The sequence below is a fragment of the Tenrec ecaudatus genome, chromosome 2 (genome assembly GCF_050624435.1).
Source record: "Tenrec ecaudatus isolate mTenEca1 chromosome 2, mTenEca1.hap1, whole genome shotgun sequence".
NCBI lineage: Eukaryota > Metazoa > Chordata > Mammalia > Afrosoricida > Tenrecidae > Tenrec > Tenrec ecaudatus.
In genome coordinates, this window is record NC_134531.1 from 196701157 (window position 1) to 196845335 (window position 144179).

General features: G+C 37.6%; 6 protein-coding genes, 2 non-coding genes and 1 pseudogene across 8 annotated transcripts; all 9 read right to left on the reverse strand.

The window, feature by feature from the left end:
- Positions 1 to 42325: 42325 nt before the first annotated feature.
- LOC142440281 (olfactory receptor 2M5-like) lies at positions 42326 to 43213 on the reverse strand. The gene has a single exon (XM_075542760.1). The coding sequence runs from the start codon at positions 43211 to 43213 to the stop codon at positions 42326 to 42328; it is 888 nt and encodes a 295-aa protein (XP_075398875.1).
- Positions 43214 to 44151: 938 nt separating this feature from the next.
- Positions 44152 to 44274, reverse strand: LOC142441653 (small nucleolar RNA SNORA26). Its single transcript, XR_012783013.1, has one exon. It is a non-coding gene; the product is annotated as a small nucleolar RNA SNORA26 (small nucleolar RNA).
- A 14733-nt stretch (positions 44275 to 59007) lies between these two features.
- On the reverse strand, positions 59008 to 59715 carry LOC142440282 (olfactory receptor 2T10-like). The gene has a single exon (XM_075542761.1). The coding sequence runs from the start codon at positions 59713 to 59715 to the stop codon at positions 59008 to 59010; it is 708 nt and encodes a 235-aa protein (XP_075398876.1).
- Positions 59716 to 60824: 1109 nt separating this feature from the next.
- On the reverse strand, positions 60825 to 60945 carry LOC142441657 (small nucleolar RNA SNORA26). The gene has a single exon (XR_012783017.1). It is a non-coding gene; the product is annotated as a small nucleolar RNA SNORA26 (small nucleolar RNA).
- Positions 60946 to 77968: 17023 nt separating this feature from the next.
- LOC142440283 (olfactory receptor 2T11-like) lies at positions 77969 to 78895 on the reverse strand. Its single transcript, XM_075542762.1, has one exon. It carries the CDS (start codon positions 78893 to 78895, stop codon positions 77969 to 77971), a length of 927 nt encoding a protein of 308 aa, XP_075398877.1.
- A 13094-nt stretch (positions 78896 to 91989) lies between these two features.
- LOC142441178 (peroxiredoxin-1 pseudogene) lies at positions 91990 to 92588 on the reverse strand (annotated as a pseudogene).
- A 1376-nt stretch (positions 92589 to 93964) lies between these two features.
- On the reverse strand, positions 93965 to 94912 carry LOC142440284 (olfactory receptor 2M5-like). The gene has a single exon (XM_075542763.1). It carries the CDS (start codon positions 94910 to 94912, stop codon positions 93965 to 93967), a length of 948 nt encoding a protein of 315 aa, XP_075398878.1.
- Positions 94913 to 123039: 28127 nt separating this feature from the next.
- LOC142440285 (olfactory receptor 2M5-like) lies at positions 123040 to 123987 on the reverse strand. The gene has a single exon (XM_075542764.1). The coding sequence runs from the start codon at positions 123985 to 123987 to the stop codon at positions 123040 to 123042; it is 948 nt and encodes a 315-aa protein (XP_075398879.1).
- A 15782-nt stretch (positions 123988 to 139769) lies between these two features.
- LOC142440286 (olfactory receptor 2M5-like) lies at positions 139770 to 140717 on the reverse strand. The gene has a single exon (XM_075542765.1). The coding sequence runs from the start codon at positions 140715 to 140717 to the stop codon at positions 139770 to 139772; it is 948 nt and encodes a 315-aa protein (XP_075398880.1).
- Between the last annotated feature and the right edge of the window lie 3462 nt (positions 140718 to 144179).

Below are 144179 nucleotides of genomic sequence, written 5' to 3' on the forward strand. Positions count from 1 at the left end.
AGATCTGTTCCTCCTTTCTACACCCCCTTCCCTCCTGGTGTCACCACTATCACCACTGGTCCCCAAGGGGTTCTTCTGTCCTAGATTGCAAGGGCTTCTTCTTATGATGATTTATGTTAAGGTACCCTTCCCCTGCCCCGCCCCTCTATGTACTTTTTGGAGCTGAGCAACAAGACTGGGGTTTGAGTTTTTAACCAATAATATATATTTCACTCTTTTATATATTATGCTTGTGATGCGCTCTGATTTGGGAGCTGTCACTCTGACCCTCAGAGTGGGAGATCCAGCTTATCAGAGGGTTGTTTCCTTCTTGGCCAATTGGAACTAAATTCCCTCCTTGGACTCCAACTATCCGCCTATTTTCTCCCACACCGCGATCTAGTTGAAGTAAAAATCTGCTTTTTCTCCTACTCCAAATTATGGCAACCCGCCACCACCACTCCCCAGGCTGTGAGCTCAAGGCAGCCAACAGCTTGGAGAGCTCTGGCATGGGGTTCTCCTTGTGTCTGTAACCTGGAAAAATCGCTGCTCGAGGGAAGGGCGAGAGGAGCTCTCCAGCTGGTGCCTGAGGACTTGCCAAACCTAGAGCGCTTTAGAGTATTCTTCGTTAGCTTTGTGATTAGAAATCACACACAAACAAGGGGTTCAGGAGAGACCCTAGTACCCTAATTCTAATTTCAGGACTCTACCTCCTCGTTTCCTTCACTTAGCTCTCAATTTTCTTGTCTGGCAGCAGGAGCTCCGGACGGGTGAGTCCTATCGAGTTGCTATCCCCCACGCCCCCGCCCCCCACCTTGGAAACTTTTTATGTGTCAATACACACAAAGAAAACTTTTGGTGTCTACACTGGATTGTTGGTCAATAGGTCAATTGAGAGCATTGCTTACAGTGGTTCTCAACCTGTGGGTTGCTATCCTTATGGGGTCAAACAACCCTTTCACAAGGGTCACCCAATTCATAACAGTAGCAAAATTAGTTATGAAATAGCAACAAAAATGGATTTTATGGTTGGGGGTCACCACAACATGAGGAAGTGTAGTAAAGGGTCACAGCATGAGGAAGGTTGAGAGGCATTAGAATCTAGAACAGTATAAAAAATTATTTGAAGGCAGTAAACATTTATTTTGTTTATGTGATTTTAGCAATGCTAAGCATTATTCATTATTGCTGTTTTCCCCATATCCCTTCCTTAAAAACATGTTTGCGAGATCTCATTCCAGAAGTATAACTTCAACAACCTCAAAAGTTAATTTAATTGGCTTATTTTCAGTCTTAATTTAAAGTGAATTCTAGAAAATGCATGTACTTGGTGATTCAGCACTTTCTGATTCCATCAGGCATAACTAATCAGTACATTTTAAAATATTTGTTATTTAGAATTTTGAGCCTCTAATTATGTGTTTGGGATGTTTAATTCGTCCTAGGACTATTCTAGTGTGGCTTGACTGAACCATTAGGGTCAAATATTCTCGCTATATATAATTTATCCCAAACTTAGTCATTCCTTTTTATTCGGTCTAAACCATCAAAGCTGAACACTTTTTCTGTTATGAACTTTAGCAACAGAATCCTATTTGTTCTAAAAGTATGTCACAGAAGTCTGAAAGATGAGTTAGTTTCATATTTCATGAGAGTTGAGGCAATACTTAGAGTTATGAAAGGATCAGGGTTTTATGCACTCTGATAATAGAACATTAGTGTTCCAAAGTTTATAAATCCATTTTCTTTGGAAAATATGTTTTGATTTGAAATTATTTTTTAACTTCTTCAGTTAATATTTGGTGATCCCATAATTCAGTGAGATTGTTTGGGTGTTGGGTTTTAGGAAGTAAAAGGATTTGGACAAGTTTCACTTCAATCAATTACCATTAAATCTGTATGTGCTCTAAGGATTTAAAAATGTTTACGTGAAGAAAGGAGTATTACATTGTGTTTTTATAGGCCACAGTTTTCTCATGTATGCTAAATTGAGGACAATTTTCAGTGCACTCTGTGGTGCTCCATAGAGACATTTCTCCATGCGCTTTTCAAAAATGATGCTTTAATTCTTTTAACTTTTCTGTCTAAAGACATCAAAGTATGAATAACACGACTGAGCATTTAGAGGGAAAAGTATAATTCATTTAAGCAAAGTTTTTGATGTGAACTTCTGTGCAAATAGAAATCTTATTATTGAATGATAATGGCGCCAGGCTGTCTCTGTGGTAGACTATGTTAACAGCTATAAATTTAGGACACACTTTAGAAAGGGATAAATTAAATTGTCAGTACTTAATTTCAAATCAATTTGATCAATATTGTTTGTTAATTTGAGGCTATGATTCATACATGGATATTACTTGCAAATATGGGTGTAAAGTGAACAATCCTTGTGTCTAAGCACTGTTGCTTTTATTTATTTCCTTGTGTAGTCTACAATGACTAGAATACATAAAGACTCAGGTATTATTATACTTCTTGATTCTAGTCTTTGATTATACTTGATTTTACTTCTTGATTCTAATCTTAAGAAATTCCCCGTTAAGCAGACTAAGATAACTAAATTTGGTTTTCATGTCAGTCAATGCCAAACCTCTCCAATGGCAATGCAAACCAAGTATTAATTTAAATTTTCTCATAAGGATATTAATTAAGAAAATAAAAAACAGAATAAGTATATTTCAATAAAATTCTTTATTTGATCCAATATTATTTCAATCTATAATAAATATAAAAATTACAAAACAAACAAACAAACCCCACAGGTTCTGAAGAAATAAAAGTGATTATTTGTGTCTTACAATCTGATGAGATACTTTTGCTTTCAACTTTTTGTTTTTTGTTTCTATTCCAAAATTACCAAGTGCCTTATTGATACAAAAGAGCAGTGAGTGAAGCAGGCTATTACCATGAGTTTGGCATTTCAAATCCCCTGCTGATGCATGGGAGAAAGATGAGGCTATCTGCTTTGAGTGTGCTATGCAGGTTTACTTCTACACAGGAAGTCCTTGACGGCTTTTAGAAGTCAAGAAATTCAGTTAGTCCACATTGATCATTTTACCTGATAATCTGAATTTTGCTTCAATAGAACATTATAAAACATGAGGGACTGGGTTAGAAAAAAATAAACCTATGAAATCAAATATTAACTTTTTAAAAATCTGGAAATACTGCCAGTGTTTGTCTTTGCTTTCCTGTTTGAAGCCAGGCTCACCTGATTTAAATTTCAAAAGATACCTGTGGCCACAGGTAGGTGAAGAGCCAGAGGTCACCTTGTGAGTGGATATCAACTGATAACAGCAAAAGGAGGAGGGGGAAATTTTAGTCTATTGTGTGAAGATTAGACAATGATTAATCTCTTATCCATTTTCTTTTCTTTATAAGTCTCAGTGTAACCAGAAAATTTCAAGCTGCGGTTTTTGACTTACATGGTCTCCGCACACACATATACACTATCTTCTCAGAATAAAATTTATACTTCTATTTCTTTGATTTTGTTTATTTTTAACACCATAAATGAGTCAGCTTTATACAAATAAAATAAAAGAGAAATAAAAATAAGACTATGTGATGGAAATAAAAATAAAATCATCTAATAGACAAATCTCCACCAATGTAGAATTTTATCATTTTTTTCAAAACCATTTTGTTGGGAGTTAATACAGGTAACATATCATTCCATACTTCAACCATATCAAGTAGTATTGTACAATTGCTACCATAATCCGTTTCATAACTTTTTTTTCCTTCTTGAACTCCTTGACATCAGTTCCATTTTAGCACCCCCCTCCCCCACTACCATTGTATCATGATTCCCAGAAACCTATATTCTACTTGCTGTCCCTATAGTTTCGTCAATTCTGGGTTGCATACACTGAAGAACAGAAACACATATAACAAAAATTCAAGAGGGTGACTCCCAGTGACATATCGAGTTTAATTATTAAAAAAACATTAAATGAGGCTGTGGATAATATCAAGACAATCTTCTAATATGATTGGTGCCATCAGAACAATCCACTATATGAGAATGCAACCTTCTATCTCAACCCTCCATCTATCCAGGCAGACAGAATCTATTGTCAATGAAAATGACAGGATAAATACAGTTGACGTTTGCGTAGCATCGTTTGAACTTCATAGCTCACTTATAAGGGTTTCCCACCCCACTGCTATTTCAGGGAGCTCAATGACTGCTCGTGCTCTTAAATCAAAGATTAAAGTAGATAACAACACTTGAACTCACTGTAAGAGCAACAGAAAATTAAAGCCATGCTGTATAAGATTGTTTTAGGGTTGAAAAGAGACCCCATCTCAAATATAATTTAAGGAGAACATTTATTAATTTTAAAATAGTCAAAGACACATATACATCTTCCAGATTAGGGGGGCCATTAGCACAACTTTGAAATAGTATTCAAAAATTCACAATCAAGAAGCTCAACCAATGGAACATGGAACAAAAGGAGCTGTCCCAAATTCATGATTGGTGGGACTACAAAATCAGGAGCAGGATCATGATTGGGACATGTATACACTGATAAACAAGAGTTTACAAAATGGGTGCAGGCCTTGCAATCCAGGCGGTCAGGATGAGAATGATGGAGCACGGCTACTCAAGTTATGCCATTCCCTTTACTGTCACCCTGGTGGTTCAGTGGTTATGCAAGGTCAGCAGTTGAAACCACCAGCTGTTCTGCTACAAAAAGACAGGGTTTTCAACTCCCATAAAGAACTGAAGTCTTGAAAACTCACAGGTACAGTTTTACCATGTCCTGTATGGTCACTATGAACCAGCATCCACTCATTGGCAGTGAGCTTACTTTTTGGTTTGGTACTGTCCCCAATATGGTTATTAAGGATGCACCAATATGGTTATTGAGGATCCCTAAGAGAGACTGCCCCTCCCTCTGGTAGGTGGAGAAGAGTGGAAGTAATGTACTTTCCAATACATCCTGATTATCTACATCTTTGATAAATGATGGGAAAGAAGTCCATGAAAGCTTAATTTATGTGGAGACTGCAAGTGGATTTTGGACTGCAGCTGTCATCCATAGCCATCATCAAATTTAACTTCTAATGCAAAGGTCATCAAGTAGTCTTCAGGAGAATATGAAAGTACCTTTTACTCTCACTCAGCCTCACTGTCATTGGATCGATGTTTACTCATAACAACCCTCTGTGGATTTAAGAGGCTGTAACTGTTCATGGGAGGAGAAAGCCTAGTCTTTTCCCCAAGGAGCTGCTAGTGGTTTTGAATAGTTGACCATGCAGACCAAAGTCCAACGAGTAACCACTATGTCCCCACTCCACATCTTGTATTTTACATTACTGATAACTGGGGTTGACATTTGTCTTAAGTCCAAAACTAAACCCAACTCAATACCTTGGAGGCAATACTGACTTGTAGGACAGGGTGGAATGGCCCTTGTGACTTTCTGGGAATGTAACTGTTTATTGGAGTAGAAAACCCCTGTGTCTTTTTCAAGCAGAGCAGCTGGTAGTTTTGAACAGTGGACCTTTTAAATTGCAGACTGGCGCATAACCACTAGGCTACCAGAGCTCCTCTTTCTACCTAGTCATCAGAAAATGCCAGAGATCACAAAAGAACATCATCTTATCTACTACTCTGTTTTTCATCAGATGGTCACAGTCATACCTGCTACAGTCTCAGTGCTGATTCTATCCCTTTCTTAATTTTTCCCAGGGCAATTCCAGGTGACAGGACCAAGAACACCAGTCATTGCCTTTGTAGGGGAAGAGGCTGTGCTCTCCTGCCATCTTAGTCCACCAGTGGATGCTCAGAACATGGAGGTGAAGTGGTATCGTGATCTTCCAAGTGGTGTTATGGGTCTGGTCTATCATTATAGGCCTTTCCAGGATCAGCTGGGGAAGCAGAGTCCAGAATACCAAGGGCGGACAGAGTTCTTGAGTGAGAATATCACCAAAGGGCAGGTGGCCCTGAGACTTCATCATATTCTCCCTTCAGATGAAGGAGACTACACATGTTTCTTTTTAAGTGACACATACTACAATGGAGCAGAATTCCCAGTGCTGGTCAGAGGTGAGTCTCTTGAATAAAATCTTTCAGAAAAACTTTATTAATTTTGTCCATTCAGCTGTCTAAACTGTTAGAATGGGTATTGGTGTATGGGAGTAGAAGTGACTCACCTATAAAAACATAATACAATTCCAAGAATTTTAAAGGGGCACATTAATCTAACTTATCTTTTCTAGAGTCTTAAATTTGTAATAAAACCTATATTCATAGTTCTTTTTCGTTAACATAATTGCTTAAGGCATAATTGCATTATGCCCCATCTCTGAGGGCTCTCCAAAACTCATTTCATCAGAATAGGATAATGATCCAAGTTCCAAAACCCAGAAGGAAATAGATATAGACAGGAAGAATCTCACCATCCCATTATCAAGCCCATATTTTCTTCAATATCGATCCTGTCTATTAAAAAAAAGCACACAAAATTAAGTCATATAGGGTTTGTTTGAGCTATAAATTTATATTCATATAGGGAAAAACCCCTCTCAGAGAGTTGAAGGATTTCACCTTAGTTCAGTACAATGATAACTTAATAAAAATTATGTTAAGATATAGTAGGAGATGAGCTTTTAAAAATACATTAATATAATTAAACTGTGGTTCCTTTCCTTCTTGAGATTTCTAGGTAGAATCTGTGACAAAGCTAAAATAGCTCAATTATTCAGGAAACACCAAAAGATCAGAATTGTTTAGAATGACCCTCAAGAGAAAGCAACCTAATCCATCAGAGGGAGTTCCAATATACTGATCTTTCAAAGGCTAGGATTATTTTCCTCCAGGACATCTTAGTTTGTGTGAAAATATCCCTACCTCCCATTAAGTAACAATCTCTGAAAGTCAACAGGAATGGGCAGAGGAAGCTATGTCTATGACAGAGATTCTGGATATGCCTTAAGTAGATTTTGATCTAATATTTATATTATAAAAAATATTCATACAGGTGATTCTTCATAATTTAATGGAAATTATTTCTCTAACCAACAAGTTATTTTGCTTTATATTTTCCCTAAGAGATTCTGCAATTTTCTGGAAAACGTGGTTACCTTTTCTAATAGTCTTCTTTTTTTGCTGAAAACCATCATCCTTCAGAAAGCATACAGTAGTTTCTTACTCACTTGTCTACTGTATATAAACAAGAATCATCCTTCCTGGAACCACATGAGTGAGGCCAATTTTGCTCATCCAGTCATTGGACTTCCTCTTCTAAACTAGAACCATTGGCTTTTCTGTGAACTCATTATGGAAACATCCACCTCTGGAGATATTTCAAATATTTCTCAGCCAGAGTGAAGTTTTAACAGTGGCTTTGATGTTGGGACCCAGCATGTCCTTTCTCCATAGTCCTTACTTTACCCTATTCCATATGCTTTGTGTTCTTTGCACAACATAATTCTACTACTAACTATAAAAGAGCTTTTCCATTTTGTTCCTCATAAGTGTTTCCAGATTCCTCCGAGCACATATTTTTCATGGTACAGATTTTTGACAGGACATTCAGGCATTATGTTTGTGACTCAGTTTCCTCTGAACAGCAACTGTGGTTATTTAACATGTTTCTTATAATAAATTTTTACATAACTTTAGGACTCTAGGAAGTATGATTTCCTGATGTACCACTTCCCTTACTACTTCAAATGACACAGACCAACAAACATTTTTATTACATAGCTCCATCCCAACTCCACCCTACTCCCACCCTCTCCATGTTTTTTCTTGGTTTTTAGGCCTGTTCCTGGGGTTCTTTGGGGCCCTGATTCAGAAACTTGCATTGGAAAGACCATGTCAGCTCTAGTTTCTTAGACAGGGTGTTCCCTTATATTTTTGGCTTATAAGTTATATACATTTATTATTTTATCTTCCTAGTTTTAAAGATGAGAAGAATTCTAGCCCACAAATTACAGTATACACAAAAGAGGTGAGACTATATATAAAAGAATTAGGTATGAAAGGATCTCTAAGAGAAGCTGTTTATGGATGGATTTATGGCATCTAGTTGGTCACCCATTGAGTTGCCAATCATAAGGTCAGTGGTTGGAACCCACTAGTCTCTCTGAAGCATTTAAAAGTTTGGAAAACCAAAGGGGCATTTCTTCTCTGTTCTATAGAGTCACTATGAATTAGAATCAGGATCTTCTCTTTGGTATGGAGGTCTATGCAAGAGACAAAGACTAAAAGTTAGCTACTGCAAAGCCAGAACACAGCTTGAGAAGAGGGGAAAATAAAAAAGAAAACTGAAAAGACACCTGTGTGGAAGGTGTGAGGGCAATTTTAGAGTTGAAAATATAAGACTTCATAGCATTTTTCATAAAGGTCTAAAGTTTTATACTTCAAATTATGAAGGCAAACTTTTCAGAACACAGTTTAATATATAGATGCCAATTTATAATTCACTTTAAATGTTTCAGTGGTAAGGTTAAGTACAAGCTTCTTTATGGGAAAAATTGTAACTTCTCTTTTAAGACTTGCTGTGCGCTGGTGAAGTTGTACTATCTTACAACATGACTGAAATATTTTAAAAAAAGGAATTTGAACTCTTACAGACGTATTTTGGGTTTCAGAATATTTAAATCTTTGTTTGTTGTACCCAAATCACTATCAGTCAGTTGATCACAATCCGCAGTGACCTATAGGACACACTGGAACCTCTGTGGATTTCTAAAAATCTTTATGGGAGCAGAAAGTCTCATCTCTCTTGCTGAGTGGCTCGTGTGCTCCAATAGCTAAGTTTGTGGTCAGCATTCAAATATAGAACCCACTACACCATCAGGACTCCTTATTTACTGTTGAGTAACTCATTTCTGGTCCCCTTTTAACATAACAAATTGGAACTGCCTTCTATTCAGTATCTAATAAAGATAAAAATGATATTTGGGGTAAATTCCAAGTTCATGTTATTTGCACTGTTCATATGTATCTTTTGATCAAAACACCATGTAACGGATAACTTGACCTAAACATTTGGCACAATATGAACTATTTTTAAATAACGACAGTGTGCACTTACTCTATCTCAGGCTAGCTAACACTACATTAAAATATCCCGATTATTTTTTATGGACTAACAGAGTGAAGAGTGGTATATGACATGTTCAGTAACTCAAAAACTAGAAATGATAGGGAGAAATTGGTGCCTATGTTGGCATCAGCAGGCCACATACACCGAGAAACAAGTCTAATTCATGAGGCACCCAAATCTGTGATGGTCAGTGTAACAAAGCACAAAACAAGGAAGTGCAGTTAATCTATTAGGTGAAATGTTTATAAAGATATGATATGTGACTTATATACCAATAAAACTTTTTTTAAAAGGAGATACTTTATTTTTATGCTGCTTTTTTCCAATGTGACATGATTCTTCCATTTGCCACAATTTTTAGTTGCAAACTAGGTGAGGATTTACATTAAAAATGATCAACTTTGTATTCTACAGTTTAAACCACTCATTAACATCCAAAGTAGTTTATCCTTTACTTACGCCTTGATTTTTCTTCTCCCTTTTATGGATTTCTGTCTCCCATTTCATACCAATTAACTGCTGTCAACAGTCTAGTCAGCATACTGCAGAAAAAGCCATATGTGGCTCTTTCGGTAAACATGTGGCTTGAGGTAAAATTGAAAACAAAAATAAACCTATTACTCAAATAATGGTGATTTAATTTGTTAATAAAAATATATTTATGACTCTCGAATAATTTTTAAATTGTTGGGAGTGGCAAGATTGGCTCCTCTGTCTCAAAAATTTGCCGACCCAGGTGGAGTCTACTGTTTCATTTTCCCTCTCTTGTCCTGCTCTCCCTGCCCTTTGACAATCTCCAAAGTCTTTATCTTGCTTGATTGTTGGTTTGTTTTATAAGTGGTGTCATATAATCCTTTTGTGATTAACTCATTTCACTCAGCATAATGTTTTCCATGTCTATCCACACAATGAACTGTTTTGCATCATTTTTTTAACAATGCCTAGTACTTCAGAGTTTCTTTATATATTCTTCTACTGGTACACATTTAGGTTGTTTCCATCTTTTTGCTATTGCTGCAGTGAATATGGGTGTGTACATTTCTGTTCTGTTATGGTCTTACTTCTTTAGGATATATACCCAGCAGAAGGTTTACTGGATGGAATGGGATTCATATTCTCAGTTTTTAGAAGTAGCTCTGTATTGCTTTGCAGCTCCTAGATGGCTAGTGATCATGAGCATTATTTCTTTATATGTGTGCCGCTTGGATGTCACCTTTGGTGAACTCTGTTTCATGTCCTTTGCCCACTTTTTAATTGAGTTATAAATCTTTTTATTATTGAGATATTGCAATTTTCTACAGATTTTAGAGATTAGTCCTTTATCCATTGTGAGATTGCTAAAAATTTTTCCCAATTTATGCATTCTCTTTTTACTCTTTTGATGTTATCATTTGATGCACATAATTATCTGTTTTAGTAGGTCCAAGTTTTCTATTTTGTCATCAACTCTATGTGTTTTCTTTGTTATATTTGATAGTGTATTCATTCCTTGCAATAGTTCCTTATGTTTGTCCTAATTTTCTCTTGATGAGTTTTACAGTACTAGAGTTTACATTTTGGTCTTCGATCCATCTTAAATCCATTTTTGTTCATGGGGTGAGGTATAGGTCCTGTTTCCTTCTTCTACAGAAAGAAATCCAATTATTACAGCATCATTTGTTGGAAAGACTATGTCTAAGTTAATATTTTTGGGCCCTTTGTTGAAGATTAGTTGTCTGTAAGTTGTTGAATTTATTTCTGGATTTTCTATTCTGTTTCATTGGTCTATATATCTATCAGTGCTCCAGTATCAAGGTGTTTTAACTACTCTGGCTCTATAATACATTCTGACATCTGGATGTAATATCCCTTCTACTTTGCTCTTCTTCTAAAGAAGTTCTTTGTTTATTATGGGTCTCTTTCCTCTTGCTTAAAGGAGAACAATTTCAAGTTAGTAATCAGTTTTTCTATTTCTTTAAAGAACAAAAAGTAGAATTGATCAAATATATATCTATTGTTTTGGGTACATTTGACATTTTCACAATATTAAGCCTTTCTATCCACATACATGGGTAGAAAGTTTACGTAAATTACGTAGGTCTCTTGGTTTCTTATAGCAGTATTCGGTAGTTTTCTTTGTCCCTGTCTTTTGTTTACCTGGTTAGGTTTATTCCTACATATTTAATTTTTAAAATGTGGTTATTGTAAATAGTATTGTTTCTTGCTTTCTTTTTCAGAGCTCTCTTCGTTAGTATATAGGGCTGATAGTTACCAATTTGAGAGGATTAAGAGTGAATGGGTGGAGTTCAGCCTGTCAATCAGGTTGCAGTTTGATTATCTCATTTGGAGTGCTAAGGAGATAAATAGCTCTCTGGAGGAGAGGCACATGCTCATTCTCTGGGAGACAATGCAGCTGATAAGACATATGGGGCTGCATTAGTGCCCTGAGCTGGAGGAGTCAAGTGAAGACCCCTGCCAGCGCTGGGATGCTTACAAGGCTACTGGATCCACAAAACTTCCCACCCACTGGCCTGCGATCTTCCTGCATTCGGCATCATTGTATATGCTTCATGAGTATTAAGAGGACTTTATATATTGATATTGGACTAATGGGCTTGATCTGAATTGGCCTGGGGTGCTTTCTCAATATTCCATTGCTCTTGTATATAAAGCTCTTTCTTATACACATATGAGTGTCTATGAATTTGTTTCTCTAGTCAACCCAGACTAACATAACAAGAATTTAATTTATTTTTGTTTTTTAATTTTGTATCCTGACATGCAGGTGAATCTCTCACTTGTTTTCAACATTTTTTTTGGTCAAGTTTTCAATATCTTATTTAATGTAAAAAAATCATATCATCTGCAAATAGTAAGAGTTTCATTTTCTTATGTGCCGATCTGATTCCTTTTCTTTATGTTGTTTAATATTCCTAGCTAAAATTTCCAGCATAATGCTAATTAAGGGTGGTGATAAACTGAGAGGATTCCCACCACTTCTTTAGCAGAAATGTGTGTTTGATATCTTCAGGTACCTTCTCTACATTGATTGATATGATCATATGGTTCTTTTGTTTGTTTATGTGATAGATTACATGAATTGTTTTCTAATGTTGAACCATCCTTATATGCTTGGTATGAACCTTACTTGATCATGATATATTATAATTTGACATATTGTTGGATTCTATTAGCCAGTAATTTGTTGGGATTTTTTTCATCTATGTTCATGAGGGATGTTGGTCTGTAATTTTCTATCTTGGTAGTGTCTTTGCCTTCCTACTGGTTTTGGTAGCAGGGTTATGCTTATTTCATAAAATGAGCTTGGGCATTTTTTGTCCTTTTCGATATTCTGAAATAGTTTATGTAGAATAGGTGTGTTGGCTCTTTTCTGAATGCTTGGTAGAATTCCCTGGTGAAGCCATCTGGAGTTGGATTTTTTTATTGCAAATTTTAAAATGATCTCATCTATTTCATCTTTTGTTATGGGATTTTTGAAGTTTTCTACTTTAGTCTGTACTAATTTAGGTAGATAGCGCATTTCTAAAAATTGATCCATTTGCTCTAGGTTTTCAAATTTGTTGAAATACAGTTTTTCATAGTAATATATTTTTTCTTTTTTTTCATTTGGATGTGTTTTGATGCCATGCCTTTCATTTCATTGTTAAGTTTGCCAGTGATTTGTAAATTTTGCTAATCCTTTTAAAGAATCAACTTCTTGTCCTATTGAATTTTTACCTATTGTTTCTGTTTTCTAATTCATGCATTTCTGCTCCTATCTTTATGATTTCTTTTCTCCTGGTGATTGAAGATATATTTTACTCCTTTTATTCTACTTGGTGAAAATGCTGGTTAGGGTGCTGATTTTGGGTTTCTCCTCTTTTTCCATGTGTGTTTATTGCTATACATTTTTCTTTGAATATAGTCATCAGATACTTTAACAAAAGAAGTTGCTTAAAATTTATCAGCAAATATCCTTGCAACAATTTCCATTAGTTTATGATAAATTTATGAATTTATTACCTAAGTGCCCACATTAAAAAAATTAGGTAATATATTTAAGTTACAATTTATTGTTAGTTTTGTAATTTTCCCTGCAGGCACATAAAACAAAAATCCTCGTGAATTCCGCCTACCCTTTTATCAAGCACAAATGTTAAAAAAAAAAGAAAGAAAGAAAAGAAAAGGAGTTTGGTTTATTTCTCATGTTATCTTATGAGAGGTAGAAATTTACTAGCTTTTGTTACTGAGATATGTGCAGGCTATTCAGATAGAAACTTTCATAACGTATTCATGAATGCAAAATTCATGAAATGAGACATTCCAAAGTATGTCACAGAAAAAACTAAAAAATTCACTGTTATTGAGTGGATTCTGACATACAGAAACTTTATAGGGCTGGTGTAGACCTTCCCTCTGGGTTTCTTTCCAAGCCTTTAAATCTTTACAGACATATCCAGCTTCATCTTTCTCTTACAGAGCAGTTGGTGAGTTCGAACTGCTGATCTTGTGATTAGCTACTCAATGCTTAGACAACAGAACAAATAAACAAAACAAACTCATTGAGTGGAATCTAACTCAGAGTGATCCTACAGGACAGAGCAGAACTACTTCTGTGGGTTTTTGAAACTAACTCTTTATGGACTTACTAAGCCTCTGCTTTCTCCTGTGGAGCTGCTGTTGGTTTTGAACTTGGTTTGCAGTTCAGCAAATGTATCCTGGTTCCTGGCAGGATATACATATGATTATTGAAATAGCTAGTAAGTACACAAAGATTGCCAAGAATCCAGAATTGTGTCCCAAAATATGGATTTCCTTCTTCTTGATATTCAGCTACTTACACTTGACATTTTTCCAGGTAAGCTAATTTGTTGCCATGCTTTATTAATTATTGTGGTGAACTCATTTTATTATCTGCTATGTTTAGTCATTAAGCCATCAAAGGTTCTATACTGATTCAATGATTCTTACTTGATTCAGATGAATGTATTCTACAGGGATTCTCAAGAGTTTAGGTTGTTTTCCTGTTATTAATCCATATGTACTAGTTGCCTATAGCAATGTGGTTTAGAGACTGATGCTGTGCAGCATTATGTCTGTGTCAGGCAGTCAGTCTCTGACCCTCGCTACCAGGAGACCTCAACTTTTTCTGTGATTATCTATTCTTTTGGCTTCTGGAATGCATTTCTTTCATATACCTTTTGTTCCTGGAGGAATAAAATTTGGCCCAGAGTCAGTAATCAGTTCCCATAGAAGATGCCATGTCTACAGGCAGCCCAGAATTTACTACCATATTCTTGAAAAAGATTTCACTAGACTGTGATTCCAAACAGCCTCAACTCACTCCCTGGCTTTTATAAAAACCAAGATACCAATGAATTCTGAAGCGCACATTTAAAAACACGAATTGATGTATGTTTTTTAATTCTCAGCCTATAATTGTACTGATAATATTCTGCTCCCATGCTTTAGGAATTATCAGATAAAATGATAAGAAATATGTCAATGGAGGTAAAGTCAACATAATGAATATGGACCTTTTTGTTATTTGAGTGCTTTGTTAAATGATTATATAGCTGATTTGAACTTATTAATCTTAAAATTCCTATGTGGTCAGTTATTTATCCTTTTTTAAACCCTCCACTTTTACAAACAAGGGAAGGCCATAGAGATTAATTAATGAACACACATTTGTTGGTTATGTGAAATGAACATGAAACTGCAATAATTGCACTTTCTTTTCCTCTCATTCATGTTTCCAGGCCTAGGTACAGCACCACGTATCCATGTTGACCATGGTAAAACCTCGGGAATCAAGGTGACCTGCACATCCATGGGGTGGTATCCGGAGCCTAGAGTACAATGGAAAAGCTTGCAAGGACAACATTTGATACCAGCCTCTGAGACAAACATAACAGAAGAAAATGGCCTATTTCGTGTGGAAACTTCTATTATAGTGGATGAAATTCCAAAAGAAATTGTTTCCTGTTTTATAAAGTCCCCATTCTCCAGTGTGGAGAAGGAAGCCCACATTTCTTTGCCAGGTCAGTTCCTTTCAATATCAGCATCGAGGACATATCATTGGCAGATAAACCTAGAAGATTTTCTCCTTCATCTATTTATAAATATTAATGTGACTATGTGGTAAAATTATATCCTTTGTCCTATTTTATGTTCTTCTTTTTAAAAAAATATTTTATTAGGGACTCATACAACTCTTATCACAATCCATACATACATCAATTGTATAAAGCACATCTGTACATTCTTTGCCCTCATCATTTTCAAAGCATTTGCTCTCCACTTAAGCCCTTTACATCAGGTCCTCTTTTTTCCCCTCCCTCTCCGCTTATTTTGTGTTCTATCTCTATGGCAAAGAAACCTCATCATTTCTTTCTTATGAAAAGGAATGCATGAATATTCAAAAGCATTCAAAATGCAATGTAGTATTTTGAGGCACTTATGAAGCTGTTTCTAATTATCCCATAATGGTACTCTTCAAGAAAAGCCATTCATTATACTTTCGATTTTAATCTTCCATCGTTCAATCTCAATTTGAATCCTGGCAATGCCACTTACCAACTCTGTGACTTGGGTAAGTAACAGACCTTTTTTTCGGTCCTGTTTTCCATGCTGAAGACAGATGATAATAATAGTGTCTATCTACTTTATATGTCATTATGACAATTAAGTGTCATCACTGGTGAAGAGCTTAGATTACCAACCTACCCTGCATATCTATCTAAAGAGATTGTTCAAAGAAATAGTTTTGCCTGAAAGCTTTCCTTTTTGTCATTACCTGCAGGGAAGCACTGCAGCTGTCAACAAGGCTCTCCAGCCTCAACTTCTGCCCCCACCCCTTTCACCTCTTTTCTCTCCCTCCAAGCCCATACGAATCCCTATGGAACACCTAATATCTGATTTACCATACAGGCCCTAACTGTTATTTTCCTCTGGTGAGAAGTTTCCCACTAGTCACCCAAGACATAGCCTACGTACCTGCTTATCCAAAAACAGCACTCAACTTCAAACTAACACCCAAAGTCACGGCCAGGCAGTTGTTGCTAGGTGCCATCGAGTCAGCACTGAGCCAAAGCAACCCTGTGCACAAGAAGGAAACCCCACAGTCACACACCAGCCCCACAATTGTTCCTGTGCTTGAGCCCGTTGATGTATCCACTGCGTCAGTGCATCTCCTCGAAAGCCTTCCTCTTTCCCACCGCCCCTCCACTTTACCAAACATGATGTCCTACTCCAGGGACTGGTCTCTCCTGACAATATGTCCGAAGTACGAGGTGTAAGACAAACTCCTGCTATTCTTTCCTCTAAGCAGCACCCTGGCCTTACTTCTTCCTAGATGGATCAGTTTGTCCTTCAGGCAGTCCATGGTACTTTCAAGATTCTTCTCCAGCACCACAATTCAAATGCATGCATTTTCCCAGGGTCTTCCTTATTTAATGTCCAACTTTCACATGCATACGACAAAATGGAGACCACCGTGGCTTGGGTGAGGTGAACCTTCGTCCTCAAAGTAGCATCGTTGCTTTTCAATACTCTAAAAAGAGGTCTTTGCAGCAGACTTACCCAGTGCAACTCGTGCTTTGTTCTCTTGACTGCTGCTTCGATTAGCATCTAAGCAATATAACAACCTTTATAATTTCAATCTTGTCTTCATTTATTATGCTACCTTTGGGTCCAGTTGTGAGGATTTTGGTTTTCTTTATATTGAATTGTAATCCATATTTAAGACTGTAATATGATCTTCATCAGCAAGTGCTTCAAGTCCTCCTCACTTTCAGCAAGCAAGGTTGTGTCATCTGCATGTTGCAAGTTGTTAAAATATGTTTCTCCAATCCTGATGCCATTTTCTTCTGACGATGATTTGCTCAGCACACAGATTGAATAAGTTTGGTGGGAGGCTCCAGCCTTGATGCACACCTTTCCTGATTTAAAACTACGCAGTATTTTCTTGTTCTGTTCACAACTACTCTTGATTCACGTATAAGTTCCTCATGAGCACAAAGAAGTATCCTGGCATTCCCTTCATTCTAGGAGTTATTCATAATTTGTTATGATACACACAGTTGAATGCCCTGGCAGAGTCAAGAAAGCACAAGTAAGTGTTTTTCTATTATTGTCTGCTTTCAGCCAAGAGCCATCTAGCATCAACAATGATATCCTGTGTTCCATATCCTCCTTTGAATCCCGCCTGATCCATTGGCAGTTACCTGTCAATGTACTGCTGCCACTTCATTAGGTGATCTTCAGCAACATTTTTCTTGTATGTGATATCAATGTTATTGTCCCACAACTTAAACACTCTGTGCTTATCAGCTTGTTGAAACATTTTAATTGGTAGTCCATAAATTTCTGACAACTGCTTTTAACTAATGGTTTCAAAGCAGATTCATATGCTTCCTTCCTTGCTCGGGTGCTACCACCTGAAATGATTGTGTGTGGATTAGTTCTTTTTGGGACAGTGACTTGATATGTTCTTTCCATGTTCTTTTGATGCTTCCTGAATCATTCAATGTTTTGCCCAGAGAATCTTGGTTTGTTTGTTTTTCAATGTTGCAATAAGAGGCATGGATTTTTTCCTCATATTTTTTCAGTTTTAAATGTTAAAGGTATTATTCAATTTTGTTTTCTAACTCTAGATCTTTACTTAGTTCATTATAATATTTGACATTGTTTTCTTGAGTTGTCCTTTGAAAATTTCTCATTAGTTCCTTGACTTCATTATTTCTTCCATTTGCCTTAGTTACTTCTCTATGATTAAGAGCAAGTTTCCGTCTCTTCTGATACCCATTTTTATCTTTCTTTCTTTCTTTCCTGTCTCTTTAGTGAGCTTTTGCTTTCTTCATGAATGATCTTTTTGATGTCCTCCCACAGTTCTTTGGATCTTCTATGCTGAGTGTTCAGTGCTCTGAATCTGTCCTTTAGAGGTTGTGTAAATTCATGTGGGATAGACTCAAGGTTGTATTTTGGCTCTCATGGATTTGTTTTCTTTATCTTCAGAGTCACCCTGAATTTATTGCTGTTGTTAGGTGCCATTGAGTCTGTTTCTACCCAGAGAGATCCAGGCACAATAGAATGAAACATTGCCTGGTCCTCCCCTGTTCACTCAATTATTCCTTTGCCTGAGCCCATTGTGGATGCCACAGTATCAACCTATCACCTTGAGGGCCGTCCTCTTTTTCTTTGCCTTTCCACTTTACCAAGCATGATATCCTCCTCCAGAGACTTGTCTTTCCTGACAAGATGTCCAAAGGATGCAAGACAAAGTATTCCTATCCTGGCTTCTAAGGAACACCTTAACCATACTTCTTCCAAGACGCATTTGTCTGTCCTCTTGATATTCCATGGTGCTATCAATATTATTTGTTAGCACCACAATTCAAATTCATTGATTTTTTTGGTCTTCCTTATTCAAGGTCCAACTTTCACATGCATATTAGGCAACTGAAAAATATCATGGCTTGTGTCAGGTGCAATTTATCCCTCAGAATGACATCCTTGCTTTTCAATCTCAAGAGGTCTTGTGCAGCAGATTTACATACTGCAACTCCTTTCTCTTATCTCGTGACTGCTGTCTCCATGAATTTACATGTGAACAATTGATGGTCTGTTCCTTGGTCAGCCCTGGTCAGATTTTAGTTGCTGATACTGAGCTTTTTCACCTTTCCTTCTCACAGAGGGGGTCAATTTGCTTTTTTGTGAATTTCATCTGGAGAAATCCATTTGTATAGTCATAATTTGTATTGGTATTTGCTATGAAGAAGTCCTTGGTCTTGCGAAATTCTATCATGCAATCTTCAGATCTGTTTATATCACCATGACTGCATTTTCCAACTACTTTTGCCTCCTCATTGTTTCCAACTTTTTCAGTGCAATCACCAATAATAAACAGATCATCTTGATTGCATGTTTGACTAATTTCAGAATAAAGACGTTGGTAGAACTCTTTAATTTCTTTATTGTTTGGTTTGGTGGTTGGTGCATAAATTAAAAGAAAATCATTGTATTAATTGGATTTCCTGGAAGTTGGATAGATGTAATTCTATCACAGACAGCTTCATATTTAAAGATAGATCCTGAAATGTCTTTTTTGACAATGAATATTAAGCCTTTCCTCTAGATCAGCGGTTCTCAACCTGTGGATCGCGAGCCCATTGGGAGTCGAATGTCCCTTTCACAGGGGTTGCCTGATTCATAAAGTAGCAAAATGACAATTATGGAATATCTGTATGAGAGAGTCATGGCATTAGGAAGGGTGAGCACCACTGCTCTTGCTTTTACTATTTCTGGTATAATAAACCTTAAGATTTTCTTATTTAAAATGTCCAATACCAGTCTGTTTCAGCTCACTAACACCCAGGATTCAATCTTTATACATTCCATTTCATTTTTGACTACTTCTATTTTTCCTAGATTCACACTTCATACATTTCAAGTTCTAGATTTTCACAGCTGTTTCTTCTTATTCTGAGTTGCACACCATCAGTACAGGCTTTTCTCCATTCACATCATCATGGTCAGTTCTACTCTGAGAAACTAGCGCCTCCTCAGTCATATTTTGAGTGCATTCTGACTCCAGGGGACCATCCTCAGACACCATCTCCAAAAATGCCCTGCTTCTATTCATTAGGCTTTCACTATCTGACGATTTTCCATGCCGTGCATAAGGATTTTGGCCCCAGCTTCTGCTGATGTGGGCAGCTGTTTCCTTCTCTTAGTCTGGTCTTTGTCTGAAAGCTACAGTGAAATCTGTTTGATTTGGGCGATCCTGCTGGCATTTGAAATAGTAGCGATGTAGCTTCCAGCATCACAGCAACACACAAGTCCTCACGGTATGACAAATTGACAGCCAATTATGGGAGCTAACATTATCAAATAGAAAGATAATAACACTGTTGCTGTTATTGAGGAGCCCTGGTGGGATAGGGTTTGAGTGTTTTGAAACCACTCACTCCATGGCAGGAAGAGGAGGCAATCTGCTCTTATGAAAAGTTAATGTCTTGGAAACCCACATGGGCAGTTCCACACTATCTTGGAAGGTCAACATTGTCTGCAGTATGGTGAGTGAGTGAGTGATAGGGATTATTATTTATATATGTTAATGAGAGAGCATCGCAGAGGATTTTTTAGTTGATCAAAATTCAGTATCTTAGACCTAGGTCATAAAAACTATTTCCTTTATCATTCAAAGCCATAAGAACTCTTTACTTAATTATATCAGAGCTCCAAATACCTTTTTCTCATCTTTATATTGTTAAGCTTACATTCCTGTATATGTAAAAGTACATAATATAAAGCACATGGGAAATTTTGACCGTAAAGGACACCAGGAGGAAGGGAAGAGACGTGGATTGAAGGAAACTATTTAGTGTATAATATTTCATTAATTATAAAAATGATATTTTGCAATATAATAAGCTACCATTTGTTAAATTTGGATGGTGGGCTTCATCATTTATATTTTGAATGTTTAATATTTTAAATGTGTCTCTAGTGCTCTTCTCATTGAGAAGAACAAGAGAAACAAAATCCTCTTTAGGATTATTTCATTTCTTAAATTTGCAAGAAGGCTGTGAGGGGTAGAATATCAGCCTTCTGTAATAATATCTCCTGGAAGAAAACATCTGGAGACTTCTTCCCAGCAGCCAAAAATACTAATGTCAAGCTGAATTTTATGTGAGCTAATTCTTGTTTCTCAGATGCTGTGTTCCCGAGGAGGTGCAATCTCCTCATCACTGGGCTGATTGTGGTCGTGGCTATCCTGGGTATTCGTCTGGCAATCATTGGCATTACAGTCATGTACAGTAGAAAAGGCAAAGGTTAGTAGGGAAAACATGAAAGGTTGATATAATTTGTAGAGAAATCAGGAAATAATAGGAAGCAAAAAATATTAAGCTCTTGTGTACGTATGTTTCTTAATATATACAATATTAATATATCTATCGATGTTGCATGAAGCATTGACACTTTCTCAGTTTTATGAAACCTATGCTTATCTATGTTTCCAAAGTCTAATGAATGCTTTTGTGGTAAACTAATTAACCAAACTAAGAACAACATCAACCTGAGTTTCTTATATAGTCCCTACCCTAGATATAGGAGAACATTCTATGTGTTTGAGTCAGAAGATGTACAATAGTGTTTTCAAAATAACTGATGATTCAACTTAATGTAAAGTCATACTCAGTTTTTATGTCAGGTGTTATCTTTTCTCATATTCTTAACTATTTATAAAAGTACTTGAAAGGAACACATAAAGCAAGAATCCATTCATTTAGCATTGATTTCAGATATAGTCTGATTTTAACATTGATGTTAGATCTGTTCTAAACTAAAATGCATTCGACATTGATTTACTCACATTTACAATCTTCAACTAATTTTCTTCCAGGATAGAATTAATACTTACTCTAAGGATCAGAACATTTAGTTCATTTTAAAAATAAATTATAAATCCTTCCCTTTTTGAAAGTTTTGATGAAAGAATTTAAATAATGTAACTATAATTTAACCAATTTAAATTAGATATAGGGGAAAATCCATGATAGGAAAAGTTATTTCATCATTATCATCATCATCATCATCATCTACCTCATAATCAGAGCAAAGACTTCACTATGTACAAGGAATTATGCTTTTTATATGGTGATACCTGGGTAAATAAAGTTGATCTATTTCTTTTCTCCTGGTTTCTAACAGTACCGCAAGAATAATAAATGTAACAAATAATATGTGGCGGACTGGAAGAAGGAATGAAACTGGAGAATAAGAGAAAAGGCTAATTTTGAAGAAACTTACAGGCCACTTTTAGACTTTTTATTTATAATTTAGTTAGTGAAGAGGGACAGAAGTTTTTAAATAGAGAGGATTTTAATTTAAGTAAATAATAAATTTTTGGTTCTAACGAGACTGTATTTAGCACATTTTTGGTTCTAAAGAGACTCTTGATTGGTGCAAATGAAGACATCAGAAAACCAGTAGGGACATTTCCATAGCAGTCAGTGTAGACTCAGATGGGCAGCGAGGATTGTGGAGTTACTGGCAGTGGGGGTGATGGAGGAGACAAAGCATCTGAGATGAATGTGGGACAGAATCAAGAAAGTTTAATGGAGAATTCAATGTGGAGGATGAACTAGGGTGACAGAAAAAAATCAATGAAAAATTTTCTCTTTCTGGCCTGTGTAAATAAATAAGTTCTTTTGTTCACTAAGATAGTGATGAAATTCAATGAAAAAATCAGTAATTTGTTAATTCTCTTAACATTATTCTTTACTTCTAATGGACAGTACTAAGTACTGAAATGGCCCATAAAATAGTTATCAACTTTATATATATTTTTGATTTATTGATTTGTCTTTAGTCTTCATAGTCATAAACTGCATTTGTATATTGCATGGTAGTTATTGATAAGTTTGCTATTTCTTATGACTTTATCCTCTACTTCATTTGTTCCTCTGATCATATCAAGAATGATAAATCTATGTGATCATTATTTTCATTTTCAAAATAAGTAATACATGTCTAAAAGGAAAAAATCAATTTATTATATTTTATTTATAATAGGAAATGCATTAAGCCACTTAATTATGTTATAGGTGGATAATATTAAAAGCATATTTGTAAATGAATTGAGAAGATTATGGATTAGTATGCATTATGTAGTTGTTCTGTTTACAAATGATAATGTATAAGCATACACATTGTGTGTGTGTGTTGTGGGAGTAGAAATATTATGGGTGTATATCTAGCATAATATTCTACTACTGGTCATGTGTAGGTTATGGAAACTCAATGAGATAGTTGCTTTTTCTGTATTTTTCATTTTAATTTCTAAAATTAATACCTGTTTGTAATAAAACTTACTTAGCAATTAAGCAAAATAGTAAACCAAAAGAATCTTGGCAAAATATGTAAGAATCACTGTTAAGCATTTTCTTTGGTCCTATCATAGTGTTCCAATTGACAAACTGCTCAGTGATGCTCCTTTGTGAGTGAAGAGACTATGTTTGATTCAGTATGGTTATCCTACTGCAGAAAATAACCTCTTGCCTAAGTAGAGTCTGAACATATAATTAATTAATAGGAATTTGAAAAATCATTTTATTGGGGGCTCATACAAATCACAATCCATACATTGTGTGAAGTACATTTGTACATTTGCTGCCATCATCATTCTCAAAATATTTTCAAGAACATCCTGAAAGAAGCTGAACTAATGTAGCAGCAGTGAATAAGTAATCAAATAATTTCTCATGGCAACCTTAAGGAACAGTTTGGTCTTTCTTCTTGGGAAAGGCTAGTGAATTTAAACTGCCGATCTTGTAGCTAGCAATCCAATGACCAGTGTTCAGCTTCACCAGAGATCCTTAAGAGCAGTTAGATTCTAATATACTGGGCAAGGTTCTTATGTGGTTGTATATGATGAGTTGGACCCCAGTCAAATCCCTGAAATCTGACTCAAATGTTCACTGATAATTGAAGTTACATAGGGTCAGTCTATCATCATATTTCTTGGAATTTATATTTCTCCTCTTTTTAATTTTTTTTAGAAACATTGGTACATAAAGGTAAGTTCTGTGTTTCTTTTATATGCTATATTGAAAATACAATCTGTGTCGATTGAGAGCACTTATTTCTCTCTCTGATTGGTTAGAGAACTACTAAAACTCTTGGGAAAAGAAGGTAATTGAAATCGTGATTCTCTCTATTGACGAAGCATACCCTGTTAGCAACATTAGCCTCTGTTCTGCTCAGTCTTTCCATTAATCTTGAATAGCTTTATCTAATCGATCTGAATAGAGCTCGGAGTTTTGCAGGTAAGTAGGAAGCGACCAATGTGTGTTAAGGAATTACTTTCTGTTTGTTTTTTAATCACTCAGGAGTTGTCTTTTAAAATAAAATGGTATTTCATAAATCCTTTATATGATAATTTTGAACTAAAAAATGATTGGGTTCTAGCTTTATGGACCTAGTATTAAATAACAGCTAAGTCCCTACATAAGAGATATTGCATTATTTCAGCTTACGAAGTATCGCTTTAAAGGCACAAGTAAGCAATGCAAAGGTTTGCATATGAAATATCTTATTGGCAATGGGTCCTCTTATTCTGAAATGGCAATTGTACACTAATCAGATAAAGACTTCATTCTGATTGCATGAGTACTAAAACCACGAAGATTCTCCAAAGCCCCAAATACCATAAGGCAGAAAATTTATTTGGTTTCTGTTATTTTACCCTTCTCTTAAAATCTCAATTCTTTCATGTATATCATACCAAACCCATTAACATATAAATGTGTTATTTTTCCTATATTAAAAAGGAAAAAACCCTCTCAACTTATTTCTCTATGCAGTTACTACCACATGTTGCTTTCTTTAAAGAAAACTCCACTAACTAGTAGTGAATGCACACTTTTCCAATTTTTACCCTCTCTCGTGTTTCTTTCCTTTTCAGAAAAAAGTCACAAATGTTCTCACAACTCTCCTTTATGTTGAATTAAATGCCTGACCACATCTTCTTTCAGCTCCCCCTATTCTTCTCCAGCTGCACTGGTCCCTTCCTGGTTTTTGAACACAGTGCAGATGCTTCTCCAGTCATGCTGTGCACAGGGGGTGCCTCATACACAGCACTCTGTTACACTTTTTCACGCTGCTCCCACTAATGTTAGGCATGATATCCCTAGTGTGATTGTGGAGGCAGCATTCTGAGATCAGCCTATTGATAAAGACATTTTAGTACAATTATCTCATTAAAAATCATTTTACTCTTATCACAATCCATCCATCCATCCATCCATCCATTGTGTCAAACACATTTGTACATTCATTGCCTTTATCATTCTCAAAACATTTGCTCTCCACTTAAGCCCTTGGTATCAGCTCCTCGTTTCCTCCCCTCCTCCCTGGTCCCTCCTCCCTCATGAACCCTTGATAATTTATAAATTATTATTATTTCATCATATCTTACACCATCCAATGTCTCCCTTCACTCACTTTTCTGTTGTCTGTCCCCCAGGGAGGAAGTTATATGTAGATCCCTATAATCGGTTTCCCTTTTTTACCCCACCTTCCTTCTACCCTATGGTATCGCCACTCTCACCACTGGTCCTGAAGAGATCGTCTGCCCTAGACTCCATGTGTTTCCAGTTCCTATCTGTACCAGTGGACATCCTCTGCTCTATCCAGATTTGTAAGGAAGGTAGAATTGGGATCATGATAGTGAGGGGAGTGAGAAGGAGGAAGCATTTAGCAACTAGAGGAAAGTTGTATGTTTTATCATTGCTACACTTCACCCTGACTGGCTCATCTCCTCCCCGCGACTCTTCTGTAATGGGGTGTCCAGCTGTCTACAGATGGTCTTTGGGTCCCCAATATGCACTCCCCCTCATTTACAAGTATACGATTTTTTGTTTTTTGATGCCTGATAACTGATCCCTTTGACACCTCGTGATTGCATAGGCTGATGTGCTTCTTCTATGTGGGCTTTCTTGCTTCTGAGCTAGATGGCAGCTTGTTTACTTTCAAGCATTTAAGACTCCAGCCCCTATATCTTTTTATAGCTGGGCACCACCAGCTCTTTTGACCACTCAGTGCCAATGAAAGAATAATTTGGAAGTTTATCTCTCAAGAAAATTGCTACAAATTTGTAGATGGAGCCCTAGTATTGCCTCTTCAGACTTATTTTAGTTCCCCAAACTAAAATAATATTGAAACTAAAACATTTTCATTCTCTCAAAGATGCTGCAGATGCTGTTTTCATGTAGAGTCAATCTGAGGGTACAGAATTCTACAGAGAAAGGCTAGAGAAGTCTGGTCCCTCTTTCCCTGTGGATATATGCAACATACAGACATGGAATAGGGAACCAGTGGAGAGGTCTGGGGGGCCGGCCCCAATCCCAGCTACTAAGTGGACACCGGGCCCTCCTCCCAGGAGAATTTATCTCAAAAGATGGCGTTGAATCTGCAGCACGAGGAGAGGGACATATCTGATTGGAGCACATGGGAGCAGATGAAGAGGGAGGAGGAGAGAATGGAGCACATCCTGGCCCAACAGGCTTGAGGATGATGATACCAATTACAGCAGCCAGTCCACAGAGAGGACCACATGGCCAGCCCCACTATGAGACATGACGCCCCTCACTGACCCATAGCCCTACAGGGGACAGCACCAGAGACACAGTGTGCGAATTGCATGGCGAGGTCCCCAGGGAATGCTGAAGGTGGACTTTGGGGCCAGGGTGTGGTGCCCCAACAGACTGGACTGGAAAACACTCCTAAGGGCCAACAAATGATCCTTGAACTAACTACAAGCTTTTCTTTCGTGTTGTGTTTTGCTTGTTTTGTCATTGGTTTGCTGTTGTTTTGTTGTATATTGTTGCTTGGTTTTGCTCTGTCTTGTTTATGTGCATGTCTCTGCAGGTCTGTCTAAGTAAAATAGGCTGGATGAACAATCTGGAGGAGAAAACAATGGGACCGACAGTTAGGGGGGGGCATGGGAGAGGGGGAAGGGGGAAAGGAAGTGGTGTAAACAAACCCAGGGACAAGGGAACAAAATGTGATCCAAATGGGTGGTGAGGAGGGTGTGGGAGGCCTGGTAGGGCATGTAATGTAATGTAATGTAATGTAATGTAATGTAATGTAATGTAATGTAATGTAATGTAATGTAATCAAGAGGAATTACTGAAACCCTAGTGGGGACTGAGTATGACAGTGGGACAGGAGGAAGGTCAAGGGAAATAGAGGAAAGAACTGGCAGGTAAAGGGCATTTATAGAGTTCTAGATAAAGACATGTACATATGCAAATATATTTATGTATTAGCATGGGGAAATTGATTTAGATGCATATATTTATAGGTTAGTATTAAGGTAGCAGAAGGACATTAGGCCTCCACTCAAGTACTCCCTCAATGCAAGAAGACATTCTTCTATTAAATTGGCATTCTATGATGCTCACCTTCCTGACACAATGGCTGAAGACAAAGCGGGTGAATAAGCAAATGTGGTGAAGAAAGCTGATGGTGCCAAGCTATCCAAAGATTTAGCATCTGGGGTCTTAAAGGTTTGAAGGTAAACAAGCGGCCATCTAGCTCAGAAGCAACAAGGCCCACATGGAAGAAGCGCACAATACAAGCCTGTGTGATCACGAGATATCAAAGGGATCAGGTTTTAGGCATCATCAGAACAAAAAATTTTACCATAGTGAATGAAGGGGGAGTGCTGAGTAGAGACCCAGAACTCCTTTGTAAGCCACTGGAGATCCCTTGGCAGAGGGATCTCAGGGAGGAGACGAGCCATTAAGGTTGCAATGTAGCAATGATGAAAAATACAACATTCCTCTAGTTCCTAAATGTTTCCTCTCCAACCCCCCGGAATTTATTATCTGAATTCTCCCTTGCAAGTCTGGCTAGACCAGAGGATGTAAACTGGTACAGATAGGAACTGGAAACACAAGGAATCTGGGGCAGATGATCCCTTCAGGACCAGGGGTGTGAGGGGCAATACTAGGACCATAGAGGGAGGGTGAGTTGGAAAGGGAGAACCGATTACAAGGTTCTACATGTGACCTCCTCCCTGGGGGACAGACAACAGAAAAGTGGGTGAAGGGAGACGTTGGACAGGGCAAGATATGACAAAATAATAATTATAAATTGTCAAGGGTTCGTGAAGGAGGGAGTAGCGGGGAGGGAAGAGAAAAATGAGGAGCTGATGCCAGGTGTTTTCTTAAATTCTGGAATTGACTGATCTACTGTTTCTTCTGCAGAAGACATACTACTGAATAGAGATACTGCTCACCCTTACCTTCAAGTGTCGGAAGATGGGAAATCAGTGACTTCTCTTCCAGAAAAACAGAACTTTAACGACAATCATAAATGATTAGATACTCTGGTGGCTGTGCTTGCTCAGAGCACCTTCTTTGATGGCGATCATTATTGGGAGGTCAGTGTAGAGAATAAGAGTCATCAGAAAAGGACAGTAAACCTCTGTTAATTCTGAAAATGGTTTCTTGGCACTTCGTCTGAAGAATGATAGTTACCAGGCCCTTACCAGTTCCTTTAAAACTCTTGTGGTAAAAGAACCTATCTTGATTGTGGGAATTTTACTGCAGTATGAAAATGGATTGATTTCTTTTTATAATGTGAAAGAAGATATCCATTCACCATTTCTCTATACCTTCAAAATTGAAACAACTGAGGGCCGGAAGCCATTTTTCTACCCTGGACCTCTCAGTCAGGACAACAATAATGGCCTCACTCTCCATAAAGTGTCAGCAACGAGAATTGAGTCTGTCTGAAAAACCTGAGATAAGTCCCCCAAGGACTCAAGATCTCATGGACTACAGTAAACCCCAAATGGAACCCAGTAACACTGAGTCCCTTCTGATGGATAGTGACCCTATAATAACACAAAAACAATTACCCACTCAGCATATTACCAGTCAGGGGAAGCTAGAACAAGCCACCCAGAACCCAGTTACATTCATTGCCTTCTTGGGAACTAAGAAAGATTCCTCTTATTTAAAATTTTCTACTGCTCATGCCCACCTTCCCCTTGGTGAGCTTCCTTTATCTCTATTGGCCTTAACAAATGCAAAGTTGTTGTAGATTTCCTTTATCTGAGGTTGAGTTTTAGAAACTAGTTAGCTACCTTTCTTAACAAATCATCGCTATACATTTGTCAACATGTGCTGTTCCAGATTTAACTCTGTACTGTTTCTGTTGAACAAATAACATGTGGTCTCTAAATGGCTAGCGACAAAATATGAATCACTTTTATAGCCATCACTTTACCAGTGTCTTAGATACATTCTGAATGATGTTGAGAAAAATTGAATCTTATTCACAATCAAACTGACCCAAGGTTACAAAGATACAAAGTTACACAATCAAACTGACACATTGTTTCATACACTGCCTGTCCTGTGCACAATTCCTTCCCCTGGGTCCTTTAAGTCACATTATGATAAGATGTGTGTATGAGAAACAACCTATTAATTCTGCTTATGGAGTCCAGATCATTAGTATTAGGCTACTCTATCTATTATAAAACATAAAAAGTCATACAAACCACCAATAAACTTGCTCAGAACTAAGCAAACAACAGCAATCTCAACAATAATGCAATGAAGCTCTCACATTGCTGGCTGGAGTAGAAAATGAAACAATTCCTGGAGAAAAGATTTAAATTGCAAATAAATTTAAACACAAAATTATTTTATCATCAGCATTTTAACTCCTAGGCACTTATTCCATAAAAATAAAATCAGATGAATACAAAATTGTCAAAATGTTCATAAATGTCTTATCAATAGCTGCTGAAAACTAGAAGCAACTCATAAATCTGTTAGCAGTAAAGTGAAAACATAAATTTCAAGACAGTCTTTAATGATGTACTGTTTGATATTAAAATAAACAAATCACTAATACATGAAAAATATGGGTGATTTTCAGAGACACTATGCTGATCAAAAGACATCAGACACAAAAGAAAACATACTGCGTGATTTCATATGCATAAAGTTTTTAAACAGGCAAAACTATGTGTGAATAAAATCAAATAAGGGGTTATTTTGGGTACTGAGGAAAGAACAGAGGAGAACTTTGAGAAGGGATAGAAATGTTCTGCATTTTGATAGGGGTGTGGTTTTCCTGGGTGTACTAATGAACGGAAAGTCAATTGACTGTACATGCAAAGTGACATTATTTCACTGTGTGCTGCATTTCACTTGCTAGATTCCAAAAGGGTCCCAAATAATCCGTGCCTCCGTTTACAATATCTTTGTGTAGACTCCTATGATCTAATAAGGAGTTAGCGGGATACACATTGAACTGCTAACCACAAGGTTATAAGTTTGGAACCACTAGCCACTTCATGGGAGAAAGATGAGGCCTTCACATTTGTAAAGAGCTACAGTCTCGGACAACTCACAGGACCAGTTCTAGCCTGTCTTACAGGATTGCTATGAATCAATCCAAGGCAGTGAGTTTTTTTAAGCTTTTAGGGATAGCTTCTAAAAGGTATTGCGTCTTCCGGTTGGTTATTTTGCATCACATACCCTGGGAAAAGCCAGCCTCCGTACTGTGAAGACACTTACGTATTCCGATGTAGAGCCTCATTTGCAGAGAAATGGAGGTCTAAAAGTGCCACGGTAGCTTATTCATTGCCTTACATATGCAATTGGCCCTTTGGGGTTATATGGACACAGGAGTTTAAGGTTTGCTGCAGGAAAAAGGACTATTAACAAATACACAAGAAATGTGTTTATGGAGAATAATTCAGCCAATTGATGTAACAAAACTTATAAAGGTATTTTTCATGAAATTTGCAAAGAAAGCTATATCATTAGATATTATTAAGTATGGATTAGAATCCAGTAACTAAAGGAAGTTAAAAAGGGAAAGTAGTTATCAAATAGCCATGGAGGAACTTGCTTGCCATGTTTGGAAACATCAGTGGTTGAACCTGGTAGAGCAGTGAGTGAGGTGAGTATGGAAGGTGCTAAGGTAATAAAAGTTGTTTGGATCTCCCTATGGTCTTTAGATTTTATGCTGAGAAAACTGGGAAATTCATTGGGTTTCCAAATAGAAAAATGGTATGGTGTGACATCATTTGAAAGATTTGTTTTTTAAAATTATGCTTAAAAATATCTGTGCTTTATAGAGAAACATTTTCTTGAGGATAGTCAGAGAATAATGGGAAGGGTCATCTTCTTACCACTTTGAGAATAGCTCTGGCAGAAGGAAGCTGCCACAAAGACCTCAAAGACATTGAGTCAACAGGGGGCAGTTAAGCCCTGTCCCATAGAGGTGCTTTGAGTTACCATTGACTTGATGACAGTGGCAGTGATGTCCCAAGGGGATGATAAATAATGTTCTCTAACATAAAATGACAATGATGTCTCTAAGGTGAAATACGTATCATAGATACATGACTGATTTGGGGTTTTCAGTTAATTCTAACTAATTCTTAAGACATACCACTCTTTAATGCTCAACCTCATGAAGATATCACTGAAATATGAGTGCTGTATCAAAGTGTGGCGAAGAAACTAGATGGTGCCAGCATCTAAGAGAACATTGTAAAGTCAATTATGCTGGGCGTAGCTAAGTCAAAATGTACGATGTTCATTTGATCTCCCTTTGACATATTTTAAACCTGTTTCGGTTTCTCAAAAAAAGTGAAAGGGAAATACATGCGGGTTGTGTCTCTAATGACTCCCCCCTACCAAGTATCAGGGATGTAGCAGCCTGTCTGACATGCAGAATACATTGGAAGTGGATACATTGTTGCAGATGCAGCTAAGGTTAAAATTTATCACCCTATCATTTTTTCTCCTTTATGATCTATTTAAATTTTTTATAGTTTTAATATTTCTGCTTTCTTTTTGATTGAGCTTTTCACTTACTTTATTTGTTATGCTTGTTAGTTTTTAAAATGTTTTTGTATATGAAATTCAGGATAAGTAAATCTATAGCGATAGTAACTGGATTAATAGTTCCTTGGGATTATTGCAGGAGAGGTTGGGGGCCAATGGGGAGCTAATAACAATGAGTACAAGAATGAAATATATATTCTAAAACTGATTATAGTGATAATTTTTCAACTCTACTTGATGCGACTGAACTATTGAATTATATGATATATGAATTATATGCCAATAAAACTGATGAAAAAAAGAAGTCATTGAACCATATGCACTGGAGTCAGTGAACTGGAATACTTTCTCCTTTGGACTTTTTTTATGAGTCTTTAAATGTGCAATAATATTTCATTTTTAATTATGCATTCTTTTCAATAAGATTTAAAATTCTAATATATATTATCACATAGAAACCCTCACTAAATTACAAACTATATATTGCTGAACTTGCATTCAAAAGCCAAATTATAGCAAAATTTGAAAATAAAAATATTAAGTAGTCATAGTAAAATAATATGGGAAATGAAAATATACTGAAATATTGTTGGTGTATTAGGCTGAGTTCAGCAGAGAAGCAAAAGAAGTGTAGAGAGAGAGGAGGAGGGGGAAAGAAAGGAAGAAAGGAGAGGGGAGGAGAGAGGGAGGGTAGAGGGGGAAGGATGGGTGGATGAGTAGAGGCAGGAGTGGAGGGATGAAGGGAGAGAGGAAAGGAGGAGAAAAGGGAAATAGGAAGAGATAGAGAGAAGAATAATTTTCTCAAGGAAATTGGTTGCAAAGTGGTAGAGTTTGGAAAATTCTAAGTCTGTGATTCAGACAGCAGGCTAGAAGCATTTCCAGACTTACATTCAGGGCTGACAACCACATTTTTATTACGTCAGACAGCTTACTACTATTATGGACTGCAGAGGCTGAAAACCTCTGCAGGCAGGATTGGCAAGCAATATGGTAAGCTACTGGCTCAAGTCCTAAGAACTGGGGGAAATATGTAGAATCTAGAGCAAGCAAAGAGCTAGTGAGCTTTGCCAGAAAGTCTAGGTATATTCAATGCCAGTCACAACCCTAATGAAACGCCCTTTCCACTTTTTGGTTGCCCATGATGGATCTCATCATGCAAGTCATTGCGGTGTGCCAGTCTCATCATGAAGGATCATGGCACCAATGACACCAGAGAATTATGACTCCGCCAAGCTGACACACGTTTTCAATCATCACTGTAGGGAACACATCTTACAAAATAATTAAGTCATTCCATATATTTGAAAAGCTGTATTTACTGCACAAAGCAGAATTTAAAAAGGAGTGATTAAGAACTATTGCCTAATATTTATATTTAGAAAAATATACGTATTTATAAGATAAACAGAATGGTGACAGTTGCAAAACATGATGAATGTGGTTAATGTAGTGGAATTGTATATGTCAAAATGCTGAAAGAACATATGCTTTGTTACAATGTAAGTACTGCAATTTAAGTAAGCAACAAAATGAAGGGAGAAAAAGTATCATCAAAAAGGTCAAAAAGTACGCTTTGGTGAAAACAGAGGTCTTGGCAAAGCTGTGACCTTGTATTGTTGAGATCCGTTTGAATTGCTGGTGGAATGTAAAAGGAAGCAAACACTGGAAACGCGTGTGCGGTTTCCTCATCCGTCTCTTCATTCTCATAATCAAACCAAAAGCTGATACTACCCTCAGTTGTTTTAAATTATTATATTTTTAAATATTACAACTGGTGAATATAAAAATATTCTCCAATCATTACATAATAAATCAATTTTTTCATCTAATTTTCTTTCTTCTTTTTGCTCACAGAAATCAGGATATTTTATTTTTTTTAGTTTTTATAACAGCATAAGTCAAAGTTTTTATTTTAAATCTCTTTTTTAAAACCATCTTATCGAGAGCTAAAACAGATATATCATTCTACAGTTCAATCTCATCAAGCAGTATCATACAATTGCTACCACAATCAGTTTCAAAACATTCTCTTCCTTCTTGAACGTCTGCCTTTTTGTGTTTCTTTTCTTTCTCACTCCTCTAACACTGCCTCTTCCACTCTTTCCAAAGGGAAAACTTAACAAAGTGGAAAGAAAACAGAAGATGCAAATATCCAGAACAACAGATGAAAAGTGTGACATTACAACAAATACAAATGAAATAAAAGAATAACAACACACTACTCTTTAAAACTGTATTTAAACAAATTCTAAAACCTAGAATAAATGGACAGATACCTAGAAGTAATTCATCATCCACTCAAATTAATACAGAAAACTCAACAGACCCATAACAAAAAAAAAAGAAGTAGGCCAGGCCAGTAAGAAACTTTCCACCAAAACAACCCAGGAGCATACGGATTCAGAGGGGAATTCTCCCAAATATACAGGGAAGATCTAACACCAATACTGTACAAACTATTTCAGAATATGGAAGACGACAACAAAATTCCAACTCATTCTGTGAAGCCAGAATAACACTGATCCCAACACTAGGCAGAGACCCACGAAGATAGAGAATTACAGACAAATATGCCTCATTAACACAGATGAGGATAATTCCCAACAAAACTCTGGCCAATAGAATCGCCCTCTTATAAAATAAAAACTCCCAATGACCAAGTGGAATTCTTTCCAAGGTTGCAAGGTTGGTTCAACATTAGAGAAATAATCAATGTAATCCACCATGTAAACAAGGCAAAGCTTTAAAACCACATGATTATATCAATAGATGTAGAGTGGCATTTGACCATCTCTAACACCTATTTTGATTAAAATACTCAATAAAATAGAAATAATATGGAAATTCCACAATATAATAAAAGCCATATACAAAAAACCAATAGCCAGCATTACAGTCAATGGGGAACATCCAGTAATATTTCCACTGAAAACAAGGATCAGACAAGGATGTCCCCATCATGATTCTTATTCAACATCATATTAGAAGCCTTAGTTAGAGTTATCAGACAACAAAAATAAATCAAGGTGAGGCAGTTAGTTTATTGTGCCAACCTGGCTGATAAACACATGTGGGGTTAATTGAAAGGCGGAGGGATAAATGGCTCAGTAAGCCTCGCCTTTGTAGTTCTCGGGTCTCTTGCTTTCTGATGGTCTGACCAGGGTGAAGTTGCCTTGCCTAGTTCCCTGCTTTAGCTGGTGGGGCTCACTTCGTGCACAATGCCCCCGAGGAGAAGCCACATGGACCTAACCTGATGCAGCCCTGGGTGTTGGAGCACCTGTGTGGAGACCCCTGCCAGTGCTGAGATGCTTACACGTTCACTGACTCTGCTTTCCTCCTGCAGTCGGCATCATTGCGTCCAATTTGGGGGATGGAGGAGGACTTTGTGGAGTGCTGTTGGACATATGGGTTAATGTGTTTAAGTTGGATTTGTGGGCTTGACCAGCACTGAGTTGGGATATTTTCTTGATGCACACTTAACTTTTATATAAAACTCTCTCTTATTCATGAGTTTCTGTGGATTTGTTTCTCTGAAGTGCCCAGATTTACACACAAGGGAATACAAATAAGCAAAGAAGTGAAACTCTCACTAGCTGCAGATATGTTCCTGAATATAGATAAAAATCTTAATTTAAAAGGAGGCACATGACACAAAAGGACTGATTCTGTACAAGTGAACAATTCAGGTACTGTGATACGGAGTTGGGCCAATATCCCTCTCTCAATAAAAAATTAGTACCACGAGTTAATCCTAGACAAAATTACCAAAAAATTTCTATGATCTGAGGAATGATTGAGAAGATGTTTTACTATCAATTAATAATGAGATTTTGAAAGGGAGTCAAAGGCAGATTAAAACAAAGAAACAAACACAGATACAGGAACAGGTTTGGCCTTCCAATAAATCTTCGCTCCAATTAAAAACAGTCAGTTCTCACAACATGGCATTGCTTGACACATGCCCTCAGGAAGGGAACACAGAAGATACAGGGGTGATAGCAAAATATGGTGAAGAAAATATAAGGTTCCTTGCTATTAGGTACAAGCAGCCATCTAAGTGAGATGTCAACTAAGTTCACATGGAAGAAGCATACCAACATCAGTGATCAAAGGATTGTAAATCATATAATCTGAATTTGAAGGAGGGACTAGCATCAGAGACTAAATTGGGTGAATCTAGTTTGCACAAGGATATGCATGATAGTGGGAACAGAAGAAACATGGGTGGGATTTGCAGAGGAAATAAGCCTCCAATGAGCTCCCTCTATCCATAATAGAGGGATGGGAGGAAGGTGGTTACCAAATGGACTGCATTGAAGAGATGGCTATAGAAGATGAGAATGATGAACTTGACTTGAAAGGTTAAAACTTTGTCAGTTAATTCCCCCCTCTGATGTATGCTGGACCTACTCTGGTATTCAACATTTTCTGTATTTAAAATATATTTTTTGATATAGGGGTGTACACGCTATAGGAAGAGGAGGGATTAAGGGTACACATGTGACAATGTGGGCAGATCCTAGATTCATGGTGGCAGCCTAAACTAATAGTCTTTTTATCTGGAGACTTGATTTGTTCTAACCTTTCAGGGGACACAATTCACTGTCCCTAACAGTAGAGAGTGAGCCCCACCTATGGCGGGACAGACAATAGGGTCTGCTTGCTCTGGATGGTTGGTGCCTTCGGGGAGACAACTTGACAATCACTTACCATTAGTTGAAAGCAGAGCCCTGGGTCTGACATGTATTTTGGGGAGAGAAGCTTGGGGAAAGTCTTTTTATATCCCACAGGGTCTAAATTCCCAGTATTTTATAACTCATGGACAGTGTTACTAAAGAATGCATAGGAACTAGGTCAAAAATCTCTAATTAGGAACTTCAATGCTGGCATATTCTCCGCATAGGCTATATATAAATATAGTTAAACATCAATATTGAGAAGTCATCCCGGTTCTAAAATCACCAGACCTCACCTGCAGCTTCCCACCATCTCTGCTGACCCAGGTTTTTCAGCTTTCCTCACTTCTTTCTGAGTTCTCACAAGCATTTCCTTTGATGTCTATACTTTCATCAACAGTCTCTTCACATCAATCAAAGGTATGACTATAAGGCATCTTTACATGTTTCTAGCCTCTGCTTATTCCAAAATTGCTTCCACATTCTTTTGGAGAAGCACCCCCCTCTTCTAGTTCCAGTTCTGTCATACTTATATAGTGCTGTTTTCACAAAAATACCACAAGTATTTAGCAAAATAACATTTAACAACAAAGTTTTAATAAACAGAAATTTATTTTCTCACTATACATGAAGCTAGATGTAAATTCACAGAGCCAGATGTAGGGGAAGACTCAAAGTTTAGATCAAAGGTTCTTTTCTTCCTCCATTGATAGGGCTTACATTTATTGGAGGCCTCTTTCTACCTTACCATCCATTTTCCTCTGGAAGATAGGATGTCTTTAGCGCAGGTACCTGGGTACAAACTACCCCTCCTCTGAGCTCTTCTTTCTTAGTAGTATGTCCCCCTCTCTCTGCTCCCTTCTGTCTTCTTTTATCTCTTGTGAGAAAAAGCTGTTGCAAACCACATCTTTTGGAAACTCCCTTCAGTGTTAGTACAGATCAGAGGTGAGATAAGATTAAGGGAGTTGAATCACACCCTTAACTCTATTTTTTTTTAAATTGATTGGTTTAACACAATGCATCTACATATCTGTGCTACTCCCAATTGTTATAGCTTTATACAGAACTGCCAAACCACTGAGGATTGTGGCTAAAATTGACTCATAATTTGCGAGGGACCACAATTAAATATATGACAAGTATCTTCAATTAATGTTTAGTAATGATAGCAAGGCACCATCCAGTTCTTCTGATGTCATAGCAAAATAGGTATTTATTTATGGAGGTAATTAGAAACACATTTCCATTTGCTCCCCTGATTCCCAACTCTCATTATCCCACTATTGTTGGCATAGTGGGTCATGACTTGGGATGATATAAGACAATGTAGAGACCAGGTCTCAACTTACAAATTGAACAGGTTCAAGATAGTATTAGCTGTAGGAGAAAACGTATCTACAAAAAGGGATGGTGAAAGATAGGGCACAGGGATCTCTGCAGAATAGGCACTCCAGGACCTTGAGCTTTATTACAGGTAGCCTGAAACTCATGACAGGATTACACATTGAGACAGTTCACAATTCTTTGATGGTTTACAAAGAAACATTAACCCATCAGCCAAATTATTCACAGACTCCGGGGAGGATGAGGTTGCGAACACAAGCTTGCAGACTGCTGCCTTCTGAAGCTTTAGTCAGTGAACAGGAAGCATGTCCGTTTTTTTAAGCAGAGAGACAGGACAGTCATTGCTTCATCAGCTCCCATGGATAAGCCATTAGCCTTCTCCCATGAGCCAAGAATCAAGGAAGGTGGTCCTGTCCCCTTTGCCTGAGGAAAAAACAACTTTAATCTCACAAGCTGCTAACTGAAAGTTCAGCAATTCAAAACCACCAGCAGTTCAACTGAAAGTTCAGCAATTCAAAACCACCAGCAGTTCTGTGGGAGAAAGATGAGGCTTTCTATCCTGTAAAGATTCACATGCTCAGATATTCACAGGTAGTCATTCTGTGGTACTTTGTCCCATAGGGTCTCTATGAATCAATGGCAGTGAGTTTGATGTTGGGCTTTGGCTTCATTTTAATTGACACCTAGTGCTATACCATGGGTGGCCACGTGCTAGCTCTCATGACTACAGTAACTGTTCTCTTCATTAGGAAGTGGTACAGAAGCACTGACAAACAATATTGGACTAATTGTTTGAGTGTCTGAGGATTTAAGTAGGAAATATCTAGTTTTGGCTTTTTTTCTCCCCCTGCCTCTAGTTTGTTGCTTTTCATTGAACATTTTTCCTATCTGGGTGAGTTTATTTCATACTAAATGCTTTTTAGGTTTTTATTGTTCTTGGGAAAATTGAAGGTGTCCCTGGAGCTCAATGCATGTAGATTTGGACTAATGTGATTGGTTCAGTCTTGAAGCAGGGCATCAGTATCAGATTGTGGACCTTTGTGTTTTCAGAGTTTCTCATCTCAGAAAGCCACACAGGCAGTTCTAACCAGCCCTGTTGCCACGAGGCAGAATTAACCCTATGGCCATGATGTTTTTTAAATTTTTTTTAAGAATCCTTGTTCATTTTAAGCAAATAACTCTATGAATCTTCACAGAGAAGATTAAAAGATTAACTCCCAGGTATTCTGTATTTATGTTGAGAGATATTGTATGCAGATATTATTAGCTCCTGGAGGAGAAGCAAGAATCTTAAAAATGTTCTACAGTTCTATTGCCATATATTTCACATATTATATAATTCAGTAGTTCCAGTCATCGTATGAGAGCTCTACAACCATCTGTACAGTCAACTTTAGGACATTTACTCCTTTCGTGCTCTCATTAACATTAATAATCTTTAAGTTGTTAGCCCCACATTTCAGTCCTGCCTTCAAACACAGCAGTCAATTTTGATTCTTCTTTTTTTTTAAAAAAATTAATTAATTAATTAATTAATTTACATTTTATTAGGGGCTCATACAACTCTTATCACAATCCATACATATACATATACATACATCAATTGTATAAAGCACATCCGTACATTCTTTGCCCTAATCATTTTCTTTCTTTTTTTTTTTTAATCTTTTTATTGGGGCTCATAAGGCTCTTATCACAATCTGTGCATACATCAAATGAGCAAAGCACCCTTATACATTTGTTGCACTCGTCACTCTCATAATTCACCTTCCACTTGGGTTCCTGGAATCAGCTCGGTTTCCCTTTTTTTTTTTCCCCCATCCCCCTCCCTCCCCGATCCCACCCCTGGTCCCTTGATAGTTTATAAATAATTATTATATCTTATCTTACACTCCCCGGCGTCTCCCCTCACCCGCCTCCCCCTTGAGAATCTCCCAGAGAGGAGGTTACACATAGATCTCCGAGATCGGTTCTCCCTTTCTACATGCCCTTCCCTCCTGGTGTCGCCTCTCCCACCGCTGGTGTTGAAGGGTTCGTCTGTCCTAGATTCCCTGTGCCTCCAGATCCCCACTGCACCGCTGTACATCCTCTGGTACAACCAGGTCCGCCAGGCAAGGTAGGGTTGGGGTCATGATGATTGGGAGGGGAGGAAGCGTTCAGGAACTAAAGGAAGGTTTTGAGTTTCATTGTTGTTACACTGGACCCTGTGTGGCCCATCTCCTCCTCACTACCCCTCTGGAAGGGGTGTTCAGCTCTCTACAAGTGGGCATTGGGTCCCCATCATGCACTCCCCCTCTTTCACGGTGATGTGATTCTCACCACCACCCCACCTTTGATGTTGGAGACCTGGTCTCCTCTGTCCTTCATGGTCACCTATGTTGGTGTGCTGCTTCCGTGTGGGCTCGGTTGCTTCTGGGCTAGATGGCCGCTTGTTTGCTTTCAAGCCTTTAAGTCCCCAGACGCTATATCTCTCAGTAGCTGGGCACCATCCGCCTTCTTCACCACACTTGCTTATGCACACTTTCGTCTTCAGCCATTATGTGAGGAAGGTGATCACACAATGATTGTTTTTGTTCCTTTGTATCTACTACATGGTCCATTCAACACCTTGTGTTCGCTTAGGCCGTGTGCTTCTTCTCTGTGGGCTTTGTTGCTTCTGAGCTAGATGGCCGCTTATTTGCCTTCAAGCCTTTAAGACCCCAGACGCTATATCTTTTTTTGATAGCCGGGCACCATCAGCTTTCTTCACCACATTTGCTTACACACACGGCTGTCTTCAGTGATCATGTCGGGAAGATGGGTATCCTGCAATGGCTGCTTAGCAGGGCGAGGTGCTATTGTATTGGGGGATTATGCATGAGGAGGCCCAATGTCCATCTGCTACCCTACTACTGAACCTATAAATATATGCATATAAATCTATTGCCCCCATAAACATAAATATATTTACATATGTACATGTCTGTATTTAGGCTTCTCTGTATGCACTTTGCCTCCTACTCCTTTCCTCTATTTCCTTTCGCTTTCCTCCGGACCCATTACCATGTTTGACCTTCATTCTGGATTCAGTAGTTCCTCTCAGTTACCTTGCTCTTGGTCACTCCCTTCCAGTCCTCCCCTCCCGTTCCTCCTCTGGTTTAGAACCATTCGCTGTTCCCTTGTTTCTGTGTTGGGTGACACCTCCTCCCTTCCCCTACCTCCCACGCTTTCATGTCCCTCCAGGACCGTTGGTCCTGTTGTTTTCTTCTCTCATTATTTGTCCAGCCTATCTTGTCTAGGTGGACCTGCTGACATAGTAATATGTGCATACAAATGGATATGACTTTGACTGTACCCAAGTGGCCCATAAGAACATGGCTTTGACAGAAGCAACATCGACACCCTGATAAGCAGAAAAGCCACTAACATACAAAATTTACAAGGTAAAAAACAAAACAAATTAAAAAAGACTAAGCAAAAAGATAGCAAATATTAAAAGAAAAATTGCTAGTAGTTCAAGGCCCTTTCATTGGCCTGTAGACCAAATTTTGATTCTTCTTAAAGTCCTCTGGAAGTGTGTACATAAATTGGCTCTTCCGTTCGTGGTTAACTTATCAAAAAAGTCTAATTATTGGCTTAATAAGAATTCTTTGATCCGTAGTTTCTTTTATATCCAACATTTCTTGATATTATGAGTCATTCTATTATATTTTTGTCATTTCATATCAGTTATGGGGTTTAGGATTCTAGGCACTTAAAATAATTATTGAGTGAAAACTATGAACATATTAGTTTCTTAATAATTTTGTATTAATTATCAATTAAGAATAGTTTTTGGTACAGGACTAATAAATTCTGAAGACTTTAGTGTAATTTTACAATAATATCAAGAAATGGTGAATTCATATTGAGTGAAAAGGGAAATACTTATATCAGTAAGTAAAGAAGTTTATGAAATTATTATTCTATATATGGTTGTAACTATTTCATTTCTATTTCCCAATATTACTCTCTCTACATATACTTAGCATACACAAACACATACATTTCTACATTTACTTCAAGTTTATGCTTTTATACACAAACATTACATTGATAAGAAGGATACATTCCAGAAATTAAGAGTACTGATGCTCCTGTGCATTATGGGGTAGGCTGATATTTGCCAGGTTAGCAATTTAAACTTCCTAGTTGATTGACTGGAGAAGGAAGAGGCAATCTTCTCCATTAAAGACTTCCAATCTTGTGAACCACACATAGCACTGTTTTGAGATAGAATTGACTTGATGGAAGTAGGTTTTTAGTTGTATAATGGTTATTCCTCTCAGCTGTTTATCAAAAGTATGGCAGTAGGAACCCATTGTTCACTATGTTGGAAAAAAATACCTGACATTTGGCTTCTGTAGAGACTGGAGCCTAAGAAATCTTATGGGGCAATTATGCTCTGCCCTCTATGATTCCTGTGACTCATGATTGACTTGACAGCAAACAACAACAACAACAACAAGTGCTGGAGTTCAGAAGTGATGAATCTGCATGGGTCATAGTAGGTTATATTTCGTGTTACATATTATCTTAATATGATGTTATATATTATATTTATATAATATTCATCCCTAAATGAATGTCTATTTGAGTAGTTTAGAGATTTGATAATGATAAAATCTTATGTAATAACACACAGAGATGGAATTCTTGAGGATGAGTTTTCTAGTTCTGACATTTGCTAGCAAAATCTCTGTATGATACCACATTTGCATAGTATAACAGTATCCTCTGCCTTTTATAGTTTGTTTCCCAATTTGGGACAATAATTTTCAGGATCTTAAATAATTGTTGATCGGATTCAATTATTTTATCAACTCTGTTGTAAAAGACAAAGATAAAATACATTGTCAAAACTCTAATGTCTGTCCTTAATCTGGGAACCTGTTTCCAGTACTTTCCTTACAGCTCTCACCACTTCCTTGTTCCTTAGACTGTAGATGATGGGGTTTAACATAGGGGTGAGAATGTTGTAGAACAAGGAAAGTGTCTGGCTTTGCTGTGCTGAGTATATAGTTGAAGATACCATGAGGACAAAGGCTCCTGAACCAAAAAAGAAACTTACCACAGTGAGATGGGAGGACCAGGTAGACAGGGCTTTTTTCTTCCCCTTCTTGGACTTCATACGAAAGACACTCAAGAAAATGAGGCCGTAGGAGGCCAGAATGAGGCCAAAGGGAATGAGGAAGAACACTATTCCCGTGACAAACAAAATCATTTCATACACAGAAGTGTCATCACAGGAGAGCTGCAGGACAGCTAGGAGTTCACAGAAGAAGTGGTCAATCTCTCTGGAGTCACAGACTGGTAAATGCATCACATATGCTGTGTGGACTAAGGAATCTAGAAATCCCACCGTCCAAGAGGAAGCAGCCATGTGCAGGCAGACTCGGGGGGCCATAATGACTGAGTACCTCAGTGGGTTACAGACAGCAACATAGCGATCATAGGACATCAGAGTCAAGAGGACACATTCGGAACCTGTTATGGTTATATAAAACAGCATCTGTATCCCACAGGCTATCTGTGAGATATTATTCTTGTCCAACCAGAAGTCAGCGACCATCTTAGGAACAGTGGTGGTGATGAGAACTAGATCCATGAGAGAAAGTTGGCTGAGAAGTAAGTACATGGGGGTGTGGAGTCGAGAATCCACCCAGATTAGTAAGAACAGGATGGTATTTCCAAAGAGGGCAATAATGTAGATAAGAAAAATGATGTAGATAAGAAAGTTGGTATTTCCCATATCAGGAAATAGTCCGAGGAAAACAAAGTCTATGATTGATGTGCCATTTCCTTTTATCATGCTGATGTTAGAGTTGCGGTAGTTTGGGAGAATCCAGTTAGTGTGTGAGGGATTTACATTTCTCATTGCATATTATTCTTAGGCCAGTTGGCAAATACCCACTGCATTTCTATATCTGAAACCCAATTATAAAACATTAATTTGTGTATTAATTTAATATTTAAATAGGATAATATATTAACAATATCAAAGATCAAATCAGTTCAAACTTTCAAGCTCATTGTGCTCAAAAGCTCACCAACATTGAAAGTTGAAAAAACTACTTAATCTATATGAGTCTCAGTTCTGTCATCTTTAAAATTATAGTGATAATAATGTTCACACCCATTGCTGTTAACACAGCACAGCATGTCGAATCATTTCTCCCTTTTCCTTCCCCCAAATTTCTTTATCATAATAATAAATAAACGATGATTTTACTTACATTCAATTTAGTTTCTATGCTGTTTTTCAGTCTCCAAAAGTCCATCTTGCATGCTTTCTTTTATATATTAGATGCTCAATCAATAGTTGCTAAACACGTCGCTGCCAAATCCTTGTCTTCATTTGGATACATCTAGTTAATGATTATTTTGGACAAATTTAAATTATGTCATAATTTTGTAGCAATATAAAATAATCTATTGGCTCAATTACATTCAATGGACGTAGTCCATAGGAAATTGTCACTTTTGACCAATTCATGCCATAGTAATTTTCACTGCTGACAGACAACTGCAACTTTCAAAGTTCATTCCACACAGTATCTATGTTTCTAGAATACACAAAATAAATTGATTAAATACTGCAATGCTAATTTGAAATGGAGTAAATTTTGAATCGATCAAATCTAGGTTTCCAAAGAAAATGAATAAAATATTCTTTTTTTTTTCTCCTTCAGCTGTGACTCCAGACAGGATTCAAAGAGGAGTTCTACCGCCCTCGTCTCTGGGTTTTATGGAGACTTGCTGTACCCTTCTGTGCTAGACTCTGAAAGTACCGCAGCAACCTTAAAAGGGCACAAAAAAGGGCGGAATAAAATATTCTTATTGTTACAGAAATATATTATCGGGTCAAAGCATATTTTTACGGCCAGTTGTCATGGCTTTATCTTCTGGCTTCTGCACAGGATATCATGTGAAAGGTTAACTTGCTTGGGTAGAAGATAGTATATTTTAATCCTTCTTTCAGCTGGGTAGTGCAGATTAAATATTAATTTATGACAGAGATGAGAATGTGATAATCAACACACAGATTCCCAAAGTCCAAATGATTGGTGATTCTCTCTTATGGGAATATGGTCCCTTGACTTTAATTAATTTGAATTCCAGAATAAATAGTTAAATTTTCCTTCTCCAAAAAAGCTTTTAGATATTTTGTGGATTCACTCATGGGAGTCTATGAGAAACATATATGTTTTTCCCTTTGGATATATTAGCTCTACCTTTACATTTTTTTTCTCTTTGACTAGAAATCAAAATTGTAGTATTTTTAAAATCACAGACCCCTTATCTTCGTAAGCCATAATAGTCCATGCATTTAAAAGAATTATTTTAGGACTTGAAGATCAATAATATATATGATTCAACATTTGACAGACCATGTATATATGTGGAAGAAACTGAAATATACATTTAGTTGAATGTACACTGTATGTATTTCATATACATTATGAATATATTTAAAATTAGAGATGGAAATAGAGAACTTTGTTCTTATTTGGAAATTAATTTTGGTACTTTTAAATTTGAGTCTTTATCCACACTGCTTTTGTAGAAATGTTATGGAATAAAAATTGGAAATTTAGTTGTTAAACCAGTTATTGGTTGAGTGCCCCTTATATATATAGAAATGTTAATGATTTCTCAGAACTTAACTTATACCTTTTTATAGTAAAAGAAACAACAGGGCAAAACTAATTCTACATAGTAATACTTATAGAAAAAATTAAAAATAGTATGTACCATATTTGTAAACAACAAAATTCAGGGGAAATGAAGTTTATTTTTAATCAGTCAGGGTAATTAATTTTATTTGGGATTCACTAATGAATCATTGGGAGGAATTTACTTATTTATTTCAAAAACATTTTATTTGGAGCTGATACAGCTATCACAACATTCCATAGCTCAATCACCTCAAGCAGCTCCCATTTACCTCCCTGCCCTCAGTGTCCTCCCAAGAAATGCAGTTCATATAAAAAAAGCCAGAAAAACATATAACAAAAATGGAGGAGTGGTACCCCAATGACAAAATACATACTTCAGAGATAAACCATAATAAGGGGCATGGTGAGGGGAAAGCCACAAAAAATGTTGGAAACCAGATCAGGCCCAATGAGCATCAGAGGGGTTATTGACTGACAAGGTAACCAGTCTCTTCCCATCCCTCTAATACAGAGAGAGGGAAATCACCAGAGGCTTATTTCCGGTGTAAATCTCACAAAAATAACTTGGGCCTTCACTGTCATCTCTAGCCTTTTGCAAACCAGAATCTCACCATTTAGAGTCTGATACTATTTCCTCCTTCAGCTTTGGATCATATGATTTACACTCTTGGTGTGCTTCTTCCATTTGGACTTAGGTGACTTTTCAGTTAGATGGCTGCTTGTTGAGAAACAAGCCTTCAAGGCCCCGCTGCTATTTTCTGTTATTTGGGAAATATCTGATTTCTTCACCATACTTTGTAATAGAACCCACATCATCTAGGTTTCCTTCCTGCGGGCAAGTATATAGCATTACCATGATATAAGAACTAATTGATCTTTTGTTATTTATTTATTTATTAAATCATTTTATTGGGGCCTCCTGCAGCTCTTATAATAATCCATACACCAATTGTATCAAACACTTTTGTACACATGTTGCCATCATAATTTTCAAAACAAATTCTTCCTACTTGAGTCCTGGTATTATCTCCTATTTTTATCCTCACTCCCTGAGAGAGTTAAGGTTTATTGTGCCAACCAGGCTGATAAACACATGTGGGATTAATTCAAGGGTAGAGAGATAAATGGCTCAGTGAACTTCTATTTCATATAGATCTAAGTATAGTGATACAAAACATTGGTGATATTATATTAATAGTAAACATGGAAGAAGAATCTAGGAGGATTTGAAGATAGTCGTGGCTCGCATGATCAATAAAGATTGGTTAATAAATACAGTAACCCTTTTGAGCCCTGCCAAATGTTGAATTTGGGGGGAATACTTGAGCATGGGTTATTGATGACATCCACATGCAACCAAGAATAAGGAATTGTCACTATTTACCCCAAGACTAAACAGGAAGCCCACTGCTTGGTTGGTCTATTTGGATTTTGTAAGACTTGTATTTCACATCTCAGAATATTACTGGCTCTTCAATAAAACTGAATTTGAAGGGGGCCTGTAGCAAATACATCCTATGCATGAATCATAGAAAGCAATTTAACTCTCTTTACTTTTAGGCCATTATGATCCATCTTCAGACATAATTTTGGAGGTGTCTGTCCTGGGCACTTATGCACAATGCACTTCTGTGATATATACCTCTGGGCTTTAATGGTGAACAAATAATTAATATAATCTACATTGTATTTGTGTTAGTCTGGGTACACTAGAGAAACAATTCATAGACACTCATATTTGCATAGGAAAGAACTTTATATAAAGAATAATTGAACATTAAGAAAATATCCCAGCCCAGTTCAGATCAAGTCCACAAATCCAATTATTAGCCCATATGTCCAATACTAGTCTATAAATTCCTCTTTAGACTCACAGAGCCATGCAACGACGCCAAATGCAGGAATATCACAGAGTGTCGGTGGAAAATCTTGTGAATCTAATGGTGGTAGAAGCATCTTAGCACCAGCAAGGGTCTCTACTTGGCTCCTCCAGTGTAGCCCCATCAGGCTTATCAAGAATGTCTTCCATGGAATGAACATGTGTTCTACCTTCAGTGAGCTTAATGCCTCAAATGAGGTCATCAAGCTATGGCCTGATTGACTGGCTAAACTCCACCCCTTCACCCTAAGTCTCAAATTTGCAACAGATTATGTAACTACTACAGAATTTTGTGTCCTGTTTTTGTTTTGTAGGGTAATCTCCTGGTATGCATGAATCTTATATCATACTTTAATTTTTATATTGATCAAGGTTCTTTTCTTACTTTTATTAGGGACTCTTACATCACTTCTAATAAAACCATACATTCATCAAGTGTGTTAAGCACATTTGCACACATGCCACCATCATCATTTTAAGAGATTCTCTTCCCAATTTAGCCTCTAATATCAGCTCCCCATTTCTTCCCCTTCCCTCCCTCACCTGCCCTCCCTTACAAACACTCGATAAGTTACCATCTACATGAAGTCTCTTTGGTGTCACGCTATGTCTTCTAATTAAGAATTTAATACCAATTAGTTAACAATTACTGGATAGTTGAGTATAATCTAATTGAAACAAATAATTGAGCTGCTATTAAGGACAGGCATATATGTGATAGATAGATAAATAGAGAGATAATAATGGATATCTGTACTATTATCACAAACCCATACCATGAGTGTATGATAACAAACTGCTAGATCAAGATGGCTTGATTTATGTTAGATTTAAGAGCCAGAGGGTTTTCTAAGAAGTGATTTACCCAAATTCCCTCAGCATTTTGATAAATGAGGAAACCAATTGAGCCCAACTTAGTGACTTGAGCATGGATATTCAGCACCACAGGTAAAATTATAAGCCGCATCTCTTCCTAAAGGTCACTTGGAAGAAGCTTTAGAGTGGACATCCCAGTACTGAAGGAAGAAGCTAAAGTTGCACTGAAAAAATTAGCCAAAAACAAGGCTCCAGGAATTGATGGACTACCAATTGAAATGTTTCACATATGATGAGTCACTGGAAGCACTTACTTGTCTATTCCAGACAGCTCTTTGGCCTGACTGAAAGAGATCCATATTTGTACCCATTTGGACAAAGGTGAGCAAACAAAACACACAAATTATAGACAATATCATTAATATCACATACAAGTAAAAAATTGAAGAAGATCATCCAACAATGGGACAGCAGTACATCGACAGAGAGCTGCCAGTGAGTGGTTTAGGCTGGATTAAGAAGACAGACATATCTGATCAGAGCACACTGGAGCAAATGAAGGGGGAGTTGGAGAGAGTGGAGCACATCCTGTCCCACCAGGCCCTGAGGATTGCGACCCCAATTATAGCAGCCAGTCCACAGAGAGGTCCATATTGCCAGTCTCAGTATGAGATATGACTTCCCTCACTAACCCATGGCCCTGCAGGGGACAGCACCGGAGATATACTGTGGGAATTGTACCCGACCTGATACCCACACAGAGGCAAATCACTAGGGAAGTCCAGCGGAACAGCCAGGGAATGGAACGGCAGGTCCCCAGGGAATGCTGAAAGTGGACTTTGGGGCCAGAGCGTGGTGCCCCAACAGCCTGGACTGGAGAACATTCCTAAAGGCCAGCAAACAATCCTTGAACTAACTACAAGCTTTTCTTTCTTGATGTGTTTTGTTTTGTTCTTCATCAGTGGTTTGTTGTTATTTTGCTGTATACTGTTGCTTGGGTTTGCTCTGTCTTGTTTTTGTGCATGTTATTATCTCCGCAGGTCTGTCTAAATAGGATAGACTGGATGAACTATCTGGAGGAAAAACAACAGGACTGACAATTCCGGGGGGACATGGGATAGGGTGAGGTGGGGGGTAAGGAAGTGGTGTTAACTAACTCAGGGACAAGGGAACAACAAGGGATCCAAATTGGTGGTGAGGTGGGTGTAGCAGACCTGGTAGTGAATGATCAAAGGTAAGGTAACGAAGATGTATAGCTGAAACCCAGGTGGGGATGGAGCATAATAGTGGGACAGGAAGAAAGTCAAGGGAAATAGGGGAAAGAGCTAGGAGGCAAAGGGCATTTATAGAGGTCTAGAAAAAGACATGTCCATATGCTAATATATATATATATATATATATATATATATATATATATATATATATATATATATATATATATATGGATGGGGAACTAGATCTATGTGCCTATATTTATAGGTTTAGTATTAAGGTGGTGGAAGAACTTTGGGCCTCTACTCAATCACTCCCTCAAAGATGAATACTTTCTTCTATTAAATTGGCATTCTATGATGCTCACCCTCCCTACACAACAGCTGAAGCCAAAAGGTTTAGTATTAAGGCAGCAGATGGGCATTGGGCTCCCACTCAAGTACTTACTCAACGCACGAACAAGTTGTTCTATTAAATTGGCATTTCATGATACACACCTTCCCGACTGAATTGCTGAAGAAAAATGTGTGCATAAGCAAATGTGGTGAAGAAAGCTGATGGTGCCTGGCTATCAAAAGATATCGTATCTGGGGTCTTAAAGGTTTGAAGATAAACAAGCGGCCATCTAGCTAAGAAGCATCATAGCCCACATGGAAGAAGCACACCAGCCTGTCTGACCACGAGGTGTAGAAGGGACCAGTTATTAGACATCAAAGAAAAAACCATCATATCATTGTAAATGAGGGTCAGTGCAGAGTGGAGATTCAAAACACTCTTATTTAACATCATATTGGAAGTCTTAGATAGAATCATCAGACAACAAACAAGGGAATACAAATAGGCAAAAAAGTGACATTCTCACTATTTTCAGATATGATCCTGTATGTAGGAAAACCAAAGTCTCTGCAAAAATCTTACAGGAAACAATCAAGGGATTTAGAAAAGTAGGAAGATACAAAATGAACAACCAGAAATCAATCAGATAGCTGTATACCAGTGAAGAGACCTATGAAAAGGACATTAAAATATACCACACAAAAATGGACATAATTAGGAATAAAGCGATCTATAGAAAAAAAGACCTATTCAAAAAAAACTATAGAACATTACTTTAAGAACCCTCCCAAGACCTACATAAATGCTCATGGATGGGTAGGCATAATACTGCAAAAATAGCTATACTATCTTAAATAATCTGAATACACAATGCAATCCCAATCCCAAACATGGAGTACATTCTTTAAAGAAAGAGAAAAAACTAATAACCACTTTCATATGGTAGGGAAAGGACCCAGGAGAAGCAAAGAAATTCAAATGAAGAACCGAGTAGGAGGCCTCTACTACCTAACCCAGTGGTTCTCAACCTGGGAGTCATGAACCCTCTGGAATTGAATGACCCTTTCACAAGGGTCACCTAATACATCCTGCATATCAGATATTTACACTATAATTCATAACAGTAGAAAAATTACAGTTATAAAGTAGCCTACAAAAATAATTTTATGGTTGGGGGTCATCACCACATGATGTATTAAAGAGTCTTAAACTCTATTAAAGGGTCGCCATAGTAGGAAGGATGAGAAACACTGACAAAGCACATTCATGAAAAGATCACCAAAAATAAGGGTGCTATAGGAAAGTGTGGCGGAGAAAGTAGATGGTGCTTGGCTATCAATTGGAATAGTATCTGGGATCTTAAATCTTGTATTCAATCAAGCAGCAATATAAGTTAAGTGTCAATTAAGTCCACATGGATAAAGCACACCAGCCTTTATATCCAAATATTACAATGGCATAACCTAATTAATATGAAGGGAAAAGTATCAGAGCTTAAATTATGAACACTCCATTTGTGGAAGGCTAAGGAGGACAATGGGAACCCAAAATCCATCTGCAGATTAACCTTCTGGTTACAGATGAAGGATAGTAACACAAATAGCTCTACTATCAGATACGGTATAATATGATACTTGGTCAGTTGACCTCCTTATTGACACAACCTGAATTTGCTCTAGGCTTAAATATTTCTTGCTTGTTCCATGACAGAAATTTCTTCTCTCATGTTTTTAATATTACTGGTGGTCTTTCATTCTTACTCTTTATTTTAACTTTATATTATTATTTCCTTCTCTGTTTTGTTTTCTTATGGTCTCTGTTATGGTTTCCAGTTTATGAAGCACAGAAGGTGTGGATGCAAAGACACAATAACTGAGACAATGATTTATTGGGGGCAGGGGAAAGTGGGAAAGGTGAGGGTAATTGGGGAGCAAATAATGAATGACAGATGGGAGAGAGAGCATTAGAACTGATTGTGATGATGTATATAGGACTCTTTTAAAAAACAACTTAACCATGCAATTATAGGATATGTGACTTTATAACAATGAAACTATTAAAATTAAACTTATTTAACTGAACATTCTAATATATAAATATAATCTAAATAATCTAAAGCAGACCTGACTCCAGTATATATTTTTTACCATCCATGTTTATGGCCGTGATTCACACAATAGCCATTGGTAGGAAAGTATTCAAGTGTACACCTACAGGTAGATGTGTGAACAAAATGTGATCATAATACAATGAAATATAAGGCAACAAAAGAAATTAATTTTTAATACATGCTACAACATAGATAGATCTTAAAAGAAATATGCTGAGTGGTATAATCCAGAAGCAATATTACAAATATTATGTGATTCTACCTATAGAAAATACTCAGAATGGGCAAATTCATATAGGTTAGTAAGGATCAAAGATTAGGTATACAGGTTGATTAGGTATACAGGTTGTGGTTGGAGAGATGAAAACAATTTGAATAGCATCAGGTCCTCATATTTTTTTCAAGGTTAATTTTGTAATGTCATTTTCGACAATGACTATGTCACAGTTCCTCTTGATTATGTCTTTTCTAGCAAGTATAGTATCTGGTTTCCTGATTCAAAACAGCAATAGCACTCCTTTTCAGCTCACTAATGCCTAAAATATTGGTCTCTAGGTGTTACATTTCATTTTGACCACTTCCAATTTTCTGAGATTCATGCTGTTTACATTCCAAGTTCCTATTAGTAGCTTTTTACAGTTGTCTCTTCTCCCCTTGTGTTGAGCCCCCTCAGCAAATGAAGATCCAGAAGGCTCCACTCCCACAGGCTTACTGCACTCACATCACCATGACCATTTCGACTTTGAAAAAGCAGCTCCTCTGCAGTCACATTTTAAAAATGTCTTCAGACTTGAGTGGTCCATCCCAGGCACTGTCTTCAACAATGTTCTATTGACCTTCAATTCATTAGACCTTCTGTATCGGACAATATTTCCAAGCTATGCATAGAGCTTTCATCAGCTACTTCCTAAGGTTTTCATCAGCTACTTACTTGGAATTGGCCAGAGAATTAATTCCTTTTTCATTGTCTCTTCTTAGTCTGGGAACCCCACTAAAACTTATTTACATTAGGTGACTCTGCTGACATTTAAAATACCAGTGATATTGTTTCCAGAATCACAGCAACTCACAAGAACCACAGACGGTATATCTTTTGATAGCCAGGCACCATCCACTCTCTTCACCATATTTGCTTATGTACCCATTTTGTCTTCAGTGATTGTGCTGGAAAGGTGAGCATCACAAAATGCCAATTGTTAGAAAAAAAGTGTTCTTGTGTTGAGGGAGTACTTGAGTCGAGGCCCAATGTCTGCAACCTTAATTCTTAACATATAGAGATGAGTAACTAAAGGCTTCTTTTGTTCTTCTTGTTCTAATTGTTACAGGTGCCGTGTTAAGGTGCTTAATTTTTCTTCCTTTTTCATGTGAGTGTGTACTTATTGCTATAAAAAACCCTTTCAGTACTGATTTTGCTGTGCCCTACATATTTGGTATTTGTAAATTAGTTCTCACATTTTAAAGGGAATTTTAAAATTTCACTCATTTATTTCTCTAATTACCCAGTGGTTTTATGTAAATTGTTGTTACTTTCTATGTAATTGATTTATAATTTTAAAGCATTGTGATCTGAAATGATCATTTTCAGTATCTTTATTGATTTTATTGTAATGATACTTGCTCTGTGACCTAACGTGTGATATATTCTGGAGTATGTGCTACGTGCTATGAAAAAATGTGTATTGTGTTATTGCTAGGTGAAATGTTTTGAACATGTCTAAGAGATCAAGTTGATTAATTATACCATTAATTCTTTTGTATCTTTGTTGATTTCCTGTCTAAGTGATCTATCTTGGCTCAAAAGAGATGGATTAAAATCTCATAGTATTATTGTATTATGGTCTATGTGTCTCTTCAATTCTATGAGTTTGATCAATATATTTTGAAGGTCTCTCACTAGGTGCATAGATGTTTGTTATGGATATGTGTCATTGTTCAATTGTGGTTTTCATCAATATATTATGGCATTATATTTTGATTTTTGAGAAATTTATGTTGCCACACCAACTTGTTTAGAGTATTTATCTATTTACCAATCTATATCCATCCTTTGATATTTAGTCTATTCAAAAAAAGTTTTATCGGGGCATAATGAACTTGTCCTCCTTGTTATTAGCTCATTTTGCCTCCAACTCCTTTGCCACACCCCCAAGAAAAAATTAATCTAGTAACTGTCTCTATAGATTTATCCATCCTAGAGTACATATCCTGGGAAAAAAAGCAAAACAAAGAAACAAAATAGTTAACCATAATAACAAAATAAAATAGATAAAAATCTCAATTTAAAAGAAGGCACATGACACAAAAGGACTAATTCTGTACAAGTGATATGGAGTTGGTACTGTGATATGGTACTGTGATATGGAGTTGGGCCAATATCCCTCTCTCAATAAGGTTTTAGAAATTAGTACCACGAGCTAATCCTAGGCAATATTACCAAAAAATTCTTATGTCCTGGGGAATGATTCAGAAGACTTTTTACCATCAATTATAATGAGCTTTTGAAAGGGAGTCAAAGGCAGATTAAAAACAAAGAATCAAACACAGATACAGGAACAGGTTTGGCCTTTCAATAAATCCTCACTCCAATTAAAAAACAGTCAATTCTCACAACATGGCACTGCTTGACACTTGCCCTCAGGAAGGGAACACAGAAGATACAGGTGCTACAGCAAAACGTGGTGACAAAATTATAAGGTTTCTTGCTATTAGGTAAAATAGTGTTTGGGGTCTTAAAACTTGTTTACAAACAAGCAGCCATCTAAGTGAGATGTCAACTAAGTCCACATGGAAGAAGCATACTAACATCAGTGAGCAAAGGACTATAAATCATATAATGTGAATTTTAAGGAGGGACTAGCACCAGAGACTAAATTGGGTGAATCTAGTTTGCACAAGGATATGGATGATAGTGGGAACAGAAGATACATTTGTGGGATTTGCAGAGGAAATAAGCCTCCAATGAGCTCCCTCTATCCACAACAGAGGGATGGGAGGAAGGTGGTTACCAAATGGACTGCATTGAAGAGATGGCTATAGAAGACCAGAATGATGAACTTGACTTGAAAGGTTAAAGCCTCGTCAGTTAATTCCTCCCTCTGATGTATGCTGGGCCTACTCTGGTATTCAACATTTTCTGTATTTAAAATATATTTTTTGATATAGGGGTGTACACGCTATAGGAAGAGGGGGGATTAAGGGTACACATGTGACAATGTGGGCAGATCCTAGATTCATGGTGGCAGCCTAAACTAATAGTCCTTTATATGGAGACTTGATTTATTCTAACCTTTCAGGGATCACAACCCATTGTCCCTAACAGCAGGGAGTGAGCCCCACCTATCACAGGACAGACAATAGGGTCTGCTTGCTCTGGATGGTTGGTGCCTTCGGGGAGATAACTTGACAACCACTTACCATTAGTTGCGAGCAGAGCCCTGGATCTGACATATATTTTGGGGAGAGTAGCTTGGGGAAAGTCTTTTTATATCCCACAGGGTCTAAATTCCCAGTATTCTATAACTCATGGCCAGTGTTACTAAAGGATGCATAGAAACTAGGTCAAAAATCTCTAATTAGGAACTTCAATGCTGGCATATTCTCCGCATAGGCTGTATATAAATATAGTTAAACATCAATATTGAGAAGTCATCCCGGTTCTGAAATCACCAGACCTCACCTGCAGCTTCCCACCATCTCTACTGACCCAGGTTTTTCAGCTTTCCTCACTTCTTTCTGAGTTCTCACAAGCATTGCCTTTGATGTCTATACTTTCATCAACAGTCTCTTTACATCAATCTAAGGTATGACTATAAGGCATCTTTAAATGTTTCTAGCCTCTGCTTATTCCAAAATTGCTTCCACATTCTTTTGGATAAGCACCCTCCTCTTGTTAGTACCAATTCAGTCATACTTATATTGTGCTGTTTTAACAGAAATTCCACAAATATCTAGCAAAAAAAATTAACAACAAAGTTTAACACACAGAAATTTATTTTCTCACTATACACAAGGCTAGAAGTAAATTCACAGAGCCAGATGTAGGAGAAGATTCATAGTTTAGATTGAAGGTCCTTGTTTTCTTCCTGCATTAGTAGGACTTATATTTATGGGAGGTCTCTTTCTACCTTACCATCCATTTTCCTCTGGAAGATAGGAGTTCTTTAGCCCATGGACCTGTGTACAAAACTACCCCTTCTCTGAGCTCTTTTTTCTTATTAATAGAATCCCCCCCCCCCTCACTTCTGTCTCCTTTTATCTTTTGTGAGAAAAAGCTGTTGCCAACCACACCCTATGGAAACTCCCTTCAGTGTTAGTACAGATCAGAGGTGAGATAAGATTAAGGGAGTTGAATCCCACCCTTAACCCTATTTAAAAAAAAATTGATTGGTTTCATACAATAGATGAAAGATCTGTGCAACTCCCAATTGTTATAGCTTTATACAGAACTGCCAAACCACTGAGTATTGTGGCTAAAATTGACTCATAATTTGCGAAGGGCCACAATTCAATCTATGACAACTATCTTTGATCAATGTTCAGTAATGACAGCTAGGCACCATCTAGTTCTTCTGATCTGATTGCAAAATAGGTAGTTATATATTGAGGTAAGCAGACACACGTTTCCAATGGCTCCCCTGGCTCCTGACTCATTATCCTACTATTGTTGGCATAGTGGGTTATGAGTTGGGATGCTGTAACTTACAAATTGAATGCGTTCAAGAAAGTATGATATGTAGGAGAAAACTTATACACACAAGGGATAGTCAAAGTTAGGGCACGGGTGTCTGCAGAATAGGCACTCCAGGACCTTGAGCTTTATTACAGGTAGCCTGAAACTCATGACAGGATTACACATTGAGACAGTTCACAATTCTTTGAAGGTTTACAAAGAAACGTTAACACATCACTCAAATTATTCACAGACTGGGGGAAGGAAAAGTTTGGGAACACAAGCTTGCAGACTGCTGCCTTCTGAAGCTTTAGTCAGTGAACCAGATGAGTGTCCGTTTATCTCAAGTGGAGAGACAGGACAGTCATTGCTTTATCAGCTCCCAAGCATAAGCCATTAGCTTTCTCCCATGAGCCAAAAATCGAGGAAGGTGGTGGCCTGTCCCCTTTTCCTGAGGAACAAACAACTTTACCCTCACAAGCTGCTAACTGAAAGGTCAGCAATTCAAAACCACCAGCAGGTCTGTGGGAGAAAGATGAGGCTTTCTATTCCTGTAAAGATTCACATGCTTGGAAATTCACAGGTAGTCCTACTGTGGTGCTTTGTCCTACAGGGTCTCTATGAATCAATGACAGTGAGTTTGATTTTTTGCTTTGCTTTCACATTAATCAATACCTAGTGTTATACCATGGATGGCCACTTGTTAGCTTTCATTACTATAGTAACTCTTCTCTTCACTAGGAAGTAGTACAGAGGTACTGAGAAAAAAATTTAGACTACATAATTGGTTTGGGTGTCTGAGGATTTAATTAGGAAATATTTATTTTTCGCTTCTTTTCTCCCCCTGCCTCTAGTTTGTTGCTTTTTATTGAGCATTTTTTCCCTGTCTCTGTGAGTTTATTTCATATTAAATGTCGTTTAGGTTTTCATTGTTCTTGGGAAAATTGAAGGTGTCCCTGGAGCTCAATGCGTATGGATTTGGACTAATGTGATTGGCTCAGCCTTGAAGCAGGGCATTGGTGTCAGATTGTGGACATTTTTTTTTCAGAGTTTATCATCTCAGAAAGCCACAGTGACATCTCTACTGGCCCTGTAGGGTTGCCATGAGGCAGAATTAACTCACTGGCTATGATGTTGTTATTGTTTTTTAAGAATCCTTGCTTGTCTTCAGAAAATTACTCTATGAATCTCATAGAGAAGACTAGAAGATTGACACCCAGGTATTCTGTATTTGTGTTGAGGGATATTGTATATGGATATTATTAGCTCCTAGAGGAGAATCAATATTCTTAAAAAATTTCTACAGTTTTATTGCCTTATATTTCACATACTATAAAATTCAAAAGTTCGGTCATACTGTGAGAGCTCTGCAACCATCTCTACAGTCAACTTTAGGAATTTGCTTCTTTCTCGTTCTCATTAACATTAATAATCTTTAAGTTGTTAGCTCCATATTTCAGTCCTGCCTTCAAACAGAGTAGTAGATTTTGATTCTTAAAGTCCTCTGGAACTTGTATGTAAATTGGTTCTTCCATTCTTGGTTAACTTATCAAAAAATGTCTAATTATGGGCTTGCCAAGTGTTCTTTGATCGGTAGTTTCTTCTCTACCCAACATTTCTTGATATAATGAGTCATTTTATTATATTTTTGTCATTTCCTATCAGTAATGGGGTTTCTGATGCCAGTCACTTAAAATAATTATTGAGTGAAGGCTATGAACATATTAGTTTCTTGATCATTTTGAACTAATTATCAATTAAGAACACCTTTTGGAGCAGTACTGATAAATTTTGAAGATTTTAGTGTAATTTACAAATTGCATCAAGAAATGGTGAATTCATATTGAGTGAAAAGGGAAATGCTTATATCAGGAACTAAAAAAGTTTATGAAATTATTATTCTATATATGGTTGTGTTTATTTCATTTTTCTTGCCAAATATTACTCTCTCAATATGTACTTGGCATACACAAACACATTAATTTCTACATTTACTTCAAGTTTATGCTTATATTCACAAACATAGCATTGATTAGCAGGATATATTCCAGAAATGAAGAGGCCTGAGACTCCTGTGGGCTATGGGTTAGGCTGTTAATTTCCAGGTTAGCCATTCAAACTTCCTAGTTGATCCACTGGAGAAAGATGAGCAATCTTCTCCTTTAAAGACTTCCAATCTTGTGAACCACACATAGCACTGTTTTGAGATAGAATTGACTTGATGGAAGTAGGTTTTTGATTGTATAATGGTTATTGCGCTTAGCTGTTAACACAAAGTATGGGAGTAGTAATCCATTGTTCACTTTGTTGGAAAAAATACCTGGCATTTGACTTCTGTAGAGACTGGAGCCTAAGAAATTTTATGGGGCAATTATGCTCTGCCCTCTATGATTCCTGTGACTCATGATTTACTTGACAGCAAACAACAACAACAACAACAAGAGTAAGTGCTGGAGTTGAGAAATGATTGAATTTGCATGGGTGATAATATGTTATATTTAGTGTTACATATTCATTATCTTAATATATTTTATTTTTATAGTTATATACTATTCATTCCTAAATGAATGTCTTTGATTAGTTTAGAGATTTGATAATGATAAAATGTTACAAAATAACACGTAGAGATGGAATTCCTGAGAATGAGTCTTCTAGTTTCGACATTTGCTAGCAAAATGTCTGTATGATAACAAATTCGCATCATATAACCATATCCTATGCCTGTTATAGTTTTTTTCCAATTTGGGGGCTAATAATTTCCATGACCTTTAATAATTGTTGATCTAGTTTAATTATTTTATCAACCCTGTTGTAAAAAACAAGAATAAAATGCATTGTCAAAACTCTAATGTCTGTCCTTTATCTGGGAACCTGTTTCCAGTACTTTCCTTACAGCTCTCATCACTTCCTTGTTCCTTAGACTGTAGATGATGGGGTTTAACATAGGGGTGAGAATATTGTAGAACAAGGAAAGAGTCTGGCTTTGCTTTGCTGAGTATCTGGTTGAATATACCATGAGGACAAAAATTCCTGAACCGAAAAAGAAACTTACCACAGTGAGGTGGGAGGAGCAGGTAGCCAGGGCCTTTTTCTTCCCCTTCTGAGAATTCATACGAAAGACACTTAAGAAAATAAGGATGTAGGAGGCCAGAATGAGGACAAAAGGAATGAGGAAGAACACTATTCCCGATATGAATAATATCATTTCATACACAGACGAGTCGTCACAGGAGAGCTGCAGAATAGCTTGGAGTTCGCAGAAGAAGTGGTCAATCTCTCTGGAGTCACAGACTGGTAGATGCATCACATATGTTGTGTGGACTAAGGAATTCAGAAGTCCCACTGTCCAGGAGGAAACAGCCATGTGCAGGCAGACTCGAGGGGTGATAATGACTGAGTACCTCAGTGGGTTACAGACAGCAACATAGCGATCATAGGACATCAGAGTCAAGAGGACACATTCAGAACCTGTTATGGTTATGTAAAATAGCATTTGTACCCCACAGGCTATCTGTGAGATAGTTTTCCTGTCAAACCAGAAGTCAGTGACCATCTTAGGAACAGTGGTAGAGATGAGAACTAGATCCATGAGAGAAAGCTGGCTGAGAAGTAAGTACATGGGGGTGTGGAGTCGAGAATCCACCCAGATTAGTAAGAACAGAATGGTATTTCCAAAGAGGGCAATAATGTAGATAAGAAAAATTATGTAGATAGGAAAGTTGGTATTTCCCATATCAGGAAATAGTCCGAGGAACACAAAGTCTATGATTGATGTGTCATTTCCTTTTTTCATGCTGATGTTAGAGTTGTGTTCGTTTGGGAGAATCCAGTTAGTGTGAGGGATGGTTATTTTCATTGCATATTGTTCTTAGGCCAGTTGGCAAATACTCACTGCGTTTCTATATCTGAAACCCAATTATCATACATTAATTTATGTGAATTATTTTAATATTAAATAGGATAATATATTAAAAATATCAAAGATCAAATCAGTTCAAACTTTCAAGTTCATTCTGCTTAAAAAGCTTGCTAATATTGAAAGTTGAAAAAACTACTTAATCTATATGAGTCTCAGTTCTGTCATCTTTAAAATTATAGTGATAATAATGCTCTGCTGTTAACACAGCACAGTATGTTAAATCATTTTTCCCTTTTCCTTCCCTCAAATTTCTTTATCTAATAATAAATATACTATGTTTTTATTTAGCTCCAATTTAATTTCTATGTTGTTTTTCAGTCTTCAAAAGTCTGTCTTGCATGATTTCTTTTACGTATTAGATGCTCAATCAGTAGTTGCTGATCACATCTCTGCCAAATCTCTGTCTTCATTTGGATAGATTTAATTAATTATTTATTTTGTGCAAATTTAAATTATGTCATTAATTCTGCAGCAATATAAAATAATCTATCGACTAAATTACATTCAATGGACGTAGTCCATAGGATATTGTCACATTTGACCAATTCATGCCATAAAAATTTTCACTGCTGACAGACAACTACAACTTTCAAAGTTCATTCTAAACAGTATCTATGTTTCTAGAATATGCAAAATAAATTGATTAAGTACTGCAATGCTAATTTGAAATGAAGTAAATTTTGAATCGATCAAATCTAGGTTTCCAAAGAAAATGAATAAAATATTCTTTTTTTTTTTCCTTCAGCTGTGACTCCAGACAGGATTCAAAGAGGAGTTCTACCGCCCTCGTCTCTGGGTTTTATGGAGACTTGCTGTACCCTTCTGTGCTAGATTCTTAAAGAGTTTCCAGCAACCTTAAAGCACACAAAAAAGGGTGGAATAATATATTCTTATTGTTACAGAAATATATTACCAGGTCTAAGCATATTTTTATGGGCAGTTTCTTCCTGGCTGTATCTTCTGGCTTGTGCACAGGATATCATGTGAGAGGTTAACTTGCTTGGGGAGAAGATAGTGTATTTTAATCCTTATTCAGCTGGATAGTGCAGATTAAATATTAATTTATGACAGAGATGAGAATGTGATAACCAACACACAGATTCCCAAGGTACAAATGATTGGTGATTCTCTCTTATGGGAATATGGTCCCTTGACTTTAATTAATTTGAATTCCAGAATACATAGTTAAATTTTCCTTCTCCAAAAAAGCTTTTAGATATTTTGTGGATTCACTCATGGGAGTCTATGAGAAACGTATATGTTTTTCCCTTTGGATTTATTAGCTCTACCTTTACATTTTTTTTCTCTTTGACTAGAAATCAAAATTGTAGTATTTTTAAAATCACAGACCCCTTATCTTCGTAAGCCATAATAGTCCATGCATTTAAAAGAATTATTTTAGGACTTGAAGATCAATAATATATATGATTCAACATTTGACACACCATGTATATATGTGGAAGAAATGGAAATATACATTTAGTTGAATGTACACTGTATGTATTTCATATATGTTATGAATATATTTAAAATTAGAGATGGAAATAGAGAACTTGTTCTTATTTGGAAATTTATTTTGGCATTTTTTACATTAAATAATAAAATTTGAGTCTTTATTAATACAACTTTGGTAGACATGTTATGGAATAAAAATGATAAATTTAATTGTTAAACCAGTTATTGGTTGAGTGCCTCCTATATGTGGAAATGCTAATGATTTCTCAGAACTTGACTAATACCTTCTTATACTAAAAGAAACAACAGGGCCTAACTAATTCCACATAGTGATACTTATAGAAAAAATTAAAAATAATATGCACCATCAAAATAAAACAATATTTGTAAACAACAAAATTAAGGGAAATGAAGTTTTATTAAACAATCAGGGTAATTAATGAATCGTTGGGAGTAATTTACTTATTTATTTCAAAAACTTTTTATTTGGAGCTGATACAGCTATCACAACATTCCATAGCTCAATCACCTCAAGCAGCTCCCGTTTACCTCTCTGCCCTCAGTGTCCTTCCCAAGAACTCTTATTCTACTTGCTGTCTCTATATGCTAATCAACCCCGCAATTCATATACAAAAGCCAAAAAAACTCATAACAAAAATGGAGGAGGGGTACCCCAATGACAAAATACATACATCAGAGACAAACCATAATAAGGGGCGTGGTGAGGGGGAAGCCACCAAAAATGTTGGAAACCAGATCAGGCCCAATGTGCATCAGAGGGGTTATCGACTGACAAGGTAACCAGTCTCTTCCCATCCCTCTAATACAGAGAGAGGAAAATGATCAGAGGCTTCTGTCCGGTGTAAATCTCACAAAAATAACTTGGGCCTTCACTGTTATCTCTAGCCTTTTGCAAACCAGAATCTCACAAATTAGGATCTGATACTATTTTCTCCTTCAGCTTTGGATTATATGATTTACACTCTTCGTGTGCTTCTTCCATTTGGACTTAGTTGACTTTTCAGTTAGATGGCTGCTTGTTGGGAAACAAACCTTCAAGGCCCCACCACTATTTTATCTGATATCTGGGCACTATCTGATTTCTTCACCACACTTTGCAATAGAACCCATATCTTCTGTGTTCCCTTCCTGAGAGCAAGTATCAAGGATGTCCAATTGTAAGAACTAATTGAGCTTTTGTTATTTATTTATTTATTTAGTAAATCATTTTATTGGGGGCTCTTAAAGCTCTTATAACAATCCATACACCAATTGTAACAAACTCATTTGTACATATGTTACGATCTTAATTTTCAAAACAATTTCTTCCTATTGAGTGCTGGTATTATCTCCTATTTTTACCCTCACTCCCTGAGATAGTTAAGGTTTAATGTGCCAACCTGGCCGATAAACACATGTGGAATTAATTCAAGGGTGGAGAGTTAAATGGCTCACTGAACCTCATCTGCCTGGTTCTCAAGTCTCTTGCTCTCTGATGGTCGGACCAGGGTGCAGCTGCCTTCGCTAGTTCCATGCTTTAGCTGGCAAGGCTCACTTCCTGCTAAGCATCCCTGAGGAGAAGCCACATGGACTTACCCTGATGCAGTCTTGGGTGCTAGAGAACTCATATGGAGATGACTGCCAGCGCAGAGATGCATATACCACTACTGTATTAAAAGACTTCTACCCACGGGCCTGTGATCCACCTGCATTCAGCATCGCTGTGTGTGTTTTGTGAGTGTGAGGAAGACTTTGTAGATTGGTATTGGACATATGGGCTAAGTTGGATATATGGACTTGTGATGGACTGGGCTGGGATGCTTTCTGAATGTACACTTACCCTCTATATAAAACTCTCTCTTATACATATATGAGTTTCTGTGTGTTTGTTTGACCTCACCCTCATGGTAATGTTTCTTCTTTGACTCACTTGAGGTCAGATAATGTCACACTGTTTACTTGGTTATTTTCTGGGAAGAATATGGGAAGTTAAAGTTTTGACTATTTTATTTGGTTGTAGTCTTTGGTTATTTCTGTTTAACATGGCGAAAATGAATGTGATTAATGTATATTTTGAGCTCAGGGCTAGAAAGTGCCATTTGAATTTCTCAGAAACCATGCTGCTTATGGAAAATAACTGACAGAAGGCAAAATGCCCAACAGAAAGCCTGGACCTTGTTTAGTGCTCTCAGAGATCTAATCCCATGAGGTCTGGGAGGCTGGCCCCAGCACCATAAATTAAGTGGATTCCTGCCCCTCCCCCGAAAAGAATTTTTTCCAAAGGACGACATTGACTCTACAGCTCTGGAAGATGGACATATTTGATCAGAGCACACGGGAGCAGATGAAGGGGCAGGAGGAGAGAGTGGAGCACAGCCTGGCCCACCAGGCCGTGATGATGATGTTCCTGAGTAGAGCAGCCAGTCCACCGAGAGAACAACATGGCTGGCCCCACTATGAGACATGATGCCCCTCAGTGACTAAGGGCGATACAGGGGACAGCACCGGAGACACAGTGTGGGAATTGCACCTGACCTGATCCCACCACACCGAGGCAAATCACTGGGGGAGTGCAGCGGAACAGCAAGGGAATGGAGTGGCAAGGTCCCCAGGGAATGCTGAAAGTGGACTTCGAGGCCAGGGCTTGGTGCCCCAACAGACTGGACTGGAAAACGCTCCTAAGGGCCAGCAAACGATCCCTGAACTAACTACAAGCTTTTCTCTTGTGAACTGTTTTATTCTGTTCTTTGTCAGTGGTTTGTTTTTGTTGTTTTGTTGTCTGGTTGTATACTGTTGCTTTGTTTTCCTCTGTCTAGTTTTCGTGCATGTTAGTGACTCCACAGGTCTGTCTGAATAGGACAGGCTGGATGAACTATCTGGATGAAAAACAACGGGACCGACAGTTTTGGGGGGACTTGGGGTGGGGGGGTAGGGGGGGTAAGGAAGTGGTGTTAACAAACCCAGGGACAAGGGAAAAACATGGGACCCCAAATGGTAGAGAAGTGGGAGTGGCAGGCCTGGTGGGAAATGATCAAGGGTAAGGTTGCTTAGAGAAGAGGTATACTCTAGCCCAGGTGGCGATGAAGCATGGTAGTAGGGCAGGAGGAAAGTCAAGGGAGATGGAGGAAAGAGCTAGGAGTCAAAGGGCATTCATGGAGGTCTAGACAAAGACATGTACATGCAAATATATATAGGAGGATGCGGAAATAGATCTATGTGTCTATATTTATAGGTCAAGTATTAAGGTGGCGGAAGGACCTTGGGCCTCTACTCAAACACTCCCTCAATGCATGAATACCTTCTTTTATTAAATTGGAACTCTATGATGCTCACTCTCTCGACACAACGGCTGGAGCCAAAGTGTGTGAACAAGTAAATGTGGTGAAGAAAGCTGATGGTGCCCGGCTATCAAAAGAGATAGTGACTGGGGTCTTGAAGGCTTGAAGATAAACAAGCGGCCATCTAGCTCAGAAGCAACAAAGTCCACATGGAAGAACACACCAGCCTGAGTGAGCGAGTGGTCCCAAAGGGATCAGTTATCAGGCATCAAAGAACAAAAAATCATATCATTGACTGCACACCTCCATGATAGGATCGCTGAAGACAAATGGGTGCATAAGCAAATGTGGTGAAGAAAGCTGATGGTGCCCGGCTATCAAAAAAGATAGTGTCTGGGGTCTTAAAGGCTTGAAGGTGAACAAGCGGCCATCTAGCTCAGAAGCAAATAAGCCCACATGGAAGAAGCACACCGGCCAGTGCGATCACGAGGTGCCCAAGGGATCAGGTATAAGGCATCATGCAAAAAAAAAAAAGATATAAGTGTGTGTATGTATGTGTATGTATGTGTATATATGTGTATATGTATATATGTATGTATATATATGTATATATATATCATATTAAATGAAGGGGGAAGTGCAGAGTGGAGACCCAAGGCCCAAGTGTCGACCAATGGAGATCCCCTCATAGAGGGGTTTAGGAGAGGAGATGGGTTAATTAGGGTGTGAGGTAGTATCGATGAAGAACACAGCTTTCCCCCGGATCCTGGATGCTTCCTCCCCCCAACTACCATGATCCGAATTCTACCTTGCAGGGCTGGATAGGACAGAGGCTGTACACTGGTGCATATGAGGCTTGGAGGTACAGGGAATCCAGGGTGGATGATACCTTCAGGACCAAGGGTGTGAGGGACGATGCTGGGAGAGTGGAGGGTGAGTGGGTTGGAAAGGGGGAACTGATTACAAGGATCCACATGTGACCTCTTCCCTGGGAGAGGGACAGCAGAGAAGGGGGGAAGGGAGACTCCGGATAGGGCAAGATATGACAAAACAACGATGTATAAATTACCAAGGGCATATGAGGGAGGGGGGAATGGGGAGGGAGGAGGGGAAAAAAAAGAGGACCTGATGCAAGGGGCTTAAGTGGAGAGCAAATGCCTTGAGAATGATTGGGGCAGGGAATGTATGGATGTGCTTTATACAATTGATGTATGTATATGTATGGATTGTGGTAAGAGTTGTATGAGTCCCTAATAAAATGTAAAAGAAGAAAAGAGAAAAAAATGATTAGGGCAAAGACTGTACAGATGTGCTTTATACAATTGATGTATGTATATATATGAACTGTGAAAAGAATTGTATGAGCCCCAATAAATTGTTAAAATTAAAAAAAAACAAAAAAAACTGTTAATAGTGGATAGTGTGGCAAAGGTCCTTAGGTGAAAATATACATTAAACCCTTATTTATTTTATAAATCATTTTATTGGGGGCTCTTCCAGCTCTTATAATAATTGAAAGAGTGGAAAATATTAGTGCGTTCTTGTAAAGTGAGCAAAGGGGATAGTCGTCCAAGATGAGATTCAAGAGTTAGATCATGTAGGATCTTGTCAAAAAAATAAGGAGTTTAGTTTTTAATATAAGTTGGAGATTCTTATAATCGTCTAAGGACAGATTTCAAGTAGACAGTTGTACACATGGAGTTCATAGAAAGGGTCTTGGCAGGTGATGTGATAGGGAGATGTATTTAAAGCCACGAGACTGGCTAGTTTCAGAGTGTTGTGTTTTGGTGAAATGGTTTTGTATCTTAATCTTGATTCGGATGCTCATTGTATTAATAATTTTCTCATGGTACTCACTGTCATCCAAATGCTTCTGACTCACAGTGACCTTATTGGGCAGAATAGAATTGCTCCTTAGAGTTTCTGAGACTGTGAATCTTGATGGGAGCAGGCAGCCTCATCTTTCTCCCCTGGGACAGCTGAAGGATTGGAACCACCTACCTTGTAGTTAGCAACTGAATGCTTAATCCACCGTGCCACCAGAAATCATCCACAGTAGGTATAAAGAATGTTAAAAATGAAAAACAAAAATAAAACAAAGAACAAAAACTCAGTCACCTATATATATGATATCTAATTGGTATGCTCATGTCAAATATGTGGATATCTATATATTTGATATAAAACAATAAATATAGTTATAGTTCTGAAAAAAAGTTTAGACAAGCTAGATAAGGATTGAACATGACTGTTTTAAGAATTTAATTTAGTATCTGATTCTATTTTGTTTATACCGATTTCTTCTGCTTATTATAGATATAATAATTTATAGAAATGTTTATTGGAAAGAATGGAAATAGAAAGCTTGTAAGTCCACTTGCTTCAAGCCATTAATTTGGTCTTTAGATGGGTTTAGGATATATGTGGAAGGAAGGCTTCAAAGAGATTAGCCCCACCCAGTTCTTTGAGGTAGTCAGGATATTAGAAGGTGAAGAGACATGCCATGGTGCTGTTGACAGATCAAATCAAAAAAAGAAGCTCTTTGGATTTGAAGTTTGAACTCTAATGTTCTTTGTCAGAAACTGTAAAAATCTGGAAGCATGAAGAAAATGCCTCTCACCCCTGATAAACTATAAATTAGTATTATTTTCATATATTACACTATCAACTGTTTTCACCAATGTTTCTGTTGTTCATCCTCCTGAGAGGTGGTTTAAATTTTAATCATTGTAGATGGCTCCCCATTTCTCCCCCTTCTAACCCACCCCACTTGCCCCATCCTCATGGAATCGCTACTCCCATTACTGGTCCTGAGGGGGTTATCTGTCCTGTATTCTGTGTGCCAAGAGCTCTTAAATGTACCATTGTAAAGTATCATTTATAAGGTAGAACTGTGGTCATGAGAGTGAGGATGGGTGGGGGTGGGAAGAAGCATTAAATAACTAGAGGAATGTTGTGTGCTTTGTCAGTGCTATACTACACCCTGGCTGACTCGTTCCTTCCTTGTGACCCTTCTGTGAGAGAATGTCCAATTTTCTACAGATGGACTTTGGGTCTCCTCTCTGACTCCTATCATTTGCATCAATATATTGATGCCAGTTAACTGATCGTGTTGATACTTCATGATCACACAGGCTGGTGTCCTTTTTCTATGTGGGCTTGTTGCTTCTTTGCTAGATAGCTGCTTGTTTATCTTCAAGCCTTTGAGACCCCAGAAACTATATTGTTTAATAGCCAGGCACCATCAGCTTTTTTCACCACATTTACCTATGCACCCATTTTTATTTCAGCTATTGCAGAAGGTGCAACACAGTCTCAGACAGTACAGGATATGACTGCAAACACTTGATCCAGAAATTTGTAAATGGCATTGTAGAGAAATCAGTTCTGGCTGCTAACAAGTTCAATGAGCTCCTCTTGTGCTGTCTCAGGAAATCTTCAAATTTGGCTGGGAATGGGCTTCTGGCAAGTGCACTCAGGGTGTCAGGTAGATTTTGGAAGAATGATGAAATTTTGTTTGCAAGCATGTACAAGTGTTCTTTCACAGAAATTATCATCGTGATCTTTGGTTCAATGTCATGTTCCTCAAAGAATTTCTGGTTCAATGTCATGTTTCTCAAAGAAAGCAGATAAGGTAGGCAACATATAAATTTTATATTCATCCAGTTGTATGTTTTTGATAAAACTGAAGTTTCATTTGGAATGATCGATTTTTTCAGAAAAACCAACGTATGTTGCACTGAACCTTGCAGTGATAAACTTAACTCATTCAAGATGGCAATGATGTCGACCAAGTAAGCTATTTTCTGTAGTTCATTTTTATCGCTGAAAAGTGCTTCGAACTGCGCTCTTGCTTTCTGATTGAAAAATGTTTTGAGTTCATCACAAAGCTCAAAAACATGCTTTAGAACTTTTCCTCTCAACAACCATCTCACTTCGGCATGAAAGAGCAGAGCATTATTTGGTGCATCCACTTGTTACACGGTTGCAAAAACAATCAACTGTTTAAAGTGCTTGCCTTTACAAAATTGACAGAATTTATGATGCTTTTCATTACTTCTTGTAACAGGGTCTTCTTGTGGCAGGGTCTTAATTGCTAATATTTGCTGATGACTGATACAGCGAGTTCTGAGGTCTTTTGGTGACTCATTCAGTGCCCAATGTTGAACTCCAGATCGGCATCCTCACATAGCTGGAGTGCCATCTGGGCAAGCTGCACAGACCTTCCCCAGCGAACTTTACCCCTTATGCTCCTTCAGAAATGCATCAACTGTGTCAAACACATCACGTGCAGTAGTGTTGTTTCAAGATGTTTGCAAAAAATAAACATCTTTATAGTTTCCGTAATTAATATACCTCACGTAAACCAGTAACTGTGAACAGTTTACAACCTCTGTGGATTCATCAAGCTGGAGGCTAACTATGGGAAGTGGAGCAGATGCAATTTCCTGGTTTACCTGATCAAGAACATCAGCAGATATGTAATCTATTCTTCAGTGGACAGAGTCGTTAGATAAGGAAATTTCATTCAATTTCCTACAAATTCTTCTCTGATCATAGCATGAACAATGTTTTTGGCCACTGGCGATAAGAAATCCTCAGCAGCAGTGTGAGGTTTCATAGCTCTGGCGATTCTGAGTGCCACCAAATATGAAGCTTCAATGGCTGGTAGAGTTTGTTTGTGGTACTTGCCACCAGTGTCAAATCTGGCTTTCTTGAGTCTAACAGCTTTGCTTCTAAAATCGTTGGTATTCTTGCCAGCAAAGTTCAGATATTTGAAATCAAAATGGCTTTTTATTTTGTTTGACTTCATAGATTCAGCTGATAGAACTTTGAGTTAATTAGTTTATTATGCCAACTTGGCCAATAAATATATGTGGGGGTAATTGAAGAGGGGAGAGATAAATGGCTCAGTGAGCCTTGCCTCTCAATTTCTCGGGTCTCTTGCTTTGTGATGGTTGGACCAGGGTGAAGTTACCTTAGCCAGTTCCCTGCTTCAACTGACAAGGCTCACTTTGTGCAAGATATCCCTGAGGAGAAGCCACATGGACCTACCCTGATGCAGCCCTGGGTGCTGGAGCTGCCATGTGGAGACTCCTGTCAGCGCTGAGATGCTTACACATTCACTGACTCAGCTTTCCTCCTGCAGTCGGCATCATTGCTTGTGTTTTGTGAGATGGAGGACGACTTTGTGAATTGGTGTCAGACGTATGGGTTAATGTTGGATTTGTGGGTTTTGGCAGCACTGATTGGGATGTTTCTTGATGTGCACCTAAAGTTTATATAAGACTCTCTTATCCATGAGTTTCTGTGGATTTGTTTCTCTAAAATACCCAGACTAACACAAACTTCACCATAAATAACACATTGCAGTTTCTCAGTCAGTGCTTTAATTATTGAGGCAAAGGAGCTGATACAAAGGTCTCAAGTAGAAAGAAATTGTTTTGAGAATGATGATGGCAACAATTGTACAAGTGTGCTTGACACAATAGATTTATGTATGTGTTGTGATAGATCCACCAGCCCCCAAAAGAAATTTTAAAAATCCTCACTATATTTTATTTTCTTAATGTTCTTCTCTACACAATTCATTGTCATGGCATGGTTTGCTAATGAAAATACTATATAACAATAGCTTGAATAATACAAAACATGATACATGGCATAGTTCAGTCAATGTAGTTCATTAAATTTTCCTATGATTTACCATTCTCTGTGTTGTTGTTGTTGTTTTTTACATACCTGATATATCACAAGGGCAGTGTTCACATCAACCACAGCTGAATATAAAAAGACCGATCAGGATCCAGATTAAATTCCCATGGTACAGATTTTTTACAGTAGTTGATGATTTTACAGCACACGATTTTACATTTACCCAGTAATTATAATTCATGAAGTGTCATTTTACTTCCAATACTGCTGCTTACAACACAGTAGCTGCTTTTAACAGACAGAGTAACTGCTTTCAACACAGTAGCAGCTCTCTACACAGTAGCTGTTCCCTACACATTTGTGACTGGTCTGCATAAGTGCATTATAGCACCAACCTTGTCCCATATACATGTATTTGTATGGGTGTATGTGATGGTGCTGGTACGCTGATGTCATCACACCAGGTACTTATTATATGTGGGTGTATCCGCACGTGGGTGGACCTGCCTGGAGACAGATAAAGGAGGCATGACTCAGTTCCAAATACATCAGAAATATGCGTTTTCCAATGGTCTTAGGCAACTCTTGTGAAAGGGTCATTGAACCCCCAAAGGGGTCATGGCCCACAGATTGGGAATTGCCTCACTATCTATCTGGTATGCAAACCAGCCTGTGTGATCATGAGGTGTTGATGGGATCAGGTCTAAGGCCTCAAAGACCCAAGACAATAAATCATATTGATGTGGAGCAGAAGGGTGGAGTGGAGACCCAGACCCATCTGTAGACAATTGGAAATGCTGTCACAGAGGGGTCACAAGGAAGAGCAGAGCCAGTCAGGATGTAGTGTAGCACCTATGAAACATACAACGTTGCTCTAGTTCTTTAATGCTTCGTCTCACCCACTATCATGACCCCAATTCTACCTTACAAATAGGGCCAGACCAGAGCACGTATACTGGTACAGATCAGAGCTTACAACACAGGGAATCCAGGACAGATAAACCCCTCAGGACCAATAATAAGTGTAGCAATACTAGGAGGGGAAGGAGAGGGGAAGGTTGGGGGAGAGAAGGGGAATCAATCCCAATGAACAACATATGACCCCCTCTGAGGGGAATAGACACAGAGAAGGGGATGAAGGGAGACAGTGCTTGGTTTGTCATGAGAAAAATAATAATTTGTACATTATCAAGAGTTCATGAGTGAAGGGGGGGGGCGCGAAATGAGCTGATACCAAGGGCTCAAATAGAAAAAAAAAAGTGTTTTGAGAATGATGTAAAACTTAAAAAAAAAAAAAAAGAAAATGATGATGGCCAACTGACGATTGGATTAAAAAACTGTGGCATATGCATACAATGCAGTACTACGCATCACTAAAAAGCAGTGATGAACGTATGAAGCTCATAGCGGCATAGGAAGAACTTGAGGAAATTATGCTAAGCGAAATAAGTCAGGCACAAAAGGATAAGTACAACATGAGCCCACTGAGATAAGTATTTTAAAAAAATGCAAAAGGGGTATAGGGAAAAAGCTACTGTATACAAACATTCATGGGGTGAGGACTGTGTAGTATGGCAGAGACCCGATCAAATCCAGGGATGCACATGGTAGACAACTGGGGAGGAGGTGGGAAAAGGAAAATATAAAAAAAGGATGAATATACGGAATAAAAGGGGAGCGGGGGCATAGGGTGCTAACACACTCAAGGGGAGGATATTGTTTATATCTCCACAGGGAAAGGGGGGCCAGACTTCAACCCAGTGCCTCAAGGTATGAATGCAACATTCCGGCGTGGAGTAGGGAACCAGTGGAGAGGTGTGGGAGGCTGGACCTAGTACCAAATATTAAGTGGATGCCTGCCCCTCCCCCCAGAAGAATGTGTTTCAAAAATGACATTGAATTTGCAGCTCTGGGAGAGGGACATATCTGATTGGAGCACACGGGAGCAGATGAAGGGGGAGTTGGAGAGAATGGAGCACATCCTGGCCCACCAGGCCCTTAGGATGATGACCCCAATTATAGCAGCCAGTCCACAGAGAAGTCCACATGGCCAGCCCCAGGATGAGATATAATGTCCCTTCCTAACCCATAGCCCTGCAGGGGACAGCACCGGAGCTACAGTGTGGGAATTGCGATGGACCTGATACCACCACATAGAGGCAAAGCACTAGGGAAGTCCAGCGGAACAGCAAGGGAATGGAGTGGCAGGTCCCCAGGGAATGCTGAAAGTGGACTTTGGGGCCAGGGTGTGGTGCCCCAACAGACTGGACTGGAAAACGCTCCTAAGGGCCAGCAAGTGATCCCTGAACTAACTACAAGCTTTTCTCTTGTGAGCTGTTTTGTTCTGTTCTTTGTCAGTGGTTTGTTGTTGTTGTTTTGCTGTATACTGTTGCTTGGGTTTGCTCTGTCTTATTTTTGTGCATGTTATTATCTCCACAGGTCTGTCTAAATAGGATAGGCTGGATGAACTACCTGGAGGAAAAACAACGGGACTGACAGTTCCGGCGGGACATAGGATAGGGTGAGTTGGGGGTAAGGAAGTGGTGTTAACAAACCCAGGGACAAGGGAACAACAAGGGATCCAAATTGGTGGTGAGGTGGGTGTAGCAAGCCTGGTAGTGAATGATCAAGGGTAAGGTAACGAAGAGGGATAGCTGAAACCCAGGTGGGGATGGAGCATAATAGTGGGACAGGAAGAAAGTCAGGGGAAATAGAGGAAAGAGCTAGGAGGAAAAGGGCCTTTATGGAGGTCTAGACAAAGACATGTACATATGCAAATATATATATGAGGATGGGGAAATAGATCTATGTGCCTGTATTTATAAGTTTAGTATTAAGGTGGCAGAAGAACTTTGGGCCTCTACTCAATCACTCCCTCAATGATGAATACTTTCTTCTATTAAGTTGACATTCTATGATGCTCACCCTCCTGATACAACTGCTGAAGCCAAAGCGAGTGAACAAGTAAATGTGGTGAAGAAAGCTGACGGTGCCCAGCTATCAAAAGAGATAGCGTCTGGGGTCTTAAAGGCTTGAAGATAAACAAGTGGCCACCTAGCTCAGAAGCAACAAAGCCCACATGGAAGAACACACCAGCTTGTGTGATCATGTGGTTCTGAATGGATCAGTTTTCAGGCATCAAAGAACAAAAACTCATATCATTGGATACACACACCCATGATATAATCACTGAGGACAAAGGGGTGCATAAGCAAATGTGGTGAAGAAAAATGATGGTGCCTGGCTATCAAAAGAGATAGGGTCTGGGTTCTTAAAGGCTTGAAGGAAAACAAGCGGCCATCTAGCTCAGAAGCAACAAAGACCACATGAAAGAAGCACATCAGCCTGTGTGATCACGAGGTGTGGAATGGATCCAATATAAGGCATCATCAGAAAAAAAAATCTTACCATAGTGAATGAAGGTGGAAGTGCAGAGTGGAGAACCAAGGCGCATTTATTGGCCACTGGAGATCCCCTTTGCAGAGGGGTCTAGGGGAGGAGATGAATCTGTCAGGGTACGATGTAGCTCCGATGAAGAGTAAAGCTTTCCTCCAGTTCCTAAATGCTTCCTTCCTCGCCAACTATCATGATCTGAATTCTACCTTGCAAGTCTGGATAGAGCAGAGGTTGTACACTGGTGTAGATAGGAGTTGGAGGCACAGGGAATCCAGGACGGATGATACCTTCAGGACCAGGGGTGAGAGGAGCGATACTGGGAGGGTAGAGGGTGAGTGGGTTGGAAAGAGGGAACCAATTACAAGTATCTACATGTGACCTCCTCCCTGGGGGACAGACAACAGAAAAGGGGGTGAAGGGAGACGTCAGACAGGGCAAGATATGAAAAAATAATAATTTATAAATTATCAAGGGCTCATCAGGGAGGGGGGAGCGGAGAGGGAGGGGAGAAAAAAAGAGGACCTGATACAAAGGGCTTAAGTGGAGAGCAAATGCTTTGAAAATGATGAGGACAAAGAATGTATAGATGTGCTTTACACCTTGATGTATGTATGGATTGTGATAAGAGTTGTATAAGTCCCTAATAAAATGTTTTTTTAAAAAAGGAAGAAAATGATGATGGCAACATATTTACAAATGTGCTTGACCCATGGATGGATGTATGGATTGTGATAAGATCTGTAAGAGCCCCAATAAAATGATTTTAAAAATGAATGAAGGTGAAATTATACATCACACTCTATATAAAATTGAACTCCAAATAGGCCAAAACCATAAAATTAATCCAAGGTAACGTACAAATCAATCTCTTTGACACTCAATTCTTAAATGGATTCTTCAATATTACTTCAAGATCATCAATAAACACAAAACCAAAATAGTTAAATTTGATTTAGAAAAGTAAAAATTTTATTTGTCAAAGAACATTGTCTCCAAAGGGAAATATCAACTTTACAATGGGAAAATATTTGAGAATAATTTCTTTAATGGACTTAATACCTGAATATGTAAGAACTCTTAAATCCAAACAACTAAAGGGAAATACATCACAGAATTATTATGGTAAGTGCATACAGATCAAAGTTTATTAGTGGCTACTAATTGTTGTTCAGCAGGGTTGGAGAAGGAAGACTCCATGCTTGGTGGATACTGAATTTCTTTAAGGGTGATAGAAATATTTGAAAACAAGCCAAATGAACAACATGATAAAGCATAAGATCTATCAGTGGGCTACATATATGAAGAATGTTGAACTCAAAAATACTTGGTACAAGTACATGGTTTTTAAAAGGAAAAGAAAGCATTGGAAAATATTGAGAAGAATTTGAACATTAAATTTTACCAAAAATAATTATAATGACCAATAAGCATATGAAAAGATACACATCATTAATCAAATGAAGTAAATCAAAATCACAATGTGCTATCAATTCACAACCACTAGAATAAAAATTTCCAGAAAAATGGACTCAGTCATTATTAAGGTGTAAAAAATTGGATTCCTCATGCATCACAGGAAATAGGATATGAATGAAGCATTGTGGAAAGCAGTTTGCTGTTTCTTAGTAAGATAAACATGGAACTAGTACTTAACACTGTAAATCTATTCCTAGCCATCCAAAATAATTGAAAATGGATACTCCAGAATATTCTTGTATACAATGTTCACACCATTAATTTAAAAATATTTAACAATAATGTTAAAATAGTTAACATCTACATGCTCCTAAATAGATAAATTGGTAGACAAAATGTGGAATAGATGTAAAATTGAATATTTATATAATATTCTATAAAATGAAATCTTGTATAAGATCTTATATGGCCAAACCTTAAAAAATTACACTAAGTAAATAATCTTATATTTACACTAAGTAAATATATACTAAGTAAAATATATACTAAGTAAATATACACTAAGTAAATAATCTTATATTTACACTAAGTAAATAATCTTATCAGTCTACTTAATGTGGCATATGTGAGTAGAATAATATGTAATTTGTGTCCCAATGGAACAAAGAAATCTGTCTTAGAAGAATTCCAGGCAGATTGCTTCTCAGAGGCAAAGAAGGCAAAGCTTCATCTCATGTACTTGGGACATGTTGTCAGAGAGACCAGTCTCTGAAAAAGGACATCATGCATTGTAAAGTAACAGGGAATTGATGAAGAAAAAGAGAGTCAACATGATGAATTGACAAAGTGGCTGCATTGATGGTGTCAAATTCAAGAACAATTGTGATGATGGAACAGGATTGGGCAAGGTGTCCTTCGATTGTACATAGGCTCACTGTGAGTAGAAACCTATTCATTGGCTCCTAACAAGAACTCATATATGAGAACAGACAAAGTTATGGAGCTATCAACTAGAATAGAGATTACCAACGACTGGTGGGAGAGGAGAATCAGGAGCTATTGCTGATTGATTATAGATTTTCTGTTCTGAATAATAAAAAGTTTTAGAAATTGCTGTGATGGTTACACAAGTTAATTAACTCGATTTCAGTACAGAGGACACTTAAAAATGGCTAAGATGGTCATTTTTGTTATACAAACTTTATAACCATATACATTTTAAGTCACTTAAAATATCATTTTAAGTGGTGTGTGTACTTTTTGAAAGTTCTTCTTTTCATATATTTGACCTCTAGATTGATTTCATTATGAATGTACCATTTTATTATTGTCTCTTTTTCATTGTTATCTGTGGTCTTGCTCTATTCTATGAAAGATTTTCTTGAAGTTATCTTCCAAATGTTTCTACATAATTTCTTTTAATCAATTTTTTCTCTGAAAAGCAATTTCTTGTATTTTGATTTTTTCTTCTTCTTGGTGTCTACCTCTTGGGTGTTTTCAATAAACTCAATGACATTATGGCTCCAACTATGTGAGGAGGACATTATTTTATGACTCCAAGTATGTTAGTAGGACATTATTTTATATTTAAGTTCACTTAATTTCTCCAATTTGCATTTTCTTCCTGATGATTTTTTTCTTTCTCTGTTCATTAGTGTTTACTTAATTTCTGCTTCTTCTTTACTAACACTTCATAGTTAATCATGCAGATAGGGAAGCTGACTTGGACCTTCATGAATATGGACTTGTGACAAGGATAATTACATAGAATTATTAGCAAGGACAAGAGTAATGAAGTTTTGAACTCTGAAATGTAGAATTAGAGATTCAAATTTAGAAAACATGCATTCTGTGTTTGTGAGGAAGAATTGGATATGAACATGTTTTTAGGGACCCGAAAAAATCACAAATAATTTACTTGTTCTCACCCTACATCTAAATAATTCTTGTAAGGTTAGGGTTTTTCAGCCCCCAGTTTCCCTGGGACTAAGCAGGTAAATTGCCTCTTGCCTCTTTGACTTCATAAAATTTCTTATTTTTTGATTTGCCAAGATTTGATTGAGCCTCTACTCTACATGTATTCTTCAGAATCTGAAGATTCTCCAAATCTTCAACCAGTTGTGAAGACTTTATTATCTTTTTTGGGTTGTTGTCAATGTATTGATTATAATGTTTGTCTTTATACAAACTTCAATGAACCATTGAGGGGGAAGTATTTGACCTTGCCATTCCCAATCAAAACCATATTTCCGTGGCTATGCCTATATCTGCCTCTAAGTCTATCTACATTATCTATATTATATCAGCGTATACAACCACAAATTGATTAAAAGTATGTATGCCAATATTTAAAAATGATTAACTCTGGATAGGTTGTAGGGTTTTGAAAGATCATATGTGTCCTAAATAGGTATTTATTCAAGAATTTAAAAAAATAGAAAGTCATAATATAACTTAGACAATTATAAATGGAAACATTAAATCTTCTAGTAACACTAAGATTTGTGTGACACTGAAAATAGCAGTATTATATGTTTGCTACCTTTTCTTTTTTAACTTTGGAGTGAATAATTTTCCTAGTGATAAGTGCATCTGATTACTCTATTATTTTCACCACCCCTGGTTGAGAAAGACTGGGATAAAATACATTGTCACAACTCCAATGTCTTCTGTCATTTTTCTGGAATTTATCCGATGGCAAGGAATTTTCTTAGAGCCCCCAACACTTCCTTGTTCCTCAGACTGTAGATGATGGGGTTTAACATAGGGGTGAGAATGTTGTAGAACAAAGAAATCACCTGGCTTTGCCTTTCTGTGTACATAGCTGGAGGTACCATAAGGACAAAGAAACCTGAACCTAGATAGAGACTTAGCACTGTGAGGTGGGAGGAGCAGGTAGCCAGCGCCTTTTTCTTCCCCTTCTGAGAATTCATACGAAAGACACTCAGGAAAATGAGGCTGTAGGAGGTCAGAATGAGCCCAAAGGGAATGAGGATGAACACTATTCCCGTGACAAACAAAGTCATTTCATACACAGAAGTGTCCTCGCAGGACAGTCTCAGGATAGCTGGAATCTCACAAAAGAAGTGGTGAATCTCTCTGGAGTCACAGATTGGTAAATGCATGGTATAAACTGTATGAACCAAAGCATTTAGCAACCCAATCATCCAGGAGATAGCAGCCATCTGCAGGCAGACTGTGGAGGTCATAATGACGGAGTACCTCAGTGGGTTGCAGACAGCAACATAGCGATCGTAGGACATCAGAGTCAAGAGGATACATTCAGAACCTTCTATGGTTATATGAAATAGCATTTGTATCCCACAACCTACCTGAGAGATGATTTTCTTGTCCTCCCAGAAATCAGTGACCATCTTAGGAACAGTGGTGGAGATGAGAACTAAATCCATGGCAGAAAGCTGGCTGAGAAGAAAGTACATGGGGGTGTGGAGCCGAAAATCCACCCAAATGAGTAGGATCAAGATGGTGTTTCCAAAGAGGGCAATGCTGTAGCTCAGGAGAATGATGTAGACAAGGAAGCTGATCTCTCCCATATCAGGAAATAGCCCCAGGAAAATGAGGTCTGTGGTTGATGTGTCATTTCCTCTTCTCATGTTTCTGTTAGTATTGTGTTAGTCTGGGGAAACCTAATTAGAATGTGAGGGATGGAAATTCATCAATGTGTATTTTTCTTGGATCAGTTGCCACATAGTCTCTTAGGCTAATATGTTTCCTAAGTAGTTACAGAAGGTGGTTCATTATAAAATCTACGATTAAAGTTAGACTGGGGCAATAAGTACTCACTGTACTTGAAAGACACACTGCATGTGTGGTCTTGAGAACATTAAGTTCTCTGAGTTTCAGGTCTGTTATATGCAAAATTATAATAATATAATGCTCACCTCCAAAGCTGAGTCCAAACAGTACCATATAAATATGAGTAAAAACAATTCCATTTCTTCCTAATTTTCCCAAAGCACTTTTATCTTTCTAATGATGAAAGTAATCTTTTTGCTTTTATCATTACAATTTATCTACCAATTCTTTAATGTTAGACTTAAAACTCTATTCAGTTACATTATCAAAGAGGTCATTTGGAATGCTGCCTTCCACAACATAGTTGTTTAATCAATATTCTGGAAGAAATATATTTTAAGGAAAAATTCAAAGTTTTATATTCTCCTAAATAGTTAGTCTCAGACCACAGGGACAATTCTATTCTGTCCTATAATTTTGTTCTGAGTTGTAATTGGCAAGATGACAGTGAATTAAAATTAAATAATTTAATCAGTAATCATTTTTAAAAATTGAAATTTATTTTGAATTATTCTACATGCATATAAAATAATTTCTTAGATAACATTATAGTAGTAAACACATTTAAAAAATATTTCCTTCTTTCTACATTTGATCAACTTATGAGGTGAAATTCTTTATCACTGATGAAAATTTATAGTTATTTAAAAGCATGGAATTTCTAACTTATTAAACACAATGGTTATTTTTAGGGCAAATAATATGTCATTTGATTAATTGTTACAGAGCTATTTTGAAATGAGGAAAATATGAACATGTTAAATTGAGATTTCCAATGAAAAAGAATATTGTTATTGCTCTATGAACATGTTACCATATAATATTTTCATGTCCAGATAATTCTCCTTGATGTGTCCTTATCTCCTGGTTTCTATCTAGTGTATTTTATGAATTATTAACTTGATTTTGTAGAGTTTATTATATTTAAGCTATCTTCAGTCAACTGAACAGTGGAGGGTAAATGCTAATTTATGGGATGGGCATTAATATGAAATCCACAGGCCAATTGAGTAAAGGGTATGACTTGTGGGGATGTGGTCCCTAGACTTTAATTAATTTGAATTTCAACATAAATATTTATATTTTCCTTCTCCACTGAAGTCTTTGAATAACATTTTCCAGCGTCTCTCATGGGATCCTTTGAGAAACATGATTTTCCCCATGGAAGAGCCTCACTCATTCCCCACACTTTTCTCTCTCACCTTTGAGAGAAATCTTTCCTTTTGAAAGAAATGAAAATGCACAGGGTTGTTCTCACAAACCCCCTTTCATTATTATGGCATATATAAACTTATATTTTATTTTGTGTCGATTTATGAAAGTAATGTTCTAAGATCCAGTGTGTGTGTGTGTGTGTGTGAGTGTGAAAACATCAATAACCTATAGTGAATTAGAGATGGAAATAAAGCATTTGCTCTCATTTGGAATGTTACTTTGAGGGGTTTATATTACATAATTAACATTTTTAAGCTTTATATGAAAATTCTGTGAAGGATGTCAGAGCATCAATGTTCTATTTAACAACTCATACAGACTTTGTTTCTTATCATTGATCATAATCCCCATATTGTCACAACACTTATACCACTTCTTCCCTGTGTTTCTTATTTCCATTCCTCCTTTGCTCCTGATTCTTTGCCCTTGTCTGACATGCTCTTAGTGAATTCACCCACTTGATCTCAAATGATTGATTATTCTAGGGTATGCATATCACATTAGTGTTGTTACTCTTATAGACTTGTCTATTGTTTGCCTGACATTTGAGTCATGGGAGTGTGTTCAGATTTGGTCTGGAAGGATGAATAAAGGCTATAGCCTAGAGGTTTTACCAGTCTCTATCTGACCATTAAACCATTCTTTATTTTTATAATGACTTTGTGTTTTGTTCCACATTCCTTATCCCACTCTATCTAGTACTGACCAATGTGATCCCTTTCACAACTGTTGGTCATGGTCGCTGGGCACCATTTAGTTTTTTAGTCTTTTGTATTATTTTTTTCCATGAGTGATGGACATTCTTTTCTTTCATTCTTTCCTTCCTTCCTTCCTTCATATCTTCTTTCTTTTTATCTTCTTTAATTCCTATATAGAGAGGCCACCATTTCACTTAGATGACTGGTCACTAACTTTTAAGACCCAGAATGTAAAACAGAATTATTTGTGAACCATGGTATCATAATTGACCTTTGTTTCTGACACCATGATCCTGAGCTAATATTCATGGATATATTTGTAGCAAATGTAAATACATATGAAGAAATTTAATCTGTCAAACAGTAAATATTCATGGAAATTCTCCTACTGTCTCACCCAGAGCAGTTCAGCCTGGGTGTCTGTCCTTGTGTCAACTTATGGATGCATCACTTCTGCCTTAGGTTTGTTCTCCTAGTTCCTGTCCCTGTCCATCACTTTATTGCTGACTTTTCTCTTATTGTATTACCTTCCCCTTTATTCTTGCTATTGTATATATCTACCCTTTAGCCATTAATTTGATATCCATTCCCCTTCCAGCACTGGTACTTTTTAGTATGAAAACCTTTTCTTGACTTTTTTCACCAGTAGTCTAATACACTATTGTCCCTTTGTGGTTAACATAGGAGCCCCAGTGGCATGATCAGTTTTGAACTGGGTTGCTAACCTCACATCATCATTTTGAAACTACCATTTGCTCTGCATGAAAAAGAGGAAACTTAAAAAAAGCATTTTATTGTGGGTTCATACACCTCTTATAATAATCCATACATACACCTATTGTTTCAAGAACATTTTTACATTTGTTACCATCCTCAATCTCAAAAAATTTGCTTTCTACTTGGTATCAGTTCCTCAATTTTTCCCTTACCTCCCCACTCCTCTCTCATGATCTCTTGGTAATTTATAATCTTTTTTCATGTCTCACACTGACTGAAGTCTCCCTTCACCCACTTTTCTGTTGTTCGTCCCCCAGGGAGGAGGTTATATGTAGGTCCTTGTAATTGATTTCCCCTTTCAACCTCACCCTCCCTCTACCCTCCCAGTATCATCATTCTCACCACTGGTCCTGAAGCGATCATCTGTCCTGGATTCCCTGTTTCCAGTTCCTATCTGTACCAGTGTACATCTTCAGGTCTAGCCAGATTTATAAGGTATAATTAGGATCATGATAGTGGGGGGTGGGGTTGGAGAGGAAGCACTAAAGAACTAGTTGAAAGTTGTATGTTTCATCATTGTTACACTGCACCCTGACTGGCTCATCTCTTTCCTGCAACCGTTGTGTATGGGGATGTCCAGTTGCCCACAGATGGGCTTTGGGTCCTCACTCCGCACACCCACTCATTCACAATGGTATGCTTTTTTGTTCCTTAATGCCTGATCCCTTTCACACCTCGTGGTCACACAGGCTGGTGTGTTTCTTCCATGTGGTCCTTGTTGCTTCTGAGTTAGATGGTCACTTGTTTACCTTTAAAAATTTAAGACCTCAGATGCTACATCTTTCAATAGGCAGGCACCATCAGCTTTTTTCACCACATTTGCTTGTGCACACATTTATCTTCAGTGATCGTGTAGGGAAGGTGTGTATCATGGAATGACAATTTAATAGAACAAAGTGTTCTTCAATTGAAGAAGTAATTGAGTGGAGGCCAATGTCCATCTGCTGCCTTAATAATAAAGCTATAAATATATGCATGTAGATCTATTTCCCAATCATCATATATAAATATATTTACATATGTTCATGCCTGTATTTAGTCCTGTATAAATGCCCTTTGCACAGGGAATCAAGGATAGATGATCCCTGCAGGACTAGTGGTGAGAGTGGCAATACTGGAAGGTGGAAGGAAAGTTTGGTAGATAGGGGGAACAGATTATGAGGATCTGCATAAGACCTCATGCCTGGGGAATGGACAATGGGAAAGTGGGTGAAGGGAGTGAGACGTTGACAGTGTAAGACATGACAAAATAATAACAATTTATAAATTATCAAGGGTTCATAAGGGAGGGGGCAGGGAGGGAGGTTGAAAATGAGGAGCTGATACCAAGGTCTTAAATGGAGAGCAAATGTTTTGAGAATGATGAAAGCAATGAATGTACAAATGTACTTGACACAATGTATGTATGTATGGATCATGATAAGAGTTGTATGAGCCCCCAATAAAATGATTTTAAAAATTCATAGAATGAACAATAAAACACATGCTGTATGATTTCATATGCATAAAGTATTTAAACAGGCAAAACTATGTGCGCATAAAATCAGATAGGTGGTTATTTTGGGTACTGATGAGGAAAGAACAAAGGGAAATTTGTGGAGTGATAGAAATGCAATGAATTTTGATGGGTTTGTGAATTTCATGGGTGAACTCATGACTTGAAATTCATTTGATTGGTAATTGTAAAGTTGCTAGATTTCTTTTGCCAGATTCCAACAGGGTCCTTGCCTCCTGTTTTCGTTATCTTTGTGTAGACTCCCACGATTTAATAATGACTTACTATGTTTCACATTGAGCTGCTAACCACAGGTTAAAAGTTCAGAACCACTTCTTGGGAGAAAGATGAGGATTTTATTCTGTAGAGAGTTACAGTATCAGAAAACCTACAGGGGGCAGTTCTATCCTGCCTTACAGGATTGATATGAATCAATGCACATGGAAGAGACACACCAGCCTGTGTGGCCCAAAGATTGTACATAAAATCTAAAAAATCTAAAAGAGGGAATGGTATTAGAGTTTTAGGTGCGAATGCCTAGTTTGCAGAGGGGTATGGTTAGCAGTCAAAATACAAAATCCATTTTCAGGGTCCACAAACAAATTAAGCATCTCATGAATCCTCCCTGATTAAAGTTGAGGGGAATATTTTGTCCTATTATCAGAGAGAGGGAGCATTGTAAACTCATTCCAATTCTCTGGCGAGGCAAATCTTAAAGGGACCTCAAATTACAGTGACACAGCTCACAGGTTAGGTGTCCCACAGGTAGTGTAGCCTGCAAATTGAGGCACAGAACAAGCAAGGCAGCCACACACTGGTCCGATGATCAAAGAGCGAAAGACAAGAAAGGTGAGGCTCACCGAGCCATTTTTCTCTCAGCCCTTCAATTAATCCCACTTGTGTTTATCGGCCAGGCTGGTACAATGAACTAACTATCTCAATAATCAACATGCTATACTAATTTACAGTTCAGTTATTTCTAGAAGAATTGTACATTCATTACCACAATTAATTTAGGACACTTACTTCTTTGTTGTCCTTCCTTGTTATTAACTAATTTCTCTCAAAACTCCCTTGTAATTCCACCAAGAAACCATTAACCTAATAACTGTATCTATAGATTTATCCATGCTAGAGTTTATGTCCTGAAAAAAAGCAAAATAAAAGCAAAGAAATGAAAATATTAACAGTAATAAAAATTAAAAATATAAAACCCTAATAAAAAAGAGGCACATGAGATGAAAGGATTGATTCTGTACAAGTGAATAATTCAGGTGCTGCAATATGGATTTAGCCTACATTGGACCAATATCCCTTTCCTAGCAGGGCTTTAAAAAAATTTTACCACAGGCTAATCAAAGACGTTATTATTGGAAGTTTGTTATGCTCAGGTGATGATTGATAAGTCTCTATACCATAAATTAACAAGGAAGTTTTGAAAGGGAGCCAAGTCAGATTGAAAACAAAGAAACAAACATAGATCCAAGAACAGGGTTTGGGCTTTCAATAAATCCTAGCTCCAATTTAAAGAACAATTAATCAGTTCATACATTATGGCCCTGCTTAATCCCCACCCTAACCCCCCAGGAAGGGAACACAGAAGACTTGGGTGCTGTAGCAAAATGTAATGACAAAATGAGAAGGTGCTCTGATATTAGATAAAATTGTGTCTGGGGTCTTAAAAGCTTGTTTTTAAACAAGAAGTCATCTAAGTGAGTGTCAACTAAGTTCACATGAAAGAAGCACACCAATATCAGTGACCAAACGATTGTAAATCATATACTCTGAAGTTGAAGGAGAGAATAGTATCAGAGTCTAAATTGTGAGAATCTGGTTTCCAGAAGTATTTAGATGACTGTGGGAGGCCAAGGTATCTTTGTGGGGTCTACATGGGAAATAAGCTTCCAGTGAGCAACCTCAATCAATAATAGAAGGATGGAAGCAAGGTGCTTAGTTACCAAATCGAGTGCTTTGGAGAGATGACTCTATAACATCAAAAGGATGACCCTCACTTGAATGGTTAAAACTTTGTCAGTTGATCCTCCTTCTGATGCATGCTGGACCTGATCTGGTTTTCAACATTTTCTGTATTCTTTGTTTGTTTGTGCACATTTGGGTTTATGTCAGATGTGTTATGCTATTGGGGGTCACCCTCTTGATTTTTGTTTTCTGTTTTTCAGTTTATGAACCCCAGGATTGAAGTACCTATAGAGAAAGAAAAATAGAATAATGGGTTTTTTTGGGAGATGGGGGTATGGTACATACAGTGGTCTAGGGAGTTAAGGAGTTCAGAAAGGAAAAGGATATTTTGAAACTATGGCATCAAATTGTACAATACTGCTTGATTGGACTGAGAAATGATATGTTATCTTTATTAATTTCCAATAAAATGGTTTTGGTGAAAATAAATAAAATATGATAAAATAGAAAAACGTTAAAATGTGTCATATGATAAGATGTTAAATTTTAAGCTAGCTGAATCTGCCGTACTCCACGATGCGCTCTGCATCACAGCGATGGTGTTCACATCCCTGGTCTGTGTTCAAAGGAGATTCACTAAAGACTTAATCTACGTGTATTTCACCTTCATTTATTTTATAAAACTGATACAACTTTTATATGGTCAAAAAGGGGATCATATAAGATACCACTTTTTAACCTAATTGTACCTATTGTAATTTCCTCTCCAATATTCCTGTCTGGTTACAAGGACTTTGAACATCAAATCCTTCTGGTATGATCTAGAAAGCATGTTTTGTGGCTCAAAAACTGAGGATCTAAAGTCCCAGTATTCTACAACCCGTGGACGGTGTCACCAAGGCTGGATAGAAACTGGGTCAAACATGTCTAATTAGGAACTTTATACCAGGCATTTTCTTTCCATGGGTTACTATAAAGCACACTTAAACATCAATATTGAGAAGTCATCCTGGTTCTAATGTCCCCAAATCTCACTTGCGGCTTCTCACCATCTCTGCTGACCCCTGGCTTTTCAGCTTTCCTCAATTCTTTCTGAGTTCTCACCTGAATTACCATTTATATCCATAGGTTCACAACAGTCTCTTCACATCAATCTAAGTTACATTACAAAGCATTTTAAACTGCTTCTAACCTCTAGCTTTTTCCAAATTTGCTTCCACATTGCTGGTATCTTTTGGAGCAGCTCCCGACTCTTCTAGTACCAATTCTGTCCTACTTATCTACTGTCATTAGACCAGAAGAAACACAAGTATTTGGCAAAAATCATTTAACAATGAGATTTTAACAAACAAATTTATTTTCTCACTATTCAAGAGACTAGAAGTAAAGTCATAGAGCCAGATGGAGGGGAAGACTCATAGTTTAGATTAAAGATCCTTGTTTTCTTCCTGCATTGATAGGGCTTACATTTATTGGAGGCCTCTTTCTACCTTACCATCCATTTACCTCTGGAAGATAGGAGGTCTTCAGCGCAGGCACCTGGGTACAAAACTACCCCTGCTCTGGGCTCTATATTCTTAGTAACACGTCCCCCTCTCTCCGCTCCCTCTGTCTCCTTTTATCTCTTGAGAAAAACCTGTTGCAAACCACACTCATGGGAACTCTCTTTAATTTTGCTTCAGATCATAAGTGAGACAAGATTAAGGGAGTTAGATCACACCCTTTGCCCTATTTATAAAATATGGATTGGTTTCTCACAATAGATGACATCTGTGCTACTCTGTATTGTTACAGCTTTATACAGAACTGACAAACAACTGAGGATAGTCACTCCAATTGACTCTTAATTTGAGAGATGCCACATTTCAATCTAACACAAGTATCTTTGATGAATGTTCAATAAAGATAGCGAGGCACCATCCAGTTCTTCTGATCTCATAGCAAAATAAGTAACATATATATTCGAATATAAGCCGATCTGAATATAAGCCCAGATACCTTATTATTACCTGGGAAACCAGAAAAACTGATTGACACGAGTATAAGCCTAGGGTGGAAAATGCAGTAGCTATTGGTGAGTTTCAATAATAAAAAAAAGAAAAGAAAATTACTAAAAATTGAGACATCAGTGGGGTCATGTATTTAAATACTTATTTTAAATAAAAAACATAAATAAAAGGATAACAAGTCATTTAACATTAGTATACCAGGACAGTAAGTGGAAAATACGTTCAACAAAAACAATAAGGTATCAACAATGATACCTTAAAAGTACTATTCCCTGAGCTCAATCAGCAACCAAGCTAAAACGTAAAGAGTTAAAATCCTTCAAAACTGGATTCTTCATCATCATCCGTATCCCAGTGCAGAACTTCAGCTGGTGTGAGGTCATCATAGACGCTGTCCTCACTGAGATCGCCATCACCATCACGGCTGTCATTTTCATACAAAGCGCAGTCTTTACTGCCATCCATAGCATTACTAATACTACATTTCTGGAAGGCACGTTGCACCATGTCTTCTGGAATGTCTTCCCATGCATCTTGAACCCACTTTGCTATTATCTCTATGTCAGGCTTCATGAGATTCCCCCTTTTGTTAGTCGGGCTTGACCAGATGACATCCATTCATGCAACAACCTTCACACATGGTCTTTAAAAGGCTTATTCAAAGATACATGTCATAGGACAGCTCTGATTGATTAGATGTGAGTATACAAACATTCAAAAACCTGCAGTGCCATCAGGGCTTTGAATGAACAGCAGAGAAATGGCAATCACCGTGAGATAACTGGCGCTTGTCCATTACCTGAGGGGGCGCAGTGAGATGTTACACCTCACTGAGGTACCACTGACCTGTGTATAAGCCAAACAAAAAATGTGCTGAAAAACTCGGCTTATACATGGGAATGTACGGTAGTTATTTATGGAGGTAAGCAGACACACGTTTCCTTTTGCCCGGTTGTTGGTATAGTGGGCTATGAGTTGGGCTCCTGTAAGACTATGTAGAGACTGGGTCTTATATAACAAATTGAACGGGTTTGTGATGGTATGAAATTCAGAAGAAAGCTTATATACAAAGGAATAATCCACGTCAGGGCATCGGGGTCTCTGCAGGATAGACACTCCAGGATGTTGTGCTTTATTCGAGGCAGGCTTTAATACCTGGTCGGCAGGTAGCCTGAAACTTGTGACAGGATTACACAATGAGACATTTCTCAGTTCTTTGATGGTTTTCAAAGAAACATTAACACATCAGCCATGTTATTGACTGACTGGAGGGAGGATAAGGTTGGGAACATAAGTCTGCAGACTGCTGCCTTCAGAAGCTTTAGCCACTGAACTGGAGGCAAGTGTCCACTTATGTCAGGCACAACGCAAGTTAAACCTTGCAAGCTCTTAACTCAAATCAGCAATTCAAATCCATCAGTAGGTCTGTGGGAGAAAGATGGGGCTTTCTATCCTGTAAAGATTCATACTATCAGAAATTCACAGGTAGTCATTCTGTGGTACTTTGTCCTATAGGGTCTCTATGAATCAATGGCAGTGAGTTTGATGTTGGGCTTTGGCTTCATTTTAATTGACACCTAGTGCTATACCATGGGTGGCCACTTGCTAGCTCTCATGACTACAGTAACTGTTCTCTTCACTAGGAAGTAGTACAGAAGCACTGACAAACAATATTGGATTAATTGTTTGGGTGTGTGAAGATTTAATTAGGAAATATTTATTTTTAGCTTCTTTTCTCCACCTGCGTCTAGGTTGTTGCTTTTTATTGATCATTTTTCATGTTCGGGTGAGTTTTTTTCATGCTAAATGCTTTTTAGGTTTTTATTGTTCTTGGGAAAAATTGAAGGTGTCCCTGAAGCTCAAGGCATGTGGATTGGGACTAATGTGATTGGCTCAGTCTTAATGCAGGGCATCAGTGTCAGATTGTGGACTTTTGTGTTTTCAGTGTTTCTCATCTCAGAAAGCCACATAGGCAATTCTAACCAGCCCTGTAGGGTTGCCATGAAGCAAAATTAACCCAATGGCTGTTATGCATTTTTTAAAGAATCCTTGTTTGTTTTCAGAAAATTACTCTATGAATCTTCACAGAGAAGATTAAAAGATTAACTTCCAGATATTCTGTATTTGTGTTGAAGGATGTTGCGTGAGGATATTATTTGCACCTGGAGGAGAATCTATAATCTTAAAACTATTCTAGGCAAAGAGTAGGGAACCAGTGGAGAGGTCTGAGGGGCCAGCCACAGTTCCAATTATATGGACAACTGCCTCTCCCCTAGAAGAATTTTTTTCAGAGGACAGCACTGTAGCTGCAGCTCAGGGGGAGGGACATGTCTGATCACATGGGAGCAAATGAAGGGAGAGGAAGAGAGAGTGGAGTATATCCTGGCCTACCAAGACTTGACAATGATATTCCGCCTCAGAGAAGTCAATCCACATAGAAGACCATATGGCCGGCCCACTATGAGACACAACATCCCTTGCACACCCATAGCCTGACAGGGGACAACACTGGAGACGCAGTGTGGGAATTGCGCCTGATCTGATACCACACCGAAGCAAAACAATAAGGGCGTGGAACAGAACAGCAAGGGTAGCAGAGCAATGAAGTCCTCAGGGAATACGAAAAATAGACTTTGGGGCCAGGGCTTGGCCCCCCATCAGACATGACTGGAAAACACTCCTAATGGCCAACGAACAGTTCTTGAGCTAACTACATGCTTTTCTTTGTTGTTGCTGTTTGTTTCTTTGTTTTTTGTCATTGGCTTTTTGATGATGTTTTGTTTTCTTTTGTTGCTTGGTTTTGCTCTGTCTTGTTTTTGTGCATGTTATTATCTCCACAGGTCTCTCTAAATAAGAAAGCCTGGATTAACAATCTGGAGGAGAAACCAACAGGACCAACAGTTCTGGGGGGACATGGGAGAGGGGCGGGTGGGAGGCAAAGAAGTAGTGTTAACAAACCCAGTGCCAAGGAAACAACAAGTGATCCAAATCGGTGGTGAGGAGGGTCTAGGAGGCCTGGTCAGTTGTGATCAAGGGTAATGTAACCGAGAGGAATTACTGAAACCCAAATGAAGGCTGAGCATGATAGTGGGACAAGAGGAAAGTGAAAGGAAATAGAGGAAAGAGCTAGGAGGCAAAGGGCATTTATAGAGTTCTAAATAAAGGCATGTACATATGTAGATATATTTATATATGAGGATGGGGAAATAGTTCATATATTTATAGGTTTAGTATTAAGGTAGCAGATGGACATTGGGTCTCCACTCAAGTCCTCCCTCAATGCAAGAATACTTTGTTGTATTAAACTGGCATTCCATGATGCTCACTTTCCTGACACAATCGCTGAAGGCAAATGGGTGCATAATCAAATGTGGTAAAGAAAGCTGATGGTCCCCGGCTATCAAAATTTATAACGTCTCGGGTCTTAAAGGCTGGATGGTAAGGAAGCGGCCATGTAGTTGAGAAGCAACAAAGCTCACATGCAATAAGCACACCAGCCTGTGAGATTATGGGTGCCGAAGGGATCAGTTATCCGGCATCAAAGAACAAAAGAATCATATCATTGTGAATAAGGGAGAGTGCAGAGTGGGGACCCAAACCTAGCTGTAGGCAACCGGACATCCTCTTACAGAAAGGTCATGGGGAGGAGATGAGCCAGTTTGGGTGCAGTGTACCTACAATGAAACACAACTTTCCTCTAGTTCCTAAATGCTTCCTCACCTCCCTCATTTCACTCTCAGGATCCCAATTCTACATTACAAATCTGGCTAGACCAGAGGATGTACAGTGGTACAGATAGGAACTGGAAACACAGGGAATACAGGGCGGATGATCCCTTCAGGACCAGTGTTGAGAGGGGCGATACTGGGAAGCTGTAGGGAGAGTGGGGTAAAAAGGGGGTATCGATTACAGGGATCTACATATAACCTCCTCCCTAGTGTCCAGACAACAGAAAAGTGAGTGAAAGGGAGACATCGGACAGTGTAAGATATAACAAAATAATAATTTATACATTATCAAGGGCTCATGAGGGAGGGCATAGCGGGAAGGGAGGGGGAAAAATGAGGAGCTGATGCCAGGGACTTACGTGGAGAGCCAATGTTTTGAGAATGATGAGGGTAATGAACGTCCAAATGTGCTTTATACAATTGATGTATGTATGGACTTTGATGAGTTGTATGAGTACCCAATAAAATGATTTTAAATATTCTACAGTTTTATTGCCATATGTTTCACATACTATATAATTCCATAGTTCAGTCATATTATAAGAGCGCTACAATCATCTCTACAATCAACTTTAGAACATTTACTTATTTCTTGTTCTCATTAGCATTAATAATCTTTAAATTGTTAGCCCATATTTCAGGCCTGCCTTCAAACACAGCAGTAGATTTTGATTTTTCCCCCTATTTTCCCTTTCAGAGGGAAAGCAATTTCTTTTTATTAAAACCAAAGGCAAATATCTCCTACAATGAAGAATCACCAAAATCCGAGTTCAAGTTTAATACATCTACAAAAGATCAATGGGCTTATGCCCCACTACTAGTACATGATACATATCAGGCCCTGCCCAAAACAGCTCAGGGTCATTTTCACGGGGGTGTAGAAAGACTGCCCCTACCCAGCCCTTACAAAAAAAGCCTATCATATTACCAAATACCATGTTCTCAGTAAAGTCTAAGGCCTTATGTTTGAAACACGAAGAATGCAAAAGAGGTTTGTTTGTTTTTTCTTAAGACTACTCATTGCTGCCTACCACTGAAATGGTCCAGTGTTCACTTCTGCTTGGAGAAATACTCTCTGCTCTTCTGTACATCAGGCTTGATAGTATCGCTGCCAGGCTTCCAACCAGCTGGACACACTTCTCCATGTTTATCCGTGAACTGGAAGGCCTGACCCAGTCTTAGAGTCTCATCCACAGAGCGGCCCACAGGGAGGTCATTTACAGAGATCTGCCTAAGAATTCCTTTATCATCAATGATGAAGAGGCCCCGAAATGAGATGCCTTCATCTACCTTTAAGACACCATCGGCCTGAGCGATGGTACGCTTGGCGTCTGATACCAAAGGAATGTTCATAGGCCCTAGGCGTCCTTCTTTCTTGGGTGTGTTGATCCATGCCAGATGGCAGAAGTGAGCATCCACAGAAGTACCAATCACTTGGCAGTTGAGTTTCTTAAATTCTTATGCCCTGGCACTGAAAGCAATGATCTCCGTGGGGCACACAAGGTGAAGTCAAGAGGGTAAAATAAGAACACTATGTATTTTCCTTTGTAGTCAGTCAGGCTGATATCTTTGAACTGACCATCAGGCATAACAGCTGTAGCTTTGAAGTTGGGGGCAGGATGCCCAATTTTGGCAGTTCCTGAAGACATCTTGTTAACAGCAGGGGCGCCTACAGGAGCGAGCACCCATCGTCACCAGCAGGGAAGAGCATCTAGATTTTGATTCTTAAAGTCCTCTGGAACTGTGTACATAAACTGGCTCTTCCATTCTCGGTTAACTTATCAAAAAAGTCTAATTATTGGCTTAACAAGGATTCCTTGATCAGCAGTTTCTTCTCTATGCAACATTTTGCTGTTTCATATCAGTTATGAGGTTTATGGCTCTAGTCACTTAAAATGATTATTGAGTGAAGGATCTAAACATATTAGTTTCTTGATCATTTTGTACTAATTATCAGTTCAGAACACTTTTTGGATCAGTACTAATAAATTCTGAAGACTTTAGTGTAATTTATGCAATAGTATCAAGAAATGGTAAGTTCATAGCGAGTGAAAAGGGAAATATTTATATCAGTAAGTAAAAAAGTTTATGAAATTAGTATTCTATATATGGCTGTGTCTCTTTCACTTCTCTTGCCCAATATTACTCTCTCAACATATACTTAGCATACACAAACACATACATTTCTACACTTACTTCAAGTTTATGCCTAAATACAAAAATATAACATTGATTAGATTAAGATATATTCTAGAAATTAAGAGCTGATAATTGCCAGGTTAGCAGTTCAAACTTCCTACTTGATCCACTGGAGAAAGATGAGGCAATCTTCTCTTTTAAAGACTTCCAATCTTGTAAACTGTACATAGAATTGTTTTGAGATAGAATTGACTTGATCGAAGTGGGGTTTTGGTTGTATAATAGTTATTGCTCTTGAGTGTTGATCAAAAGTATGGCATTAAGAACCGATTGTTCACCATGTTGGGGGGGGGGAAAGCCTGGAATTTGGCTTCTGTAAAGACTAGAACCTAAAAAAATCTTATGGGGAAATTATGCTCTGTCCTCTGTGATTCCTGTGACTCATGATTGACTTAACAGCAAACAACAACAACAACAACAAGTGCTGCAGTTTAGAAGTGATTGTATCTTCATGGGTTATAATATGTTATATTAAGTATAACATATTCATTATCTTCATATAATATGTTGTATATTTGATTTATATAATACTCATTCCTAAATGAACGTCTATTTGAGTTGTTTAGAGATTTGATAATGACAAAATGATACATAATAACACATAGAGATAGAATTCTTGAGAATGAGTTTTCTAGTTCTGACATTTGCTTGCAAAATCTCTGTATGATACCACGTTCACATAATATAACAGTATCCTCTGCCTTTTATAGTTTGTTTTCCAATTTATGGGCTAATGATTTTCAGGATCTTAAAGAATTTTTTATCTAATTCAATTATTTTATCAACCCTGTTGTAAAAGACAAAGATAAAATGCATTGTCAAAACTCTAATGTCTGTCCTTTATCTGGGAACCTATTCCCAGTACTTTCCTTACAGCTCTCACCACTTCCTTGTTCCTTAGACTGTAGATGATGGGGTTTAACATAGGGGTGAGAATGTTGTAGAACAAGGACACAGCCTGGCTTTGCTGTGCTGAGTACATGGCTGGAGATACCATGAGAACAATAATGCCTGAACCGAAAAAGAAACTGACCACTGTGAGGTGGGAGGAGCAGGTAGCCAGGGCCTTTTTCTTCCCCTTCTTAGATTTCATATGGAAGATACTCGAGAAAATGAGACTATAAGAGGACAAAATGAGCCCAAAAGGAATGAGGATGAATAATATTCCTGTGACAAACAAAACCATTTCATACACAGAAGTGTCATCACAGGAGAGCTGCAGGACAGCTAGGAGTTCACAGAAGAAGTGGTCAATCTCTCCGGAGTCACAGACAGGTAAATGCATCACATAAACTGTATGGATTAAGGAATCTAGAAATCCCACTGTCCAGGCGGAAACAGCCATGTGCAGGCAGACTCGAGGGGTCATAATGACTGAGTACCTCAGTGGGTTACAGACAGCAACATAGCGATCATAGGACATCAGAGTCAAGAGGATACATTCAGAACCTGTTATGGTTGTGTAAAACAGCATCTGTATCCCACAGGCTATCTGTGAGATATTTTTCCTGTCCACCCAGAAGTCAGTGACCATCTTAGGAACAGTGGTGGTGATGAGAACTAGATCCATGAGAGAAAGTTGGCTGAGAAGTAAGTACATGGGGGTGTGGAGTCGAGAATCCACCCAGATTAGTAAGATCATGATGGTATTTCCAAAGAGGGCAATGATGTAGCCAAGAAAAATTATGTAGATAAGAAAGCTGGTATTTCCCATATCAGGAAATAGTCCGAGGAAAATGAGGTCTATGTTTGATGTGTCATTTCCTTGCCTCATCTTGATGTTGGAGTTGCGGTAGTTTGGGAGAATCCTGTTAGAGTGTGAGGATGGTCATTTCTCATTGCATATTGTTCTTGGGTCGGTTGGCAAATACCCAGTTCATTTCTATGTCTCAAACCTATGTACGATACATCAGTTTATGTCTATTCCTTTAACATTTGAGTAAGATGGAATATTAAAAATAGAAAAGATCAAATCAGCTCAAACTTTCCAGCTTATTCTGCTCAAGTAACCCAGTAATTAGGAAGGCTTGAAAAATTAGTTAATTTATATGAGACTCAATTCTGTCTTCTTTAAAATTATGGTGATAATCATGCTCACATCCATTGCTGTTAACACAGGACAGTGAGTATATGAAAACATTTTCCCTTCCCTGTCTCTCAAATTTCTTTATCTAATAGTAAATAAACTAGTTTTATTTAGTTTCAATTTAGTGTTTATGTTCCACAAAATTAGTATCAAAATCCTATTCAGTTTTGCAGTCTCGAAAAATCCATCTTGCATGCTTTCTTATGTGTACCAGATGCTCAATCATTATTTGCTGAATGCCTATCTGCCAAATTCCTGTCTTCATTTGGAGAGATTTAATTAATGATTATTTTGGATAAACTTAAATTATGTCATTTATTCTGTAATAGGATAAAACAATGTATTACCTAAATTACATTAAATGGACCTAGTCCAGATTAAATGGTCACATTTGACCAATTTCTGCTGTAATATTTCTCACTGCTGCAGACAAGTACAATTTTCAAATTTTATTTTACACAGTATTTATACTTCTAGAATGAATGAAATAATTTGATTAATTATTGCAACGTTACTTTGAAATGAAGTAAATTGTGAATGAATCAACTCTAGGTTCCAAACATAATAAATAAAACATTCTTATTGTTACAGAAACGTATTACCAGATAAAAGCATGTTTTTATGGCCAGTTTCTTCATGACCTAATCTTCTGGCTTGTGCACAGATATCATATGAGAGGTTAACTTGCTTCTGTAGAAGATAGTATATTTTAATCCTTCTCTCAGCTGAATAATGAAGATTAAATATTAATATATGGGAGAGGGCAGTAACGTGAAAATCACCACACAGATGCCCAAGGTTCAAATGATTGGTGAGTCTGTCTTATGAGAATATAGTCCCTTGACTTTAATTAATTTGAATTACAGAATAAATAGTTAAATTTCCTTTTCTACAAAAGCTTTTAGATAATATTTTATAGCTTCACTCATGGGAGTCTATGAGAAACATATGTATTTTTCCCTTTGGAGCTATTAACTCTACCTTTAACATTTTTTTTCTCTTTGACTGGAAACTAAAATATGTAGTATTTTAAAAATAAATTCCCTTACCTTCTTTTTTTGTTTTTTTAAATTTCCCTTACTTTCTTAGGTCATATTAGTACATGCATTTTAAATAATTGTTTTAATTATATGAAGATCAATAATGTATAAAAATTCAATGTTTGGCAGAATATGTATATTTGTAGAAGCAACTGAAATATATTTTAGTTGAATATATATATAGCATATGTATTTCATATACATTAGGTACATATTTAAAATTTGAAATGGAAATAGGGAACTTGTTCTCATTTGGAACTTTATTTGGTATTTTTATATCACATATGAAAATTTTAATATTTGCCAAGGCTGCTTTGGCTAGATGTGTTATGGAGTAAAAATAGGACATTTAGCAGTTAAACTACAGTTTTTGGTTGTGTGTTCCCTGTGTGTAGAAATGTTAAAGATTTCTCAGAACTAGACTTATATCTTCTTATTATATGAGAAATAAATAGAGTATAATTCCATAGAGTGATACTGAAAGAAAAAAATTAAATACAGACACTATGTACCATCAAAATAAAACAATATTTGTAGAGAGCAATATTAAGGGGAAATGACCTTTTTAAATAATCAGGATAACTAAATATTATTTGTGACTCACTAATGAATCATCAAGAGGTATTTATTTATTTCAAAATCATATCATTGGGAGCTAATACAGATATCATATAATTCCATAGTTCAATCACTTCAAGCAGCTCCCCGTTAACTCCCCTCCCCCAGTGTACCCCCAAGAACTCTTATTCTTTTTGCTGACTCTATAGGTTCATCAATCCCTGAAATTCATATACAAAAACCAGAAAAGCATATAACAACATGAAGAGGGTTACCCCCAAGGACAAACTACACACATCAGAGATAAACCCCAATATGAGGTGGCACAGGGGGCGGGAAAGCCACAGAAAATGTTGAAAACTAGGTCAGTGTGCATTAGAGGTGTTATCTACTAATGAGGTAACCAGGTTCTTCCCATCCCTCTAATACAGATAGAGGGAAATCACCAGAGGCTTATTTCCTTTGTAAATCTCACAAATATATCTTGGGCCTCCACTGTCATCCCCAGCCTTCTGGAAACCAGACTCTCACTGTCTAGGCTCTGATACTCATCCTTCCTTCAGCTTTGGAGTAGATGATTTACAGTCTTGGTTGTGCTTCTTTTTTGTGGATCTTGCTCATATTGAAGTTAGATGGCTTCTTGTTGGAAACAAGCCTTTAAGATTCCAGATGCTATTTTATCTGATATCTGGGCACCATCTGATTTCTTCACCACAGTTTGTTGTTGTAACATGCATATCTTCTGTTTTCTTCTTGAGTGTGAGTATCAATCAGGGTCATGATGTAAGAATTAATTGTTCTTAAACTAGAAATAGAATTTAGTGCCAGTCCAAAATCCAGGGAAATGAATCTTTAAGTTTGTTAGTGTTATACTTTATGAATGTCTAATTGTAAGTGAAAATATATGCAATTTGAATATTGCGGATATTTAAAAAAATATCTCCTGTGTAGTGAGACTCATAAGCCTTTGAGTAAACATGAGAAATTATTTCTCTCCCCTCATGTAATAATCATCTGAGGTAATATATATCAACATCTTATGATAACTACCTGATAACATATATATAAGTGTAAATGGCTATGGTGAAATATTTAGTACTCATATTATTTCTTAACATTGTGTCAATGTAGGTTCACTTGGTTCTCTAACAGTTTTACTTTAACAAAATCTGTTATATGTAGGTTTCCTCTACCCCCAACACACTTAGTATTCTTGTATCAAAAATAAAGTAATTCATAAACATGACAAAAACAACTCAAAGCAGAATAATTTTGAAAATAATGATTAATAAAAATGAGCATTGGAAATCAGACAATAAGTTACAAACCCAACCAACAATTATGCATTATTAAGATATAGGGTTATAATAGGTCTTGGTCATCCTCTCCTTTAATTATAATCCCATCCTTTCTCACTTTCTCAAGGAGATAAATCCTGTATTCTTTCTTTATTAAATTAGTGTCTTTCTTCCACTAATGTTCCACTAGAACATTAGAAAAGAATACTTTATTTAGCATATCTTAAAAAGAATCCAAAATCTTCACAACTTGACCAGTAGATAACACCATGATAAGTGGGAAAAAAGGTTGAAATTGTAATGGATTTTTGTCTTGCTTAGATCCTCAATCAATGGACCTCTTTAGACTACAGGAAAGCAAGGATGTTACTTTGAGGACCAAGGTGTGCCTGACTGAAGCCCTGGTCTTTTCAATTGCTTCATATGCATGTGAAATTGGACATTGAATAATGAAGACCAAAGAAAAAATTAGGCCTTTGGATTGTGATGTTAGAAAAAAAAATATTGAGAGTACCATGGACTGCCAAAGGACAAACAAGTTTATCTTGGAAGAAGTATAGCCAGAGTACTCCTTAAATGTAAGAGTGGTGAGACTTTGTTTTATGTATGTAAAGCCAATACTTTGGATGCATCAGGAGAAACCAGTCCCTGGAGAAGGTTGTTATGAAGGACAGTAATAAAGAGGAAGGGTTTCTATCATGATTTGAATTGGCATCATGGCTACAACAATGAGCTGAACATAAGAACAATTATGAGGAAGGCACAGGACCAGACAGTGTTGTGTTCTGTTTTGCATAGAGTCTCCTTATGTTGGAACTGACTCGATGGCACCAAAAATAAAACAATAAAAGCAATTGACTGGTGACTGTACCATTCTTCTGGAAGCAGTGCTTCCTGTTGGATTCTCCCCACATTCTCTTATGTTCTTTCTTCCCAGCTGACTGCTAATTTTCTGCCTCCGTGATGATCCCTTCTAGTCTTAATAGACTTTCAATTTCATGAAGACTCATCAGGATTCCTGGTCTTTATAAATTGGGCGTTTAACTACCAGGTCAGCATTTTCAAGTTACCAATTGTGCCAAGAGATAAGCTTTATGCTCTCATAAAGATGTATAAACCCAAAGGAGCAGTTAGCTTTACTCTGCTTTAGGGACAATATGAGTTAGAGTCAACTCGATGGCGGAATGTGAGTTGTTAGTTTGCCTGTGACTATATGCCATTTTAGACCAAGTTTTCTGTTACGGAATTAAGTTGGGATGTCCTCTGAGTCTCACTATCCTTTGTATTCCTTGGGATTATCTTCTGCTGAAAGATAAAAACCGTTCTTCAAGCAAAGCCTTCCCTTTTATGACCTTTCTTCTCTACTGAGTTTTGGTACAAGCAAGAACATCTCCTTTGACTTTCCTCCTTTTGATTTTTGGCATCTAGCTGTAGACCTGCATTTGATTGGACCCTTGATGACCCCTGGTTATTGAGATTTGAGTAGCTGTCTATCACCTGACTTGATTTCACCAGATTCTTCAGCCTGTAGATGAGCAAGATCCTTCAGACAGACACCTAAACTTTGGATTTAGGACTGAATAGCACCCATAACCCCATTAGCCATTTCTTTAAAGTTTTGTGAGTTCTGTGAGATGTTGCAGCAAATTACAGAACTCAGAGGAGCTTTGAGAACATACTAAGGCATATGCCCGCAAACTTACTTGGCTTAGTGCCCTTTGTTAATATTCTAATCACGAGGGGCAATTTCAGGCTGCTACCCCAAATTCAGCAGTTGAAAACCACCCATCATTTTGAGGGAGAAAGATGAAACTTCTTTACTCTTATAATGTTACAGTCTCAGAAACCCACATGGGAATTTCAACACTGTCCTATAGAGTCAATATGAACCTGAATTGAGTGAAAGATAAGAGAAACTTGTGAATAGAAGTGAAACAGTGTCAGATACTAAAAACCCCTAAATAGCAGTGGAACATTGTCATATACACTTCCAGAATTTAAGCCTCTCATGTCAGAAGGCACTGAAATTATGATCGGAAGAGCTGCCTTCTTAAAGTTTGGTTGACCATAATGACATAGATGGAACAAACTTTTGGGGAGAAAAGCTGTCAGGACATTTATTTTCTGGTGGGGCATAAGTCAAAATAAGCAGGAACAGATCCAACCATCTATTAATATTTGGAACTTGGAATGTATTAAGTATGAATCAAGGAACATGAGAAGTCATAAAAAATGAAATGCAATGCATAAAGATCAATATTCTAGGTATTAGTGAGCTGAAATAGGCTGATATTAGCAAATTTGAATGACAGAAAAATAAACAAATTCAGGAGGAATGATATCAAATTCATAGTAAAAATAAGGATATTTCAAGATCTACCTTAAAGTACAATGCTGACTCTGCTAGGTTAATATAGATTTCCATACAAGGGAATCCAGTCAATATAACTAGTATTCAAACTCAGGTACCAACCACTAAAGCTGGTAATGCAGAAATGAGGCTGCAGTTTTCAATCAATCAAACATGCAATCAGAATACATTGATAATCATTGGCAATTGGAATAAAAATTTGGAAGCAAAGGGGAGGGAACCGTTGTTAGGGAAATGTCCTTGGTAAGAGAAATAAAGATTCCATGAATGAATTTTGCTAGACCAACATCTTTATCAAAAACACCATTTTTCAACAACAGTGACTATGCACAGGATATCTCAAGATGGAATATACAGAAATCAGTTTGACTACATCTATGGGTAGACATTACAAAGAAGCTCAATATCAGCAACTAAGATCAGGCCAGGGGCTGACTGGGAAACAGACCATGAATTGCTCATAGTTAAGCTCAGATTGAAGCTTAAGAAAATGTAAACAAATCCATAAGAATCAAATTACAACATTACATACTTCCCACCTGGAATTTGAGGACATCGCAAGAAGAGACTTGATACGTTAAAGACTCTTCAACGACAGAAGACTTAACGAGCTGTGGGATGAAATCAAGAACATCATGCATGAAGAAAGCAAAAGGTTATTAAGAAATAAGACAGGAGATAAAAGATCAAAGTGGATGTCCAAAGACACTCTGAAACCTGCTCTTAATCGTAGAATAGCTAAGGCAAATGGACAAAACGATGAAGTAAAAGAGTTTAACAGAAAATGTCCAGTGGCAGTTCAAGAAAACAAAGTACTATAATGCAATGTCCAAACCCTGGAGCCAGAAAACCAACAAAGGGAAGAACAAGCTCAGCATATTTTAGACCTAAAGAGCTCCAGGAGGAAATCAATCTTTGCGTTGCAATATAGAAAGTTTCTCAGGGTAGAGTATTGAATGAGCTGGTAGCATCAAAAGAGGAGGGAAATAACACAGAATGACTGTACTAAAAAAACAAACCCAGCCATTCAAAGAGTTAACATATAATTAAGAACCAATGATACAGAAGAAAGAAATCAGAACTGTCCTGTATGCCTTAACCAAAACCCAAACCCAAACTCAAACTCACTGCCATCATCGAGCGGATGCCAAAGCATAGTGACAGAATAGGACAGAGTAGAACCTCCAATATTCGTTCCCAAGACTGTAACTTTTCACAAGAGTAGACATTGTATCCTTTTCCTTCACATTTGCCGGTTCTTTTGAACCTCTGAACTTGGGGAACCACAGTTGAATCTGTAACTACTACATCACCAGGGTTCCTAGCCCCAAACAAAGCTTTGTGAATTGATGGAATTGAAATGACTTCAATGGAATTTGCTTCATCAATTTCACAAGCTGCTGAAGCACTGGAAGTACTTACTTCCAGGAAATGTGGAAGGTGCTTACCTGGCCAATTGACTGGAAGAGCTCCATATTTTTACCCATTTCAAAGAAAGGTGACCCAACAGAATGCTCAAATTATAGAACAATACCATTGATGTCATATTCAAGTAAAATTTTGCTGGAGATCATCTAACAATGGTGATAGCAGTACTTTGACAGGGAGCTGCCAGAGGTTCCAGCCCGATTCAGAAGCGGGCATGGAACAAGGGAAGATACATGATTGCTGATGTCAGATAGATCTTGGATGACAGCAAAAAGGTGTTTACTTGTGTTTTATTGATTATGCAAAAGCTTTGCATGTGTTGGCAGCCATGCTGATGGAGTAGGTACGCATTGGGCTGTGATCCCCATGGTCAGTAATTCGAAACCATCGGCTTTTACTTCCTCAAACAGTTCCAGTCTTAGAAACCCAGAGGGGTTCTCCATGAATCCACATTGACTTGATGGCAGTGAGTTAGACTGTGTGTCCCTAGCTTGAGGAGAATGGGAATTGCAGAGCACTTGTGGAGTAGGAGATACACATTGAGCTGTGGGCTACAAGGTCTGCAGTTCAAGACCACCACCCACTCCATGGTAAAAAGACAGGACTTTCTACTCACAATCTCGGAATTAGAATATCGGAAACTCATAAGGGCAAGTCTACCCTGATCTGCAAGATCAATATGAGTCGGCATCAACTCAATGGCAGTGAGTCACTGTGTTTAGGTGGAACCTGAACCTGAATAAAGTGGCAGATGTGTGAACAGAGCAAGGAGATATTGTGTGGTTTAAAATCAAGAGGGTGTGTATCAGGGTTGTTCCCATACTTATTTAAGGTGTGTGCTGAGTAAATAAGCTGAGAAGCTGGGTTATATGAAGAACAATATGGTATCATTATTGGAAGATCAATTAACTTGTGATATTCAGATGACAACACCTGAAAGTGAAGGGGACTTGAATGATGAAGATTGCTGATTTTAATATGGATTATAACTTAATATAAAGAAAACAAAAATCCTCACAACTGAAGTTATAGGTAACATCATAATAAATAGAGAAAATAATTGAAGTTGTCAAGGATTTCAACTTGTTTGGATTTACCATTAATACTCATGGAAGCAACAGTCAAGAGATCAAACAACACATTGCAGTGTGTAAATCTGCCTTGCAATGCTCTTTAAAATGTTGAAAAGCAAGAATGTTGCTCTGAGGATTCAGGTGCATCTGAACCAAGACATGGTATTTTCAATCACTTCATAGTCATGACAAAATTGGAGATTAAATAAGGAAGACTGAAGAGGAATCTGTATTTGAATTGGGGTGCTGGTCAAGGATATTGAGAGTTCCGCGGACTCCCAAAAGAACAAACAAATCTGTCCTGGGAGAAGTAGAGCTAGAACGCTCCTTAGAAGCCAGGAAGGCTAGACTTCGCCTCAGGTACTGTGGATATACTCTCAGGAAAAGAATGACAAACTTCATAAAATAGATAAGGAGTGAAAAGAAGACTCTGGAGAAGAGGAATGGACACGGTGTCTGCGCTGAGGGACTTGAGGATGACAATGATTTTGAGAATGGCACAGGGTGAAGCAGTATGTGTTCTGTTGTACAAAGGATCCCTATGAATTGGAACAGACTTGATGTCATCTAACAATAGGAACAATTTTAGCGCATAAATCTGGATAAAATGTAGGTAACTGCTGTTGCAGCACCCCCTGGATCATTCCTGAACCCCCAGAGTGAGGTCTCCCCTAATTTGAGGAACACTATATTAAGAGAAGGAATGAGGTTTAACATCAGGAAAAGTGAGTATTGTAGTAATTGGAATAGTTGGAAATTCAGGACATCTTTTATCCCCACCTCCTTGGACTAGTCTAGTATTAATTCTTCTAAGAGACATTACTGCAGTTGGACTCACTGCAATGACTCTGACTCACTTGGGAATTGGGTTTTGGGAAATGAAGAATAAATGAGAAAATAAGACAACTTTGATTTTGGTATGGAATAAAAAGACACCCTGGATTAATGCCGCTGATATGATGCAATCTACTGGTGAATGTAAAAGCTGTTCATAGGGAACAGAACTGGTGGACATTGATCTAACAACTGAGAAATTGGCTTGTGGCATGCATATGGATGTACAAAGTCATAAGGAGAGTGCAAAACATACAAGCACAATTACTTGATTTCTATTATATATAGTAGCTGCAATGGCAGAGAAAAAAATAGGCATGAATTACAGCCCTGAATCAATTCTAGATCCAATTCTGTCAGTTTCAGTTTTGTAAGAACTACAGTTTCAAATCTCAGTGCTGACTCAGAAAGGAAAATGGTGTTAGAGCAACAGGAAATATCCTTACAACTGTTGGTCAGATTGAAGGTAGTTTGAGAGAGGCCCAGGTTGAACAGAGAAACTGTTGAAACCAGGGGGATATAATGTAATTGAGTTGTTTCAGAAATGGGACAGTATCCTCAGATTCCTCAAGCAGTGTTACTAAAGTGGAATGTGAAAGCGCCTACTTCAAGGGAACTGTCTCTAATGTTGGATGGATGCGTGTGCTTGGTTGATGCGAACCCACAGCTTACTATGGCACAGCAATGAAGGCTAATTCTGGAAGCGTGTACATGCAGTGTTAACCGAGAGGGGACAGCCAGCCTTCAGATATAACAGAGAAATTTGGGGGGAAATGGGGAGCTTAGTACAAGAAAGAAGAAAATATTGTAAATTTGATTGTGGTGATGATTGCACCATTCTTTTTATATGATTGAATTCTTGAATTGTATAATATGTGATTTATATGTCAATAAAACGTTTAAAATCTTTGTAGTGAGACTTGTTTGCTCTGTGAATGGAAAGTGTACCCCTCTCCCTACATGCTCAGTGGAAGAGTCCAGAGGAAGCCATTAATGTACTGCGTATAGAAGTAGTGCTGAAATGACTTTAGCCTCTTAACAGGCCATCATACTATAGTAAGCAAGGGAGCTCCTTCTACCTGTGCACTTATGTGACCTTGCTACTGTGAAACAAAGCAACAATCCTGGACTCAGTGTCAGATTGGTTGGCACATCTTCCCCACATGAGTTTTAATGATGCAAGAAACACCAGGGTAATTCATAGGAGAATAGGAAGGGCAATTGGAAAATAATTTATACAGTAAGAAATATATTTCTAGATGGTTACTCAGAATTGTGATGAATTTAGCAAACATTGATAGAGTTGATAGAAAGGTTCTAATACAATAGTACAGGATATTGGGTGAGTTAATAGAAACGTCTGCTAATCCCTCAATGTTAAGGAAGCCTAAACAAATCAAGTCTATTCACCTAAACTAGGAAGCCTTTAACGATGAGAATTTCAACCTGGGTCCATGTGAAGCAGGCACTCAGTTAGTTGATGGAGAAAGGGATTGATGAGGGGCTAGGGTCTTCTGGTCCAGTCTCCAGCAGAGGACCCAACGCGATATGTAGATGTGAGGGTAAAATGACCAAGAAGTGGCATAGAGACCTTCTTGGAACTCCTAGACACAGGAGTCCAATGTACTATAATACCAAAAACTCGATTAAATATTGAAGAAGCCTAAGTTTAGACTCAAGAGATGGGAGGATTCAACTGTTGAGATTAAGATAAACGTTTGGGTGAGAATTAAAAGATTCAAATAGATCTTGTATAAAGTAGTTGCCTCTCTCTTACCTGAATTTATTATTGGTATAGACATTAAACCTAATTGGGGAACAATCCTTCTTCCTAATATGGTAAAATTGAATATGTGTAAACCCATCATAGACTAGTATTGGTTGGATATGCTACATGGAAACCATTATAGTTACCTGAACTCACTTAGATAGTTAATCTGAAACAGTAAAGGAAACCTGATGGACAAAAAGAGATTACTGCATTGATTAAAGACCTGCTAAAAACTCAACTGTTGGGGCCAACCCATTCTTTGTAGTAAGAGTCCTGTATGTCTGTGAAAAAGGCAGATGGCTCATGGAGATTGACAGTAGATTGTCAAGGCCCTTAGGTAATGCCACCTGTGACTTCAGCTGTTCCAGACGTGATATCAATGGTGCAGAAAATAAAGGAGAAAGGTATTTAGTGATCGATCTTGCAAAGGTCTTTTTCTTCATACCAGTCTCAGAAAATAGTCAGCCATACCTTGCTTGAATGTGGTAAGGATCACAATATACTCATCATATTAGCTTAGACTTTTTTGAATTCTCTAGATTTTAGTCATAGTATGGTTCAAAGAGACCTCTATTTCATATAGATATAAGTGTAGTGATACATATAATTGATGATTTTATGTTAATAGTAAACATGGAAGAAGAATGTAGGAGGATTTGAAAATAATGGTGGCACACATGACCAATAAAGATTAGTTAATAAATACAGTAACGCTTTAGAGCCCTGCCAAATGTTGAAATTCTTGGGAGTAACTTGAGTATGGGCCATTCATGACACTCTACATGCAAGCAAGAATAAGGAATTGTCACTATTTACCCCAAGACTAAACAGGAGGCCCATTGTTTGGTTGGTCTAATTGGATTTTGGAAGACTTGTACTTCAGATGTCAGAATATTACAGGGTCCTCCATAAAACCACTCAGGAGAAAACTGCATTTGAAGGGGGACCTGAGCAAAAACAGCCTATGTGTGAATTGTAGAAAGCAGTCTAACTTTCTTTGTTTTTAGGCCATTATTACCCACATTCAGATATAATTTTGGAGGTGTTTCCCCCAGGTACTTATACATAATGCACTCCTATGAAGTACACCTCTAGGCTTTGATTATGCACAAATAATGAATATAATGTACATTATACTTGTGTTAGTCTGGGTACACTAGAGAAACAAATTCATAGACACTCATATTTGTATAGGAACGAGCTTTCTAAAAAGAGTAATTGACATAAATAAAATATCCCATCCCATTTCAGATCAAATCCATAAGTTCAATATTAGTCCATATGCCCAATACTAGTCCATAAATTGCTCTCTAGACTCACATAGCCATGCCATGATACCAAATGCAGGAATATCACAGGCCATGGGTGGAAAATCTTGTTGATCCAGTGTTGGTAGAAGCATCTCATTGCCAGCAGGGGTCTCCATGTAGCACCTCCAGCTCCCAGGAATCTGGCTGCATCCAGGGTAGCCCCATCAGGCTTGTCATCAGTAATGTCTCTCAGGGAATGAGTGTATGTCCTGCCTTCAGTGAGCTATTTATCTCCTTTGTGTCTTCAAATGATTGACTGGCTAAACTCCACCCCTTCACCCTTAAGTCTCAAATTGACAACAAATTATATAACTACCACAGTATTCTGTGTTCTATTTCTGTCTTGTATGGTAATCATTTGGTATGAATGAATCTTATATTATATTTTAATTTTAATATTGATAAATTTTTTTTTGGCAGCAAGTTTGTTTTGTTTTATTTCGTTAAAAATGGAGGCACAGGAGGAAAATCCGCTCTAGACCTCAAGGATTTCTAAGGAGCATAATCTCCATAGTCCTGGGGCTTCAGTACTCTTTATCCAAGAAGTAAGCCTGTTTCCTGTGTTTGTTGGTGATCGTTAGTTTTATTTCACATTTGTATCTCGGTCTATTGAGGACCTTGTCTGTAATTCCTTCCAGGCAGTTTGTTGTGCTGGCAGGACATCATCTAATTCTTCTGGATTCAGAGATGAGAAAGCTGATGTTCTGGGCCTTTACTCCATTGGGGTAATTGTTTCTCTACATCTTCAGTTTTCTTTAGTATCCTTACCCTGTTGTAGAGGGTTGTTCCGCATCAGAGTTGACTTGACGGGACCAGGAGAGGTTCCTGTTGTAGAGGGTTGTTCCGCATCAGAGTTGACTTGACGGGACCAGGAGAGGTTCCTGTTGTAGAGGGTTGTTCCGCATCAGAGTTGACTTGACGGGACCAGGAGAGGTTCTTAGGGTTCGCTAGCCGGCGCGCATCCTGTCCCGACGCACGGGGGGCTCCCGCGGAACCCCCCCAAAAAATTTTGCAGCACCAACTTCTGCGGCCGGTCCGCGCGCCAGCGGAACTGGTCGGGCAATATTGATAAATTAAAGGTTTTTTCTTACTTTTACTGGGGGCCCTTACATCTCTTATTACAATCCATAGATTCATCCAGCTTTTTCAAGCACATTTCCACACATGCTGCTATCAGCATTTTCAAAGAGTTCCCTTCCCACTGAGGCCCTAATATCAGCTCCCCATATCTTCCCCTACACTTCCCCAGTTGACCTCCCTTAAGAATCCTTGGTAAATTACCATCTACTTGAAGTCTCTTTGTTGTGATTCTATGTCTTCTGATTAAGAATTTAATACCAATTAGTTAACAATTACTATATAGTTGGGTATAATATGATTGAAACAAATAATAGAGCTACTATTAAGGACAGGCATATGTGTTAGATAGATAACTAGAGAGATAATAATTTATATAGATCAATTTTAATAATGGATTAAAAACTCAAGGGTTCTTTTCAACTTAAATTTATTCTGAATCTACTTTAGTTTTCACATCGAGGAGCCCTTTTATATTATTTGATTCATTGGCATTCTCTCTTCTTTTGTTTGTTTGAGATGAACTTGTCTGTCTCAAAATTATTTCATTGTTCACTTATGCACCTTTCATCCCTTTCAGCTTATTGCCCTATGATCAAAATACAGCAAAATCATTTAAAACTTAAAATCCACTAAATACCTGTATCTATGGAGAAAATACAATCTCGAGACCTTGCTGATTCAACTGCTGGAGCATTTTCACCATAATTTCCAATTCTTCTGGGATGATCTAAGGAGGCTTAGTGGTGCAGAGGATTATGAGTTGAGCACCTAAATTCAAATTCAGAAGTTTGAACCCACCACTCACTTCTCTGGCAAAAGATGAGGCTTGCTGCTCTCATAAATATTTACTGCCTCAGACACCCAAAGGGGCGGTCCTACTCTGTCTTACAGTGTCACTATGAATGTGAATTGCCTTGATGGCAGGGGATGAGTAAATGAGGCTGACTTACTGGCTCTTCCCTAAGCAGGTCTCATAGTTTTACCTTTTGAATGGTGTTCTTCCTCCCACACTCCCTTTTAAAACTAAGATATAATTTCTATTTCCAGTATTTATTTTAGTATACAGGAAAGTTTATGACCAAAGAAAAATAATTACCCCCAAATCACAACTCATGCTGCCTGTCAATAATGATAAGTTCAAATATTTTTTAACCTATCAGAGTATTCACACACAAAACTAGCAAATGATTGATTACAATTATCATTAGCTTCAGATATGAATTTGTGAAATAACGCATATATAGAGTTTTATAATTAGGACCCATGTTTGGAAAAATAAATGGAACAACTCAGCAGATAGATGTTATTTCTACACTTTTCTCTTTAGATCTCCAAAGACAAAAATGATGAGCATCAGTGTAAATGTTTTTAGTACGATTTTTCACATAGGATAACTCAACTTTGTATTACCTTGTTGACCCCAAGTCATGCTTGTTTTCTACTGATTTCAACTATAACTTAAATTTGCATAATATTTCAAAATATTCATTTTATCAAAGTTTGATCATCATGTCAGTTTTATATGTAATTACTGATCTTCAGAGTGGATAATTCAAGTGATTATAAACCAGGATAATTTTCAATTTTCATATGATGTTCTAGTGTCCAATGCAAAGACAGCTGATTCGAGCCAACTGCATTATATTTTTAAAGGAACTAAGAGCATTTTTTTAACCTTATTGTAATTAGGAACTAAAAATGTGTTATTTTCTTACCTCAGATGAATTATGATATACGAAGCGTGGTACTAAGAGAAGGCCTTTCTTATGCATATGCATTGGGAACTGTATCATTCTGCTTTGCATAAGGTCGTTAGAGTTGCAAACCATTCAGTGACACCACCACCACCACCATCAGCAAAAACATACAAATAGCTTGAATAGATTCACCTGAAATTTGGAGAATTTAAGTTCATAATAATATTATTATATATTTTAATGAATACGCACCAACTCAAATGTAACTGAAGATCTGTAATATTATCACAAACCAATACCATGAGTACATGATAGCAAACAGCTAGATCAAGATGGTTTGATTTATGTTAGATTTAAGAGCCAGAGGTTTTCTAAGAAGTGATTTACCCAAATTCCCTCAGCATTTTGATAAATGAGGAAACCAATTGAGCCCAACTTAGTGACCTGAGCATGGATATTCAGCACCACAGGTAAAATTATAAGCCGCATCTCTTCCTAAAGGTCACTTGGTAGAAGTTTTAGAGTGGACATCCCAGTACTGAAGGAAGAAGCTAAAGTTGCACTGAAAGCATTAGCCAAAAACAAGGCTCCAGGAATTGATGGACAACCAATTGAAATGTTTCACATATGACGAGTCACTGGAAGCACTTACTTGTCTATTCCAGACAGCTTTTTGGCCTGACTGAAAGAGATTCATATTTGTACCCATTAAAGGTGAGCAAAGAAAACACACACATTATAAAACAATATCATTAATATCACATACAAGTAAAAAATTGAAGATCATCCAACAATGGTAGCAGCAGTCCATTGACAGAGAGCTGCCAGAGGTTCAGGCTGGATTCAGAAGGTATAGACAAGGGATGTCATTTCTGACATCAGACCTTTAGTGAAAACGGAGAATACCAGAAAGGTGTATACTTGTGTTTCACTGACTATGCCAAAGCAGATCATGACAATCTATGCATAGCCTTGAGAATACTAGAAATTTCAGAAGACTTCATTGTGGTCATGGGGAACTTGTACATGGAGCAAGAGGCAGTTTTGCGAACAGAACAAGATATTACTACATAGTTAAAAATAAAATGGTGTGCCTCAATATTGTATGCTCTCTCTCTATGCAATCTGTATGCTGAGCAAATAATCAAATAAACAGAAATATGGGTAATGGGAGATAGCGGGTGCTGTAAGATATGAAAACAATAACAACATAATTTATCAAGGGTTCATGAAGGGGAAGGGGGAATGAAAAAAGAGGAGCTGATACCAAGGGCTCAAGTAGATAGAATATATTTTGAAAATGATGATGGCAACAAATGTACAATAGTGCTTGATACAATTGATGTATGGATGGTTATCTGAGGTATAAAGCCCAAATAAAATGATATAAATATCATTTATATATTATATATAATGTTTATATAGAATTAATATTATATATGTGTGTACATACACACAGATATAAAACAGAGGAGTTTAGAAAAAAGGAAGGCCTACAAAATGGCTTGACACAGTGGCTGCAACAATGGGTTCAAACATAAGTACAATTGTGAGGATAGCACAGGATTGGATGTGTTTCATTCTATTGTGCATATGGTAGCTATGAGTCAGAACTGACCTGAAGGCACCTACCAACAACTATAATGATCAATGGGGCCACTCTTTCCTGTCTCTAGTCAATACACCATTCGTGATTTTCCTACCTCTTATTTCAAATATCACTGTGATAATTTAAAAATCCTCCAGAACACCCACAACTACTTTTTACTTGTTTATGTAAACATATACGAGTCTCACAAAAGCATTTGAAGTAAAACAACAAAAGAGAAATAAAACCTTTAAGTATTTTGTGAGACCTATATATGTTTCTCCGGTACTTCCATTACAGATACAGAATCTGGCTGAATAAAAGAAATAGGGAGAGCAGGTTCATAACATAGCACACTGGCAGGTATTTAAAGTCAGTTGGTCAGCAAGTGTTTGGAGTTCTCTGCACTAAAGCACTGATTCTAAGAGACGTGTACATCATTGAATATATGGAATTCACTCTTGGCAAATGACATTTGCTAAAAACAGTTTGGACAGTGCAATATTCTAGACAGTCCCACTTATTGATGGCTCACAGAAGTAAGTGTTCTCAGGAAACATACTTCTACTTCCCATCCTCCAACAATCACCACCAACAAATTCCTTTACGTGAGGAACCCACATGATTTATCAGGTGAATTTGAAGAAATACTAAGACCAAGTTGAGAAGTTCTAATTGGGTTGAAGTTCAGCTGAACAATGTAGCCTGGAAAGACAAGTTTTCTCCAGTTGATTGGTATCTTCAAGTGTATCTTCAAAGCTTGACCACACCTTGACTACACAGGTGCCAATCTGATACTATGGACTTTTGAAGAGCTAAATTCCACTATTTAATTTCTTTCTGGAGAAATATTTTTACCCCATCTCCTTTAGAAGATTTCAAAGTTTTGCTTCCATCTGAACCAGGAAATAGTCTGTTTCCTTTAGCCAATCCTTTGGTCTGCTCTCGATGGCTGCTTTCTAGTCCACCCTTTATTTAAGAACTAACTCCTCCTGCTCATTTCTGCTTCTGTAGTCTTTTTCTTAACCCTCCTTTCCCTTCCCTTCATCTTTTGCTTCAATTATTTGAAAGGTTTTTGGATAGGACCAGGTAAGCAACTCATGATGGGAGCTCCACGGAGATCAGTGAATGGGGATTTGTAGATGCTGAGTGGGGGTTCCAAAGCTCAGTGAACTAAGAGCTGAATCTTACCCCACCATCTGCACCCGAAGTGAATCCCTGAGGACCTGGGATTGCCACAGGAATTAGGCAGACCCCAGTTGCCCACACTGCTGTGAATTGCCATGCCCTGGCTGGCTGCAACATCCTACAACTCAGCCACCCAGCAGAGGCTCATTTAGCAGCTATTTAATACCCCAAACGGCATGGAGGAACCCTCCTCCCATTGGTGCCCATTGGTGGAGCCCTCCTCCAATACCAGCACTTTCCTTTCTACCCTTTCCCTGCCTGGCATCCCTCTGCTTTCTAACTGATGTGACTAGGCCCTGTTTCTCACCTAACTGCCTGTCCACACTGTGTTTAGCTGGGAGAATAGGACCCCAGCCCCCGGAACTCTGTATTCCCATGCCTGCACTAGCACATCCCTTCAAACCAGGACTTGCACAGCTGGAAACAGCTGCTATGGAGGCCTTAGGGTTGCTGGAGTGCAACAGAGGCTGACCTCAGTCTGACGACGGAGGGGGGCCATCCAATTCCAACTGTCCTCCAAACAACAGATTCCCAACAGGCAATGGTGAAAGTGAACCCCAAAGGGACAAGGGTGAAACACAACCCTTCAAGGTGGTTAGCTACAAGCAGCCTGCAAAAACATTAATATGAACCCCACAAAGAGAGAGTCTAGGGCTCCCTGACTCGCAGGAAAATGTCACTGGGTTCCTCCAAAATGACATGTAAACAAGCTGGCTGAAAGGCCTCAACAAGAAAACAGGAGAAATAAAATGCAATGTCAGAGGATGACATGAACCTAACCACTGTCATAGAAGAGGAAGATGTTGATCTGCCACAGAAAGAAATCTTCAGAATGCTGCTTAGAGTCAGACAGGATATGAAGGAAGCAATCCAGAAAAAGGATGGAATGATAGGAGATAAAGGCTACTCACCAAAGGGAAATACAAGAGCTAAGGGACAAGATAACAAAAGCCAGGAGAAAATTCAAAGACTTCACCAACAGACATGAGGAGGGAGAGAATCACAACAGTGACATGGAGGATAACTAGTTAGACTTCAACAAATTATTAGAATAATTGGACTACCAGAACAAGACATAACAAAGAAGTCAATGGCCAAAACAGTGAGGGAATTCTTAAAGGAAACCTTCCCCAGCTTAACGAATGAAAACCATGCAAACATTCAGGAAGCCAAAAGAAATCTAGCTAGACTAAACCCCAAAAGAAGTCCCCAAAGCATGTAATAGTTAAAATCCACAACTTTGAGGAAAAGGAGAAGATCATGAGGCTCTAGGGATAAAAAGCAGTCACTTATAAAGGGACCCAAATAATATACTCAGACTTATCAGTGAACACTGTGAAGAAGAGGAGTGAGTAAAGTAAAATATTCTGAAAATTGAAGGAAAATAACACAAACCCAAGAATACTCTATCGAGGCTAATTACCAATTAAGGTAAATGGAGAAGTCAGAATCTTCCCAGACAGGTTACACTCAAAGAAGATGTTAAATGAAACCCAGCCCTACAAAAGATCCTTGTGGATCCAGTATGGGCAGAAAAACAACACTCACTGACCACAAACAAGAAACCACCACACACACAAAAAATTCCACCCAGAGGTCAACAAAGAGAAAACAGCACTCAAAATAGCATTGGCTGAATGGTAGAAATTAGGCAATAAAGTACCACACAGACACAGGTGCACAATGCACTGACAAGAAATGGAAGTAAGAAAGCACCCCAAATACAAAAGGTACAAGAGGACTTCACCGAGTCCACAGAGGGATGTAATAAAATTTTTTATGTGTAATCATCTTTTTAATTTCAGTTGTCTCTGTTATGATGTCACCAGTTTTTTTTCTTATTTATAATATTTGCTTTTTCTCTTTATTTTCCCTTATTAGGTTTGCCTCTTGTATAATGATTTTAAAAAATAATTTTGAAGAACCAACTTCTTGTCCTATTTTTCTATATTTAATTTTTTTAGATTTACTGATTTCTATTATTTATTATTTTTTCAAGTATCTATTTTGTTCTTGTTCTAATAGTTATAGATGCTGTGTTAAAGTGTTTAATTCTTCCTTCCTTTCTGATGTGTGCACTTATTGTTATAAAAAACTTTTTAGTACTGATTTTACTGTGTCCTACATATTTTATTGTCTGTAATTTAGTTCTCACATTTTAAAGGAATTTTTACATTGTACTCTTTTATATCTTTAATTTCCCAGTGGTTTTTTACGTAAAATGTTGTCCTATGATATTGCTTTCTATTATTTATTTCTAATTTTATAACATTGTAATCTGAAAAGACGGTTTGCAGTATCTTTTTTGATTTTATTGTACTGATACTTGCTTTGTGGCCTAACATGTGATCTATTCTGGAGTATGCCATATCTGCCCAGAAAAAAAAATGTATATTGTATTGTTGCTAGGTGAAATGTTCTGGACATGTCTAGGAGATCAAATTGATTAATTATACTATTTGATTATTTTATCTTTGCTGGTTTTATTTCTATTTAATCTATCTTTGCTCAAAAGTGATATAGTAAAACTCCTAATATTATTGTATTACAGTCTATTTATCTCTTCAATTCTATTAGTTTGATTCACATATTTTGAAGGTTTCTCACTAGGTGCATAGATGTTTGTTATGGATATATGTTCTTGTTTATTTGTGGTTTTCATCATTATATTATGGCTTTATACTTTGATTTCTATTTTGACAGAAATAAATGTTGCTACACTAGCTCTATATGACCATCATTAGCTTGATATAAGTATATATAAATATAGATGATATAGATATTCCATCCTTTGGTTTTATTCTTATTTTGAAATAGTTTTATGGGTTCATAATCAATTCAGTACACAACACTAATTAACAATTCAGTCATATCTAGAAGAATTGTACAATCATTACCATAATCAATTTAGGACCCTTAATTCTTTCTTGTCTTTCTTGTTATTAGCTCATTTCTCCCAAAACTCCCTTGCCATACCCCAAAGAAACCATTAATCTAATAATTGTCTCTATAGATTTATCCATGCTAGAGTTCATGTCTTGAAAAAAAAACCCAAAGAAACAAAAGAGTTAACAGTAATAAAAAAATTAATATATAAAAACCCTAATTAAAAAGGAGGCACATGAGAAGAAAGGAATGATTCTGTACAAGTGAATAATTCAGGTACAGTGCATTGGAGGTAGCCTACATTGAACCGATATCCCTCTCCCAACACAGATTTTAAAAATTGTTTCCACAGGCTAATAAAAGATAGTTATGCTCAGGGGGATGATTGATAAGACTCTATACCATAAATTAACAAGGAAGTTTTGAAAGGGAGCCAAGTCAGATTAAAAAAAAAGAAACAAACATAGATCCAGGAACAGGTATTGGGCTTTCAATAAATCCTAGCTCCAATTTAAAGAGCAATCAATCAATTCTTACATCATGGCCCTCCTTAATCCCCACCCTCCAACCCCCAGGAAGAGAACACAGAAGATATGGGTGCTATAGCAAAATGCGATGACAAAATGAGAAGATCCTCTGCTATTAGATAAAATTGTGTCTGAGGTCTTAAAAACTTGTTTCCAAACAAGCAGCCATCTAAGTGAGATGTCAACTAAGTCCACATGAAAGAAGCACACCAAAATCCGTCACCAAAGGTTGTAAATCATATACGCTGATTTCGAAGTAGAGAATAGAATCAGAGGTTAAATTGTGAGAATCTGGTTTGCAGAAGTATGTAGATGACAGTGGGAGACCAAGATATATTTGTGGGATCTACATAGGAAATAGGCATACAGTGAGTTCCCTCAATCCTTAATAGAGGGATCGGAGGAAGGTGGTTAGTTACCAAACTGAGTGCTTTGGAGAGATGACTATATAACATCGAAATAATGACCTCATTTGAATGGTTAAAACTTTGTCAGTTGATCCTCCTTCTGATGCACGCTGGACCTGATTTGGTTTTCAACTATTTTTGTATTTTTTTGTTTGTGCACATTTAGGTTTATCTCAGATGTATGCCATTGGGGGTCACCGTCTTGAATTTTGATTTCGGTTTTTCAATTTATGAGATCCAGGACTGATGAACCTATGGGGAAAGAAAGTAGAATAAAGTTTTTTGGGGGGCGTGGTGGGTGCGTATAGTGGATGGGGAGCTAATGTTAAGGAGTTCAGAATGGAAAAAGATATTTTGAAACTATGGCAGCCATTGTACACTACTGCCTAATTGATCCATAAAATGGTCTGCTATCTTTATTAACTCCCAATAAAATAGTTTTTGTGAAAATACATAAATAAAATATTAAAAAATAGAACAACTTTAAAATGTGTCGAAAGGAAGATCAAACGATAAGATGTTGAGTTTTAAGCTAGCTGAATCTGCCATACTCCACGATGCACTCTGCATCACAGCGATGGTGTTCACATCCCTGGTCTGTGTTCAAAGGAGATTCACTAGAGACTTAATCTACGCGTATAACACCTTCATTTATTTTATAAAACTGATACAACTTTTAAATGGTCAACAAAGGGATCAAATAAGATACCACTTTTGAACCTAATTGTACCTATTGTAATTTCCTCTCTAATATTCCTGTCTGGTTATAAGGACTTTGAACATCAAATCCTTCTGGTATGGTCTCTAAAGCATGTTTTGTGGCTCAAAAAATGAGGATCTAAAGTCGCAGAATTCTATAACCCATGGACGGTGTCACCAAGGCTGGATAGAAACTGGGTATAATTAGGAACTTTACACCAGGCATTTTCTTTCCCTGGGTTACTATAAGCACAGTTAAACATCAACATTGAGCAGTCATCCTGGTTCTAATGCCACCAAATTTCACCTGCAGTTTCTCACCATCTCTGCTACACCCTGGCTTTTCAGCTTTCCTCACTTCTTTCTGAGTTCTCACCTGAATTACCATTTATATCCATAGTTTCACCAGCAGTCTCTTCACATCAATCTAACTGCTTCTACATTGCAGGTGTCTTTTGGAGCAGCAACCCCATTTCTAGTTCCAATTCTGTCTTATGTATCTTGTGCCGTTAGACCAGAACGAACACAAGTATTTAGCAAAAAGCATTTACAAATGAGGTTTTAACAAACAAATTTATTTTCTCACTATTCAAGAGGCTAGAAGTAAAGTCATAGAGCCAGATGGAGGGGAAGATTCATAGTTTAGATTGAAGGTCCTTGTTTTCTTCCTTCTTTGATAGGGCTTACATTTATTGGAGGCCTCTTTCTAGCTTACCATCGATTTCCTCTGGAAGATAGGAGGTCTTCAGCGCAGGTACCTGGGTACAAACTACCCCTGCTCTGGGCTCTTTCTTCTTAGTAGCATGTCCCCCTGTCTCTGCTCCCTTCTGTCTCCTCCTTTTATCTCTTGTAAGAAAAAGCTGTTGCAATCCACACTCATGGGAACTCCCTATAAACTTACTTCAGATCATAAGTGAGACAAGATTGGAACCCACCCTTCACCTTATTTTTAAAATATTGATTGGTTTATCACAATAGATGATATCTGTGCTGGTCCATATTTTTAGAGCTTCATACAGAACTGCCAGCCACTGAGGATAGTCACTCAAATTGACTCTGAATTTGCGAGGGGCCACAATTCAATCTATGACAAATATCTTTGATCAATGTTCAGTAATGCCAACCAGGCACCATCGAGTTCTTCTGATCTGATAGCAACATAGGTAGTTATTTCTGGAGGTAAGCAGACACACGTTTCCTTTTGCACCGGTTGTTGGCATAGTGGGCTATGTGTTGGACTTCTGTAAGACTATGTAGAGACTGAGTCTTATAATACCAATTGAATTGGTTCATGATGCTATGAACTGCAGAAGAAATCTTATATACAAAAGGGATAGTCCAAGTTAGGGCACCGGGGTCCCTGCCGGATAGACACTCCAGAGCGTTGTGCTTTATTCGAGGCAAGCTTTAATACCTGTTTGTCAGGTAGCCTGAAACTTGTGGCAGGATTACACATTGAGACATTTCAATATGCTTTGATGGTTTACAAAGAAACATTAACATATCAACCAGGTTATTCACAGACTGGAGGGACAATGATGTTGGGAACATAAGTTTCCAGACTGCCGTCTTCTGAAACTTTAATCAGTGAACAGGAGGCATGTCTTTTTATTTTACGCAGAGTGACAGGCCAGCCATTGCTTCATCCGCTCCCATAGCTGAGCCATAAACCTTCTCCCACAGGCCGTGAACCAAGGAAGGTGCTGGTCTTGTCCCCTTTTCCTGAGGAGCAAACAACTTTACACTTATAAAGCTGCTAACTGAAAGGTCAGCAATTCAAATCCACCAGCAGTTCTGTGGCCGGAAGATGAGGCTTTCTGTAAAGACTCACATGCTCAGAAATTCACAGGGTAGTCCTACTGTGTTCCTTTGTCCTTTAGGGTCTCTATGAATCAATGGCAGGGAGTTTGATTCTGGGCTTTGATTTCATTTTAATTGATGCCTAGTGCTAAACCATGGAGGGCCATTTGCTAGTTTTCCTGACTAGAAACTATTCTCTTCACTAGGAAGTAGTGCAGAAGCACTGACACACAATATTGGATTAATTGTTTGGGTGTCTGAGGATTTAATTAGTGAATATTTATTTTTAGCTTCTTTTCTCCTTCTGCTTCTGGTTTATTGCTTTTTATTGAGTATTTCTTCCTGTCTGGGTGAGTTTATTTCATACCAAATGTTTTTTAGGTGTTTATTGTTCTTGGGAAAATTGAAGGTGTCCCTGGAGCTCAATTCATTGGACTTGAACTAATATCATTGGCTCAGTCTTAAGGCAGAGCATCAGTATCAGATTGTGGGCATTTTTTTTGCAGAATTAATCTTCTCAGAAAACCACAGGCACATTTCCACCTGGTGCTGTAGGGTTTCCATGAGGCAGAATTAACTCAATGGCTGTGATGTCTTTTTTTTTCTTCAAAAAATTTCTTTATGAATCTTCACAGAGAAGATAAAATGATTAACTCCTAGGTATTCTGTATTTGTGTTGAAGGATATTGTATGAGGGTATTATTAGCTCCTGGGTAGACCTGAAAATCTTAAAAAAAAATCTAGTGATGGAGTTGGGACCCAATGGAGATGTCTGAGGGGCCTGCCCCAATCCCAATTATATGGACAGCTTCCCCTCCCCCCATATGAATTTATTTCAGAGGACAGCACTGAAGCTGCAGCTCAGGGAGATGGATATGTCTGATCAGAGCACACAGGAGCAACTGAAAGGAGACTAAGAGAGAGTGGAGCACATCCTGGCCCACCAAGACTTGATGATAATATTCCCGCTCAGAGCAGCCAATCCACAGAGAGGATCAGATGGCCGGCACCACTATGAGACACAACATCCCTCACTGACCCATAACCCTACAGGGGAAAACACTGGAGACACAGTGTGGGAATTGTGCCTGATCTGATCCGACCACACAGAGGCAAAACACTATGGGCGTGCAACTGTGCAGCAAGGGGGACAGAGCAACGGAGTCCCCATCAAATTCCAAAAATTGACTTTGGGGTCAGGACTTGGCACCCCATCAGACGCAACCAGAAAACAGTCCTAAAGGCCAACAAACAGTCCTTGAACTAACTACAAACTTTTCTTTTGTTATTGTTGCTGTTGTGTGGTTTTCCTTTTGTCATTGGCTTTTTGTTGTTGTGTTCTTTTGTTGCTTGGTTTTGCTCTGTCTTGTTTTTGTGCATGTTATTATCTCTGCAGGTCGCTCTAAATAAGATAGGTTGGATGAACAATCAGGAGGAGAAAACAACAGGACCCGACAGTTCTGGCGGGACATGGGAGAGGGGGAGGTGGGGGGAAGGAAGTGGAGTTAACAAACCCAGGGACAAGGGAACAAGTGATCCAAATCGGTGGTGAGGAGGGTGTAGGAGGCCTGGTAGGGTTGGATTAAGGGTCATGGGATTGAAAGGAATTACTGAAACCCAAATGAAGGCTGCATATTATAGTGGGGCAAGAGGAAAGTAAAAGGAAATAGAGAAAAGAACTAGGAGGCAAAGGGCATTTATAGTGGTCCAAAGAAAGGCCTGTACATATGTGTTGTGTATATATATATATGCACATATTCATAGGTTTAGTATTAAGGTAGCAGATGGATTTTGGGCCTCCAATCAAGTACTCCCACAATGTAAGAATACTTTCTTCTATTAAACTGGCATTCCATGATGCTCACCTTCCTGACACAATGCTCAACTTCCTGATACAATCGCTGAAGACAAATGGGTGCATAATCAAATGTGATAAAGAAAGCTGATGGTCCCCGGCTATCAAAATATATTACATATGGGGTCTTAAAGGCTTGAAAATAAATAAGCGTCCATCTAGCTGTGAAGCAACAGAGTCCACATGGAAGAAGCACACCAGCCTGTGTGATTATGAGGTGCCAAAGGGATCAATTATGTGGTATCAAAGACCAAAAATCATATGAGGGGGAATGCAGAGTGGGGACCCAAGCCCATCTGTAGGCAAATGGACATCACCTTACTGAAGGGTCATGTGGAGGAGCTGAGCCAGTCAGGGTGCAGTGCAGTAATGATGAAACATAGAACTTTCCTCTAGTTCCTAAATACTTCCTACACCCCACCCCACTATCATGATCCCAATTCTACCTTAAAAATCTGGTTAGACCAGAGGATTTACATTGGTACAGATAGGAACTGGAAACACAGGGAATACAGGCAGATGATCCCTTAGGACCAGTGGTGAGAGGGGCAATACTGGGAGAGTGAAGGGAGGGTGCTGTCGAAAGGAGAAACTGTTTATAGGGATTTACATATAACCTCCTCCCAGGAGGATGGACAATAGAAGAGTTGGGGAAAGGGAGATGTCAGACAGTGTAAAATATCACAAAATAATTATTTATAAATTATCAAGGGTTTATGATGGAGGTGGGAGCTGGAAGGGAGGGGGAAATGAGCTCATGCCAGGGGCTTACATGGAGAGCAAATATTTTGAGAATGATGACGCTAATGAATGTCCAAATCTGCTTTATGCAACTGATGTATGCATGTATTGTGTTGAGTTGTATAAGTCTCCAATAAAATGCTGTAAAAAGTTCTACAGTTTTATTGCTATATCTTTCACATGTTATATAATTCAATAGTTCAGTAGTATTATGAGAGCTCTACAATCAACTTTAGGACACTTGCTTCTTTCTCGTTCTCATTAACATTAATAATCCTTACGTTGTTAGCCCCACAGTTCAGGCCTGCCTTCAAACAGAGCGGTAGATTTTGATTCCTAAAGTCCTCTGGAACTGTGTACGTAAACTGCCTCTTCCATTCGTGGTTAACTTATCAAACAAATGTCTAATTATGGGCTTACCAAGCATTCTTTGATTGGTAGTTTCTTTTCTAGCCAACATTTCTTGATATGATGAGTCATTCTATTATATTTTATCTTTCCATATCAGTTATGGGGTTTATGATGCTAGTCACTTAAAATAATTAATGAGTGAAAGCTCTGAACATACTACTTTCTTAATCATTTTGCACTAATTATCAATTTAGAACATTTTTGGAGCAGTACTAATAATTTCTGAAGACTTTAGTGTAACCGATACCATTGTATCAAGAAATGATAAATTCATAGTGAGTTAAAAGATAAATACTTATATCAGTAAGTTAAAAAGTTTGTGAAATTATTATTCTATATATGGTTGTCACTATTTCATATCTATTGGCCAATATTACTCTCTCAACATATACTTAGCATACATAAACATAAACATTTCTATATTTACTTCAAGTTTATGCTTTTATACACAAACATAACATTGATCAGAAAGGATACATTCCAGAAATTAAGAGCTCTGAGGGTTATGGGTAAGGCTGTTAATTTCCAGGTTAGCCATTCAAACTTCCTAGTTGATCCACTGGAGAAAGATGAGTCAATCTTCTCCTTTAAAGACTTCCACTCTTGTGAACCTTACATAGCACTGTTTTGAGACAGAATTGATTTCATGGAAGTAGGTTTTTGGTTGTGTAATGGTTATTGCGCTTAACTGTTAACACAAAGTATGGGAGTAGTAATCCATTGTTCACTATGTTGGAAAAAATACCTGGCATTTGACATCTGTAGAGACTGGAGCCTAAGAAATCTTATGGGGCAATTATAGCCTGCCCTCTATGATTCCTGTGACTCATGATTGACTTGACAACAAACAACAACAACAACAACAAGTGCTGGAGTTTAGAAGTGATGAATCTGCCTCGGTCATTATATGTACATATTATCTTAATATGATATGTTATATATTATATTTATATAATATTCATCCCTACATGAATGTCTATTTGAGTAGTTTAGAAATTTGATAATGATAAAATGTTATATAATAACACATAGAGATGAAATTCTTGAGAATGACTTTTCTAGTTCTGACATTTGCTAGCAAAATCTCTACAGGATACCACATTCACATAATATAACCATACCCTGGGTATTTTATACTTTGTTTTCCAATTTGGGGGCTAATAATTTTCAGCATCTTGGTGAATTGGTGATCTAATTCAATTATTTTATCAACCCTGTTGTAAAAGATAAGGATACAATGCATTGTCAAAACTCTAATGTCTGTCCTTTATGTGGGAACCTATTCCCAGTACTTTCCTTACAGCTCTCACCACTTCCTTGTTCCTTAGACTGTAGATGATGGGGTTTAACATAGGGGTGAGAATGCTGTAGAACAAGGAGACAGCCTGGCTTTGCTCTGCTGAGTACATGGCTGGAGATACCATGAGAACAATAATGCCTGAACCGAAAAAGAAACTTACCACTGTGAGGTGGGAGGAGCAGGTAGCCAGGGCCTTTTTCTTGCCCTTCTTAGATTTCATATGGAAGACACTCAAGAATATGAGGCTGTAGGAGGCCAGAATGAGTCCAAAGGGAATGAGGAAGAACACTATTCCCATGATGAATAATATCATTTCATACACAGAAGTCTCCTCGCAGGAGAGCTGCAGGACAGCTAGGAGTTCACAGAAGAAGTGGTGAATCTCTCTGGAGTCACAGACTGGTAAATGCATAACATATGCTGTGTGGACTAACGCATTTAGAAATCCCACTGTCCAGGCAGAAACAGCCATGTGCAGGCAGACTCTGGGGGTCATAATGACTGAGTACCTCAGTGGTTTGCAGACAGCAATATAGCGATCATAAGACATCAGAGTCAAGAGGATACATTCAGAACCTATTATGTTTATGTACAACAGCATCTGCACCCCACAGGCTATCTGTGAGATAGTTTTCCTATCCACCCAGAAGTCATTGACCATCTTAGGAACAGTGGTGGTGATGAGAACTATATCCATGAGAGAAAGTTGGCTGAGAAGTAAGTACATGGGAGTGTGGAGTCGAGAATCCACCCAAATTAGTAAGAACAGGATGGTGTTTCCAAGGAGAGAAATAATGTAGCTAAGAAAAATGATGTACATAAGAAAGCTGGTATTTCCCATATCAGGAAATAATCCAAGGAAAATGAAGTCTATGGTTGATGTGTCATTTCCTTTTTTCATGTTGATTTTAGAGTTGTGTTTGTTTGGGAGAATCCAGTTAGAGTGTGAGGGATGTACATTTCTCATTGCATATTGTTCTTAGGTCAGTTGGCAAATACCCATTGTATTTCTATATCTGAAACCCAATAATGAAACATTAGTTTATGTGTATTACTTTAAAATTTAAATAGGATAATGTATTAAAAGTATCAAAGATCAAATCAGTTCAAACTTTCAAGCTCATTGTGCTCAACAAACTCACTAATTTTGAAAGTTGAAAAAATGACTTAATCTATGAGTTTCAGTTCTGTCATCTTTAAAATTATAGTGATAATCATGCTCGCACCCATTGCTGTTAACACAGCACAGCATGTTGAATCATTTCTCCCTTTTCCTTCCCCCAAATTTATCATAATAATAAATGTACGATGATTTTACTTACATTCAATTTAGTTTCTATGCTGTTTTCCAGTCTCCAAAAGTCCATCTTGCATGTTTTTTTTATATATTTGATGTGCAATCAATAGTTGCTAAACACGTCGCTGCCAAATCCCTGTCTTCATTTGGATATATTTAATTAATTATTATTTTGGAAAAATTTGAATTATGTCATTAATCCTGTAGAAATATAAAATTATCTGTTAACTAAATTACATTCAATGGATGTAGACCATAGGAAATTGTCACATTTGACCAATTTATGCCATAATAATTTTCACTGCTGACAGACAACTACAACTTTCAAAGTTCATTCTATACAGTTTTTATATTCTAGGATATACAATATAATTTGATTACTTACTGCAATGCTATTTCAAAATGAAGTAAATTTTGAATCAATCAAATCTAGGTTCCCAAAGATAATGATTTAAATAGTCTGATTATTACAGAAACATATTACCAGGTAAAAGCATGTTTTTTATGGCCAGTTTCTTCCTGGCTTTATCTTCTGCCTTGTGCACAGGATGTGTACATGTGAAAGGTTAACTTGCTTGGGTAGAAGATAGGATATTTCAATCCTTATTCAGCTGAATAGTGAAGATTTAATATTAATTTATGTGAAGCTCAGAAATGTGATAACCAACACACAGATTCCCAAGGTCCAAATGATTGGTGAGTCTGTCTTATGGGAATATGGTCTCTTGACTTTAATTAATTTGAATTTCAGAATAAATGGTTAAATTTTCCTTCTCCATAAAAGCTTTTAGATAATATTTTGTAGCTTCACTCGTGGGAGTCTATGAGAAACGGGTGTTTGTTTTGCTTTGGATTTATTAACTCTACTTTTACATTTTTCCCTCTCACTAGAAACCAAAATAAGCAGTATTTTAAAAATCACAAATCCCCTTATCTTCTTAAGTCATATTAGTACATTCATTTTAAATAATTATTTTAGGACATGAAGATTAATAATGTATAAGATTCAATATTTGACAGACTATGTAAATATGTGGAAGCAACTGAAATATATTTCGTTGAATGTACACTATACATATTTCATATACATTATAGATATATTTAAAATTAGGGATGGAAACAGAGAACTTGTTCTCATTTGGATATTTATTTTGGTATTTTTTTACATTAAATAATAAAATACGAGTCTTTATCAAAACAGCGTTGGTAGACATGTTATAGAATAAAAATTGGAAATTTAGTTGTTAAACCAGTTATTGTTTGAGTGCCTCCTCTATGTGGAAATATAAATGATTTCTCAGAATTGACTTAAACCTTTTTATAGTAAAAGAAACTAACAGGGTCTAACTAATTCCATATAGTGATACTTATAGAAAAAATTAAAAATAGTATGTACCATCAAAATAAAACAATATTTGTAAACAAAATTAAGGGGAAATGAAGTCTTTAAAAAATCAGGATAATTAATTTTATTTGGGATTTACTAATGAATCATCGAGAGGAATTTACTAATTTATTTCAAAATCATTTTATTTGGAGCTGATACAGCTATCATAGCATTCCATAGCTCAATCACCTCAAGCAGCTCCCGTTTACCCCCCTGCCCTCAGTGTCCCTCCCAAGAACTCTAATTCTACTTGTTGTCTCTATAGGTTAGTCAACCCCGCAATTCATATACAAAAGCCAGAGAAACTTATAACAAAAATGGAAGATAGGTAGCCCCAATGACAAAATACATCAGAGACAAACCCTAATATGGATGTGGTCAGGGGGAAATTACAGAAAATGTTGGAAAGCAGATCAGGCCCAATGTGTATCAGAAGGGTTATCGACTGACAAGGTAACAAGTCTCTTCCCATCGCTCTAGTACAGATAGAGGGAAATGATCAGAGGCTTCTGTCCGGTGTAAATCTCACAAAAATAGCTTTGGCCTTCACTGTCATCTCTAGCCTTTTACAAACCAGAATCTCACAAATTAGGATCTGATACTATTTCCTCCTTCATCTTTGGATTATATGATGCACATACAATATATGTACATATATGCTATATATATGTACATATATTATACACATGTGTGTATAATACACACATATTGTACATACATGTGTACATATATTATACACATATATGGTGTGCACATAGGCTATATATAGGATATGTGTATATACAGATATGTGATGTACATATATGCTAAATATGTACATCATATATATGATGTATAAATATGCTTCTTCCATGTGAACTTAGTTGACGTTTCAGTTAGATGGCTGCTTGTTTGGAAACAAGCCTTCAAGGCCCCATTGCTGTTTTATCTCTTATCTGGGCACTGTCTGATTTCTCCACCACACTTTTTAATAGAACCCATATCATCTATGTTCCCTTCTTGAGGGCGAGTATCAAGCATGGCCTTGATATAAGAACTAATTGAGCTTTTGTTATTTATTTATTAAGAAACCATTTTATTGGTGGCTCTTAAAACTCTTGCAAAAATCCATACACCAATTATATCAAACTCATTTGTACATATATTGCCATCATAATTTTCAAAACAAGCTCTTCCTACTTGAGTCCTGTATTAGCTCCTCTTTGTTCCCGTGCTCCCTGAGATAGTTAAGGTATAATGTGCCAACCTGGCCAATACACATATGTGGGATTAATCGAAGGACAGAGAGATAAATGGCCAGTCAGTGAACCTCGCCTTCCTGGTTTTCGAGTCTCTTGCTCTCTGGTGGTCGGACCAAGGTGCAGTTGCCTTCACCAGTTCCATGCTTTAGTTGGCAAGGCTCACTTCCCGCTAGACATCCCTGAGAAGAAACCACATGGACTTACCCTGATGCAGTCTTGGATGCTGGAGAAACCACGTGGGGACCCCTGCCAGCACTGGGATGCTTATACCACCACTGGATTAAAAGATTGTCTGCCCACTGCCCTGTGATCCTCCTGCATTTGGTGCCATTGTGTGTGTTTTGTGACTGTGAGGATGACTTTGCAGATCAGTGTTGAACATATGGGCTCAGTTGGATTTATGGGCTTGGACTAGACTGGGTGGGAATGCTTTCTGAATGTACTTTATATAAAATTTACCCTATATATAAAACTCTCTCTTATACATATATGAGTTTCTGTGGATTTTTTTGACCTCTCCCTCATGGTAGTTTTTCTTCTTTGACTCTCCAGAGGTCTGTTAAAGTCACACTGTTTTCTAGGAAGAATATGGGAAGTTAAAGTTTTGACTATTTTGTTTGGTTCTAGTCTTTGGTTATTCCTGTTTAAAATGTCAAAAATGAATGTGATTAATGTATATTTTGAGCTCAGGGGTAGAAATTACCATTGGAATTTCTCAGAAACCATGCTGCTATGGAAAATGGTTGACAGAAGGCAGAATGCCAGACAGAAAGCCTGGACCTTGTTTACTGCTCTCAGAGACCTAATCCCATATTTGTGTATAAATATAATAGTTTAGATAAGGATTTAGACAAGCTAGATAAGGATTGAAGAAGACTGTTTTAAGAATTTAATTTGGTATCTGATTCTACTTTTGTTTATACTAATTTCTTCTCCTTATTAGAGATAAAATGATTTAAAGAAATGTTTACTGGGAAGTATGAAAATAGAGAGCTTGTATATATATATACAGCAGGTTTAACCTACGTCCAACATACTTCCTTGACTGAGTTTTGGTACAAGCAAGAAAGCCTCCTTTGACTTTCAGGGATTTTTGGTATCTGCCTCTGGACTCTGCATTTGAATGGATACTTACTGACTTCTGGTTCTTGGGGTTTAAGTTGCTGTCTATCACCTGAGATGATGTCACCAGATTCTGCAGCCTGTGGATTAGCCGAATCCTCAAGACAGACACCTAAATTTTGTATTTAGGACCTAGGAGCACCCATAATCATGTAAATCATTTATTTAAAATTTTGTGAGTTTTATGAGATGTTGTTGCAAATTTCAGGACCCAGAAATGTGAGGAAATATACTAAGGTATACACTCCCAAACTTACTTGACATTCTGTCCCCTTTCATTATTCCAATTATGAGGAATTTGCCAATGCAGAGTCAGGCAGCAGTTGAAAACAAGCTGCCATTTTGAGGGAGAAAGATGGAACTTTCTGCTTTCATAATGTGTTACACTTCCAGACACCCACAAGGGAATTTCAACACTGTCCTACAGGGTCACTATGGATCGGAAGTGACTTGATGGCACTGAAAGAAAAGAGAGACCTGTGAATAGAAGAGGAATGTTGTCACATACTCAAAACCCAATAAATAGCTGCAGGGCATTGTCACATACAGTGGTGAAACTTAAGTCTCTCATGTCAACAGGAACTTAAATACTGATTGAGGAAGAGCTGCCTTCTCAAATTCCAGTTGACCATAATGTCATGGATGGGGAGTAAAGCCTTCAGGACATTTATTGCTGGTCGGACATAATTCAAAATAAGAAGGAATGGAACCAACCATCTATTAATATTTGGAACTTGGAATGTATTAGGCGTGAATTGAGCAAAATTATAAGTCATAAAAAGTGCAACAAAGCACATAAACTTTGATATTCTAGACATTAGTGAACTAAAATAGGTTGGTATTAGCAACTTTGAATGAGAAAATAATAAACATATTCAAGAGGAATGGCATCACATTCATAGTAAAAATAAAGACATTTCAAGATCTACCTGAAGTGCAGTGCTTTCTGTGATAGCTGCCTATCTGCATATAAGGAAATCCAATCAATACAACTATTTTTAAAATTTATGAACCACTAAAACTAGTAATGCAGAAATTTGGGGATTTGTAGAGGCTGAGTGGGGGTTCCAAAGCTCAGTGAACTAAGATCTGAATCTTACCCCACCATTTGCACCCGAAGTGAATCCCTGAGGACCTGGGATTGCCACAGGAATTACGCAGACCCCAGCTGCCCACACTGCTGTGAATTGCCATGCCCTGGCTGGCTGCAACATCCTAAAACTCAGCCACCCAGCAGAGGCTCATTTAGCAGCCATTTAATACCCCAAACGGCCTGGAGGAACCCTCCTCCCATTGATGCCAATTGGTGGAGCCCTCCTCCAATACCAGCACTTTCCTTTCTACCTTTTCCCTGCCTGGCATCCCTCTGCTTTCTAACTGATGTGACTAGGCCCTGTTTCTCACCTAACTGCCTGTCCACACTGTGTTTAGCTGGGAGAATAGGACCCCAGCCCCCGGAACTCTGTATTCCCATGCCTGCTCTAGCACATCCCTTCAAACCAGGACTTGCACAGCTGGAAACAGCTGCTATGGAGGCCTTAGGGTTGCTGGCGTGCAACAGAGGCTGACCTCAGTCTGACGACGGAGGGGGGCCATCCAATTCCAACTGTCCTCCAAACAACAGATTCCCGACAGGCGTGGGTGAAAGTGAACCCCAAAGGGACAAGGGTGAAACACAAACCTTCAAGGTAGTTAGCTACAAGCAGCCTGCAAAAACATTAATATGAACCCCACAAAGAGAGAGTCTAGGGCTCCCTGACTCGCAGGAAAATGGCACTGGGTTCCTCCAAAATGACATGTAAACAAGCTGACTGAAAAGCCTCAACAAGAAAACAGGAGAAATAAAATGCAATGTCAGAGGATGACCTGAACCTAACCACTGTCATAGAAGAGGAAGATGTTGATCTGCCACAGAAAGAAATCTTCAGAATGCTGCTTAGAGTCAGACAGGATATGAAGGAAACAATCCAGAAAAAGGATGGAATGATAGGAGATAAAGGCTACTCACCAAAGGGAAATACAAGAGCTAAGGGACAAGATAACAAAAGCCAGGAGAAAATTCAAAGACTTCACCAAGAGACACGAGGAGGGAGAGAATCACAACAGTGACATGGAGGATAACTAGTTAGACTTCAACAAATTATTAGAATAATTGGACTACCAGAACAAGACATAACAAAGAAGTCAATGGCCAAAACAGTGAGGGAATTCTTAAAGGAAACCTTCCCCAGCTTAACGAATGAAAACCATGCAAACATTCAGGAAGCCAAAAGAAATCTAGCTAGACTAAACCCCAAAAGAAGTCCCCAAAGCATGTAATAGTTAAAATCCACAACTTTGAGGAAAAGGAGATCATGAGGCTCTAGGGATAAAAATGCAGTCACTTATAAAGGGACCCAAATAATATACTCAGACTTATCAGTGAACACTGTGAAGAAGAGGAGTGAGTAAAGTAAAATATTCTGAAAATTGAAGGAAAATAACACAAATCCAAGAATACTCTATCGAGGCTAATTACCAATTAAGGTAAATGGAGAAGTCAGAATCTTCCCAGACAGGTTACACTCAAAGAAGATGTTAAATGAAACCCAGCCCTACAAAAGATCCTTGTGGATCCAGTATGGGCAGAAAAACACCACTCACTGACCACAAACAAGAAACCACCACACACACAAAAAATTCCACCCAGAGGTCAACAAAGAGAAAACAGCACTCAAAATAGCATTGGCTGAATGGTGGAAATTAGGCAATAAAGTACCACACAGACACATGTGCACAATGCACTGACAAGAAATGGAAGTAAGAAAGCACCCCAAATACAAAAGGTACAAGAGGACTTCACCGAGTCCACAGATGGATGTAATAAAATTTTTTATGTGTAATTATCTTTTTAATTTCGGTTGTCTCTATTATGATGTCACCAGTTTTTTTCTTATTTATAATATTTGCTTTTTCTTTTTCTTTTCCTTTATTAGGTTTGCCTCTTGTATAACAATTTCTAAAAATAATTTTGAAGAACCAACTTCTTGTCCTATTTTTCTATATTAAAATTTTTTCAATTCACTGATTTCTATTATTTATTATTTTTTCAAGTATCTATTTTGTTCTTGTTCTAATAGTTATAGATGCTGTGTTAAAGTGTTTAATTCTTCCTTCCTTTCTGATGTGTGCACTTATTGTTATAAAAAACTTTTTCAGTACTGATTTTACTGTGTCCTACATATTTTATTGTCTGTAATTTAGTTCTCACATTTTAAAGGAATTTTTACATTGTACTCTTTTATATCTTTAATTACCCAGTGTTTTTTTACGTAAAATGTTGTCCTATGATATTGCTTTCTATTATTTATTTCTAATTTTATAACATTGTAATCTGAAAAGACAGTTTGCAGTATCTTTATTGATTTTATTGTACTGATACTTGCTTTGTGGCCTAACATGTGATCTATTCTGGAGTATGCCATATGTGCCCAGAAAAAAATGTATATTGTATTGTTGCTAGGTGAAATGTTCTGGACATGTCTAGGAGATCAAATTGATTCATTATACTATTTAATTATTTTATCTTTGTTGGTTTTATTTCTATTTAATCTATCTTGGCTCAAAAGTGATGTAAAACTCCTAATATTATTGTATTACAGTCTATTTATCTCTACAATTCTATTACTTTGATTCACATATTTTGAAGGACTCTCACTAGGTGCATAGATGTTTGTTATGGATATATGTTCTTGTTTATTTGTGGTTTTCATCATTATATTATGGCTTTATACTTTGATTTCTATTTTGTCAGGAATAAATGTTGCTACACTAGCTCTATATGACCATCATTAGCTTGATATAGGTATATTTAAATGTAGATGATATAGATATTCCATCCTTTGGTTTTTATTCTTATTTTAAATAGTTTATTGGTTCATAATCAATTCAATACACTAATTTACAATTCAGTCATATCTAGAAGAATTGTACAATCATTACCACAATCAATTTAGGACCCTTAATTCTTTTTTGTCCTTCTTGTTATTAGCTCATTTCTCCCAAATCTCCCTTGCCATACCCCAAAGAAACCATTAATCTAATAATTGTCTCTATAGATTTTTCCATGCTAGAGTTCATGTCTTGAAAAAAAAACCCAAAGAAACAAAAGAGTTAACAGTAATAAAAAAATTAATATATAAAAACCCTAATTAAAAAGGAGGCACATGAGAAGAAAGGAATGATTCTGTACAAGTGAATAATTCAGGTACAGTGCATTGGAGGTAGCCTACATTGAACCGATATCCCTCTCCCAACACAGATTTTAAAAATTGTTTCCACAGGCTAATAAAAGATAGTTATGCTCAGGGGGATGATTGATAAGACTCTATACCATAAATTAACAAGGAAGTTTTGAAAGGGAGCCAAGTCGGATTAAAAACAAAGAAACAAACATAGATCCAGGAACAGGTATTGGGCTTTCAATAAATCCTAGCTCCAATTTAAAGAGCAATCAATCAATTCTTACATCATGGCCCTCCTTAATCCCCACCCTCCACCCCCCAGGAAGAGAACACAGAAGATATGGGTGCTATAGCCAAGTGCGATGACAAAATGAGAAGGTGCTCTGCTATTAGATAAAATTGTGTCTGAGCTCTTAAAAACGTGTTTCCAAACAAGCATCTAAGTGAGTGTCAACTAAGCGCACAGGAAAGAAGCACACCAAAATCCGTCACCAAAGGTTGTAAATCATGTACTCTGATTTCGAAGTAGAGAATAGAATCAGAGGTTAAATTGTGAGAATCTAGTTTGCAGAAGTATGTAGATGACAGTGGGAGACCAAGATACATTTGTGGGACCTACATAGGAAATAGGCATCCAGTGAGTTCCCTCAATCCTTAATAGAGGGATCGGAGGAAGGTGGTTAGTTACCAAATTGAGTGCATTGGAGAGATGACTATATAACATCAAAATGATGACCCTCATTTGAATGGTTAAAACCTTGTCAGTTGATCCTACTTCTGATGCATGCTGGACCTGATCTGGTTTTCAACTTTTTCTGTATTTTTAGTTTGTGCACAATTGGGTTTATCTCAGATGTATGCTATCGGGGGTCACCGTCTTGAATTTTGTTTTTTGTTTTTCGATTTATGAGATCCAGGACTGATGAACCTATGGGGAAAGAAAGTAGAATAAAGTTTTTTTTGGGGGGGGCAAGGTGGGTGCATATAGTGGATGGGGAGCTAATGTTAAGGATTTCAGAAAGGAAAAAGATATTTTGAAACTATGGCAGCAATTGTACACTACTGCCTAATTGAACCATAAAATGGTATGCTATTTTTATTAACTCCCAATAAAATAGTTTTGGTGAAAATAAATAAATAAATTATTAAAAAATAGAAAAACTTTAAAATGTGTCATATGATAAGATGTTAAATTTTAAGCTAGCTGAATCTGCCATACTCCACGATGCAATCTGCATCACAGCGATGGTGTTCACATCCCTGGTCTGTGTTCAAAGGAGATTCACTAGAGACTTAATCTATGTGTATTTCACCTTCATTTATTTTATAAAACTGATACAACTTTTAAATGGTCAACAAAGGGATCAAATAAGATACCACTTTTGAACCTAATTGTACCTATTGTAATTTCCTCTCCAATATTCCTGTCTGGTTACAAGGACTTTGAACATCAAATCCTTCTGGTATGGTCTCTAAAGCATGTTTTGTGGCTCAAAAAATGAGGATCTAAAGTCCCAGTATTCTATAACCCATGGACGGTGTCACCAAGGCTGGATAGAAACTGGGTATAATTAGGAACTTTATACCAGGCATTTTCTTTCCTTGGGTTACTATAAGCACAGTTAAACATCAACATTGAGCAGTCATCCTGGTTCTAATGCCACCAAATTTCACCTGCAGTTTCTCACCATCTCTGCTACACCCTGGCTTTTCAGCTTTCCTCACTTCTTTCTGAGTTCTCACCTGAATTACCATTTATATCCATAGTTTCACCAGCAGTCTCTTCACATCAATCTAATTGCTTCTACATTGCAGGTGTCTTTTGGAGCAGCAACCCCATTTCTAGTTCCAATTCTGTCTTATGTATCTTGTGCCGTTAGACCAGAACGAACACAAGTATTTAGCAAAAAGCATTTACCAATGAGGTTTTAACAAACAAATTTATTTTCTCACTATTCAAGAGGCTAGAAGTAAAGTCATAGAGCCAGATGGAGGGGAAGATTCATAGTTTAGATTGAAGGTCCTTATTTTCTTCCTTCTTTGATAGGGCTTACATTTATTGGAGGCCTCTTTCTACCTTACCATCGATTTCCTCTGGAAGATAGGAGGTCTTCAGCGCAGGTACCTGGGTACAAACTACCCCTGCTCTGGGCTCTTTCTTCTTAGTAGCATGTCCCTCTGTCTCTGCTCCCTTCTGTCTCCTCCTTTTATCTCTTGTAAGAAAAAGCTGTTGCAATCCACACTCATGGGAACTCCCTATAAACTTACTTCAGATCATAAGTGAGACAAGATTGGAACCCACCCTTCACCTTATTTTTAAAATATTGATTGGTTTATCACAATAGATGATATCTGTGCTAGTCCATATTTTTAGAGCTTCATACAGAACTGCCAGCCACTGAGGATAGTCACTCAAATTGACTCAGAATTTGTGAGGGGCCACATTCAATCTATGACAAATATCTTTGATCAATGTTCAGTAATGCCAACCAGGCACCATCGAGTTCTTCTGATCTGATTGCAACATAGGTAGTTATTTCTGGAGGTAAGCAGACACACGTTTCCTTTTGCCCCGCTTGTTGGCATAGTGGGCTATGTGTTGGACTGCTGTAAGACTATGTAGAGACTGAGTCTTATAATACCAATTGAATTGGTTCATGATGCTATGAACTGCAGAAGAAAACTTATATACAAAAGGGATAGTCCAAGTTAGGGCACCGGGGTCTCTGCCGGACAGACACTCCAGAGCGTTGTGTTTTATTCGAGGCAAGCTTTAATACCTGTTTGGCAGGTAGCCTGAAACTTGTGGCAGGATTACACATTGAGACATTTCAATATGCTTTGATGGTTTACAAAGAAACATTAACATATCAACCAGGTTATTCACAGACTGGAGGGACAATGATGTTGGGAACATAAGTTTCCAGACTGCCGTCTTCTGAAACTTTATTCAGTGAACAGGAGGCATGTCTTTTTATTTTACGCAGAGTGACATGCCAGTCATTGCTTCATCCGCTCCCATAGCTGAGCTATAAACCTTCTCCCACAGGCCGTGAACCAAGGAAGGTGCTGGTCCTGTCCCCTTTTCCTGAGGAGCAAACAACTTTACACTTATAAAGCTGCTAACTGAAAGGTCAGCAATTCAAATCCACCAGCAGTTCTGAGGCCGGAAGATGAGGCTTTCTGTTCCTGTAAAGACTCACATGCTCAGAAATTCACAGGGTAGTCCTACTGTGTTCCTTTGTCCTTTAGGGTCTCTATGAATCAATGGCAGGGAGTTTGATTCTGGGCTTTGATTTCATTTTAATTGATGCCTAGTGCTAAACCACGGATGGCCACTTGCTAGTTTTCCTGACTAGAAACTATTCTCTTCACTAGGAAGTAGTGCAGAAGCACTGACAAACAATCTTGGATTAATTGTTTGGGTGTCTGAGGATTTAATTAGTAAATATTTATTTTTAGTTCTTTTCTCCTTCCGCTTCTGGTTTATTGATTTTTATTGAGTATTTCTTCCTGTCTGGGTGAGTTTATTTCATACCAAATGTTTTTTAGGGGTTTATTGTTCTTGGGAAAATTGAAGGTGTCCCTGGAGCTCAATTCATATGGACTTGGACTAATATGATTGGCTCAGTCTTAAGGCAGAGCATCTGTATCAGATTGTGGGCATTTTTTTTGCAGGGTTTATCTTCTCAGAAAACCACAGGCACATTTCCACCTGGCCCTGTAGGGTTGCCATGAGGTAGAATTAACTCAATGGCTGTGATGTCTTTTTTTTCTTCAAAAAATTTCTTTATGAATCTTCACAGAGAAGATAAAAAGATTAACTCCTATAGGTATTCTGTATTTGTGTTGAAGGATATTGTATGAGGGTATTATTAGCTCCTGGGTAGACCTGAAAATCTTAAAAAAAAAAATCTAGTGATGGAGTCGGGAACCAATGGAGATGTCTTAGGGGCCTGCCCCAATCCCAACTATATGGACAGCTTCCCCTCCCCCCATATGAATTTATTTCAGAGGACAGCACTGAAGCTGCAGCTCAGGGAGATGGATATGTCTGATCAGAGAACACAGGAGCAATTGAAGGGAGAGTAAGAGAGAGTGGAGCACATCCTGGCCCACCAAAATTTGATGATAATATTCCCGTTCAGAGCAGCCAATCCACAGAGAGGATCAGATGGCCAGCCCCACTATGAGACACAACATCCCTCCCTGACCCATAGCCCTATAGGGGAAAACACTGGAGACACAGTGTGGGAATTGTGCCTGATCTGATCCGACCACACTATGGGCGTGCAACTGTACAGCAAGTGGGACAGAGCAACGGAGTCCCCATTAAATACCAAAAATTGACTTTGGGGTCAGGACTTGGCACCCCATCAGACACAACCAGAAAACAGTCCTAAAGGCCAACAAACAGTCCTTGAACTAACTACAAACTTTTCTTTTGTTATTGTTGCTGTTGTTTTCCTTTTGTCATTGGCTTTTTGTCGTTGTGTTCTTTTGTTGCTTGGTTTTGCTCTGTCTTGTTTTTGTGCATGTTATTATCTCTGCAGGTCTGTCTAAATAAGATAGGTTGGATGGACAATCTGGAGGAGAAAACAACGGGACCGACAGTTCTGGCGGGACATGGGAGAGGGGGAGGTGGGGGGAAAGGAAGTGGAGTTAACAAACCCAGGGACAAGGGAACAAGTGATCCAAATAGGTGGTTAGGAGGGTGTAGGAGGCCTGGTAGGGTTGGATTAAGGGTCATGGGACTGAAAGGAATTACTGAAACACAAATGAAGGCTGAACATGATAGTGGGGCAAGAGGAAAGTAAAAGGAAATAGAGGAAAGAACTAGGAGGCAAAGGGCATTTATAGTGGTCTAAAGAAAGGCCTGTACATATGTGTTGTGTATATATATGCACATATTCATAGGTTTAGTATTAAGGTAGCAGATGGATTTTGGGCCTCCAATCAAGTACTCTCACAATGTAAGAATACTTTCTTCTATTAAACTGGCATTCCATGATGCTCACCTTCCTGACACAATGCTCACCTTCCTGATACAATCGCTGAAGACAAATGGGTGCATAATCAAATGTGATAAAGAAAGCTGATGGTCCCCGGCTATCAAAATATATTACATATGGGGTCTTAAAGGCTTGAAAATAAATAAGCGTCCATCTAGCTGTGAAGCAACAGAGTCCACATGGAAGAAGCACACCAGCCTGTGTGATTATGAGGTGCCAAAGGGATCAATTATGTGGTATCAAAGACCAAAAATCATATGAGGGGGAATGCAGAGTGGGGACCCAAGCCCATCTGTAGGCAAATGGACATCACCTTACTGAAGGGTCATGTGGAGGAGCTGAGCCAGTCAGGGTGCAGTGCAGTAATGATGAAACATAGAACTTTCCTCTAGTTCCTAAATACTTCCTACACCCCACCCCACTATCATGATCCCAATTCTACCTTAAAAATCTGGTTAGACCAGAGGATTTACATTGGTACAGATAGGAACTGGAAACAGGGAATACAGGCAGATGATCCCTTCAGGACCAGTGGTGAGAGGGGTGATACTGGGAGAGTGAAGGGAGGGTGCTGTTGAAAGGAGAAACTGTTTATAGGGATTTACATATAACCTCCTCCCAGGAGGATGGACAATAGAAGAGTTGGGGAAAGGGAGATGTCAGACAGTGTAAAATATCACAAAATAATTATTTATAAATTATCAAGGGTTTATGATGGAAGTGGGAGCTGGAAGGGAGGGGGAAATGAGCTCATGCCAGGGGCTTACATGGAGAGCAAATATTTTGAGAATGATGACGGTAATGAATGTCCAAATCTGCTTTATGCAACTGATGTATGCATGTATTGTGTTGAGTTGTATAAGCCCCCAATAAAATGCTGTAAAAAGTTCTACAGTTTTATTGCTATATCTTTCACATGTTATATAATTCAATAGTTCAGTAGTATTATGAGAGCTCTACAATCAACTTTAGGACACTTGCTTCTTTCTCGTTCTCATTAACATTAATAATCCTTAAGTTGTTAGCCCCACATGTCAGGCCTGCCTTCAAACAGAGCGGTAGATTTTGATTCTTAAAGTCCTCTGGAACTGTGTACGTAAACTGCCTCTTCTGTTTGTGGTTAACTTATCAAACAAATGTCTAATCATGGGCTTACCAAGCATTCTTTGATTGGTAGTTTCTTTTCTAGCCAACATTTCTTGATATGATGAGTCATTCTATTATATTTTTGTCTTTTCATATCAGTTATGGGGTTTATGATGCTAGTCACTTAAAATAATTAATGAGTGAAAGATCTGAACATACTACTTTCTTAATCATTTTGCACTAATTATCAATTAAGACCATTTTTGGAGCAGTACTAATAATTTCTGAAGACTTTAGTGTAACCAATACTATTGTATCAAGAAATGATAAATTCATAGTGAGTTAAAAGATAAATACTTATATCAGTAAGTTAAAAAGTTTGTGAAATTATTATTCTATATATGGTTGTCATTATTTCATATCTATTGGCCAATATTACTCTCTCAACATATACTTAGCATACATAAACATAAACATTTCTATATTTACTTCAAGTTTATGCTTTTATACACAAACATAACATTGATCCGAAAGGATACATTCCAGAAATTAAGAGCTCTGAGGGTTATGGGTAAGGCTGTTAATTTCCAGGTTAGCCATTCAAACTTCCTAGTTGATCCACTGGAGAAAGATGAGTCAATCTTCTCCTTTAAAGACTTCCACTCTTGTGAACCTTACATAGCACTGTTTTGAGACAGAATTGTTTTCATGGAAGTAGGTTTTTCGTTGTGTAATGGTTATTGCGCTTAACTGTTAACACAAAGTATGGGAGTAGTAATCCATTGTTCACTATGTTGGAAAAAATACCTGGCATTTAACATCTGTAGAGACTGGAGCCTAAGAAATCTTATGGGGCAATTATAGCCTGCCCTCTATGATTCCTGTGACTCATGATTGACTTGACAGCAAACAACAACAACAACAACAAGTGCTGGAGTTTAGAAGTGATGAATCTGCCTGGGTCATAATATGTACATATTATCTTAATATGATATGTTATATATTATATTTATATAATATTCATCCCTACATGAATGTCTATTTGAGTAGTTTAGAAATTTGATAATGATAAAATGTTATATAATAACACATAGAGATGAAATTCTTGAGAATGACTTTTCTAGTTCTGACATTTGCTAGCAAAATCTCTGCAGGATACCACATTCACATAATATAACCATACCCTGGGTCTTTTATACTTTGTTTTCCAATTTGGGGGCTAATAATTTTCAGCATCTTGAAGAATTGGTGATCTAATTCAATTATTTTATCAACCCTGTTGTAAAAGATAAGGATACAATGCATTGTCAAAACTCTAATGTCTGTCCTTTATGTGGGAACCTATTCCCAGTACTTTCCTTACAGCTCTCACCACTTCCTTGTTCCTTAGACTGTAGATGATGGGGTTTAACATAGGGGTGAGAATGTTGTAGAACAAGGAGACAGCCTGGCTTTGCTCTGCTGAGTACATGGCTGGAGATACCATGAGAACAATAATACCGGAACCGAAAAAGAAACTTACCACTGTGAGGTGGGAGGAGCAGGTAGCCAGGGCCTTTTTCTTGCCCTTCTTAGATTTCATATGGAAGACACTCAAGAATATGAGGCTGTAGGAGGCCAGAATGAGACCAAAGGGAATGAGGAAGAACACTATTCCCATGATGAATAATATCATTTCATACACAGAAGTCTCCTCGCAGGAGAGCTGCAGGACAGCTAGGAGTTCACAGAAGAAGTGGTGAATCTCTCTGGAGTCACAGACTGGTAAATGCATAACATATGCTGTGTGGACTAACGCATTTAGAAATCCCACTGTCCAGGCAGAAACAACCATGTGCAGGCAGACTCTGGGGGTCATAATGACTGAGTACCTCAGTGGTTTGCAGACAGCAATATAGCGATCATAAGACATCAGAGTCAAGAGGATACATTCAGAACCTATTACGTTTATGTACAACAGCATCTGCACCCCACAGGCTATCTGTGAGATAGTTTTCCTATCCACCCAGAAGTCATTGACCATCTTAGGAACAGTGGTGGTGATGAGAACTATATCCATGAGAGAAAGTTGGCTGAGAAGTAAGTACATGGGAGTGTGGAGTCGAGAATCCACCCAAATTAGTAAGAACAGGATGGTGTTTCCAAGGAGAGAAATAATGTAGCTAAGAAAAATGATGTACATAAGAAAGCTGGTATTTCCCATATCAGGAAATAATCCAAGGAAAATGAAGTCTATGGTTGATGTGTCATTTCCTTTTTTCATGTTGATTTTAGAGTTGTGTTTGTTTGGGAGAATCCAGTTAGAGTGTGAGGGATGTACATTTCTCATTGCATATTGTTCTTAGGTCAGTTGGCAAATACCCATTGTATTTCTATATCTGAAACCCAATAATGAAACATTAGTTTATGTGTATTACTTTAAGATTTAAATAGGATAATGTATTAAAAGTATCAAAGATCAAATCAGTTCAAACTTTCAAGCTCATTGTGCTCAACAAACTCACTAATTTTGAAAGTTGAAAAAATGACTTAATCTATGAGTTTCAGTTCTGTCATCTTTAAAATTATAGTGATAATCATGCTCGCACCCATTGCTGTTAACACAGCACAGCATGTTGAATCATTTCTCCCTTTTCCTTCCCCCAAATTTATCATAATAATAAATGTACGATGATTTTACTTACATTCAATTTAGTTTCTATGCTGTTTTCCAGTCTCCAAAAGTCCATCTTGCATGCTTTTTTTATATATTAGATGTGCAATCAATAGTTGCTAAACACGTCGCTGCCAAATCCCTGTCTTCATTTGGATATATTTAATTAATTATTATTTTGGAAAAATTTGAATTATGTCATTAATCCTGTAGAAATATAAAATTATCTGTTAACTAAATTACATTCAATGGATGTAGACCATAGGAAATTGTAACATTTGACCAATTTATGCCATAATAATTTTCACTGCTGACAGACAACTACAACTTTCAAAGTTCATTCTATACAGTATTTATATTCTAGGATATACAATATAATTTGATTACTTACTGCAATGCTATTTCAAAATGAAGTAAATTTTGAATCAATCAAGTCTAGGTTCCCAAAGATAATGATTAAAATAGTCTGATTATTATAGAAACATATTACCAGGTAGAAGCATGTTTTTTATGGCCAGTTTCTTCCTGGCTTTATCTTCTGCCTTGTGCACAGGATGTGTACATGTGAAAGGTTAACTTGCTTGGGTAGAAGATAGGATATTTCAATCCTTATTCAGCTGAATAGTGAAGATTAGATATTAATTTATGTGAAGATCAGAAATGTGATAACCAACACACAGATTCCCAAGGTCCAAATGATTGGTGAGTATGTCTTATGGGAATATGGTCTCTTGACTTTAATTAATTTGAATTTCAGAATAAATGGTTAAATTTTCCTTCTCCATAAAAGCTTTTAGATTATATTTTGTAGCTTCACTCGTGGGAGTCTATGAGAAACTGGTGTTTGTTTTGCTTTGGATTTATTAACTCTACTTTTACATTTTTTCCCTCTCACTAGAAACCAAAATAAGCAGTATTTTAAAAATCACAAATCCCCTTATCTTCTTAAGTCATATTAGTACATGCATTTTAAATAATTATTTTAGGACATGAAGATTAATAATGTATAAGATTCAATATTTGACAGACTATGTAAATATGTGGAAGCAACTGAAATATATTTCGTTGAATGTACACTATACATATTTCATATACATTATAGATATATTTAAAATTAGGGATGGAAACAGAGATCTTGTTCTCATTTGGAAATTTATTTTGGTATTTTTTACATTAAATAATAAAATACGAGTCTTTATCAAAACAGCATTGGTAGACATGTTATGGAATAAAAATTGGAAATTTAGTTGTTAAACCAGTTATTGTTTGAGTGCCTCTTCTATGTGGAAATAGAAATGATTTCTCAGAATTGACTTAAACCTTTTTATAGTAAAAGAAACTAACAGGGTCTAACTAATTCCATATAGTGATACTTATAGAAAAAATTAAAAATAGTATGTACCATCAAAATAAAACAATATTTGTAAACAAAATTAAGGGGAAATGAAGTCTTTTAAAAAATCAGGATAATTAATTTTATTTGGGATTTACTAATGAATCATCGAGAGGAATTTACTAATTTATTTCAAAACCATTTTATTTGGAGCTGATACAGCTATCACAGCATTCCATAGCTCAATCACCTCAAGCAGCTCCCGTTTACCCACCTGCCCTCAGTGTCCCTCCCAAGAACTCTAATTCTACTTGTTGTCTCTATAGGTTAGTCAACCCCGCAATTCATATACAAAAGCCAGAGAAACTTATAACAAAAATGGAAGATAGGTAGCCCCAATGACAAAATACATCAGAGACAAACCCTAATATGGGATGTGGTCAGGAGGAAATTACAGAAAATGTTGGAAACCAGATCAGGCCCAATGTGTATCAGAAGGGTTATCGACTGACAAGGTAACAAGTCTCTTCCCATCGCTCTAATACAGATAGAGGGAAATGATCAGAGGCTTCTGTCCGGTGTAAATCTCACAAAAATAGCTTTGGCCTTCACTGTCATCTCTAGCCCTTTACAAACCAGAATCTCACAAATTAGGATCCGATACTATTTCCTCCTTCATCTTTGGATTATATGATGCACATATAATATATGTACATATATGCTATATATATGTACATATATTATACACATATGTGTATAATACACACATATTGTACATACATGTGTACATATATTATACACATATATGGTGTGCATATAGGCTATATATAGGATATGTGTATATACAGATATGTGATGTACATATATGCTAAATATGTACATCATATATATGATGTATAAATATGCTTCTTCCATGTGAACTTAGTTGACTTTTCAGTTAGATGGCTGCTTGTTTGGAAACAAGCCTTCAAGGCCCCATTGCTGTTTTATCTCTTATCTGGGCACTGTCTGATTTCTCCACCACACTTTTTAATAGAACCCGTATCATCTATGTTCCCTTCTTGAGGGCGAGTATCAAGCATGGCCTTGATATAAGAACTAATTGAGCTTTTGTTATTTATTTATTAAGAAACCATTTTATTGGGGGCTCTTAAAACTCTTGCAAAAATCCATACACCAATTATATCAAACTCATTTGTACATATATTGCCATCATAATTTTCAAAACAAGTTCTTCCTACTTGAGTCCTGTATTAGCTCCTCTTTGTTCCCGTGCTCCCTGAGATAGTTAAGGTATAATGTGCCAACCTGGCCAATACACATATGTGGGATTAATCGAAGGACAGAGAGATAAATGGCCAGTCAGTGAACCTCGCCTTCCTGGTTTTCGAGTCTCTTGCTCTTTGGTGGTCGGACCAAGGTGCAGTTGCCTTCACCAGTTCCATGCTTTAGTTGGCAAGGCTCACTTCCCGCTAGACATCCCTGAGAAGAAACCACATGGACTTACCCTGATGCAGTCTTGGATGCTGGAGAAACCACGTGGGGACCCCTGCCAGCACTGAGATGCTTATACCACCACTGGATTAAAAGAATGTCTGCCCACTTCCCTGTGATCCTCCTGCATTTGGTGCCATTGTGTGTGTTTTGTGACTGTGAGGATGACTTTGCAGATCAGTGTTGAACATATGGGCTAAGTTGGATTTATGGGCTTGGACTAGACTGGGTGGGAAAGCTTTCTG

What these genes read in the sequence shown, in the direction of transcription:
- LOC142440285 (XM_075542764.1), bottom strand. Translation starts at nt 123,987, where the DNA reads ATGAAAAAAGGAAATGACACATCAACCATAGACTTCATTTTCCTTGGA.
- LOC142440286 (XM_075542765.1), bottom strand. Translation starts at nt 140,717, where the DNA reads ATGAAAAAAGGAAATGACACATCAACCATAGACTTCATTTTCCTTGGA.
- LOC142440281 (XM_075542760.1), bottom strand. Translation starts at nt 43,213, where the DNA reads ATGGGAAATACCAACTTTCTTATCTACATCATTTTTCTTATCTACATT.
- LOC142440284 (XM_075542763.1), bottom strand. Translation starts at nt 94,912, where the DNA reads ATGAGGCAAGGAAATGACACATCAAACATAGACCTCATTTTCCTCGGA.
- LOC142440282 (XM_075542761.1), bottom strand. Translation starts at nt 59,715, where the DNA reads ATGGTCACTGACTTCTGGTTTGACAGGAAAACTATCTCACAGATAGCC.
- LOC142440283 (XM_075542762.1), bottom strand. Translation starts at nt 78,895, where the DNA reads ATGAGAAGAGGAAATGACACATCAACCACAGACCTCATTTTCCTGGGG.